Source organism: Macaca thibetana, chromosome 8 (genome assembly GCF_024542745.1).
Source record: "Macaca thibetana thibetana isolate TM-01 chromosome 8, ASM2454274v1, whole genome shotgun sequence".
Lineage (NCBI taxonomy): Eukaryota > Metazoa > Chordata > Mammalia > Primates > Cercopithecidae > Macaca > Macaca thibetana.
This window is the reverse complement of record NC_065585.1, coordinates 90,531,391-90,662,685: the sequence shown is the minus strand read 5'-3', so window position 1 is coordinate 90,662,685 and position 131,295 is coordinate 90,531,391. Positions and strand designations below refer to the sequence as shown.

Below are 131,295 nucleotides of genomic sequence, written 5' to 3'. Positions count from 1 at the left end.
TGGCCAACATGGTGAAACTCCATCTCCACAAATATACCAAAATTAGCCGGTCATGATAGTGGGTGCCTGTAATTCCAGCTACTCAGGAGGCTGAGGTGGGAGAATTGCTTGAACCCAGGAGGCGGAGGTTGCAGTGGCTAAGATAGTGCCATTGCACTCCAGCCTGGGTGACAAAGTGAGACTCCATCTCAAAAAAAAAAAAAAGAGTCTGGGTCTCACACTGTGGCCCAGGCCAGAGTGAAGTGGCATAATCATGACTCACTGCAGCCTCAAACTACTGGGTTCATGTGATCAAGTGATCCTCCCATCTCAGCCTCCTGAGTAGCTGGGACTGTAGGCATGTACCAGACACCCAGTGAAGTTTTTACAAATCTTTTTTAGAGACAATGTATTAATCCATTCTGTATTGCTATAAAGGAATACCTTAGAGTGGGTAATTATTGTTTTTCTTTTTCTTTTTTTTGAGACGAAGTCTTGCTCTGTCACCCAGACTGCAGTGCAGTAGCACAGTCTCGCTCACTGCAACCTCTGCTTCCCAGGCTTAAGCAATTCTCCTGCCTCAGCCTCTTGAGTGGTTGGGATTAGCTGTGATTAAAGGTGTGTGCCACCATGCCCGGCTAATTTTTCTTTTTTGTTTTTTGCTTTTTTTTGAGATGGAGTTTATCTCTTGTTGCCCAGGCTGGAGTGCAATGGCATGGTCTTGGCTCCCTGCAACATCGGCCTCCCAGGTTCAAGCGATTCTCCTGCCTTAGCCTCCTGAGTAGCTGGGATTACAGGTGCCCACTACCATGCCCAACTAATTTTTGTATTTTTAGTAGAAACAAGGTTTCACCATGTTGGCCAGGCTGGTCTCGAACTTCTGACCTCAGGTGATTCGCCTGCCTCTGTCTCCCAAAGTGCTGGGATTACAGGCAAGAGCCACCTCGCCTGGCCTTAATTTTTGTAGTTTTTAGTAGAGACAGGGTTTCATCACATCGGCCAGACTGGTCTCCAACTCCTGACCTCAAGTGATCCACTTGCCTCAGGCTTCCAAGTGTTGGGATTACAGACATGAGCCACTGCACCAGCCTGAGGGTGGGTAACTATTTATAAAAAATAAAAATAAAAATAATTAAAGAAAAAAAAAAGCAGGCCTGGTGTGGTGGCTCACGCCTGTAATCCCAGCACTTTGGGAGGCTGAGGCAGGTGGATCACAAGGTCAGGAAATCGAGAGCATCCTGGCCAACATGGTGAAACCCTGTCTCTACTAAAAATACACAAATTAGTGGGGTGTGGTGGCATGTGCCTGTAATCCCAGCTACTCAGGAGTCTGAGACAGGAGAATCACTTGAACCAGGGAGTTGGAGGTTGCAGTGAGCTGAGATCACACCACTGCACTCCAGCCCGGCGACAGAGCAAGACTACATCTCAAAAAGAAAAAAAAAAAAAAACCTTATTTGGCTCATAGTTCTGCAGACTATATAAGCAGCATGGTGGGTAGGCAGGGTGGCTCACACCTGTAATCCCAGCACTTTGGGAAGCTGAGGCAGGCAGATAGCTTGAGCTCAGGAGTTCAAGACCAGCCCAAACAACATGGGGAAATCCCATCTCTACAGAAAACACAAAAATTAGCCAGGCATTTTGGTGAGCACCTGTAGTCCCAGCTACTTGGGAAGCTGAGGTGGGAAGATGGCTTGAGTCTGGGAGGCAGAGGTTGCAGTGAGCCGAGATCATGTCATTGCACTCCAGCCTGGGTAATAGAACAAGAGCCTGTCTCAAAAAAAAAAGCACGGTGCAAGCATCATGAGGGCCTCAGGAAGCTTTTATTCATTGCAGAAGGGAGAAGGAGAGTTGGCATGTTACATGGTGAGAGAGGGAACAAGTGGGGCCGGGAGGAAGTGCCAGGCTCTTTAAACAACTAGCTCTTGCAAGAACTAATAAAGCCAGAATTCACTCATTATTGTGAGGAAGGAACGAAGCCATTATTCATGAGGGATCGGCCCCCATGACTCAAACACCTCCTATGAGACCCTACAACCAACGTTGGGGATCACATTTCAACATGAGATTTGGAGAGGAAAACATCCAAACTGTATCAGATGGGGTCTCAATATACTGCCCAAGCTGGTCTCAAACTCTTGGCCTCAAGTGATCCTCCTGCTTCAGCCTTTCATTGCTAGCATTACAGACATGAGCCATTGTGCCCAGCTAAATTTGGGGTTTGGCCATTATTTCTTCAAATATTCCCTTTGTTCCTCTTTTTTCTCTCCTTCTGGAATTCCATTATGTGTATGTTGCTACTCTAGAAACCCACAGGTTTCTTAGGCTATGTTCATTTTTATTTTCTTTTTTCATTCTATTCCTCAGACTGGATAATTTCTTTTTTTTTTTTTGAGACGGAGTCTTGCTCTGTCGCCCAGGCTGGAGTGCAGTGGCCAGATCTCGGCTCACTGCAAGCTCCGCCTCCCAGGTTCATGCCATTCTCCTGCCTCAGCCTCCCGAGTAGCTGGGACTACAGGCGCCCGCCACCTCGCCCGGCTAGTTTTTTGTATTTTTTAGTAGAGACGGGGTTTCACCGTGTTCACCAGGATGGTCTTGATCTCCTGACCTCGTGATCCGCCCGTCTTGGCCTCCCAAAGTGCTGGGATTACAGGCTTGAGCCACCGCGCCCGGCCAGACTGGATAATTTCAATTGTACTATCTTTAAGTCTGCTGATTCTTCTGCCTGCTCAAACCTGCTGTACAACTCGTGAATTTTTTATTTTAATTATTGTTATCTTCAGTTCTAGATATGTATTTGGTTCCTTTTTATAATTTGTATTTATTGATTGATGTTCTCTAGTTGTTGAGATATTGTCCTCCTGCTTTAATTTTTTTCTCCATGGTTTCCTTTAGTTTTTTGAGTTATATTTAAGACAGCTGAATAAGGTCTTTGCTCAGTAAGTCCAATATCTGAGCTTCCTCAAGGACAGTGTTTCTGCTCATTTCTTTTTTTCCCCCCGCGAATGGGCCAGGCTTTGTTTCTTTGTATGCTTCATATTTTTTGCTGAAAAATGAACATATTGAAGATTATAATGTAACTTTTAAAGTCAGAATTCTTGCCGCTTATTGTTAATGTGAGTTTTTTAGTTTATATGTTTAATGACATTTCTAAACTGTCATGTGTAGTCACTAAAGTATCTGTTTGGTTAGCTTAGTGTCCACCTAATGTTTTGACAGATACTTCATTTTTTTTAAACACCTGGAGCAAGAAAAAAAAAATCTCCCAGTCTTTGCAGTAGGGCTCTTTGTGTTGGGCACACTTGTAATATTCAACTGGTCAGTTTCCAACTCTGCCTTAACCTTCATGACCTGCTGGCCCAGGACTTCGAGGTCAGCCAGAGGTGAGAGCTTAGGAATTTCGCAGATCTTTTGTTTTTTTTTTTTTTTTTTTTTTGAGAGGGAGTCTCACTCTGCTGCCCAGACTAGAGTGCAGTGGCAGAATCTTGGCTCACTGCAACCTCTGCCTCCTGGGCAAGCAATTCTCCTGCTTCAGCCTCCCAAGTAGTTGGGATTACAGGTTGGGGCCACCATGCCTGGCTAACTTTTGTATTTTTTAGTATAGATGAGGCTTCGCCATATTGGCCAGGCTGGTCTTGAACTCCGGACCTCAAGTGATCCGTCCGCCTCGGCCTCCTAAAATACTGGGATTACAGGTGTGAGCCACCACCACCACCAGCCACTCAGCCACTTTTCTGAACCTGCAAACTGCCCTGTTCATATACATGGTCTGGATTTCCAGAAATACGTGAAAGCACTTGAAAACCTTTATTTTCCCAAAGCATCTCACTCCTCAGCCTTTCCTCCCAGGCTTTCTGGTGTGTCTATTGTTTGCTCCAACTTATGTCATTTGCCCTAAGTGGTAGTGACTGGTTTATTTGCCTTTAAATATTTTTGACCAACACCCTCTGTATTGGTCACTTCTCCACCCTCAGAGAGTTCTGAGCTATTTCTTCACCCTGAGAGAGTTCTGAGTTACAGCAAATAAAGGCAGTCTTTGTACTAGTCCTTCAATAAGACACCTGAGAGACAACCACAATTCTTTGAAAATAAGGTTAACTTTGGTTCGTCCGATATCTGGAACCCACAGGAATGTGAACTGTTATCTTCAAGAGCATCACCATGACTGGGAGGGATAATTAAGCATAAGTAAAAATGACACAAAGCCTTCCTACCAGGCAGTAAATTTTTTTTTTTTTTTTAAGCAGCTTTATTTAGATAAAATGAGGTTCATCCATGTGGTAGCTTTTTAAATTAAATTAAATTTTTTTTTTGGAGGCCGAGTTTCACTCTTCTCGCCTAGGCTGCAGTGCAATGGTGTGATCTCAGCTCACTGCAACCTCCACCTCCCAGGTTCAAGCAATTCTCTTGCCTCAGTCTCTGAGTAGCTGGGATTGCAGGCGTGCACCACCACGCCTGGCTAATTTTTGTGTTATTAGTAGAGACAGGGTTTCACCATGTTGGCCAGGCTGGTCTTGAACTCTGACCTCAGGTGATCCACCTGCCTTGGCCTCCCAAAGAGCTGGGATTACAGGCGTGAGTCCCTGTACTTGGCCAGCATTCTTTTTTATTACTGAATACTGTTTTATGGCTATGCCACTTCTTATTTATCCACTTGTTGCTTATGAACATCTGGGCGATTTCTGCATTGTGGCTCCTAAGAATAATGCTTCTATGAGCATTCGTGTACAAGTTTTTGCGTGGACGTATGTTTGTTGCCTTAAAGTTTATTTTACCTCGTAAAAATATAGCTAAGCCAGCTTACTTTGGGTAGTATTTGCTTGTTATAATTTCCCATCCCTTTCAAACTTTCTGTGCCCTATGTACTTGATATTGCCTGTAATGAAAATACAGTTTTTGGCCAGGTGTGGTGGCTCACACCCATAATCTCAGCACGTGGGAGGCTGAGGTGGGAGGATGGCTTGAGGCCAAGAGTTAGAGACCAGCCTGCGTGACATACTAAAACTCTCTCTACAAAACAATAAAAATAAATTTTAAAAATTAGCTAGGCATGGTGGTGCACACCTGTAGTCCTGGTTACTTGGGAGGCGGAACAGGAGGATTGCCTCAGCCCAGTTCAAGGCTGCAGTGAGCTGTGATCATACCACTACACTGCAGGCTGGGTAACAGAGCGAGACCCTGTCTCAAAAACCAAAATGTGTGTGTGTGTGCGTGTATAACTTTATATCATTCTTTTGTTCGGCCTAATTTCTGTCATTTACTGACAAATTTAGTCCATCACAGTGGAAATAACTGCTATTTGGATTTGTATGTATCATAGTATGAAATGTCTTGTTCTGTGTTTTATATGCTTTATTTCTTATTTCTCCTTTCTCATCTTTTTTTTTTTTTTTAAATGAAGCCTTAAAAATTTCATCCCCTCAACCGGGTGCGGTGGCTCACGCTTATAATCCCAGCACTTTCGGAGGCTGAGGCGGGTGGATCACGAGGTCAGGAGTTCGAGACCAGCCTGGCCAACACAGTGAAACTCTGTCTCTACTAAAAATACAAAAATTAGCTGGGCGTGGTGGCAGGTGCCTGTAATCCCAGCTACTCGGGAGGCTGAGGCAGAAGAATCGCTTGAACCTAGGAGGCAGAGGTTGCAGTGAGCCGAGATCACGCCACTGCACTCCAGCATGGGCAACAGAGCTAGACTCCATCTCAAAAAAAAAAAAAAAAAAAAAAAAATCCCCTTCCCCACTACTTTGGAATTTACACCTATTTATGTTCAGTTTTTTAGTTAGCTTTACGCTGAACACTTAATTTTAAAAGGAATAAATATTTCTTATCTACTCACAAAAAGTGGAAGAACCACAGAATATTTCAACTTCTATTAGCCCTCTCATTGTACATTTTTAAAAACTTCTTATGTTGAAATATTTATAGATTCACAGGGAATTGTCAAGATAAGCATAGAGGTCCTGTGTCCCCTTCCATCCAGTTTCCTCCAATGGTTACATCATACTTACAGTACAATATCGAAACCAGGACATTGACATAGTTTAAAAATATGTGTATAGTCCCATCTTTTATCATGTGTAGATTCATATAACCACCACTACAATCAAATATAGAACTATTCTGTCACCACAAAGATCATCATCATGCTATTCCCTTGTAGTCACATCCACTACCCTCTCCCACACCATCTCTAGCCCCTGGCAACTACTAATCCATTTTCCATCTCTGTAATTTAGTCATTTTGAAAGTTATATACAGTGTGTGACCTTTGGAGATTGGCTTTTTTCACTCAGAGTAAGGCCCTTCAGGCGGGATGTAGTGCCTCACGCCTGTAATCCCAACACTTTGGAAGGCCAACGTGGGAGTGTTGCCTGAAGCCAGGGGCTTGAGATCAGACTGAGCAACAAAGTCAGACCCCACCTCTACGAAAAATAATTTATACATTAGCCAGGCATGTGGCGGGTGCCTGTAGTCCCAGCTACTCTGGAGGCTGAGGTGGGAGGATCACTTGAGCCCAGGAGTTTGAGGCTGCAGTGGGCCATGATCATGTCACTGTGCTCACTCCGGCCTGGATGACAGAGTAAGACCCCATCTCTTAAACAAAAGAAAGAAAAAAGGAAAAAAAACAGAATAATGCCCTTGAGATTCATCCAAGTCATTATATGTATTGTTCTTGTTTATTCCTAAGTACTATTCCATAGTATTGATGCACCAGTTTGTTTAACCATTCTTCGGCCATAGGACTTTTTGCTTGTTTCTAGCTTTTGGCTGTGATGAATAAAATTGTTACAAATAATCCTGTACAGGTTTTTGTGTGGACATGCTTTTGTTTCTCTGGAATAAATGCTCAAGAATGCAGTTGTGAGGTTATATTAGCGTAAGTCAGATTTTAAATAAATTGCCAAACTTTTTCAAAGTGGCCGTACCATTTTACATTCCTACCAGCAAGGTATGAAAGATTCCATTTTTCTGCATCCTCATCAGCATTTGGCATTGTCACTACTTTTTATTTTATTCTCTAATACATATATAACGGTATTTTATTGTGATTTTACTTTTTTTTTTTTTTTTGAGACAGGATCTCACTTTGTCATCCAGGCTGGAGTGCAGTGGCAGCGGTCATAACTCACTGTAACCTCCACCTCCCGGGCTCAATTCTCCCAGCTCAGCCTTCACGGTAGCTGGGAACACAGGCACGCGGCACCACGGCTGGATAATTTTTGTATTTTTTTGTAGAGACGGTGTTTCACCATGTTGCCCCGGCTGGGCTCACACTCCTAGATTCAAACAATTCGCCCCCGCTTCAGTCTCCCAAAGTGCTGAGTGGTGGGATTACAGGCATGGGCCACGATGCCCAGCCTGTGGTTTTATGTTGCATTTCCTTAATGGTTTAGTGATGTTGGTCATCTTTTCATGTGCTTGCCATTCTTATAGCCTCCTCAGCAAAATAACTCTTCATGTCTTTTGCCTGTTTTCTAATTGGATTTTTTTTGTAACTGTTGAATTTTGAGAGCTCTTTACATATTCTAAATGCTAGTCATTTGTCAGGATATGTAGTTTACAAATATTTCCTCCCCGTCTCAGCTGTCTTCTCATCCTCTTAACAGGGTCTTTGAAAACAGCAAAAGTTTTTAACTTCAATGAAGTCCAATTCATTTTTTTTTCTTGCAAGTAGTATATTTTTGCTGTCATATTTGGAGACATTTCAAGCCCTGGGTCCCCAAGATTTCTGTTTTCTTATCTAAGATTTAGAGCTTTACATTGGACATTTAAATCTATGATCCATTTTAGGCTAGTTTCTATGTAAGATTTAGATGGAGATTTTTCCGTGTGTTTTTTGTCTTTTGCCTATGGATAGCCAATTGCTCCAGCACAACTTCTGAAAAGACTATCCTGGGCCGGGCGCGGTGGCTCAAGCCTGTAATCCCAGCACTTTGGGAGGCCGAGACGGGCGGATCACGAGGTCAGGAGATCGAGACCATCCTGGCTAACACGGTGAAACCCCGTCTCTACTAAAAATACAAAAAACTAGCCGGGCGAGGTGGCGGGCGCCTGTAGTCCCAGCTACTCCGGAGGCTGAGGCAGGAGAATGGCGCAAACCCGGGAGGCAGAGCTGGCAGTGAGCTGAGATCCGGCCACTGCACTCCAGCCCGCTACAGAGCAAGACTCTGTCTCAAAAAAAAAAAAAAAAAAAAAAAAAAGACTATCCTTCCTCTATTGGACTGTTTGTTTTTTGTTTTGAGACAGAGTCTCACTCTGTCACCCAGGCTGGAGTGCAATGGTACGGTTTCGGCTCACTGCAAACTCCGCCTCCCAGGTTCAAGCAATTCTCTTGCCTCAGTCTCCTGAGTAGCTGGGATTACAGGCGCCTGCCACCACGCCCGGCTAATATTTTGTAGTTTTAGTAGAGACTGGGTTTCACTGTGTTGGCCAGGCTGGTGTCAAACTCCTGACTTCATGATCCACCTGCCTCAGCCTCCCAAAGCGCTGGGATTACAGGCGTGAACCACCGTGCCCTGCCATATTGAACTGTTTTGTAACTTTTTCAAATCAGTTGGCTGCACTTGTGTGAGGAGACTATTTCTGTTATTTTGTTCTGTTCATCTGTATTTCTTTCTGACAATACCTTTTTGATCTGTCTCAATTTAATAAGTCTTGAAATCTGGTACAGAGACCACCCCTCTCCATGTTCTTTTTCTAATTATTATTTTTTAATATAAGAGATGGGATCTCACTATGTTGCCCCAGCTGGTCTGAACTCCTGGACTCAAGCAACCTCTCACCTTGGCCTCCCAAAGTGATGGGATTACAGGTGTGAGCCACCACGCCCGGCCCTTCTTTTTTACCATTATTTAAAGTTTTGTAGTTCCTTTGCCTTTCTGTATGTTTTAGAATCATCTTGTGTATAACTACAACACTTTTGCTGGGGTTCTGATAGGAATTGCATTAAATTAGTGTATCAGTGTGGACAGAATAAATATCTTTGCTATATTGAACCTTCTAATCGATGAACATGGTGTATGTATCCATTTATGCAGATCTTTTTTGATGTCTTTCATCATCATTTTGTAGTTTTCTGCCTCCAAATCCTATAAAAAGATTTTTCAGATTTATCCCAAAGTACTATTTTTGTCTGTCTTTTGAGACATTCTCACTCTTGTCACCCAGGCTGGAGTGCAGTGGCGTGAGCTTAGCTCACTGCAACCTCTGCCTCCCCGGTTCAAGTGATTCTCCTGTCTCAGCCTCCTAAGTAGCTGGGATTGAAAATCCAGCTACACCTTGAAAATCAAAATGCACATGAACACAAACTCCTGGTCAGAAAGTTTTGAGGGATGATTTCATCTCTCCCAATCCAGAGCCCAGACCAAAACAGGTAAGTTTCCCTTCACTTCCCTATGCCACAGGGGTGGCGGGGTAGAAGGGGCCAGATTTTTTTTTTCTAGTTCACCTATGTGCACAGCCCTTAAAAGAGTCCTGGCTTGGCTGGGCGTGGTGGCTGTTTATAATCCCAGCACTTTGGGAGGCTGTGGTGAGATCGCTTGAGCCAAGGAGTTCGAGACCAGCCTGGGCAACATAGCAAGACCCCATCTCTACAAAAATATTTTAAAATAAAAAAAATAAGGGTGAATTACTTACACACCTTATCTCATCTTAAGCCCCAAAGTTAAGTGTGTCATGTGGGTTTTCAGTTTCCTTTTAGTTCTCTCTGGCCACTGGAAATTGTATTTTATGGTGAGCTGATTTTTATCATAGTTCTACTCAGTGTTTCCATGTGTCCTGTATTATATGAAATGCACACATCATTTGTGTGTTTCAAAGCATTTAAATTACCCCACTGGGGCACAGAGCAAAGTCATAAATTTAGACCATGAAGTTAGGCACATGAATTTGAATCCCGGCTCTTGCACATTAATAGCTCTGAAATCCTAAGTAAATAGTTTCCCTCTCTAGAGTTTCCTCTTCTGTAAAATCAAGATGGTTGATCAGAGGACTATATGCTTAAAGGATATAAAATGCTTACTATAGTGCCTAGCATATATTATATAATTACATTTTCAGTTTTTAGTAATTTCTAAAAAATAAAATGGTACTTAAGAGGGTTTAAAATGCAGCAATAAGAATGGCTGAAATAGTAGGCAAATTTCCCAACTATTTACATATACATACAACCACTGTTACCCAATGGTAATTAGATCACAACAGTACCAAGCTCTGACCACATTTAGTAGTGAACAAAATTATTTTTAAAAGGATCATGAACTAAAGGTTATCATATGAAATATAGTGCTGATGTGAAAGATAAACCTTTCATAAAACAAACTGAAGTTAGAGACAACATATTTGGTCCAGAATTTTCTTACCACGAGAACTATCCAAAAATTGAACAAGCTGTGTCACAAAAAAGTGGTCACTTAAGTATCCAAAAGCAGAAAGTGAAGGACTACTTAACAGAACAGAAGGAATTCCTGTATTTGGCAAAGTCAGAAGTCAATGTTGAAATAAAGGAGAAAAACTACTTGGGTAACTGATTTATGACACTAATTTAAAAATCCCAGTGAATACTACATTACTAAAAACTTAGGCCGGGCGCGGTGGCTCAAGCCTGTAATCCCAGCACTTTGGGAGGCTGAGACGGGTGGATCACGAGGTCAGGAGATCGAGACCATCCTGGCTAACCTGGTGAAACCCTGTCTCTACTAAAAAATACAAAAAACTAGCCGGGCGAGATGGCGGGTGCCTGTAGTCCCAACTACTCTGGAGGCTGAGGAGAATGGTGTAAACCTGGGAGGCGGAGCTTGCAGTGAGCTGAGATCTGGCCACTGCACTCCAGCCTGGGGGACACAGCGAGACTCCGTCTCAAACAACAACAACAAAACAAACAAACAAACAAACAAAAACTTCTTAAATAGGTAGAAACACTGAAAACCAAATTTGGGAAATTATTTTTTAGCCAATTAAAACTGAGTAATATGAGATTATTTCTTATGCCTGGTTCCATTCTAAGTCAACCACAACATCATAACATCATCAAAATTTCTCTCTGAATATATATTCTTTTAAGTACATTGTTATTTTCCTTCTTTTCATTATAGACATTCATTCCAAGTGTTAACATTCCAAATATTAAAATACTCAAAGTCACAGAAAAGTCAGAATTACATTTTATTTCACATTGATAGAAACCATGAAAAACATTTACATTTTCCCATGTTACAGCACATTTCAACGGAATATTTCTTGCCATAAATAATATTTTGCTGATTTGTAGAACTGAAATAACAGTTTATGTTCTTCAAGGTAAAGAAAAATGACATAGTAAATGATTGTTTAAAATTTTAAAATCCAGACATAAACATATGGCTTCATTATTAACATCCTATATAGTCCATTACTAAGTTATTTCCATTATCGATTAGCACCCATTTATAAAGATGCATTCTTAATATTGTTTTGGTCAGCTGGAATACAGCAGAAAAATTAACAGAGTTCAGAAATATCAAGCATACATTTTTGCTACATATTAATCTGTATGGTAACTACATTTTATGTATAGGGTTCTGACTAGCCTTTATTACCCATAGTTTGTTTTCAAATAATTTTTATCAGTAATCTGGAAATTTTGACAATTTAAAATGATTGCTATTTTTATGTCTGCAAGAAAAATTAATACAAAAAATAATTTGACTAAAGTGAAAATTTCAAATAAGTCCACTGGCAGATTAAAATAAAGCAAAAAATTACAATAGATTCCTCATCTTCTATAGTAGTTGGTTTCAAACATATGTACAAAGTAAACTGTATGCTATGAGGAAATGAAATCATCTTAGAAGTTAGTTTTTAAGATCAGTCTTAAAGATATCTCAGAACATACTAGAATATGATCTAAGTATTCTTTCAGTTGTTTACAGAAAAATAAAACCATAGAATATTCCTGTTACTGGGTTGAAGATCCTAATAGCTAGGTGTAAATTTGGATAAGGTACAGTAATTTGAAATAAGTAGTGCATGAAGTTTTAATGTCTGGTTTCTCTATAAAGCATAAATAGATTTTAAATACTGTATATCTGTGACCCAGAATGTCAAATTATAGCATGTATTGACAGTAGCTGTCTATGGCAGAGAGGCAATACTTGGTCTGCTATGAAGAACAATAAAGAAAAAACAAACTTTTTTTTTCTTGAGAGAAAAGAGTATTAAACAGAAATAATATCAGGGAAAATAAAAGCCTGGTCCCCAAATAAAAGGGCCATTAATTGAAGAGAACAATATTATTCTTTCTTGACAATGAACAGCATTATCCCTATTATTAGGAATAATGTAATACCACCTCATTCTTATTATGCATTACAATCATTATGTATATATGAACACATACATAAAAATACAGACACTGCATGGTGACTAAGCAATTTTGGAGTAAATCCATAGACTAAGTCACAGCATGCATAAATTGTTTATACCTTAACTGCTCATTTCTACCTGAACAAATTGTCATTAAGCATACTGCTAATTTTCAAATGATGTAATAAAAAATCTGGTGGCAGTACTGTATTATTTTGCTGAATTACATTTGAGAAAAAAGAAGCTACCTGCTTCATCTATTTTAATATAGTAGATTCTGGATCTTCTTATAAGAATACATGTATAGAAACTTAAAAGATCATACATTTCTCATGAGGAGACATTATTTGATCTGTGTCACTGGCGTGTATTTGCAAAACATTTTAACACTGCAAAACATTAGAAATTTGAAGACTGGGCATGGGAAAAGGTTTATACTCTACTACAATGATGCTGGTGTACTTCTACACAAGGCCTCTTAGTGAAGTCAATCAATTGGAGGTAGGAGTTTATCAATGAATTGCTTGACATCCATCATTTCCTGTTTGGAATAAAGTAATTTAATAGGTAGGTAGTTATATAAGTCAAATTAAATTCCCACTAAAATGCCACTAATCAAATCTATGGTGTGCATAGTTAAGGTGAAATCACAGTTCTACTACAATTAAATAAGAGATAAAAGAGAAATGAGGCTCCAACAGAAATTTCAGAACATTTCCTATCATGATTTTTTTACACTGAAATTACAGCTCCCATCCAGTATCTAGTTCTGCATCTTCCTATACTGGAAGAAAATAAAGACACTGGCGGGGGGCGGGCAGGGAAGTTTAGAAGCGATGGTACCTATACTGAGAAGTCTCAGTAAGTGTACAATTACTGACAACTAAGTATGAGTGACAAAGCAGAGCTTCTACCATTCTTTAAATTGAATTACACGCTAAATCCATAGCATTAACTATTTTCTATTTTGTGTCTTTCATAAGGAATTACACACAACTAACCATTTGATACAGAGCATGTACCTAAGATGTTCCTGGGAAGATATGAACATTAATATACCAAAGATTTATCATAGAAGAAACCTTCTCCTCTTAGCCTCTTGCACTTGGTTCAGTTTTTTCACCTCCCTCAAACTCACTTCTGACTATTAGCTCTTATATTTCAAGGCCTTACTTAGCCTCACAGTGCCAAGTGTTAGCAATGCAGCTAACCTTCAGCCTTGTAATTTAGTCACTCAGAAAGAGCCCCGGTATGAAAGTGTTCTATTTCACAATACTCTGAAGTCCCAAAGAGTTTCCTGTGAGATCACCTCCCATTATCCTACTTCTCCTCATTTTCTGCTCCTCATTCAGTCCAGAGTCATCGTAGACTCATCTATGGAGCTTTTATGAAGCTCCAGGGTATTTGTGATGCAAAGCCCATGAGGAAAACAGCTGCTCTAGAGACCTTCAGTCCCTCTTGCACAAATTAAGGGTTCCAGGACTTCCCCTGCCCTCCCTTTTCTGGATTCAACACTGTAATACTCTATGTCAGTAGGGGAACACCCTAGATTCCCAGGCACCCTTGTCTTTCTGGATAAATCATATTACCACTTCTTTCTCCGTCCCTAAAGTAAATGATTTTTAACCAGGCTGAGTGGTTGTAAAACTGTCAGTGTGACTGTCTCACCAGGAATCAATTTTTATTTTAGGTCTTTTCAAGCCTTCAAACGTACCCAGGTCTCCGGCCTCTTTCATTCTATCGAGTGACTGCACCTCCTATTTGACTGAAAAGTTAAGCACATCTAATATGAGCTCCCAAGCACTCTCTTCTCTCTCTCCACCTCCTGTTTACATTCATCCATCCTTCCTCCATTTTTTTGGGGGGGGAGGGGCTCTCACTCTGTCACTCAGCCTGGAGTGCAGGGTGCCAACATGGTTCACTGCAGCGTCAACCTCCTGAGATCAAGTGATTCTCTCGCCTCAGCCTCCAGAGTAGTTGGGACTACAGGTGCCCACCACCTCACCCAGCCCGTCCTCTTCTATCTTGATTGAAAATGGTTTTCTCCTCTTTTAAGGCAAGCACTATACATCTCAGGACTTAATTCTATTCTATGATCCCTCTGAGAATGCCTCTATCAATTATCATTTTACTGCATCTTCTTTCTCCCTACCTCCACTCATACGTCTTTCTCTGATCCCACTGAAGAACAGATTTCCTACTCTTCTCCCTCTTTACCAAAACTTTTTTAAAAGGTCTATGTATGTTGCCTCTGCTTCCTCATTTCCCTATCCACTTCACACAATCCTTTGCATTTTGGCCTTATCTACCCAAACATCCAAGGTCACAGGTGGCTTAATATTGGATACTTTCTTCCTAACCTATTTCTCCTTAATCCTTCTTTGGAACACATTACACATCTCCTTCCCACTCTGAAATTCTCTCCTCCCATACTCTCAACACCCAACTCCTTTTCTCATTAGGCTAAACTTTAACGTGTCCCCTAAAGTTCTATCCCTGAACTTTTTTTCTTATGATGCTTTCTCAAGATAATTATTCACTGATCAATTATATTAGTAATTATTTCAAATCTCCATTTCCAGGCTTGAACTTCAGACAAGTATTTCCAACATCTTATTTTGATATTGTGGGGGCACATCCATCTCAATACATTAAACTCAGTATTATCTCCTTCCTTTACTCTAAAACTGTTTCTTGCACCTACTTTTTATGATGGCATCAGAGCTAGAAATCTCAGGCCCTTTTGATACTTTCTTGGTTACTATACCCCAAAGATGAATCTCTAAATCCTACTGGATCACCTGTCTCTAGAATGTAGATCAGATCACATCTCACTTCAACCAAAAACACTGACGCTTCCTGTTGCCTAGAGAGTAAGTCCCTTCTCAGTACAAAGAGTCCCTGTTCCCTATGTCTTCTGTCCTATGACACCCAGCTTTTCCTAAGACTCCAGTCAGACTGAATGGCTTGCTTTTCCTGTCCTATAGTTCTTTCTCTGCACATTTGCTATTCAAATCCCACCATTTTTCAAAATCTAGCTGTTTCATCATGGTCTCAGTGCCTCCTAAGATAAAATTAATCTCTTCTCAGTTTTTCAGGGCACCTTTTGTTATTTTCCAAGGCCACTTTTTAAAGCTTCTAATACAATGTATATCACATCCTGCTATCCATACAGTTACTTAGACATGCATCTTTCTATTAAATTTTAATTTACCTTAAATTTTAACGAAAGGGAATGTTTATTATTCATCTTTGAATTATGTACAATGTTGTGTATAATAGCCAATCAATAGATACTTGTTGAATTAAGTTGAATACACTCTCATCTAATGACCTGCTAACTTATGACTCAATATGAATTAGCTCATTTAAATCCCCAAGCATTCAAATGTTACTTTCCTTGAAAATATTACATGAAAAAAGTTGCAAATATGGCGCTGACCACTGCTTCCAGACACCTACCTGTTGACACGAACTGTGCATCATACCTTCATAGGTTTTAAAGGTCACATTGACTGGATTCACCAATGTTTTTAGTTTTTCAACCGTAAGAGAACCAAACATCAGGGGAACTAAAGGGTCACAATCCCCGTGGCACTGGAGAATAGAAATATCTCTATTAGCACCACCGACAGGACCCTGCAAAAAGCAAAAGAAGAAATAGTATTATTTTTGTAAAAGTATAGGACACTATGCCAGGCATTTAAAATTGTACACAAATATGCATATATGTAACATATTAGAAGTTATATTTGGCCAAAAAAATAAAATTTCTTCCATCCATATACTCACAACATCCCTTTATTTGACTTCTATAGGCTGTATGATCACCTTGCTTCACATTATGTTATCTTTCCAATGAATGAGTTCCTTGAAGCAGATTACATATATGCTTTTTTGTTTTGTTTAGTTTTTTTGAGACGGAATCTTGCTCTGTTGCCCAAGCTGGAGTGCAGTGGCATGATCTCGGCTCACTGCAACCTCCGCCTCTCAGGTTCAAGCAATTCTCCTGCCTCAGCCTCCTGAGTAGCTGGGATTACAGGCACATGCCACCACACCCAGCTAATTTGTTTGTATTTTTTAGTAGAGACAGGGTTTCACTGTGTTACCCACAGGATGGTCTCGATCTCCTGACCTTGTGATCCACCCGCCTCAGCCTCCCAAAGTGTTGGGATTACAGGCGTGGGCCACCGCGCCCAGCCAAGCAGATTATATTTTAATCCATCTTTATATTTTCAGCTTTTTTTTTTGTTTGGTTGGTTGTTTTAGTACTTTGAGTTGCTGTTTTATTCAGCTTTTTTTTTTTTTTTTAAAGGCAGGGTCTTGCTCTGTCACCCAGGCTGGAGTGAAGTAGCACAATCGTGGCTCACTGCAATCTCCACCTCCTGGGTTCAGGTGATTCTCATGCCTCAGCCTCCTGAGTAGCTGGGATTGTAGGGGTGCACCACCACGCCCAGCTAATTTTTGTATTTTTAGTAGCTATTGGGGTTTCACTATGTTAGCCAGGCTGGTCTCGAACTCCTGACCTGAGGCGATCCACCTGCCTCAGCCTCCCAAAGTGCTGGGATTACAGGCGTGAGAAACCGCACCTGGCCTAAAAATAAGTATTATTTCTATGTGTTAAAAAGAGTCCTCATTTTCATAAATATCCTAAAATGTATCAAATCCTTCTAAGATTTGTGACAATAAGGTTTCTTTCCAATTCCATTCTATGTACTCCACAATAAAGACAGTATAGCATACAGAGATAAGGCCTAGTAAAACATCACAAAAGTCTAAGAAAATTCTTTTTTAAAAAAGGATGAGTGCTGAGGACTCGGTGATGGTGATGTGTCAGTGTAGTGTCACTGACTGCAGCAAATACATGGCCGTGGAGGTGGGGATGCTGATGGTGGGAAGGCTGTGCATGTGTGGGGACAGGAGGTAGACAGTAACTGTATTTTCTGCTCAGTTTTGCTGTAAATGTAAAACTTCTCCAGAAAATAAAGTTTATTAATAAAAAAAAAACCAAGATGACTTTATCTCCAACATTATCTGCTAGCTACCTTTAGCTCAGTCATCTCATGTTGAGTGCATCAACCAAGTTACCTGTGGAAAGGAAGCCCGAAGTGGAAGCCAGCAACTGAGTGCAGTGACACCTGCTAGTTTCTGCTGCGTGGTAAGGGCAGTATATAAAGATAAAGCTCCTCCCTGAAAAGACAAGCAGGGAAAGTCAATGGAACACACATGCTTGCCCACAGCAATTTAGGGAATTTCTTGTTACTAATGATATCCATAGAAAAATCAAACTCGGTGGCTGATGTCAAATCAAATCAGGCAAAGAGCGGAAATACAAACACACCCCACTGTGTCCTAAAGGACTCGGTTCTACACCAGAGAACATACAGACTTCCTTTCTGACGAGACATAGTTTGTACTATGGGAAACTGCTGCACTTACAACATGCCTTAGGAATATTCTGAATTTATATTTTCTCCTTTGCAGAGTTTAAAGCATAAAATCCAATCTTGTCTTAAATTGGTATTACTTAGTTTTTTCTTTTCTTCTTTTTTTTTTTTTGAGATGGAGTTTCAAACACTCGTTGCCCAGGCGGGAGAGCAATGGTGTGATCTTGGCTCACCACAACCTCCGCCTCCCACGTTCAAGTGATTCTCCTGCCTCAGCCTCCCGAGTAGCTGGAATTACAGGCATGCACCACCACGCCTGGCTACTTTTGTATTTTTAGTAGAGACAGGGTTTCTCCATGTTGGTCAGGCTGGTCTCAAACTCCTAACCTCAGGTGATCCGCCTGCCTTGGCCTCCCAAAGTGTTGGGATTACAGGTGTGAGCCACCGCGCCTGGCCCTTAAATTGGTATTACTTTCTAAATGAGAATTTAAGATAGTAAGAACTATTTAGCAGACAGCTTCAGAGTATCTGCCTACCTAGCTCACAACACCCTGCATTCTGGAAGCTGCACTCCTGCCACCATCCAGGAGCCCCATCACTTTGACCATGCCCATGGGTTACTGCAACACATGAGTACACGAAAGCCTTTCACATCCCAGGCAGTGATGTTCTTTCTCCTGGCACTGTGGAAATGGGATTCGGTGACCACCAGTCACTCTCTGTGTGGCTACACCCATAACATGTAAATTCAAGAGCTGGAAAAGCTATAGGCTGCAAAAGCCAAGATGGCCAACTGTTTATGGAAAGGTAAACGAAGCAGATAAGCAAAGAAACAAGAGATGAGAGATGGTGAGCAAGGCGCGACTGCTTTTCAATTCCTAGCTACTTCCTGAGGCCCTGCCTCATTTTCCTCCGTAGTTTCCTTGATAAGATGCCATAGACTCATCATAGCTTACTCCTTGCTTGAGGTATTGAGCTGTTTTCTATATACTGTAATGAATGAATATCAAATATACAGATTCCCACATGAACTTGTTATTCTGGATCATTATTATTATTATTTTTGAGACAGAGTCTCAGCTCTGTTGTCTAGGCTGAAGTACAGCGGTGCGATTTTTGCTCACTGCAACCTCTGTCTCCTGGGTTCAAGTGATTTTCCTGCCTCAGCCTCCAGAGTAGCTGGGATTACAAGTGCGCCCCACCATGCCCAGCTAATTTTTGTATTTTTAGTAGAGACGGGGTTTCACCGTGTTGGCTGGGCTGGTCTTGAACGCCTGACCTCAGGTGATCTGCCCACCTTGGCTTCCCAAAGTGCTGGGATTACAGGCGTGAGCCACTGCGCCTGGCCTGGATCATTAATTTTTGTCCCTGTGTTTATGTCACAATGTGTATTACAGTATACATTATCTGTAAGTTTCAACAAACACCAAATCAATAACACCTTTTCACTATATTGTATCAACAAATCTTTCTATTGATTCTATCTTCTAAATAAGTTCAGAATTCTGACATCTCCCTAATTAAGGTAATTCGAACACTAAGTTGCTAACTTGGAAGATTTACAGATGAGAAGTTAGAGCATCTGGGGACTGGTTCCACGGCAAACAGCTTACAAGCCGCAAGGTCTGTATGAGGAAGCTGTGTCTGTGGAGGGAATACAGAAAGCAAGGGAAAAAGTACAGAGACGAAGAAAGATGCCAAAAATAAACACCACATATTTATACCTAAAACCTGTAATATGTGAAGGTAAAGGGAAGAAATTCTCTTGTCTTCCACTTTACTGTTCCTATCAGTAGTCTCCTCCTAGAGAAGGGACTCATGCCTTGTGCTTTCAGAGTTCTAATTAATTAAAAGGATACACTGTGTTAACTTAGAAATTTAATTACTTGTGTATTATAGTTATTTTAAGAAGAAATTAATTAGTTCTAGTACATTCAAACTTAAACATTAAAGGTAAGTGTATCAGTCAAGATTTTACAACATCAAAAAAGACTACTCCATAGAAAGGATTAATGCAGCACAGACTTCTAGATAAGTATACTGATGGTACTGACATTCCACTTAAATTTTATCTTACCTGAGAAAACCCTCCCAAAATAATTCTGTTAGAAGGAATGCCATTCTTCACTTCTTGATCAATCAAAGCTTTTACTAAAAACAACATGAAAGTTAGTCAGCAATACTTTCAGAGTTAAGCCCACTGATAAAATTTAAATTAGGAAAAATTAATAATAGAAAAGCACAATTACTTTTAAGGCAGAAATGGTGAAAAATTCAAAGCACTTCATTAAAATACAAAATTAGAATGTATTTTCATATGCCAACAGACAACAATGTGAAAAGGAAATTTAAAAAAAATCCAATTTAAAATAGTCACACATAAAATTAAATAGGAATTAACCAAAGAAGTGAAAGGTCTCTATAACGAAAACTATAAAACACTGATGAAAGAGGACACCAAAAAATGGAAAACAGATTCCATGTTCATGGATAAGAAGAACCAGTAACAATATTGATTGTTATTGTTCATGAATTCTTCTAATCCATGAACATGGAATATTTTTCCCACACTACCCAAAGCAATCTACAGATTCAATGAAATCTCTATGAAAACACCAAAGACAATCTTCACAGAAAGATAAAAACCATCCTAAATATTTATTTTATTTTATTTTATTTTATTTATTTATTTATTTTGAGACAAGTCTCACTGTCACCCAGGCTGGAGAGCAGTGGCGCGATCTCAGCTCACTGCAAGCTCCACCTCCTGGGTTTACGCCATTCTCTTGCCTCAGCCTCCCGAGTAGCTGGGAAGCTGGGACTACAGGCGCCTGCCACCATGCCTGGCTAATTTTTTGTATTTTTAGTAGAGACGGGGTTTCACCATGTTAGCCAAGATGGTCTCGATCTCCTGACCATGATCCACCCACCTTGGCCTCCCAAAGTGCTGGGATTACAGGCAGGAGCCACCGTGCCTGGCCCCCTAAAATTTATATGGACTCACAAATGACTCAGAGTAGCCAAAGCTATCCTAAGCAAAAATAATAGAACTTGAGGAATCACATTACTTTACTTCAAATTATACTACAGAGCTATAGTAACCAAAACTGCATGGTACTGGCATAAGAACAGACACACAGACTAATGGAACAGAACAGAGAACCCAGAAACAAATCCACACACCTACAGTGAATTCATTTTCGACAAAGGTGTCAAGAACATACACTGGGGAAACGACAGTCTCTTCAATAAAAATGGTGCTGGGTAAACTGGATATCCAAATGGAGAAGAATAAAATTAGACCCTATCTCTTGCTGTATACAAAAATAAAATCACAATAAACAATTAAATCTAAGACCTCAAACTATGAAACTGCTACAAGAAAAAATTGGAAAAATCTCCAGGACATTGGTCTGGGCAAAAATTTCTTGAGAAATACCCCACAAGCACATCCACCAAAGCAAAAATGGACAAATGGGATCACATCAAGTTAAAAAGCTTCTGCACAGCAAAGGATACAATCAACAAAGCAAAGAGACAACCCACAGAATGGGAGAAAATATTTGCAAACTACCCATCTGACAAGGGATTAATAACCAGAATATATAAGGAGCTTTAACAACTCTATAGGGAAAAATCTAATAATCTGATCAAAAAAATGGGTCAGGCTGGGCACAGTGGCTCATGCCTATAATCCCAGCCCTTTGGGAGGCCGAGGAGGGCAGGTCACGAGGTCAAGAGATAGAGACCACCCTGACTAACATGGTAAAACCCCATCTCTACTAAAAATAAAAAAATTAGCTGAGCGTGGTGGCACGTGCCTGTAGTCCCAGCTACTCGGGAGGCTGAGGCAGGAGAATCACTTGAACTTGGGAGGCGGAGGTTGCAGTGAGCCAAGATTTCGCCACTGCACACCAGCCTGGCAACAGAGCAAGACTCCATCTCAAACAAAACAAAACAAAACAAAACAAACAACCACCACCAAATGGGCCAGAGATCTTAATAGACATTTCTGAAAAGATGACATAAAAATGGCAAACAGGCATATGAAAAGGTGCCCAACATCACTGATAGCCAGCAAAATGCAAATCAAAGCTACAATTAAGTATCATCTCACCCTAGTTAAAATGTTTTTATTCAAAAGACAGTTAATAACAAATGCTGGTGAAGATGTGGAGAAAAGGGAACCCTCATACACTGTTGGTGGGAAAGTAAATTAGTACAACTACTACGGAGAACACTTTGGAGGTTCCTCAAAAACTAAAAATTGAGCTACCATATGATCCAGCAATCCCACTGGATATATACTCAAAATAAAGTATCTTTCTTTTATCTATATTTGGGTATATATCTTTTGGGATATATACCCAAAAGAAAGGAAATCAGTATACTGAAGAGATATCTGCACTCCCGTGTTTGTTGTAGCACTGTTCCCAATAGCCAAGATTTGGAAGTAATCTATGTGTCCATCAACAGATGACTGGATGAAGAAAATGTGGTACATATACACAATGAAGTAGTATTCAGCCATAAAAAAAGAATGAGATTCAGTCATTTGCAACAACACAGATGGAACTGGATATCATTAAGTGAAATAAGCCAGACACAGAAAGACAAACATTGCATGTTCTCACTTTTTTGTGGGATCTAAAACTAACTGAACTCACAGACACCGAGAGTAGTAGAAGTATGGTTATCAGAGGCTGGAAGGGTAGTGGGGGGCTGGAGGTGAGGTACAGACAGTTAATGGGTACAAAAAAAATAGAGTAAGACCTACTATTTGACAGCACAATAGGGTGACTATAGTCAATAGTAACTTAGTGTACATTTTAAAATAATTTACAAGAGTGTAAATGGATTCTTTGTAACTCAAAGGATAAATGCTTGAGGAGATAGACACCCCATCCTCCATGATGTGCTTATTTCACATTGTATCCCTGTATCAAAACATCTCACATACCCATAAATATGTACACCCACTATGTACCCACAAAAATTGAAAATAAAAAAATAAAATTCCCATTAAATATTTTAACAATAGTTCTTTCTCCCAAGAGATGGATTCTTAAAAAATTAATAGTTAATTCTGCTCATATATATCCCATGTTTCTCTCTTCAATGAACCATAGGCATTCATACCTAAAAGTTGTCATTTTAAAATTGTACGTAGTTAAGTGTTTAAAATCATTCATTCTATTGTTTTAAAAAAATCACAGAATTGGGCAGGCACACAGTGGCTCACGCCTGTAATCCCAGCACTTTGGAAGGCTGAGGCGGGCAGATCAACTTGGGCCAGGAGTTTGAGACCAGCCTGGCCAACATGGTGAAACACCATCTCTACTAAAAATACAAAAATTAGCCGGGCGTGGTGGCACAGACCTGTAGTCTAGCTACTTGGGAGACTGAGGCAGGAGAATCACTTGAACCTGGGAGGTGGAGGTTGCACTGAGCTAAGATTGCGCCACTGCACTCCAGCCTGAGCAAGAGAGCAAGACTCCATCTAAAAAAAAAAAAAAAAAAAAATTACAGAATCAATCTCTTTCGCTCGCGCTCACTCTCTCTGTCTCTCTCTCTCTCAAAACAAGGTCTCACGCTGTTGCCTGACCTCCCAGGCTCAAGCAATCTTCCCACCTCAGACTCTCAAGCAGCTGGGGGGCCACAGATATGTGCCACCACGCCCAGCTAATTTTGTTTATTTTTTGTACAGACTCTTGCCCAGGCTGGTTTTGAACCCCTGGGCTCAAGTGATCCTCCTGCCTCAGCCTCTCAAAGTGCTAGGATTACAGGTATGAGCAACATCCTTTGGCCTCAATCATCTTTCACCTAAGGGTAAGGGCACTATGTACCCCCAACTATGTAACCCGAGCACTGTCTTCTTTGCTCAGTAGCACATTCTCTTTTGTTCTTTCTTTCCTGGCTGAGTCTGATTCTAATTCTCTCCAGTGAGTCATCACTTCATAGAGGAAAGAAGTAACAAGTATTTCATGGGCCAACTCTACTGTTAGGACAGAATTTTTCATTCTGGAACTCATGAGGCCCACGTATCTTCTTCACAGGCCCCAGGTCCTCCCTGTTTTCCACAGCGTCTAACTCTTACTCTCATACTTTTGTTGTCTATTATTTTCAGACAAAATCCTAACTCTAGGATTCTAACTTTAAACTACTTTTTGATAATCCCCTAAGTCAGTGTTGTTGGTTTGACATTCCCAGATATCTCACATCTTTTGAATGTATTTTCACTATTTTAAAGACCTTAAAGAGTTCTTTTAAAACAAAAGGGTTGCACCCAATGGCCTGTGTCTGTAATCCCAGTACTTTTGGGGAGGATCACCTGAGGGTAGGAGTTTCCCACCAGCCTGGACAACATAATGAGAATTCGTCTCTACAAAACAGTTTAAAAATTAGCCAGGCATGGTAGCACATGCCTGTAGTCCCAGCTACTCAGGAGTTGAGGCGGTAGAGTTGCCGGAGACCAGGAATTTTAGGCTGCAGTGAGATATGATCACCAACTGTACTCTAACCTGGGCAATAATCTCTAAATAACAGTCTCTAAACAATAGTCTCTAAATAACTGATACACTATGTAAATAAAAAAATTACCAAAAAGCAGAACAATTCACAGCCAGCCTGTCTCACCATTGCTGTCCACATCCACCTACACCCACCCACACTCAGGAGTCACCAAACAGATTTTCCTGAAAGCAATCCCACTCCTCGCATTATTATACTTGTCAATATTTCAGTACACACGTGTAAAAGAAAAGCACATTCCTGTGCACTTCTTTCTTTCTTTCTTTTTTGAGATGGAGTTTCGCTCTTATTGCCTGTGCTGGAGTGCAACGGTGGGATCTCAGCTCACCGCAGCCTCTACCTCCTGGGTTCAAATGATTCTCCTGGCTCGGCCTCCCAGATAGCTGGGATTACAGGCAGGAACCACCACACCCGGCTAATTTTGTATTTATAATACAGACGGCGTTTCTCCATGTTGGTCAGGCTGATCTCGAACTCCCGACTTCAGGCAATCCGCCTGCCTCCGCCTCCCAAAGTGCTGGTATTACAGGCATGAGCCACTGCGCCCCGCCTCCTGTGCATTTCTTAAAAATAGACACATCCTAGTAAGTTAGCGTTCTGTTTCCCCTCCGAACAAATGGAATTACCATAATCATAAAGGAGATGGACTACTAACCAGAGACCAGACTTTCGAGGTTTTGTAAAGCAGAGCTAATACTTCACAGGGGTGTCAAATGAGGTGCTCCATAAAAAACACCTAGCTTCTAAACAGTTACGTGCTCAATCAGTGGCACCTGTTATTATTACCACACTAAAATTAACAACTTTTTTTTTCTGAGACAGAGTCTCCCTCTGTCGCCCAGGCTGGAGTGCAATGACACAATCTCAGCTCACTGCAACCTCCGCCTACTGGGTTCAAGTGATTCTCCTGCCTCGGCGTACCGAGTAGCTGGGATCATAGGCACCTGCCACCATGCCTGGCTAATTTTTCTGTATTTTTAGTAGAGACGGGGGTTTCATCATGTTGGTCAGGCTTGTCTCGAACTCCTGACCTCAGGTGATCCGCCTGCCTTGGCCTCTCAAAGTACTGGGGTTATAGGCAAGAGTCACCACACTCAGCCACATTTTCACTGTTTCTTATCATTATACTCATTATATCATTATTTTCACTGTTATTCTAAGTCTCTTTAATGAAGACAACTGGCCAAAACTATTTTTTTTTTTTTTTTTTTGAGACGGAGTTTCATTCTTGCTGCCCAAGCCAGAGTACAATGGTGCAATCTCAGCTCACTGAAACCTCTGCCTCCTGGGTTCAAGTGATTCTCCTGCCTCAGCCTTCTGAGTAGCTAGAATTAGAGGCATGTGCCACCATGCCCAGCTAATTTTTTTCAGTAGAAACGGGGTTTCACCATGTTAGCCAGGCTGGTCCCGAACTCCTGACCTCAGATGATCTGCCCACCTCAGCTTCCCAAAGTGCTGGGATTACAGGCATGAACCACCGCGCCTGGCCGGCCCAACCTATTAAACATTCTGTTGTTTTCTCCATTTTTCTACGTAAATCAAAGCAAAACTATTATATGTCTGAGAGAGTTAAAGCTTGATAAATGCAATTTTTCCCCATCCACTTCATCTCCATTGCCCATACTCAAGTGAGTCCATGTGGACCCTGTGGCAAACAAGTAACAGAGTGACCAGAAAGGAAAACAAGCCTGGGCAACATAGGGAGACCCTGTGTCTACAAAAAAAAAAATTAAAAACTGGCTGGGCATGGTGGTGTGCGCCTCTGTGGTCCCAGCCTACTCAGGAGGATGAGGTGGAAGGGTTGCTTGAGTTCAGGAGGTCAACGCTGCAGTGAGCTTTGATCACGCCACTACACTCCAGCCTGGCTGACAGAGCAAGACTCACTCTGGGGTGCAGGGAGTGAAAGGAAGGAAACAGCAGTGCCTCCTGAGATTAGATAAATGTGGAATTTTTTTCTTTTTTTTTCTGAGACGAAGTTTCGCTCTTGTTGCCCAGGCTGGAGTGCAGTGAGGTGACCTCAACTCACTGCAACCTCCACCTCCCAGGTTCAAGCAACTCTCCTGCCTCAGCCTCTCAACTGGCTGGGATTACAGGCGCCAACCACCATGTCCAGTTAATTTTTTGTATTTTTAGTAGAGATGGGGTTTCACCATGCTGGCCAAGCTGGTCTCGAACTCCCGACCTTTAGGTGATCCACCCACCTCCACCTCCCAAAGTACTGGGATTACAGGCGTGAGCCACCGTGCGTGGCCCAAATGTGTAATTTTTAACCAGTACCGATATGATTACTGAATCTACTAAAAGCATTTAAGAACACTTTTGGCTTCATAAACATTTTCTGTACTTACTATTTTCTGCTGCCTGTTTAATCCCAGATTCATCCTCCTGTGAATCTGGTGAAAGCCCAATAATATCAAACCTGTAAAATAAGGCAAAATCTTAAAAGAACCATTTGATTCTAAGAAAATCCATTATTGTAGTAAGTATATTTTACTCCATTCACGGTAGCTTGGATTAAAAGGCTAACCAGAAATATTCTTTTTTATTTTATTTTATGTTGTTTTCCTTTTCTTTTTTTTTTGAGATGAAGTCTCACTCTGTTGCTCAGGCTGAAGTGCAGTGGCATGATCTCAGCTCACTCCAGCCTCCCCCTCCCAGGTTCAAGCGATTCTCCTGTGTCAGTCTCCTGAGTAGCTGGTACTACAGACGTATGCCACCACACCTGGCTAATTTTTGTATTTTTAGTAGAGAAGGGGTTTTGCTGTGTTGGCCAGGCTGGTCTTGAACTCCTGACCTCAGTTATCAGCCTGCCTCGGCCTCCCAAAGTGCTGGGATTACAGGTGTGAGCCACCATGCCTGGCTAAAGTCATCGTTTTTTTAACAGACCTGATGGTAGGAGTCTCAGAGAACAGTTAGGAAAAATCATAGTCTGGAAGTAGCACATAGGAACAAAAAACTGATCCTACTTTCTGACAGTAAAGTGCAGAGGGAATGTGAGGGTATCTTCAGAGGGCTGGAAGGGAAGCGGTTTCCTTAAAAACAACCCAGACAGGCAAGAAATTGGAGGCTGTGGTTTAATAGGGGTCATTCGAATGTTGGGTTACTAAAACCAACAAAGGTTTATCAAGCAGCAGCAGATATTCTCCCACATTATTTTTATTCAAACATTCTCTCCTATTTCTCTACCTGTATGTACAGCTCCTTAAGTTTACCCCTAAATCTAGAGTATAAAAATGTAAATAAAGAAAGGTTAAGGTTAACTATGCAACTTTGCAATTTAAAAAACAGCTAAATAAAAATTGCTGTACACAAAAGCATTTCTGAAAACATTAAATCAGTAATATAATGTTCTTATTGAATAAGTAAATTCTTACTTACCATGAAGGCATAGCCATGTTCATATTTAATGTAACAGGCCTAACAGGCCTACATGGAAAAGAAAAAACAAAACAACAAAATCAGAATAACAACGCATAAGAACTGATAAATTCCATTAATCAAAAACAGATAATTACTTGAGACCTACACAAAACTATATGCTAGTTTTAACATATGAACTGTTTTACTTCATCCACACCTGTACAACTCTGCTTCCCATGCCCCTCCAAATGTGTTCTGAAGACAGAGCAACAGCAACAAAGGACGAAGTCTGACAAATATATTTTCCTTCTCAACACCCTTACTTACTACCTTTGACTTCTCAGACATGAGAAGAGAAACCAGAAACCAAGACAGTTGGAAATGTATAAAATACGAGATTCTGGTATGGGGCTAAGGACAATGAGCGATTTATTACACTGATACCGTAGCATCAATTCTCATATGCTCAGATTACACTTTTGTTAATTTTCTAGTTCTTAGCTATGTACTCGCTTAATTAAGAGACCTCTAAATAAATAAGGGAAATCCAAAATTTGCCTAAATGCCCACTATAGCCAATTCAAGTCTGTGATTAAAAATATGCTAGATAATCAGAATTTGGCTCCATTCAAACAAAAGAAAAATAAACACACTCTAACTACATCTCACCACCTTCCTCCTGATTCATGAAGTCCACCTTAGAGGTTAAAACCGTATTAAAATTTCTTTGAGAATACAAACTTCCCTATGTTGGGAAACAGCCTTCTAAAGCAGTTCAACTTAGGGCAAATATCAATATCCATTCCAATGTAATTAAGAATTCTGGGCCAGGCCGGGCGCGGTGGCTCACGCCTGTAATCCCAGCACTTTGGGAGGCCGAGGCGGGCGGATCACGAGGTCAGGAGATCGAGACCATCCTGGCTAACACGGTGAAACCCCGTCTCTACTAAAAATGCAAAAAATTAGCCGGGCGAGGCGGCGGGCGCCTGTAGTCCCAGCTACTCGGGAGGCTGAGGCAGGAGAATGGCGTGAACCCAGGAGGCGGAGCTTGCAGTGAGCCGAGATCGCGCCATTGCACTCCAGCCTGGGCGACTAAGCGAGACTCTGTTTCAAAAAAAAAAAAAAAGAATTCTGGGCCGGGTGGGGTGGGTCACGCCTGTAATCCCAGCACTTTGGGAGGCCAAGGTGGACGGATCACCTGAGGTCAGGAGTTTGAGACCAGCCCGGCCAACATGGTGAAACCCTGTCTCTATTAAAAACACAAAAAATTAGCCAGGCATGGTGGCAGGTGCCTGTAATTCCAGCTACTCGGGAGGCTGAGGCAGGAGAATCGCTTGAACCCGGGAGGCAGAGGTTGCAGTGAACTGCGATTATGCCACTGCACTCCAGCCTGGGCGACAGAGAGACTGTCTCAAAAAAAAAAAGAAAGAAAGAAAAAGAGTAAAAAGAATTCTGTCTCTTGCTTGAGCAGAATGAGAGGACATAGAGACCCTAGCCGCAGTATTCACTGTAGCTTACAGAGGTAAGACAGACCCTGTATTTCAGGATAAAAAGAGGACGAAATGTTTTCTTAACCAATCTTCTCAGCTATTGTTCTTCTTCCCATTCCCTCTTTCATGTTCATCTATCTGTCCCAACTCTACTGCTACTACCACTTCTGGGAATGAATTACTAACCGATATGAGTATGTCCAATCCCTTCTTGTCTTCTCCATGGTGATTGCTTCTCAGCAACCTTTTGACCTAAATTAAGCGTGTCCAATCATTTGGTTTCCCTGGGCTACATTGGAAGAAGAATTGTCTTGGGCCACACATAAAAATACATTAACACTAACAATAGCTGATGAAGTAAAAAATAAAATTGTATTTAAAAATAGCAAAAAAAAAAATATATATATATATATATATCTCATAACATTTTAAGACAGTTTACTAATTTGTTGTATTGGGCTGCATTCAAAGCTGACCTGGGCCACAGGTTGGACAAGCTTGACCTAATGTGCCAATCTTATTGATCTTCTAAGTTTGCTCAAAACTTACTAATTTCTTTTTGACATCCACAAATATTTTCAGAGCCAGAATTCAAAACCAAACCTATCATATTCCAAAGTCTGTGCTCTTTCCACAGTACATCAACATTGCCCCAAATGATAAAATTAAAGAGTGTTTTCAACATAATAAAGATTTCTCACAAATCTAACAGGTAAATCCCCTTCAGAGATACCCTAGGGATATCCTAGAACTTTATAGATATTTGTACATCTAAAATAATTTTTCTGGGAGGCCAAGGCAGGTAGATCACTTGAGATCAGGCGTTTGAGCCTGGCCAACATGGTGAAACCCTGTCTCTATTAAAAATACAAAAACTAGCTGGGTGTGGTGGCACACACCTGAAATCCCAGCTGCTCTGGAAGCTGAAGCAGGAGAATCACTTGAACCCAGGAGGCGGAGGTTGCAGTGAGCTGAGATCACACCACTGCACTCCAGCCTGGGTGGCAGAGTGAGACTCTGTCTCAAAAATAAATAAATTAATCAATTAAATAATTTTTCTGGTCTTAAGTTCAGCTGACTTCCAAGACAGCAATATTTTAAATTGCTTAACAAAAGAGAAAAAGAGAAAAAATTTAAGAAACATTTTAAAGAAATTCTACTAATCTTTATTTTTAAACAGAATATTTAAAAAATAAAAATTAACTATATTCAAATACTTTTCTGGAAGGATAAAGCAATCACAATTGCTCCTCTCCAGACTCTGAATCACAAGTCTGAAGATCAGAAATACTCACGCATGCGGGCAGATATATTTGATATGTGAACTTCTGATACCTGCAAAGGCTTCTGCCCATCCGTGCCTGGTGGAAAAATCATTTGAATAATGCTATTAGATACTGTTTTAAATTCCAATAAGTTAGTAGCAGAAGAGTACTTTAAAAAACTGTGAAGATAAATGTTGAATCCTAAAAATATGTTTTTTTGTTTGTTTGTTTTGTATTTTTTTTGACGGAGTCTCACTCTGTCGCCCGGGCTGGAGTGCAGTGGCGAGATCTCGGCTCACTGCAAGCTCCGTCTCCTGGGTTCGCACCATTCTCCTGCCTCAGCCTCCTGAGTAGCTGGGACTACAGGCGCCCGCCACCACGTCTGGCTAATGTTTTCTATTTTTTAGTAGAGACGGGGTTTCACCATGTTAGCCAGAATGGTCTTGATCTCCTGACCTTGTGATCCACCCACCTTGGCCTCCCAAAGTGCTGGGATTACAGGCATGAGCCACCGTGCCCAGCCTAAAAATACCTTTAAAATGTGGGCCCTCAATACTATTAAAACAACACCCTGAATCTAAAAACAACCCAACAGCTGTTATTTAAGTTTTACCTAGGGATAAAGATGATTTCTCAGATTTCTGAACAGCAATGTGTGCCCCTTCAGATATTTCCACAGGGCTTCACAACTTCCAAAATATAGATATATTTTTAAAATATCTTTATACAATGTATTTATAAAGTAGGCAAGACAAATAAGATAATTAACATTTTACATAAAGAAACAAAGCCTTGGCTGGGTGCAGTGGCTCACGCCTGTAATCCTAGCACTTTGGGAGAGTGAGGCAGGCAGATCACCTGAGGTCAGGAGTTTGACACCAGCCTGCCCAACATAGTGAAACCCCATCTCTACTAAAAATACAAAAATTAGCCGGGCATGGTGGCGTGTGCCTGTAATTCCAGCTACTCAGGAGGCTGAGGCAGGAGAATCGCTTGAACCCAGGAGGCAGAGGTTGTGGTAAGCCGAGACTGTATCACTGGGCAACAGAGCGAGACTCCATCTCAAAAAAAAAAAGAAAAAGAAAAAGAAAAAAGCCTCAGATAAATAAACTAAATCAGTTGTCTAATATCTCTACATGCTTTCTACACTATTTAAAAACAGTAACTTTCACCCGGGCACAGTGGCTCATGCTTGAAATCCCAGCACTTTGGGAGACTGAAGCAGGCGGATCACTTGAGGTCAGGAATTCAAGACCAGCCCAGCCAACATGGTGAAACCCCGTCTCTACTAAAAATACAAAAACTAGCTAGGCATGGTGGTGCATGCCTGTAATCCCAGCTACTCAGGAGGCTGAGGCAGGAGAATCGCTTGAACGGGGAGACAGAGGTTGCAGTGAGCCGAGACTGCACCACTCCACTCCAGCCTGGGCAACAGAGTAAGACTCCATCTCAAAATAAATAAATAAATAAGTAAATAAAACAAAAACAGTATCTTTGGCTGAGCATAGTGGCTCATGTCTATAATCCCAGCACTTTGAGAGGCTGAGGTAGGAGGACAGCTTGAGACCAGGAGTTCAAGACTAGACTAAACAATATAGTGAGACCCACTCTACAGAAAACTTAAGAAAAAAAATGTTTTTAATCCAGCAACTTTATTTCTTCATGTGTACATGTTCACATACATACATGTTCAAAGTAGAATACAGAAAGATTGAAAAACTATAAATAATCAAATCCTTCTAGCCAAGAATAAACAGGTAATTTTCTGATGCATTTCCTTCGGATTTTTCCCATGCATGTCAATTAAGGAATAGATGCATACAGTTTCCTGCTTATATTTACATTTGGCCACATACTTGATGCTTTTTACATATTATCTCTACCAAAGAATAAAGTACAAGTAATTTCAGCCTTTCTTATAGCAAACAGTCTAGATAAATGTTAATTAATTATTTTTTTGAGACACAGCCTTGCTCTGTTGCCCAGGCTGGAGAGCAGTGGCGCAATCTCAGCTCACTGCAAGCTCCGCCTCCCAGGTTCACGCCATTTTCCTGCCTCAGCCTCCCAAGTAGCTGGGACTACAGGCGCCCACCACCATGCCTGGCTAATTTTTTTTTTGTATTTTTAGTAGAGATGGGGTTTCACCGCGTTAGCCAGGATGGTCTTGATCTCCTGACCTCATGATCCGCCCGCCTCAGCCTCCAAAAGTGCTGGGATTACAGGCATGAGCCACCATGCCCAGTCCCCTGATTAAATACTTTTCTATTAACTATTTTTCTGTTTCAACCCATCTCCCCCAAAGTGTTAGAGACATATAAAAAGATTAATAACAATAGTATTAACTGCAACACTTACATAACATTAAGTATAACCAGGATATTGTATAGGGGTTTTGTGTGTATGCACATATGTATATGTGTAAATAGCTATGTTAAAGACCTTTTTCTGAAAACTAGAAAACATATTAAGAAATTAATGAAAATCTATATAAATGGAAGGATATCCCACTTTCATGGACTAGGGGATGTAATTTTTTTTTTTTTTTTTTTGAGACAAAGTCTGGTTCTGTCGCCCAGGCTGGAGTGCAGTGGCGCGATCTCGGCTCACTGCAAGCTCCACCACCAGGGTTCACACCATTCTCCTGCCTTAGTCTCTTGAGTAGCTGGGACTACAGGCGCCCGCCACCACGCCTGGCTAATTTTTTGTATTTTTAGTAGAAACGGGGTTTCACCGTGTTCGCCAGGATGGTCTCGATCTCCTGACCTTGTGATTTGCCCACCTCAGCCTCCCAAAGTGCTGGGATTACAGGCGTGAGCCACCGTGCCCAGCTGAGATGTAATATTTTAAAGATGGCAGTACTCCTCAAATTGATCTATGGAGTCAATGCAATCTTTATCAGAACACCTGTTGACTTTGCAGATATTAAAACCCAATCTAAAATTTGTATGGAAACTGAAGAGACCCAGAATAACAACAACCACAACAACAACAAATCTTGAAAAAGAACAAAGTTAGAGGACTCACACTTCTCAATCTCAAAAATTCCTACCAAGTAACATTCAGAAAGACTAGTACTAGAGTACAGACAGACATATAAATCAACTGAAAATCCAGAAATAAAATATCACATTTACTGTCAACTTACTTCTGAAACAAATCAACAGGGAAGGAATAGTCTTTTTAACAAATGTAGCTGGGACAAGTGGATATCCACATGTAATACAAAGAAGTTGGACTGCTACCTCATACCAATTGTAAACACTGACCAAAGACCTAAATGTAAGAGATAAAACTATAAAACTAGAAGAAAATATACATAAATCTTTGTGATCTCAGATCTGGCAACTTCTCAGATATAACACCAAAAGCACAACCGACAAGAAATAAATAGATAAATTAGAAATCATCAAAATAAACTGTTGTGTTTCAAAGGACACTATTAAGAAAATGAAAAGACAACTTACATAATGGGAAAAATGTTTGTAAATCATATCTAATTAAGTGTCTAGTATCCATAATAAAAAAAAAAACTGTTAAAACCCACGAACAAAAAGACAACCCAATTAAAAAATATGCAAAAGACTTGTCCAAAGAAGATATACAAATGGTCAAAGAGCACAGGAAAAGATATTGAACATCATTAGTCATTAGGGAAACATAAATCAAAGCCCCAATGAGACATCACTTCATACTCACTAGGACGGCTATCAATATAATGATGAGAGGAATAAATTCTAGTGTTCTGTAGCACTGTTGAGTGAATATGGTTAACTACAATTCAGTGTATATTTTCAAAACACTAGAAGAAAGGATGTTGAATGTTCGCAATGCAAAATGATAAATGTTTGAGGTGATGGATATGCTAATTACCCCGATTTGATCCTTACACATTGTATACATTTATCAAAATATATCACTCAGTATCCCATAAATATGTACAATTATTATGTATCAACTAAAAGTAAAAGAAAAAAATACTTTAAAAAAAACTTCAGCCAGGCATGGTGACTCATGCCTGTAATCCCAGCACTTTGGGAGGCCAAGGCGGCAGATCCCTTGAGGCCAGGAGTTCAAGACCTGCCTGGCCAACATGGTGAAACCCTGTCTCTACTAAACCTACGAAAATAAGCTGGACGTGGTGCGCACCTGTAGTCCCAGCTACTCAGAAGCTGAGGCAGGAGAATGACTTGAACCCGGGAAGCGGAGGTTGCAGTGAGCTGAGATTGTGCCACTGCACTCCAGCCTGGGCGACAGAGTGAGACTCTGTCTCAAAAAAAAAAAAAAAAAAAAAAAAGGAATATACTAAGTGTCATGAATTGTTCACATTAAAAGGGTTACTTTTATGTCATGTGAATTTTACCTCAAATTAAACAAAAAAGACATCTCAATAAAAAAAATAGAAAAAAGACTTGAATAGACATTTCTCCAAAGACTCATGAATGGTTAACATACACATGAAAACATGCTCAACATCATCAGTCATTAGAAAATGCAAACCAAAACCACTGTGAGATACCACTTCATACCCACCGGAATGGCTGTCGCAAAAAAGACAAATAATAGCCAAGTGTTAAAGTGTATGGTGAGAAATCAGAACCCTCATACACTATCGGTAGAAATGTAAATGGTACAGCCACTTTAGAAAACCTTTAGGTTCTCAAAAGATAAATACGAAGTGATCATATCCAGCAATTCTACTCCTAGGTCTATACCCAAGAATATTGAAAAAATATGTCCACTATAGGTGTGGTGGCTCATGCCTGTAATCCCAGCACTCTGGGAGGCTAAGGCAGGAAGACTGCTTGAGCCCAGGAGTTTGAGATCAGCCTGGACAACACAGTGAGACTCTGTCTCTACAGGAAATTTTAAAAAAATTAGTTGGGTGTGACGGCATGCATCTGCGGTCCCAGCTACTCGGAGGAAGGATAGCTTGGGCTTAGGAGGTTGAGGCCCCACTGAGCCAAGATTGTGCCACTGCACTCCATGTGGGGCAAGAGAATGAGATCCTGTCTCAAAAACAAAACACACACACAAAAATACAGACATAAAAACTTGTTCCCAGCACTTCAGGAGGCCGAGGTGGGCAGATCACCTGAGGTCGGGAGTTCGAGACCAGCCTGACCAACACGGAGAATCCCTGTCTCTAGTAAAAATACAAAATTAGCTGGGTGTGGTGGTGCATGCCTGTAATCCCAGCTACTCGGGAGGCTGAGGCAGGATAATCGCTGGAACTTGGGAGGCAGAGGCTACGGTGAGCCGAGATCATGCCACGGCACTCCAGCCTGGGCAACAAGGGTGAAACTCCGTCTCAAAACAAAACAAAAACAAAAAAAACTTGTACACAAATGTTCTTTTATAGCAGTATTACTCAACTCGAAGGTGCAAACAACCCAAATGTACATCAAATGATGGATGAATAAACCAAATGAGGCCAGGCGTGGTGGCTCATACTGTAATCCCAGCACTTTGGGGAGGCCAAGGCTGGCAGATCACCTGAGGTCAGGAGTTCAAGACTAGCCTGGTCAACATAGTGAAACTTCTCTCTAGTAAAAATACAAAAATTAGCCAGGCGTGGTGGCGCATGCCTGTAGTACTCGGGAGACTGAGGTAGAAGAATCATTCGAACTCGGGAGGAAGAGGTTGCAGTGAGCCGAGATCGCACCACTGCACTCCAGCCTGGGCGACAGAGCCAGACTCCATCTCAAATAAAGAGAAAGATAGAATAAAATAAAATGAAGCATAGCCACACAATGGAGTATGATTCAACAATGAAAAGGAAGTACCAACATGCTATAGGATGGATGAGCCTTGAAAACAATGTTAAATGAAAGAAGCCAGTTACAATAGAACACAAATGAAAGAGTATAGGGTTTCTTTTTGAGGCAATGAAAATGTTCTAAAATTGACCGTGGTGATGGTTGCATAACTTATGGTGACTACATCTAAAACCATCGAATTACACACTTTAAATGAGTGAATTGTATGGCATATGAATTATATGTCAATAAAACTGGTACCAAAAATAAAGACAAAGAATGTATGACCGGACCCAATCATGAGGAACCATTAGACAGACTCAAATTGAAAAGTCATTCTACAGAATATGCAGAACTGAAGGCTGTGGCTGTATGCTTTAAAACTATAAAGGAAATGAAAGAAAAACTGACAAACAGTTTCAGATTCAAGACATGACAGCTCAAATGAACACACACTCCTGGAAAGGATCTCAGGCCAGGAAGGAAACAGACACAGTTGAGAAAGCTGGCAAAACTTTAATGGAGTCTGTGGACTGGATATAGTATTTAATCAATGCTCATCTCCTAATTTGGAGTGTTGTATGCTGGTTATGTACAAGTATCCTTGTGCATGGGAAATACACATGAGAGTATTTAGAGGTGATGGGAAATCATGTTTGCAGGTTTATCTCAAGAGTTAAAGACTCATCTATATATACATACATATATATAGAGGGTGGGGGCGTGGACAAGCACACACAGGACTGAGTGCACACACAATGGAACACACACAGTAAAAGATGAACCAAGGAAGCTCCATGACAGCGATATGAGACTTTTTTGTACAAAAAGCACACATTTTATTTTAAAAGTGTGAGTTACAATTGCCACGAAAAGAATAAAATGCCTAGGAATACAGCTAACCAGAAGGTGAAAGATCTCTACAACAAGAATTACAAAATGCTGCTCAAAGTAATCAGAGATGACGCAAACAAGTGAAAATGCATTCCCTGCTCATGGATAAGAAGAATCAATACTGTTAAAATGGCCATACTGCCCAAAGCAATTTACAGATTCAATGCTATTCCTATCAAAACTACCAATGACATTCTTCATGGAATTAGGAAAAAATGTTTTAAAATTCACGTGGAACCAAAAAAAGAGCCCAAACAGACAAGGCAATCCTAAGCAAAAAGAACAAAGCTGGAGGCATCATGTCACCAGCCTTCAAACTATACTACAGGGGTACAATAACCAAAACAGCATGGTACTGGTACAAAAACAGACACATAGACCAATGAAACAGAATAGAGAGCACAGAAATAAGGTCACACACCTACAACTATTTGATACTCAACAAAGCTGACAAAAACAAGCAATGGGAAAAAGGACTCCTCAGTCAATGAAAAGTGCCAGGATAACTGGGAGACCATATGCAGATGATAGAAACTGGACCCCTACCTTACCCCATATACAAAAATCAACTCAAGATGGATTCAAGACTTAAATGTAAAACCCCAAACTATAAAAGCCAGAAAGATGGCCGGGCATGGTGGCTCAGGCTTGTAATCCTAGCACTTTGGGAGGCTGAGGCGGGCGGGTGGATCACGAGGTCAGGAGATTGAGACCATCCTGGCTAACACAGTGAAATCCCATCTCAACCAAAAATACCAAAAATTAGCGAGGTGTGGCGGTGGGCGCCTGTAGTTCCAGCTACTCACGAGGCTGAGGCAGAAGAATGGCATGAATCCAGGAGGCGGAGCTTGCAGTGAGCTGAGATCGCACCACTGCACTCCAGCCTGGGCGACAGAGCGAGACTCCGTCTCAAAAAAACAAAACAAAACAAAAACAAAACAAAACAAAACCCGAAAGACAATCTAGGAAATACCATGTTATTGACATAGGACTTGGCTAAGATTTCATGATGAAGGTGCCAAAAGCAACTGCAATGAAAACAAAAATTGACAAATGAGATCTAATTAAACTATGAAGCTACTGCACAGCAAAAGAAACTATCAACAGCGTAAACAAACATGCTGCAGATTGAAGAAAATATATGCAAACTATGCATCCAACAAAGGTCTAATATCCAGAATCTATAAGGAACTTAAATTTACAAGTAAAATCAAACCACCTAGCTGTTCTGTGGTATAGTCATTCTTTTATTCCTTTACTTTCTTAATAAACTTGCTTCCACTTTACTGTTTAAAAAAATTTTAAAAAAATCAAACAACCCCACTGAAAAGTGGACAGAGAACATGAACAGACACTTTCCAAAAGAAGACAGGCTGGGCATGGTCATGGCTCATGCCTGTAATTCCAGCACTTTGGTCAGCTGAGGCGGGCGGGTCACTTGAGGTCAGGAGTTCGAGACCAACCTGGCCAACATAGTGAAACCCTGTCTCTACTAAAAATACAAAAAGTTAGCAGGGTGTGGTGGTGCGTGCCTGTAGTCCCAGTGGCGCAGGAGAATTGCTTGAACCCAGGAGGTGGAGGTTGCAGTGAGCAGAGATAGCGCCACTGCACTCCAGCCTGGTGACAGAGCAAGACTGTATAAAAAAAAAAAGACATACATGCAGCCAACAAGCATATACATACTCGAGATCATTAATCATTAGAGAAATGCAAATCAAAACCACAACGAGATACCATCTCACAGCAGGTAGAATGGCTATTGTTAAAAAGTCAAAAAAGGTCGTTAAGGGCTGGGCCATGAGGAACTTGCACATCCATCCCAGGGAGACCTGACCTTCAGAGATGACAGCATTCAGCCCCAGGAGGAGCCTGCAATTCGTCCTAGGTCTTCCCAACTTGTGCCGCCCATGGAGATACAGGACAGTAGGGAGTTAAACAGAACCTGCTGTCTGAATGGTGGAACCTGCACGCTGGGGTCCTTTTGTGCCCGCCCTCTCTCCTACGGACGGAACTGTGAGCACGATGTGTGCAAAGAGAATTGTGGGTCTGTGCCCCATGACACCTGGCTGCCCAAGAAGTGTTCCATTTGTAAATGCTGGCACAGTCAGCTCCGCTGCTTTCCTCAGGCATTTATCCACCTGGCTGTGATGGCCTAGTGATGGATGAGCATCTCATGGCTTCCAGGACTCCAGAACTACCACTGTCCACACTGCCACTTTTATGCTAGCTGGCATCTGCTTTTCTATATACAAAGTTACTATTAATCCACATTGACCTATTTACAGAAATATGATTTTAGGTATCATGCAAATTTCATGACCAGTAAAGGCTGCTGCTACAATGTCCTAACTGAAAGATGATCATTTGTTAGTTGCCTTAAAATAATGAATACATTTCCAAAATGATCTCTAACATTTCCTTATAGTACCAACTACTTCTTACCTCTTTGCTCTGCCCTCCCAGAAAACACTACTTCTTTTTTTCAAAAATCAGCCATATCTCCATTGTGCCCAAGTCCAGTGTTTCTTGATACATGTAATTCTACCAAAGCCTTCTTAATATGTTATTTTAAACAACTGAATTATATCTTCAGATTATTAGAGACTAATCCTAATGTGGACCTTAGGATACAGTTTTGAGTAGAGTTGATCAAAATCAATTAAAATAGTCTCTTTAAAAGGAAAGAAAGCAGCCGGGTGCGGTGGCTCACGCCTGTAATCCCAGCGCTTTGGGAGGCCGAAGCAGGCGGATCATGAGGTCAGGAGATTGAGACTATCCTGGCTAACATAGTGAAACCCCGTCTCTACTGAAAATACAAAAAATTAGCCGGGTATGGTGGTGGGTGCCTGTAGTCCCAGCTAACCCGGGAGGCGGAACTTGCAGTGAGCCAAGATCTCGCCACTGTACTCCAGCCTGGGCGACAGAGTCAGACTCGTCCCAAAAAAAAAAAAAAAAAAAAGCCTCTTTAAGGGGAGGAACGAGAGCGCTGAAGGAATGGAAGTCCGTTTGCACGTGTGTAGGGAGACTGGGTAGAAAAGAGAAAGCAAATGGGAGAGGTTGGAAAACATAAAATGGGTTACTTGACTGGTGATTTGGTGGGTGTAGAGAAGCAAGTGAAAAGGCTAAATGGAAGGGCAAGTTTTCACCATCTATAGAAAGCTATATAAGACAAGGACTCCCCTTTTTTTCCCCAAAGGTACTGTAAAAATAATGAAGTCTCCTTAGAAAAAAAAAATTATACTTCAATGTCCCTAACAAGATTGCTTAATAAATTATGTTTCTTCCAAGTTCTGCAATTCTTTTAACTGTTGTAGAAGAGAAAATGTTCACAATATATTTAGTTGTAAACCAAGTGATAAAACTACATATTGTAAGACCCATTTTTAAGATACATTGTATTACGTGTATGCACAGTAAAAATGGAAAATATACTGACCAAAAAAAAGCCAAAAAATAACAGATGGTGGCAAGGTCACAGAGAAAAGGGAATGCTTTTACACTGCTGGTGAAAATGTAAATTAGTTCAGCCATTGTGGAAAGCAGTGTGGCCATTTCTCAAAGAACTTAAAACAGAATTACCATTCGACCCAGTAAATGAATGCCATTACTGGATATATACCCAAAGGAGTATAAATCGTCTCCCATAAAGACGCATGCATACGTAAGTTCATTGCATTGCTATACACAACAGCAAAGACATTAAATCAACCTCGACACCCATCAGTGGAAAATGGGATAAAGAAGCTATGGTACATATACACCATGGAATGTTATGCAGCCATTAACAAAAGAATGAGATCATGTACTTTGCAGCAACATGGATGGAACTGGAGGCCATTATCCTAAGCAAACTATCACCTGAACAGAAAACCAAGTACCACATGTTCTCACTTACAAGTAGGAGCTAAATAACAAGAACACATGGATACTAGGAGAGGAACAACAGACACTGGGGCCTACTTGATGGTGGAGGGTAGGAGGAGGGAAAGGATCAGAAAAAATACCTATCAGGTACTATGTTTATTACCTGGGTGACAAAATTATCTGTAGATCAAACCCTCAAAACATGCAGTTTATCTTGCAGATGTACTCCTGAATCTAAATACAAGTTACAAAGTAAAAAATAAAACAGTTGTCTGGGCGTGGTGGCTCAGGCCTGTAATCCCAGCACTTTGGGAGGCCAAGGCGGACGGATCACTTGAGGTCAGGAGATAGAGACCAGCCTGGCCAACATGGCGAAAACTCATCTCTACTAAAAAATAAATATAAAAAAAAATTAAAAAGTTAATTCTTCTGAAGATAAAAGGAATACATTTATGAGATAATAAAGTGTATGTTCCAACTTTTAAAATAAAGATAGAATGTTACTGAAAAACAGTGTGAATTACACAACAGCAAGTATAATAAAAATTATGTTCAAACAGATAAACCTTACAAACATACTGGGCAAAAAGAGCTGGACACAGAAGATATACATATAATACCATTTATCTGAAAGTCAAGAACAGGCAAAACTATGGTATAGTAATAAAAGTTGGAGTAATGATCATCTCTGGGATGGGAGGGTACTAACTGCAAGGGAATGAAAAATACTCCTGGGGAGCTGGAAATGTTCTCTATCTTCATCAGGTTGATGGTTTCATAGGTGTAAGTAAAAATTTATCCAGTTAAACATTTAATTTTTTTTTTTTTTTGAGACAGAGTCTTACTCTGTCACCCAGGCTGGAGTGCAGTGGCACGATCTCAGCTCACTGCAAACTTTACCTCCTAGGTTCAAGCAATTCTCATGCCTTAGCCTCCTGAGTAGCTGGGATTACAGGCATGCACCACCACGCCCCGCTAATTTTTTGTATTTTTAGTAGAGACCGGGGTTTCACTATAGTAGAGACTGGGGTTTCACGAGGCTGGTCTCGAACTCCTAACCTCAAGTGATCCGCACTCCTCAGCCTCCCAAAGTGCCGGGATTACAAGTGTGAGCCACCGCACCCAGTCCGGCTGAACATTTAAGATTTGAATACTTGATTATATCATAATCCAATTTTCAAAATAATTTTCAAAGATAGCACAAATCCAACTCAAAAAAGTTCTTACACCAAACCAATCTGAGTTTAGAACTGCATAACAGTTGCAAAGCAAAGCAACTGATAAATTCTCTCTTTTTTTTTTTTTTTTTTGAGATGGTGTCTCGCTCAGTCGCCCAGGCTGGAGTGCAGTGGCGCGATCTCGGCTCACTGCAAGCTCCGCCTCCCGGGTTCACTCCATTCTCCTGCCTCAGCCTCCCGAGTCGCTGGGACTACAGGCGCCCACCACCATGCCCGGCCTATTTTTTGTATTTTTTAGTAGAAACGGAGTTTCACCGTGTTAGCCAGGATGGTCTCAATCTCCTGACCTCGTGATCCGCCCGCCTCCGCCTCCCAAAGTGCTGGGATTACAGGCATGAGCCACCGCGGCTGGGCCAGTTCTCTTGTCTTATAATTTCAGTAGAATTAGGAATAAACTTAACAATATGTGTATAGTTAGCTTTGCAAATAGATTTTAACGTGCACAATAAGCAGTATTTTGCAGCAATAATAAATACCTGGCATATAGGCTACCATTCCTAGATCGTGGGCCCAGAGTAGACATTACCAAGCAATTAAGGCACTTTCTGTCACAGAGCCTTGACCAACAAAGGTATCCAAGCAGCATATAAGATAAAACACTAGACTGGGTGCAGTGGCTCAAGCCTTTGATCCCAGCACTTTGGGAGGCTGAGTTGGGCAGATCATTTGAATCCAGGAGATCGAGACCAGCCTGGGCAATGTGGCGAAATCCCCATCTCTACTGAGAATACAAAATTAGCTGGGAGCGCTCCTGTAGTCTCAGCTACTCGGGAGGCTGAGATGGGAGGATCACTTGAGCCTGGGAGGCGGAGGGTGCAGTAGGCGAAGATCACACAACTGCACTCCAGCCTGGGCAACAGAGTCCTCGCCTCCCCCTGAAATAAATAAATAAATAAATAAATAAATAAATAAATAAAACCTGTCTGTTATCTCTGCAAAAGATAACAGCATAACCACATTATAAAATGTTTTCCATGGTTATTGCCAATGTTTATTTTCTGTGAGCTGTTTTCATTTCTATTTCAATTTCTAAGTATATCGTTACTTTATTTGAGCTAATGACCTCAGGGATAACTAAATAAGCTTTAAACATTACAGTATTATTTCAGCTAATTATAGCTTTGGGAATAAATAGCCACTTAAAAACAAAGTCACACTTATAAAATAATCTTCAGGCTGGGTGTGGTTGCTCACTCCTGTAATCCCACCACTTTTGGGAGGCTGAGGTGGGCGGATTACTTGAGCTTAGGAGTTTGAGACCAGCCTGAGCAACAATGGCGAAACGCTGTCTCTACAAAAATTAGCCAAGTGTGGTGGCACACGCCTGTAGTCCAAGCTACTCGGGAGAATGAGGTGGGAGTTGCACTGGGCACGAGAGTACCATGCCACTGCACTCCAGCCTGGGCAACAAAGCAAGACTCTGTCTCAAAAAATAGTAATAACAATCCTCTACCTATTTATTAGAGTTCAAAAAAAAAATAAAGCTTCAATTATGTTCCTCAAAACATTACTACATATAATAAAAGCTTGACCTATATCATGGCTGGCTAAGGCAGATGACAGCCTTATTCCCTTATGTTTTACACTTACAAAGTATATTGAGAAGTAAATATGTATGTAAATTGATGGTGACTATAGAAACAGAATTTTAAAATGTAATTTATTTATGTATTATGTTTTTTGAGACGGAGCCTCTCTCTGTTGCCCAGGCTGGAGTGTAGTGGGGTGATCTCGGCTCACTGCAACCTCTGCCTCCTGAGTAAAAGTGATTCTCCTGCCTCAGCCGCTCGAGTAGCTGTGCCACCATACTTGACTAATTTTTGTATTTTTAGTAGAGACAAAGTTTCACCATGTTGGCTAGACTGGTCTCAAACTCCTGACCTCAGGTGATCCGCCTGTCTTGGCCTCCCAAAGTGCTGGGATTATAGGCATAAGCCACTGCACCCGGCCAAAAATTTAAATTTAATATGGATTTTAGAATTGTTATTAACACAATAAAACATTGGCTATTCTCTCCATACCAAAGAACTCTATAGCACTGGCTTTTTGAATACTTACAATCTTTTGCATGTATTAGACATTTGTCAAAGAATAAAAATGCTGGAGTTCACAGGGAAAAGTACAAGAGCTTTAAGGTATGGACTTTGTAGTTCAAAGGCCTTTTGCTGTACTCACGAGTTTCTAGCCCTGTCTGGAGTAACAGGCTGTTGAAGAGTTGCCTCTCAATTATTCAACCCAAATATACAGACAATGCAACTATATTTCACAGTAAACTTTGACTATTCGTAGTTCTGCCCCTATTTGTGCTCAAAATTGCAATTCTACAATTATTAATATTATTCATTTATATTTTGTGCTACTCCTGTGTTTATGCCTTAACCACACAGATCCTTGTTTTCCCTACTATATACACACAGTTTTTGGCCAGCAGCTCTACTTCAATGAAAGAGCTCAAGAAAATGCCTTTTTTTAAATAACAGAAGACATGCTGAAGAAAAAAAAGCAACAACAACTAGGAGATTATTTTATTTTGAAAGAGTCTCGCTCTGTCACCCAGGATGAAGTACAGCCTGCAACCTCTTCACTGTAACCTTCGTATCCTAGATTTAAGCAATTCTCCTGCCTCAGCCTCCCGAGTAGCTGGAATTACAAGTGCACTACCATGCCCACATAATTTGTGTATTTTTAGTACAGACGGGGTTTCACCATGCTGGCCAGGCTGGTCTCAAACTCCTGACCTTGCGATCTGCCCACCTTGGCCTCCCAAAGTGCTGGCATTACAGGCATGCGCCACCACGCCTAGCCTTTCTTTCTTTTTTTTTGAGACAGAGTTCTGCTCTTGTTGCCCAGGCTGGAGTGCAATGGCGCAATCTTGGCTCACTGCAACCTCTGCCTCCCAGGTTCAAGTGATTCTCCTGCCTCAACCTCCGAGTAGCTGGGATTACAGGCATGTGCCACCATACCCGGCTAATTTTTGTATTTTTAGTAGAGACGGTTTCGCCATGTTGGCCAGGCTGGTCCTGAACTCCTGACCTCTGGTGATCCGCCCGCCTCCACCTCCCAAAGTGCTGGGATTACAGGCGTGCGCCACCGCATCTGAGGAGAGAAATTTAAAAAACAAACTTCTACATGCATGAGAGATAAAGACTGAGATATAGACTGTGTCCTCAATGAACCTGAAGTCTTGTAAGAGAAACAAGATATAAACACACCACCATACAAATCAAAATTTAAGCACTACAAACAAGTTACAAAGAATGTCAAAATGTGGAAGAGAAGGGAAAGATTAGTTTCAGCTATGAAAATCAAAAAGAATGTATAGAGCAGGAGCAGTAAGACAGATGCCAGGTTTTCCCCACAATGCACACGCACATACATACACACCATAGTATGTTTTATTCCTTATTACAATTAGGGGAGAAAAGACAAAAGTAGAAAATGAAAAGCATTTGGAGTGGCGCAATCAACAACCAATCCTTTTTTAAAAAAAGAAACAATCATTAACAGCTTAGCTCCTACTTGTTATAAGACTGTATGTATCTACAGTTTTAGAATGTACCTTTTTTTCGTAGACAGGCTCTCACTATGTTGCCCAGGCTGGTATCAAACTCCTGGCTTCAAGTGATCCTCCTGCCTTGGCTTTCCAAAGTGTTTGGATTACAGGCATGAGCCATTGCACCTGCCCAGGATATACTTTTTCCACTTAAATCGCTGGAATTCTAATTTATCAAATATTCTTCTTTCTAAACATTTTGGCATTTCAATTTTTTTCACACAGATTTCTTATTGTACAGTCTTATAAATGAATGTTTGCAGACATCATTTTTTCCTTAGAAAAAATTCTTTAAAATGTTGTCACAAAAATCTTTTAAAAAATTAGGCCTTTGCATATATATTGTTAAATGAGGCTAGAAGAATATTTTGAAATCAGAGATAGAAATTGAAGACACCTCAGATAAAGTAGGTTAAGATCACATGGTGAAGAAATGATTGCTGTGCTCTGTATTTGAATGTTACCAGGTAGTCCATAAGAATCCACAGAAAAATCAAATGACAAATATTATCATCTTAGGAATATCACTCTAAGCAAATACAGCTCTAACTCTCATGCAAGCTAAAAATAATGAAAAGCTCAATTTTTCATAGTATGAATATACAAACAGTTCCCAACTGTTTGTTGGGTATAATGGCTAAATTTACGATTTTTTGATTTTATGATGAATTTATCATGATGTAGAACATCTGTATATCAAAAAATATTTAACAACAGGGGTCAATAATTGTTTTCTGCAAAGGACCAAAAGAGTTAACATTTTAGGCTTTACCAGCCAGAAGGTCTCTGTTGCAACTACTCAACTCAGCCACTTGGGATGAAAATTAACTATAGACAACATGTAAACAAAAGGATGTGGCTCTGTTTCAGCAAAACCTTATTTATGTACAATAAAATCTGAGTTTCATATACTTTTCACGTGTCACTAAGTCTTAAGTTTTTTCCTAACCATTTACAAAAAGTAAAAACAAGTAGCAGCGAAAATGCATGGGATGCAGCAAAGGCAATGCTCAAATGGAAATGTATAGCTGTGGACATCTGTTTTAAAATAAAGATCTCAGGCTGGGCATGGTGGCTCACGCCTGTAATCCCAGCACTTTGGGGGGCTGAGGTGGGCAGATCACCTGAGGACAGGAGTTCAAGACTAGCCTGGCCAACGTGGTGAAACCCTTTTTCTACTAAAAATACAAAAACTAGCCTGGCGTGGCAGTGAATGCCTGTAATCCCAGCTACCTGGGAGCCTGAGGCAGAAGAATCACTTGAACCTCGGAAGCGGAGGTTGAAGTGAGTCAAGATCGTGCCATTGCACTCCAGCCTCGGAGACAAAAAATAAAATAAATAAATATAAAAATAAAGATCTCAAAATAACAATCTAATCTACCTGAAAACAACAACAACAACAACAACAAAAACTTAATCCACAGTAAACAGAAAGAAGAAAATAATAAAAACAAGAGGGGAAATAAATGCAATAGAGGCCAGCGTGGTAGCTCCCACCTATATTCCCAGCACTTTGGGAAGCTGAGGTGGGTGGATCACTTGAGGTCAGGAGTTAGAAACCAGCCTGGCTAACATGGTGAAACCCCATCTCTACCCAAAATACAAAAACTAGCCGGGTGTGGTGGCACCTGCCTGTAGTCCCAGCTACTCAGGAGGCTGAGACAGGAGAATTGCTTGAACCTGGGAGGCGGAGGTTGCAGTGAGCCGAGATTGAGCCACTGCACTCCAGCCTGGGTGAAAGAGTGAGAGTCCATCTCAAAAAAAAGAGACTATCAACTAAAGCAAAACTTGGTTCTTTGAAAAGATCAACAAAAAATGGCAAATCTTTAGCTTGATCAACCAAGGAAAAAAAACACAGAAGACTCAAATTATTACAATCAGGAATCAAAGAACAGACTACTACTAACTTGACACATAGAAAAGATTGTAAGAGAATAGTATGAACAATTACATGGTAATAAATTAGATAACCTAGATTAAATAGACAAATTCCTAGAATGACACAAACTACCAAAAACGGATTCAAGAAGAAACAAAATCTAAATAGGCCTATAATAAGAAATTGAATCAGTAATCAAGTCTCACAGAGAAAAGCCCAGTACAACACGGCTTCAAGGTGAAGTCTACCAATCCAATGTTTAAAGAATCCTTCTCATTTCCCCTGCCCAAAAAAAGAAGGAACACTTACTCATTTAGAAGGCCATTATTACTCTGACGTCAAAACCAAAGGGTATGAGAAAAAAAAAATGACAGCCAGGCGTGATGGCACAGCCAGGTGTGACGACTCACGCTCGTAATCCCAACACTTTAGGAGGTCGAAGTCGTGGGACTGCTTGAGCCCAGGAGTTCAAGAGCAGCCTAGGCACATGGTAAGACCCTATCTCCACAAAAAATAAGAAAATTAGCCAGGCATAGTGGTGTGCACCTGTGGTCCCAGATACTTGAAAGTATTGTTTGAGCTTGGAAGATTGAGGTTACAGTGAGCTGTGTTCACTCCACTGCACTCTAGCGTGGGTGACAGAGCGAGACCCTGTCTCAAAATGAAAATGACAGACTATCTCATAGGAATATAAATACAAAATCCTAAAAACTACCAAACCAAATCTATCGACATATAATTAGGATTATACACCATGACCAGGAGGGATTTTCCCTAGAATGCAAGGGCGGTTCAACATAAAAATTTAATAAATACAATACACCATTTTACCGGAGATTGTAGCCAGGGAAACTGGCAAGATAAATGGCATCCAGATTGGAAAGGAGGCAGTAAAATTCCCTCTCATGATCCTGTGAGCTGAGTATCTTATGATCTTACATACAGAAAATCCTAAGAAATCTACAAAAACATCCCAAGATCCCAGGATATAAAAAACTTATCAAAAAGGAATATTTCTATACACTAGCAATCAACAATATAAAAATGTAATAAAGACAACAATTCCATTCATCATAGTATACAAAAGAATAAAATACTTAGAGGAATAATTTAACAAAATAAGTGAAAGACTTGTAATCTGGGCAGGGCATGGTAAGGTGTGTCTGTAATCTCAGCTACCCAGGAGGCCAAGGCAGAAGAATCGCTGGAACCCAGGAAGCAGAGGCTACAGTGAGCCAAGATTGAGCCACTATATTCCAGCCTGGGCTGTAGGGCAAAACTATCTCAACCAAACAAAAAAACCATCAGGATGAAAAACTGTTGTGCTGCAAAACATACTACCAAGAGGGTGCAAAGACACCCCACGCAATGGGAGACAATATTTACAAATAATATATCTGATAGGAGTCTAGTGTCCAGACTATATAAACAATTCTTATAAATCAACAATAAAAAGGCAACCCAATTTTTAAAATGGCAAAGGATCTGAACAGATATTTCACCAAAGAAAATATGCAAATGGCCAATAAGGATGTTTGAAATGCTTGTTCTCTGGTACCATAAAGAAATAGCATTCAAACATAAATTTATTTAGTAAGGTCATGTTTACTTCCTGCAGAAAGGGTACGCTCGCCAGCAGTTATGCCACGAGAGCACACCGAACAAAGGAGAAAGAGTCATTTATAATCTGACGAGTCCACCCTACTGCTGTGTCAGGTTTCCATTAGCTGGAACGGGACCTCACATTCTGTATTTGTCCCGATTGGCTAGCAACTTGGAACTTTTTAAAACAGGCAAAGGTAGAGGAGAACAAAGGAAGGAGGAAGTAAGTTGTGGAATGCTGAGAAAGATAACACTTTTAAATACGGAAGAAGAACAGGCTGTGACCTAATGCTTGCTTGGACCAGTATAAGCATGCCAGGGTAAATATTTAGGCTAAATTGTGGGAGCTAAGAGCTAAAGTACATTGATTTCTTTATTACGGCTAGCAGACATTTCAGAATGTTAGCACAGGTCTTCGAATAAATTTTGCTTTTAAGAGAAGTTGCTATTTATTCCTAATTAGATGCGGAGGAAAATCTTTGAAGAGGGACCTCTATTTTACTTTTTACAAGGACATGAGATGATGCTCAACATTAACCATTAGGAAATGTAAATCAAAATCACAATGAGAGAGCACTTCACATACAAATGGATGGCTATAATCGAAAAGACAATAACAAGTGTTAACGAGGATGGAGAGAAATCCGAGCACTCACACACTGCTGGTCATTTATCTTGGCAGAAGTGTAAAAAAGTGCAGCTACTATAAAAACTGTCCTGGAGTTCTTCAAGAGTTAAACATAGAGCTACTATTGACTCAGCAATTTGACTTCCAGGTATATACCCCAGAGAACTAAAAACATTATGTCCACACAAAGTCTTGTACATCAATGTGCAGGGTAGTATTAGTTATTAGAGTCAAAAAGTAGAAACAATCCAAATGTTCATTAATTGATGAATGAATAATTTTTATGTGAATTTTCTTTTTAAGAGACAGAGTCTCACTATATTGCCCAGGCTAGACTTGAACTCCTGGCCTGAAAGGATCCTCCTGACTCAGCCTCCCAAGTAGATGAGACTACAAGCACATGACACCATGCTCAGCTAATTATTTACTTGGCAATGAAAGAAAGCAGTACTGGTACATGTTACAACATAGATGAGCCTGAAAAACATTATGTTATAAAGTGAAAGAAGCCAGATGCGAAAGACCAAATATCTGATTCCACTTCTATGCAATATCCAGAATAAGCAAATCAACAGAAACAGAAAAAGATAGTGGTTGCCAGGGAGGGGAATAAGTAGTCTGCATATGGATTTTGGGTTTCTTTTGGGGATGTTGAACACATTCTGGAATTAAAACAGTGGTGATAGTTGAATAACTCCGTAAATATACTAACAACTACTGAATTGTATACTTTAAAAGAGTGAAGTTTTTGGTATGTGAATTATTAAGTACAGTAGTTCCCCATCACCCATAGTTTTGCTTTCTGTGGATTCAGTTACTTGCATTCGACCACCATCGAAAAATAGGTGAGTACAGAACAAGAATGTATTTTGAGAGATCACATTTACATAACTTTTGTTACAGTATATTGTTATAATTATTCTATTGCTGTTGTTCACCTCTTACTGCCTCATTTATAAATTAAACTTTATCACAGGTATGTATGTATAGGAAAAAACATAGTTTTCCTATACGTGGGGTGGGGGAGACTTTGAACATACGTAACAATACTAATACTAATATGTATGTATTAGAAAGTATATAGTAATACTGTAATAATGAGTGGCAGGTCAGAATTGAACCGTGGGCCCTTGTTTGCCAACCTCTTTTTTTCTTATTTTTATTTTTTGAAATAGGGTCTCACTGTCGTGCAAGCTGGAAGTGCAGCTCAGCTCACTGCAGCCTTGACCTCCCAGGCTCAGGCGATCCTTCCACCTCAGCCTCCCAAATAGCTGGGATTACAGGCACACTCCACCATGGCTGGCCAACTTTTTGTATTCTTTGTAGAAAGTGGATGATACGGTTTGGCTGTGTCCCCTCCGTACCCCCTCCCCCTGGCAAAATCTTACCTTGAATTGTAATAATCCCCACGTGTCAAGGGTGGGACCAGGTAGAGATAACTGAATCACAGGGGTGGCTCCCCCCCATGCTGTTCTCGTGATAGGGAGCTCTCATTTGATCTGATGGTTTTATAAGGGGCTTCCCCCTTCACTCAGCTCTCATTTCTCTCTCCTGCCACCTTGTGAAGAGGTGCCTTCCACCATAATTTTCAGTTTCCTGAGGCCTCCCCAGCCATGTAGAACTGTGAGTCAATTAAACCTCTTTTATTTATAAATTACCCAGTTTCGGTAATTTTTTATAGCAGCAAGATAACTAATACATGGGGTTTTGCTGTGTTGTCCAGACTGATCTCGAACTCCTAGGCTCAAGCCATCCTCCCACCTCAGCCTCCCAGAGTGCTAGGATTACAGGTGTGAGCCACCACGTCTGGCTCCAACATCCATTCTACATAAGAAATACTAAGAACCAGGCAGGGCGTGGTGGCTCATGCCTGTAATCCCAGCACTTTGGGAGGCCGAGATGGGTGGATCACCAGAGGTCAGTAGTTTGAGATCAGCCTGGCCAACAAGATGAAACCCTGTTTCTACTAAAAATACAAAATTTAGCCGGCACAGTGGTGGGCACCTGTAATCCCAGCCATGCAGGAGAATCGCTTGAACCCGAGGCGGAGGTTGCAGTGAGCTGAGATCACGCCACTGCACTCTAACCTGGACAAGAGTGAAACTGTCTCAAAAAAAAAAAAAAAAAAAAAAAAAAAAAGAAAGAAAGAAGAAATACTAAGAACCCTTACATGAGAAAAAGAAATAGGAATCTTGGGTTCTAGTCCCCACTCAGCCACTATCTAAAAGTGTGGCCTCAGAAAGCTCTGTCAGTCTGGTGGTTCTCGGAATTGTGATCCCCAGACCTGTAGTATCGGTATCCAATGAGAACTTGTTAGAAATGCAAATTCTGGCCAGGCACAGCAGCTCATGCCCATAATTCCAGCACTTTGGGAGGCCCAGGTGGGAGGACAGCTTGAGCCCAGGAGTTAGACTAACCTGGGCAACGTAGTGAGACCCTCATCTCTACAAAAACTTTAAAAAACAGCCAGGCGTGTTGGCACACAGGTGTACTCCCGGCCACTTGGGAGGCTGAACCCAGGGGGTCAAGGCTGCAGTGAGCTGTGTTCACACCACTGCACTCCAGCCTGAGCAATAGAGTGAGAGACCCTGTGGAAGCAAGGAGGAGGAGGAGGAGAAGGAGGAGGAGGAGAAGGAGGATGAGGAGGGGGAGGCAGCGGCGGCAGAGGAGGTGGAAGAGATGGAGGCGGCGGTAGAAGACCCTGTGGAAGCGGGAAGAGGAGGAGGAGAAAGAAAGAAGAGAAGGAGAAGGAGGAGGAGGAAGAGAAGAAGGAGAAAGAAGGAAGAGGAGGAGGCGGTGAAGGAGAAGGAGACAGAGAAGGAGAAGGAGGAGGAGAAGGAGAAGAGGATGAGGAAGAGGAGGTGGTGGAGGAGGAAGAGGAAAAAGAAAGGAGAAGAAGTGGCATGCAGACAAATTCCTGGGTCTCATTCCAGACCCACTCAATCAGAAACTGGCAGTGGGGCCCAAGAATCAAGACTTTTAGGTGATTTTGATGCATGTTATAGTATGAGACTCAATGACTTTCCAGTTCAGTTTTCCCATCCATAACCTGTAGCTAGTTGTACTGGATGATTCAAAGGCCTATACAGGTTATAAAAGTCTGAATCCAACCATATTAATATAAAAAGTATGGCCAAGCTGTATCCAACTCTTTTGATAATTTTCAATGACAATGAAAAACTCAAGATTTAAGAATTCTGGCTGGGTGTAGTGGCTCACACCTGTAATGCCAGAGCTTTGGGAAGCCAAGGTGGACGGACTGCTTGAGCTCAGGAGTTTGAGACCAGCCTAGGCAACATAATAAGACCCTGTCTCTACTTAAAAACAAAACAAAACAAAATCAGGCCCTGTGTGGTGGCATGCACTTGTCATCCCAGCTACCTGGGAGGCTGAGGTGGAAGGACTGCTTGGGCCGGGGAGATCAAGGCTGCGGTGAGCCATGAGCACACCACTGCACGGCAGCCTGGGTGACAGTGTGAGACGCTGTCTCAAAAAATATAATAATTCTAAAAAGCTTCAATTAAGCTGAATCTAATATTCAGAATCCTAGATTAATCAGAATATATTTCATTTTATTGTCAGAAAAAAAGGAAACAAAACACAGACACATACACACGAGGTTTCTAAGAGCCCAAAAAGTGAATTTCAGCACATACCCCCCAAAATATTACAAATTGACTCCAATCTGTTTCTCAATTGTGATCTCTTAAAAAGGACTGCAGAGGCCAGGCACAGTGGCTCATACCTGTAATCCCAGCATTTTGGGAGGCCAAGGTGGGCGGATCACCTAAGGTCAGGAGTTTGGGACCAGCCTGGTCAACAGGTGAAACTCCATCTCTACTAAAAATATAAAAATTAGCCGGGCATGGAGGTGGGCGCCTGTTATCCCAGCTACTTCGGAGGCTGAGGTAGGAGAATTGCTTGAACCTGGGAGGCGGAGTGAGCTGGGATCGTGCCACTGAATTCCGGCCTGGGCAATAGAGCGAGAATCTGTATCCAAAAATTAAAAAAAAGACTGCAGAGTAACTAAAGCATTCTTTCCATTTGTTCATTATCCTGTAGTAATATGGGTGTAGAACTTTTTAAAAACTCAGAGATTCTGTCTGGGTTTGCACAAGAAACACCACTCATCCCCATCCCCACTCATGTAGTACATTATCATTAACTCTCCTATCAGTCCCAATCAGTCTTACCAACTAACTAGACAAGAAAAAAAAATGACCTAAGATAGATCAGATTCTAGGCTGAACACCAGAAGTAGGGTTGATAAAAGAGCTAAGATCGTTCACTTTTGGATAACAAGAGTGTGTCCACACTGAGAATTATGCAAATCTACAGAAAGAATCAAGTGAGAGACCATAAGGCCAGGGAAAGGTAGTGAGAATAATGGTGTTGAACAGTGTCCCCGCCAAATTCACATCCACCTGAAACCTCGGAATGTGACTTTATTTAGAATCAGGCTCTTTGCAGATTTCCTTAGTTAAGGGTTGAGATCACACTGGATTAGGGTGAGCCCTAAATCCAATAACTGGTGTCCTCCTAAGAGGAGGAGAGGACAGATACACAGCAAAGAAGGTCACATGAAGACAGAGGCAGAGGTTGGGCATATGGTGCCTGAGGCCAACGAAAGCCAGGAGCTATCAGAAACTGGAAGAGGCAGTTTCCATTAGAGAGAATGTATGTGACCCAGTTGACAGCTCGGTTTTGGACTTTTGGCCTGTTTAACTGTGAGAATGAATTTCTGTTGTTTTTAATCCATCTAGTTTGTGGTTATTTGTAATGGCAGCCTTAGGAAACTAATACAGGTGGTGACTGATATTCCTCATATGTCTCGCCCTTTAATTCCTTATTTATTCATTTATTTGCCCAACAAATACTTAGTACTCTTACATGTCCTATATCATTCTAGCACTGGGAATACAGTATTAATTTAAAAAAAACACAAAAAATCCCTGTGCTCAGGTGAATTTTATGGTATGTGAATTTTATCTGAATTAAAGTTGATTAAAGAGGCCGGGCGCGGTGGCTCAAGCCTGTAATCCCAGCACTTTGGGAGGCCGAGACGGGTGGATCACGAGGTCAGGAGATCGAGACCATCCTGGCTAACACGGTGAAACCCCGTCTCTACTAAAAAAATACAAAAAAATAGCCGGGCGAGGTGGTGGGCGCCTGTAGTCCCAGCTACTCGGGAGGCTGAGGCAGGAGAATGGCGTGAACCCGGGAGGCGGAGCTTGCAGTGAGCTGAGATCCGGCCACTGCACTCCAGCCTGGGCGACAGAGCGAGACTCCGTCTCAAAAAAAAAAAAAAAAAAAAAAAAAAGTTGATTAAAGAAACCTTTGCCTTCATGGACTTTATATGCCAGTGGGCTGTCCTTCTATCCTTCCACAAATTCTAATTTTTGTTTAAGCTAGTTGATGAGCTTTCTATTCCTTGTAATTAAATGATCTCCAAATCACATTCTATAATTCTATTACTAATAGTTCTTGATTACAGGAAGACTTGCAAACTTATTATGGTCACAAAACATATCCATGTTGCCAATTTATTTTCAATCCTCACTTGTTTGACCTCTCAGTAAAATCTGATCCAGTCAACCACTTCTTTATCTTTCAAACATTCTTCTCTATATTTTTATAATCTCCTTGGCTTAGGAAATGTCACAGGGACTGGTAATACAGATAATTCCTGGAATACTGGTAATACAGATAAGGACTGGGGGGTAACAGGGAAGGGGGCACATGAAGAGAACCAAGCTTTCCACCTGGCCTTTCCTCCTCCCTGTTTCCCCTTAACTGGAACTGAGCTTTCAGGTGTCACATTCAGCATATATGGAGAGGTTCCATGAAGGAAGCATAGCAGTGAGCTGGTGCAACTGGAGGGGGGAACTCCAGAGTTGCACTGTTGGCCAGAACCCCCCAAGAACAGAAGTCAGGTTACTCATGGAATTACAAATATGGAAAGGGAGAAGGCTATAAAAAACCCTGTGGTGCTGGGCTGCAATTGGAGGAATCATTGTAAGTTCAAGATTTTGAATATTTATAAATACTAAAACTGGTATGTGTGTACATACGTATGTATGTGCATCTATTCTTAGCTGCGTCCACTGCAAGGGTCTAGATCTGGGAGCACACATAGCACCCGGATCTCACTGTCTACTAAAAGGAATCAGGGTTCTTGGAAAAATGGCTGAGTCCAGAACTAGAACAGGAAACATATAAGACAATCCTAGAAAAAATCTTGTACTATAAAGTGAGGAAGTGATCAAATAAGGATGAGGATATGTCCAAAAGACATTGAGTACCAATTTGAAAGGGTTACTGTGGCCAACTAAAGGACAATTTGAGCATCAAAATAAATAACTGACTTGATTGTTATCCTCTGAAAACAACAGGAATCCAAGAGTGTGTACTGATTTAAAATTTTAAAACAAATGAGCATGTACATATGTACTCTTGAAAAGTGTCAAGGTCATGAAAGACAAGGACTGTTTCAGAATAAAGAAAACTAAGGAGAAATGATAGCTAAAGGCGATATGTGATCCTAGACTGATAAAGGACACTATTGGCTCAAACCAATGAAATATGAATGGAGCTGGTGGATTAGATCGTAGTATCCAATCAATGTTAACTTTTTAATGATGGTTATACGGGAGTGTCCTGGTACTTTAAAACGTACACTGAAGAATTAAGGTGTAATGAGGCAACACGTCTGCAACTTATTCTTTAATAGTTCAGAAATATTAACAATTAAGTAATCTGGGTGAAAGGCATAAGGAGCTATAAATGCTATTTCTGTAACTTTTATGTAAATTTCAAGTTACTTTAAAATAAAAAGTTAGAAAGTTTAAAACATAATAGAACATAACCCATTAAATAAATCTGAGTCCAGGCAGGACACAGTGGTTCATGCCTGTAATCCCAGTACTTTGGGAGGCCGAGGTGGGCAAATCGCTTGACGTCAGGAGTTCTAGACCAGCATAGCCAACATGGCAAAACCCCGTCTCTACTAAAAATAAAAAAAACTGACTGGACAACACAGTGGCTCACGCCTGTAATCCCAGCACTTTGGGAGTCCGAGGTGGGTGGATCATGAGGTCAGGAGCTCGTGACCAGCCTGACCAACATAGTGAAACCCCAGTCTCTACTAAAAATACAAACAAAATTAGCCGGGAGTGGTGGCACGTGCCTGTAATCCCAGCTACTCATGAGGCTGAGGCGGGAGAATCACTTGAACTCAGGAGGCAGAGGTTGCAGTGAGCCAAGATCACGCCACTGCACTCCTGCCTGGGCCACAGAGCAAGACTCGGTCTCCAAAAAAAAAAAATTAGCCGGGCGTGGTGGCACGCACCTGTAGTCCCAGCTACTTGGGAGGCTGACAGGAGAATTGCTTGAACCTGGGAGGTGGAGGTTGCAGTGAGCCGAGATTGCACCACTGCACTCCAGCCTGCCTGGGCGACAGAGTAAGATTCCGTCTCAAAAAATAAGCAAATAAATAAATAAATAGAAAATAAATCTGAGTCCATACTAACTAAATGGGGGGTAGCAGATTAATAAACAAAATGAAATGACAAAAAAAAGGAATGACAGAATTAGAAAATCACACTGTAGAAATGATTGACTCAAGCGATAATTATCAATGGATGGTAAAAATATTGGGTGAAACCTTGATGAACAATTTGCAGTCACAAAGTATCTCCCCACAACTTACTTTTCAATTACAAAAGGAAAGTAACTGCAGTAGAGACCTGGAAGATACCACCTTAATCAAGTGATCCAAGTTACAACAATAAAGGGACTTGGCATCATTAGTCTACTGATGTGTGCAATGGATAGGACATACTGTTTACATAGTATTTATACCAGAAATGCATAAACTGAATCTAATCATGAGGAAATATCATACAAACCCAAATTAAAGGACTAGCCTGTTCTCTGCAGAAGTGTCAATGTCATGAAAGACAAAAGAAAATCTAGGGAATTGTTCCAGATTAAAAGAGACTAAAGAGACTAAATACAATGTGTGACTAGGGAGGAGATGGCTATAATGGATATTAATGGAACAATCTGGCAAAGATTGAATGCACAGTATATTAGATAATACTAAATGTTAAATTTAATGGGATAACTTTTCTGTGATTATATGTTTAAAATATTCTAGTCCTTCTCACCCACAGTTTTGTTTTCCATGGTTTCAGCTGCCCACAGTCAACTGTGGTTCGAAAATATTACATGGAAAATTCCAGAAATAAACAGTGGGGGATGCTCTAAAACCCCAAGTGAATGCCTGAATCCATGGATAACACCAAATCCTACACATATTGTTTTTTCCTATACATAATACTTGTGATAAAGTTTAATGGGTAAATTAGGCATAGGAAGAGATGAACAATAATAAAACAATTATAACAATATGTCAACATCATTTCTCTTGCACTTTGGGGCCATCATTAAGCAACGTACTTGGATAAAAGCACTACAGGCTGGGTGAGGTGGCTTATGCCTGTAACCCCAGCACTTTGGGAGGCCAAGGCGGGCAGATCACTTGAGGTCAGGAGTTCCAGACTGGCCTGGCCAACATGATGAAACCCCGTCTCTACTAAAAATACAAAAATTAGCAGGGTGTGGTGGTGCACACCTGTAGTCCCGGCTACTCGGGAGGCTGAGGCAGGAGAGTTGCTTGAACCTGGAGAGCAGAGGTTGCAGTAAGTCATGATCGTGTCACCGCATTCCAGCCTGGGTGACAGAGCGAAACTCTGTCTCAAAAAAAAAGCAAAACAATACTGCAACAGTTGATCTGATAACCCAGATGGCTACCAAGTGACTAATACATGGTGAATCCATACAGCATGGATACGCTAGGTAAAGGAATGATTCGTGTCCTGGGTGAGATGGAACGAGATTTCATCACAATACTCAGAATGGTGTACCATTCAGGCCAGGCGTGGTGGCTCACACCTGTAATCCCAGCACCTCGGGAGGCCGAGGTGGGTGGATCACCAGAGGTCAGGAGTTCAAGACCAGCTTGGCCAACATGGCAAAACCCTGTCTCTACTAAAAATACAAAAAAATTAGCTGAACGTTGTAGCACACGCCTGTAATCCCAGCTACACAGGAGGCTGAGGCACGACAATCACTTGAACCTGAGTGGCAGAGGTTGAAGACAGCCAAGATTGCGCCACTGCACTCCAGCCTGGGTGACAGAGCGAGACTCCATCTCAAATAATAATAATAATAATAATAAATAATAAAATAAAAAAGAACGGTGTACAATTTTAAACTTATATACTATTTCTGGAATTTTTCATTTAGTATTTTCGAACCACAGTTAACCACAGGTAACTGAAACCATGGGAAGCAAAACTGCAGGTAAGGGGAGACTACAGTATCTTAAATATTAAATTGCCACTTGTCAGGCTGACAGACTCAGTTTCATCATGCACTCATGGAACCAATCTAGAGTAAGTTTTCCCTTAGCACTATCCCACCAAATAATTTCAGAACTGGAGACCTGTGTTTTTGCTTTTATCACAACAGGTTAAAAAGGAGAATAATTCTTTTTTTGTTTTTGTTTTTTTTTTTTTTTTTTTTTTTTTTTTGAGGCGGAGTCTTCACTCTGTCGCCCAGGCTGGAGTGCAGTGGCACCATCTCGGCTCACTGCAAGCTCCGCCTCCCGGGTTCACGCCATTCTCCTGCCTCAGCCTCCGGAGTAGCTGGGACTACAGGCGCCCGCCACCGCGCCCGGCTAATTTTTTTTTTTTTGTATTTTAGTAGAGACGGGGTTTCACCGTGTTAGCCAGGATGGTCTCGATCTACTGACCTCGTGATCCGCCCGCCTCGGCCTCCCAAAGTGCAGGGATTACAGGCGTGAGCCACCGCGCCCGGCCAAAAGGAGAATAATTCTTTAATACAAACTTAACTTTTGGTCAAGATGTCATGGATGTTCTTGGTATTTTTGATCCTAACAGTCTTTGCCATTTTCACTATGAACTTCAGTCTGTGGAATCTGCCTAGACAGAAGTTTTTTTTTTTGCCAGGACTAATCATTCAGGTATAGAAGCTCTCATTATTGGCAAAATTAGAGGGTAGCAAACTTCTCCCTGACTTGCAACATCAAGAAAGGTTTGCCCATAAAACAGAGATTCTGCTATTCGAGTTTCATTTGGTAAAATAAGTTCATCATTTTCACAGGACTACTGGATTGCCAGAAAGAGTGCTGCAACCTCTTCTGTAACTCAATACAAGGTTTGTATTACATAACTTGACTTACTAGGCAAAAAATAGGGATCACTTTTAAGTGGTGGCTCACGCCTGTAATTCCAACACTGTGGGAGGCTCAGGCAGAGGGATCACTTGAGGTCAGGAGTTCCAGACCAGCCTGACCAACACGGCAAAACTCCATCTCTACTAAAAACACAAAAACTAGCTGGCATGGTGGCAAACACCTATAGTTCCAGCTACTCAGGAGGCCTAGGAACCCTGAAGGCGGAGGTTGCAGTGAGCCAAGATCACGCCACTGCACTCCAGCCAGGGCGACAAAGCAGACCAAAAAAACAGACAAAAATCTAACCTAATGGCTTTTTTAAGAGTCTCACTGTGTGGTCCAGGCTGGAGTGCAGTGGTGCAATCTTGGCTCACTGAAGCCTCTGCCTCCCAGGTTCAAGTGATTCTCCTGTCTCAGCCTCCCTAGTAGCTGAGATTACAGGCTTGCCCAACCACAGCCGGCTAATTTTTGTATCTTTAGTAGAGAAGGGGTTTCACCATATTAGCCAGGCTGGTGTTGAACTCCTGACCTCAAGTGAACTACCGGCCTCCGCCTCCCAAAGTGCTGGGATTACAGGTGTGAGCCACTGCGCCCGGCCCCGGTGGTTCATTTTAAAGAAAATTCAGTCGTTTTGGGGCTACTTTATCAAAATTTATGTATCTTCAGTTTTCCTCTATTTCTGCAATTTTTAAACAACATTCATATTTTGCTTAAGTTTCACAGATTATCACCGATTTAAATATAAAAACAAAAACATTTCAATATAGAAAAAGGTTGAGTAAAAGATAAATCATGTATCTAAAGTTAGTACAACAGGCCAGGCTCAGGCGACTTCCGCCTCTAATCTCCGCGCTTTGAGAGGCTGAGGCTGAAAGATCACTTAAGCCCAGGAGTTCAAAACTGCAGTGAGCTATGATCCTGCAACTGCATTCCAGCCTGGGTGACAGAGCAAGCCCCTGTCTCTAAAAATAATAGAAAAGAAAAAAGCACACAAACAAAAAATAAAACAAAAATAAGTACAATCAGTACAACAAAATGTTTGATAAGCCTCCAAATATATCTGAGTTGCCTCCCCTGCCTTTCAACTCATTAGGGTGAACATCTAATCCCTCTATTCAGAATGCTTCATGCCTTATGTTGCCACTAGTTCTCTTATCAAAATCATCTAGTTCTTCTCTTCAATCTGCTCTGAAATTTTAACTGCTCTGGAAAGCTCTCAACTGCACACCGTCCCTACTAAACATTCCACTGATCTCTGGTATCAAACAGCCAAAGCAACTAATGAAGAATTTGCAATTTTAATATGTTCCAGAAACCGGAGTTAAAAAAAAATCAATAAACTCACGATGATAAGGGGAAAATTCTGAGGGTTTTCAAAATATAAAATCACTGCACTGTAAGATATATTAACTAGTAATCGTTTAAAATACAATTTTAGCGTCCTTAAACATTAAACCTTTGAACGCGTAAACAAAAGTTGCATGACCCAGTTTCATCACTGTTACTATTAACAATAATAATGGTACCTACCCAGTATCTCCCAATCCATGCAGGAAAATCACCTATAAGAGAAAAGGAAAAATAATAAGCAATTCCTAAATAAGCCCACACAGGATTGTTACACACTAGCTTTGCTTAAGGTGGAAAACGGAACGAAACCTACAAGAGAATTACACAACACTATCTTTGGCGACTTAATCTCTATCGACCTCTTCTAAATGGCAAAAATTCCAATCAACTTCTCCCTTTATTTCCTGAGATAATGAATGGGGGGTTAGCACTCAGAGGTCCCAATTAGACAATGAGTGCAAATTATCACATTTTAAGAAAAACAGTTTATCTCTTTCAAGTCAAATCAGGAACGTCTCATATACCCTGCAGAATTTTTCCATTGCAAAAGCAAGCTTCCGTAGGCAAAAATAAGTTTGAGTTTTTGTACACGAGTTTCCTAAAAAAACAGTACGTCTGACCTTGTAGGACACTTAATCTTCAAACTTCTTGTATTGAGGACAAGAGTGCGAGGTGATAATAAGGCGATTTCCTGGCGCACTTAGGTTTCCCTCACCCACACACCAGGCAGAAACACGCTGCAGAGGAGGACGCCGTGCCCCAAGGCCGGCCCGCGGGGGTCCCGGGGCCGCACTTCCTCCGCAATGCAGGGGGGAAGCTGGGGACTGGCCCTCGCCCTGGCTGTGACCCCCCCCCGGCTGCCCACGCCCCCCGCGGACCCGGCCGCGCCGACCACCCGCGCCGACCATCCGCACCCCACCCAGGCCGGGAAGAGCTTCCTGGTCCGCAGGCCGCCACCCGCCCACAACGCCCACCCCGCGCGAGGGGCAGCCACTGGTGGCCGGCCCAGTGGACCACTCCGAGCCCACGCCTACGCCGCTCACCGCAGCGGTGGCCTTCCGGGCGGCGGGCACGATGGCAGGGAGCGGGGTTGACATGTTATTGCCGCACATACACCGGCTCAGCTCAGCGCAAGCGGAAGGAAGAGCGGGCGCCCGGCCGCTGCCCAAGGGCGTGCGAGCGGCGAGTCCCGGCCGGCCCCACCGGGCGCACGCTCAGGCGCGTGCGCGCCAACGCGGCCCCGCGCTACCTTCCGCGCGCCCCCGCCCGTTCAAGGTCCACCCTGCCCTTCACCCGCCGCCCCTCCCTCCGCGCCTCACAATGTCTGGGCAGCTCCCTCCCTCCGATTGGCTGCGGCGGCGGCGCGGACTGGGTTGCGCTTTCGCCACGCCACGCAGCCCGCGCATGCTCGGTGCTGGCAGGGGAAATGCGCTCTCAGGTGCAGGCTGAGGGCAGGTCTCTTGGATCTTGGCTTAGGTTTTCGCTTTTCTGGCGCTGTAGTGAAAAGAATGAGCCCCGGAGCCAATTCACCCAACCCCAGGTGCTCCTTGGTTTCCTGCAGCCAGGGTCTATCATTTGTAAAAGTCTGGATGGACTGGGAGAGACTGGTGGAGCTTTGGCAGTATTTCCGTTTGGGGCTACAGCAGTATGTAGATTTGGGTTCAACTTAGCTTCTTTACACTTTAGTTGCAAAGGATAACGTTTGTCTCCAGAAATCCACTACTTCCCCAACTTGATCGACAACACTTGTTGATGTATGGATAGTGACACAGTACAAGTTTAAATGAGAGATAAAGCCAGCTGGTCTTCTGGGTCGGGTGAGGACTTGAAGAACTTTTCTGTCTCATGAGAGGATTGTAAAACGCACCAATCAGCACTCTGTGGCTAGCTAGAGGTTTGTAAAATGCACCAATCAGTACCCTGTAAAATGGGCCAATCAATGTTCTGTAAAGTGGACCAATCAGCAGGACATGGGCTGGGACAAATAAGGAAATAAAAGCTGACCATGCCCTCCCTTCCCCCAGTGGAAGCGGTGGACCGCTGGGGTCCGTTTCCATGCTGTGGAAGGTTTGTTCTTTCACTCTTCACAATAAAACTTGCTGCTGCTTCTCAGTCTTTGGGTCTGTGCTACCTTTAAGAACTGTAACACTCCCAGCACTTTTGGAGGCTTAGGCGGGTGGATCATGAGGTCAGGAGATTGAGACCATTCTGCCTAACACAGTGAAACACTGTCTCTACTAAAAATACGAAAAAATTGGCCGGGCATGGTGGCGGGTGCCCGTAGTCCCAGCTACTCGGGAGGGTGAGGCAGGAGAATGGCATGAACTGGGAAGGCAGAGCTTGCAGTGACCCGAGATCACACCACTGCACTCCAGCCTGGGAGATAGAGTGAGACCCCGTCTCAAAAAAAAAAAAAAAAAAAAAAAAAAAAAAAAAAAATAGCTGTAACACTAACCACCAAGGTCCACAAGCTTCATTCTTGAAGTCAGTGAGACCACGAACCCAACCAGAAGGAACCAACTCCGGACACATAAGCAGGAGACTAGACTGACCTTTTCTGCACAGGTGACTTTATGGCCTAAAATGTAGTTACTCAACAAATGTGTTGCATATGGAATACATGGTAAGATCTGGAAGAGAGCACTAGATAGAAACACTTAAAGCCAAAATGCCCTGACCTTCAGAAGGTTACAATTAAGTGAAGAAACTCAAAGGACATACTGGATACAATCCTTAGAGAGTAAGGTTGAGAAGGAAGCTGTAAACAACAACACTCCATTTCATTCACACCGTAACCAGTGTCAGAGGTGTGTGAACCAGAGCAACTCCATTTTGAATAGGAGCTGAGTAAAGAAAGGCTGAAACCTATTGGGCTGCATTCCCAGACGGTAAAGGCATTCTAAGTCACACGATAAAATAAAAGGTCAGCGCAAAATACAGGTTATAAAGATCTTGCTGATAAAATAGTTTGCAGTAAAGAAGCCGGCGAAAATCCACCAAAACTAACATGGCAATGAGAGTGAACTCTGGTCGTCCTCACTACTGCACTCCCATCAACGCCATGACAGTTTATAAGTGCCATGGCGATGTCAGGAAGTTACCCTGTATGGTCTAAAAAGGGGAAGCATGAATAATCCACCCCTTGTTTAGCATATCATCAAGAAATGACCATAAAAATGGGCAACTGGCTATGGAGTAGGCATTCTTTTATTTCTTTACTTTCTTAATAAACTTGCTTTCACTTTACTGTATGGACTTACCCTGAATTCTTTTTTGTGTGAGATCCCAGAACCCTCTCTTGGGGTCTGGATTGGGACCCCTTTCCTATAATACCAGCGTTCTGAAGGATTTGGGGTCTTATTCACACTGTTTTTAATCATTCTTGTAGATTGGATTTGGACAATGAAGATTTTGTGGATTCTCCAAAAGTTTTAAATTGATGCCAATTTATTGAAAATGATGATAGTGGGATTCACATTTCATGTACTTGTGTACATTTATCAGGCTTTTAAGTCATTTAGTTGTGATGTCAATGTGACCGGAAAGGGATCCCGGTCCCAAGAGAAGATACTTGGATCTCTGGTAAGAAACAATTTGGGACCATAGAGTAAAGTGAAAGCAAATTTATTAGAGAAGCGAAAAAAAAAAAAAAAAAAAGAATGGCTACTTGGTAGGTAGAGCAGGGCTAGGGGCTGCTCCACTGAGTATATTAATAGTTATTTCTTCTTTATATGTTAAACAAGGGGTGGATTATTCATGAGTTTTCTGGTAAAGGGGCAGGGATTTCCTGGAATGAGGGTTCCTCTTTTGACCATATAGGGTAGCTTCCCTACCTGGCGATAGCATTTGTAAACTGTCATGGAGCTGGTGGGAGTGTCTTTTAACATGCTAATATGTTATAGTAAGTGTATAATGAACAGAGAGGACGACCAGAGGTCGTTTTCCTTGCCATCTTGGTTTTGTTGGGTTTGGGCCAGATTCTTTACTGCATCCTGTTTCATCAGCAGGGTCTTTATGACCTATGTCTTGTAATACCAGTCCTGTGACCTCCAATCTCATTCTGTGACTAAGAATGCCTAACCTCCTGGGAATGCAGCCCAGTGGGTCTTGGCCTCATTTTACCTGCTTCCATTCAGAAGGAAGTCGCTCTGGTTCTAATGCCTCTGATGTTAATCGAGAAAATAAAACTCTGTAGTTCTTACTATGAACGTGTTCCAAATCACTATTACGTTGAGTTTTTCTGTGATGTAATAAGTAGAGAATTCTAGGGGCCACCAATCATTCTATTAATTTACTCCGTTAGTGGGGAGTAGGTCAGTTCGAGTTGAGGTGTCTACACTACTATACCTGCAACATTTACCCAAGTTATGTATCCTCCAGGGAGCTTTCTATGAAAATGATCTCTCTCTTCCCCAGGTAAGGGAATGAAATAAATATAATAATTGAAAAAGACAAAAATATTCTTGTTTTAGAGGATATGATTGTACAAAGCAAAAACACAGTAAGAGCATTTAAAAATTACTAATAAGGCCAGGTGCAGTGACTCACACCTGTAATCCCAACACTTTGGGAGGCTGAGGTGGGAGGATTGCTTGAGCCCAGGAGTTAAAGACCAGCCTAGGCAACAGAGCGAGACCCTGTCTACAAAAAATTTAAAAAGAAAAAATTAGCTGGGCTCAGGAGGCTGTGGCAGGGGCGTCTCTTGAGTCCAGGAGGTCAAGGTTGCAGTGAGCCATGTTCATGCCACTGCACTCCAGCCTGGATGATAGAGCAAGACCCTGTCCCCACCCGTGCCCCCCAGAAACAAACATTATTAACAAGAAAATTCAGTAATATAACCAATTATTAAATCAACATACAAAAAGGAATGGTTGGCCGGGCGCGGTGGCTCAAGCCTGTAATCTCAGCACTTTGGGAGGCTGAGACGGGCGGATCACGAAGTCAGGAGATCGAGACCATCCTGGCTAACACGGTGAAACCCCGTCTCTACTGAAAAATACAAAAAATTAGCCGGGCATGGTGGTGGGCACCTGTAGTCCCAGCTACTCAGGAGGCTGAGGCAGGAGAATGGCGTGAACCCGGGAGGCAGAGCTTGCAGTGAGCCGAGATCGCCCACTGCACTCCAGCCTGGGCAACAGAGCGAGACTCCGTCTCAAAAAAAAACAAAAACAAACAAAAAAAGAATGGCTATTCTAGCTACAAACAATAGCTGGTTAGAATATGTAAATGGAAGAAAAATGTTCAAAATAGAAATTTAAAAATATAAACATAGGTCAGCCTGAGTGACAGAGTAAGATTCTATCTCAAAAAAAAAAAAAAAAAAAATGGGGGCCAGTCACGGTAGCTCATGTCTGTAATCCCAACACTTTGGGAGGCCAAGGTGGGCGGATCACCTGAGGTCAGGAGTTCAAGACCAGCCTGGCCAACATGGTGAAACCACGTCTCTACTAAAAATACAAAAATTAGCTGGGCATGGTGGCAGGTGCCTGTAATCCTAGCTACTTGGGAGGCTGAGGCAGGGAGAATCGCTTGAGCCCGGGAGGTGGAGGTTGCAGTGAGCAGAGATTGTGCCATTATACTCCAGCCTGGGCAACAGGGCAAGACTCCGTCGCAAAAAAATATATATGTGTGTGTGTGTGTGTGTGTGTGTGTGTGTAAGTAAATACATATTATATATATAAATACAGGCATATATATTATATATATTTATATATACACACACACACAAACAGGCAAAACTTTTTTAAAACCACTTTATTGAGGTATGATTGACATCATCTTGATGAGTCTAGGGACAAGCATACACCCATGAAACCATCACCACCATAAAAGTCATAAACACATCCATCACCTCCCAAAGTTTCCTCCCATCTTCTTCTTCTTTTTTTTTTTTTTTTGAGACGGAGTCTCGCTCTGTAGCCCAGGTTGGAGTGCAGTGGGCGGATCTCAGCTCACTGCAAGCTCCGCCTCCCGGGTTCACGCCATTCTCCGGCCTCAGCCTTCCGAGTAGCTGGGACTACACGCGTCCGCCACATCGCCCGGCTAGTTTTTTTGTATTTTTTAGTAGAGACGGGGTTTCACCGTGTTAGCCAGGATGGTCTCGATCTCCTGACCTCGTGATCCACCCGTCTCGGCCTCCCAAAGTGCTGGGATTACAGGCTTGAGCCACCGCGCCCGGCCCCCATCTTCTTTATTAATATTATTGTAGGGTTTTTTAAACAGATGCAGTGGCTCATGCCTATAATCCCAGCACTTTGGGAGGCTGAAGCAGGAGGATCACTTGAGACTGGAAGTTAGAAAGCAGCCTGGGAAACATAGGGAGACCTTGTTTCTACAAAAAAAAAAAAAAAAAAAAAAAAAAGTTTGTTTAATTAGCTGGATGTGGTGGTGTGCACCTGTAGTCCCAGCTACTTGAGAGGCTGAAGCAGGAGGATTGCTTGAGCCCAGAAGGTTGAGGCTGCAGTGAGACATGATAGTTCTACTGCACTCCAGGGCGGGTGACAGAGCGAGACCCTGTCTCAAAAATAAAAATAAACATATTGTGGAGGTTTTTGTTTTTGTTGGTTGGTTTTGGTAAGAACACGTAACAGAAGATCTATCATCTTAGCAATTTTAAGTATACAATATTGTTATAGGCACTGTGTTGTACAGATGTCCAGAATTTATCTTGCATAACTGAAACTTTGTACCCCTCATCCTTCACCTCTCCATTTACCCCTCTCCTCAGCCTCTGGCAGCCATCATTCTGGTCCCTGCTTCTATGAGCTTGACTATTTGAGATTCCACATACAAGTGAAATCATACGGTGTTTGTCTTTCTTTGTCTGGGTTATTTCACTTAACATACTGTCCTCCGGGTCCTACCATGTTGTCCCAAATGGCAGGATTTTGTTGTTGTTGTTGTTTAAGGCTAAATAATATTCCATTGTATTTCTGTATTAATTCACTTATTAGTATACGTTTAGGTTGTCTCCATATCTTGGCTACTGTGAATAATACTGCAATAAACATGGGAATGCAAATATATCTTTGAGCTCCTGATTTCAATCCCTTTGGTTATATACACATAAATAGGATTGTGAGATCACTTGATAGTTCTATTCATAATTTTTTGAGGAAGCTCCATACTGTTTTCCATAACAGCTACAGAAATTTGCATTTCTACCAGCAGTGTACAAGGGTTCCTTTTTCTCCACATCCTTGTCAGGAGCTGTCTTCTGCTTTTTTTGATAATGGCCACCTTAACAGGTGTAAGATGATGTCTCATTGAGGTATTGATTTGCATTTCTCTGGTGATTAATGATGTTGAGCATCTTTTCATATTTCTGCTGGCCATTTGCATGTCCTCTTGTGTGAACTGTCTATTCAGGTCCTTTGCCCATGTTTTAGTCAAGTTGTTTGGGGTTTTTTTGCTACTCAGTTGTATGAATTCCGTGTATATTTAGAATATGAACCTTTTGTCAGATACATGGTGTGCAGATATTTTCTCCCACCTGTAGATTGCCCTTTCCCTTTGTTGATTGTTTACTTTGCTGTGCAGAAGCTTTTTAATTTGATATAATCCTACTTGTTTATTTTTGCTTTTATTGCCTGTGCTTTTGGTGTCATATCCAAAATATCATTGCCAAGACCAACGTTAAGGAGATTTTTTTCTTATGTTTCTGTCTGGGAGTTTTATGGTTTCAGGTCCTATGTTTAAGACTTTAATCCATTTTGAGTTTATTTTTGTGTATTGTGTATAGGTAAGGATCCAATTTCATTCTTTTGCACGTGGATAAACAGTTTTCTCAACACTTTTTATTGAAGAGACTATCCTTTCCCCATTGTGTATTCTTGGTACCCTTGTTAAAAATTAGTTGATTTATATGCATGGAATTATTTCTGGGCTTTCTATTCTGTTCAACTTGTGTATGTGTTTATTTTTATGCCAACCCCATACTGCTTTAATTGCTATAGCTTTGTAAGACACAATAATTTGAATTCAGGAAGTGTGATGCCTCCAGCGTTGTTCTTTCTCAAGATTCTTTTGGCAATTAGGGGTCTTTGTGGTTCCATGTGAATTTTAGGATATTTTTTTCTATTTCTGTAAAAAAAATGCCATTGGGATTTTTATAGGGATTGCATTGAATCTGTAGATCTGTAGATTAATGGGTAGTATGGATATTTTTAGCAATATTAATTTTTCCAATCCATAAACATGAGATATCTCTCCATTTATTGTTGTCTAAACTTTTTCATCAATGCTTTATAGTTTTTACAGTTTTATAGATCTTTCACCTTCTTGGTTAAAGTTATACCTAAGTATTTTATTTTTTATACTACTATAAATGGGATTAAAATTTTTTTTCAATAGTTTATTGTTAAGGTAACGAACACAACTGATTTTTGCATGTAGATTTTGTATCCTGTAACTTTACTGAATTTGTTCATTAGTTATAACAGGTTTTTTGGTGGAGTTTTTAGGGTTTTCTATAAATAAGATTATGACATCAGTCAACAGAGCCAGTTGTACTTTACACAAGCAAAACTTGAATTTACAAGACCTATATTAGGAAAAGTAAAAAGCTACCAAAGTACAAAAAAGACATAATTAGATAGGAAAATCTAATACTGTAAGGTTGTCTATTTTCTCAGAATTAATCTACTAATGCAATGTAATCCCCATTAAAATCTCAAAATATTATGCTTTAATAAAAGTGATATTTAAAGACCCCAATAAGACTTTTTAATTTAGTTAAATATTTATAAAACTTATTAACATAGCAGAATAAACATACAGGAATATTCATTAATATTAAAATAGAAATAGGACCCAATGAGGTGGCTCACGCCTGTAATCCCAGCACTTTGGGAGGCCAAGGCAGGCAGATCACCTGAGGTCGAGAGTTCAAGGCCAGCCTGGCCAACACAGTGAAACATTGTCTCTACTAAAAATACAACTGGACATTATGGTGTGTGCCTGTAATCCCAGCTACTCAGGAGGCTGAGGCAGGAGAATCACTTGAACTCAGGAGTCAGAGGTTACAGTGAGCCAGGATCACACCACTGCACTCCAGCCTGGGCGACTCGTCTCAAAAAAAAAAAAAAAAAAAAGAGTACTGATGTGGCACTAATCTTCCCAAATGCATGACTTCATTTAGGATTGCAGAAATTGCAATAGCAAATTACCAGCACAGAAAACAAAGCAAATCAGATCATTTACTGAATACTCTTTGTGACTTGGGTTTATTTCTAGAACAGAATTAAGCTCTGAGGAAAACACACATATGAGGGAGAAATAGGTACATCATGAGGGTATTTCATTAACATTTCAAACCAGTGGGAAAAAAAAAAAAAAATTTCCACAAACGGTATTGGAATAACTGGCTATATTTGGGAGACAATTTAACTAGTTCCTCCCACCAAATTTTGGGCAATTCCAGAAGGGAAAAAGATCCTATATTACATGATACCATTTATGTAAAATGTCCAGACAAGCAAATCCATAGTAACAGAAAGTAGACTGGTGATTGCCTAGGGACAGGGAGTTGGGGGGATTTGGGAGGAAATGGGGAGTGATTATCAATCAATATAGGGTTTTCTTTGTGGGTAACCTAAATGTTTTAAGATTAGATTGTGGTGATGGTTGCACAACTCTGAGTGTACTAAACATCTCTCAATTGCACTTTTTTTTTTTATTATACTTTAAGTTCTAGGGTACATGTGCTCAACGTGCAGGTTTGTTACATATGTATACATGTCAATTGTACATTTTAAATGCGTGAATTGTATCTTAATAAAGCTGTTAAACAATCAGTTGTCCATAAATTTGTGAACCTGCTTCTGAGTTCTTTACAATGGTCCGTTGATCTGTATGTCTATGCCAATACCACCTCATCTGGACTGGTCTGGTTCTATAAGCCTAAAATCAATGACTGGAACTCCTCCTACTTTGTTTTTCTATCTAGAAGTCATTTCGGCTATTCTAGCATTTCTGCATTCATTTTGGAATTGGCTTGCCTATTCCTCCATACAAGCCTATTAGGATTTTCACTGAGATTGCCTTAAATCTATAGACCGATTGAGTCTTCTGATCCATTAACTAGTATATCTCCCAATTTATTTAGGTCACCTTGGATTTCTTTCAGCTTTGTTTTATGCTTTTCATTGTAGAGGTCTGCATATCTTTTGTTAAATTTGTCCTTAGGAATTTCATATTTTCCATTGCTACTTTAAATGGTATTTTAAATTTCAATTTGATTGTTTATTGCTAGATATAGAAATTGAACTGATCTTTGCACATTGATTTTGTATTTGCAATTTTCTATACCCACATAAAAGTTCTGGTAGCTCTTTTTGCAGATTTCTTAGGATTCTTTAGACAATTATGCACTTGCAAATAAACACAGTTTTGCCTTTTTTCCAGTGATTATGTCTGTTTTCTCTTGCCTTATCACACTATCTAGGACCTCCAGTAGAAGTTGTGAATGAACGTTGCTTCATTTCAGATATTGGGGCAAAAGTATTCAGCCTTTCACCCTTAAGTATAATGTTAAGTGTAAGTTTTTTTTTATTTTTTGAGACAGGGTCTCACTTTGTCACCCAGGATGGAGTAGAATGGCACAATCACGTCTCACTGCAGCCTCCACCTCCTGGGCTCAACTGATCCTTCCACCTCAGCCTCCTGAGTAGCTGGGAATACAGGCCTGAGCCACCACCCCCAGCTAATTTTTTTTTATGCTTCATAGAGATGGGGTTCCACTATGTTGCCCAGGCTGGTCTCAAAATTCTGTGCTCAAGCAATTCTCCCACCTTAGCCTCCCAAAGTGCTGGAATTACAGGTGTGAGCCACCTTACGTGGCCTATAAGGTTTTCTTTTGTGTTTGTTTGCATTTTGAGAGTGCAGGGGCATGATCTCAGCTCATTGCAACCTCCGCCTCCCAGATTTAAGCGATTCTCCTGCCTCAGCCTCCTAAGTAGCTGGGATTACGGGCGCCCACCACTACGCCTGGCTAATTTTTTGTTGTTGTTTGTTTGTTTTGAGATGGAGTCTTGCTCTGTGGCCCAGGTTGGAGTGCAATGGCACGATCTCAGCTCACTGCAACCTCCACCTCCCAGGTTCAAGTGATTCTCCCGCCTCAGCCTCCTGAGTAGCTGGGATTACAGATGCCCGCCATCACACCCAGCTAATTTTTGTATTTTTAGTAGATACAGGGTTTCACCAGGTTGGGCAGGCTGGTCTCGAACTCCTGACCTCAGGTGATCTGCTAGCCTTGGCCTCCCAAAGTGCTGGGATTACAGGTGTGAGCCACCAGGCCTGGCTGCGCCCAGCTAATTTTTGTATTTTTGGTAGAGACCGGGGTTTGCCATGTTGCCCAGGCTGGTCTCGAACTCTTGACCTTAAGTGATCCACCTGCCTCGGCCTCCCAAAGTACTGGGATTACAGGCGAGAGCCACTGTGCCCAGCCTGTAAGGTTTTGCGTGTGTGTGTTTTGAGATGGAGTTTTGCTCTTGTTGCCCAGGTTGCAGTGCAATGGCATGATCTCGTCTCATTGCAACCTCCGCCTCCCGGATTCAAGCGATTCTCCTGCCTTAGCCTCCTGAGTAGCTGAGATTACAGATGCCCGCCCCCACGTCCGGCTACTGTTTTGTATTTTTAGTAGAGATGGGGTTTCACCATGTTGGCCAGGCTGATCTGGAACTCCTGACCTCAGGTGATCCACCTGCCTCAGCCTCCCAAAGTGCTGGGATTATAGGCGTCAGCCACCGCACCCGGCCCCAGCCTGTAAGTTTTTTGTATATACACCTTATCAGGTTGAGGAAGTTCCCTTTCATTCCTAATTTGCTGAGCATTATTGTAATAAATGAACCTTTTGTGACAAATGCTTTTTCTACATTTATTAAAATAATTTTTAAGCCTGTCAATATGGTGAATTATATTGACTAATGTTTAAAATATTAAGCCAATTTGGCCTTTCTGGGATAAACCCCACTTGGTCATTACCTATTGTCTTTTATATATTTAGTTGGATTTAATTTGTTAAAAGTTAAGAATTTTTTTTCATGAAGGATATTGGTTTGTAGTTCTCTTTTATTGTAATGTCTTTATCTGGTTTTGATATCAGGACAGTGCTGGCCTCAGAATGAGTCGGAGTAGTCCACCCTCTTCAAAAGTCTGAAAGAGTTTATATGGAACTCGTATTATTTCTTCTTACATGTTTGCTAGAATTTACCAGTAAAGCCATTTAGGCCTGAAGTTTTCCTTGTGGAAAGGGTTGGGTTGTTTTATCTTGTTTGTTCTTCTTTTCTTTCTTTCTTTTTTGAGATGGGGTCTTAGTCTGTCACCTAGGCTGGAGTGCAGTGGCACAATCGCAGCTCACTGCAGCCTTAATCCCCACCAAAGCTGAAGCCGTTCTCCTACTTCAGCCTCCTGAGTAGCTGGGAACACAGGCATGCACCACCATGCCCGTTCATTTTTTTCTTTAATTTTTTTGGAGAAATGGGGTCTCACTACATTGCCAGGCTGGTCTCACACTCCTGGTCTCAAGTGATCCTCCTGCTTGTTTTCCCAAAGTGCTAGGATTACAGGCATGAGCCACCACACCTGGTCTGGGAAAAGGTTTTTAACTATAAAATTAATTTCCTTTTCCTAGGCATAAAGCTAGTTATTTTATCTATGTCTTCTTTTTAAAAAGATATTTTTAAAAATAGCTTTATTAAGCTATAATTCACATACCATATACCTATGTGAAGTGTGAGATCTAAATTTGCACAACCATCACCATCATCTGATTCAAAATACAGTCATGCACAGCATGATGACATTTCAGTCAATGACAGACCACATATGTGACAGTGGTCCTGTAAGATTATAATGGAGGTAAAAAATTCCTACTGCTTAGTAATGTCATAGCGGTCATAATGTTGTACCACAATGCATTACTCACATGTTTGTGGTGATGCTGGTGTAAACAAATCTACTGCCAGCTGTATAATAGTATAGCACATACTATGTTTAGATACACAAGATGTACAAGTGGAGTAAAAGTACATTGCTTAATGATGGTGATACATTCAAAAAAATGCATCATTAGATGATTTTGTTATTGTGCAATTGTCATGAAGTATACTTACACAAATCTAGGTGGTCTAGTCTACTATAAACATAGGCTATATGGGATAGCCTATTACTCCTAGGTTACAAACCTGTACAGCATGTCACTCTACTGAATATTGTATGCAATTGTAACACTGTGGTATTTCTTGTATCTAAACATAGAAAAGATACAGTCAAAATATGGTATTAGGTTGGTCCAAAAGTAATTGTGGTTTCAGACCATGAATTTTAAGTCATTATAACTAGGCTTAAACACAGCTTTATTAATCAAAATAGGAACCATTACAATCAACACATTTTTGCCAATGATGAATAAGTTTGTTGATTTCTGTAGTGTAAAAATCCATGCTTCAGGATTCGATTAACTCTTGGAAAGCATGTTTTTTGCATCCTGCTGGTTGTGGAAGCATTTTCCCTGCTAAAAACTGTGGAGATGCTTGAAGAAGTGGTAGTTGGTTGGCGGGACATCAGGTGAATATGGTGGATGAGACAAAACTTTGTAGCCCAATTCATGGAACAGAGCAACATGGAAAAAACCTGTCTCTACAAAGAAACAGAAAAATTAGCCAGGTGTGGTGGCATGTGCCTGTAGTCCCAGCTACTTGGGAGGCTGAGGCAGAAGGATCGCTTGAGCAGGGGAGGTGGAGGCTGCAGTGAGGTGAGATTGTGCCACTGGACTCCAGCCTGGGCAACAGAGTGAAAGTGTCTCAAAAAAAAACTATACTATTTTTTTCTTTTATATTAGGTTGGTGCAAATGTAACTGCAGTTTTTGCATTGTTGAAAATTGCTGTTTTGGCATTGGAATACATTCTTAAATAAATGTGGTTCTGTTATACATCATTTTGATGCACATTTCTCACTTTACGTATTTTTCCTAATGACTTATTACTTGAAGTTCATTTCATATTTATTTTAGAATATGAAAATTATGTTATACAAAAAGCAAATTCAAGCGACTTTCTTATTCAAGTTCAAAACAGGTCATAAAGCAGTGGAGACAACTTGCAACATCAGCAATGCATTTGGCCCAGGAACTGCTAACAAACACATGTGCAGTGGTGTTTCAAGAAGTTTTGCAAAGGAGACAAGAGCCTTGAAGATGAGGAGCGTAGTGGAAGGCCATCAGAAGTTGACCACAACCAATTAAGAGTAATCATTGAAGCTGATCCTCTTTTTTTTTTTTTTTTTTTTTGAGACGGAGTCTCGCTGTGTCGCCCAGGCTGGAGTGCAGTGGCGCGATCTCGGCTCACTGCAAGCTCCGCCTCCCGGGTTTACCCCATTCTCCTGCCTCAGCCTCCGAGTAGCTGGGACTACAGGCGCCCGCCACCACGCCCGGCTAGTTTTTTGTATTTTTAGTAGAGACGGGGTTTCACCATGTTAGCCAGGATGGTCTGGATCTCCTGACTTCGTGATCCACCCGCCTCGGCCTCCCAAAGTACTGGGATTACAGGCTTGAGCCACCGCGCCCGGCCTGAAGCTGATCCTCTTACAAGTACACAAGAAGTTGCCGAAGAACTCAATGTCAACCACTCTACAGTCATGCGGCACTTGAAGCAAATTGAAAAGGTTAAAAAGCCCAGTAAGTGGGTGCCACATGAGCTGAGTGGAAAATCAAAAAAGTCATCGTTTTGAAGTGTCATCTTCTCATATTGTAGGCAACGACAATGAACTATTTTTCAATTGGTTTGTGATGGGCGATGAAAAGTGGATTTTGTACAACAACCAGCAACAACTAAGTCAGTGGTTGGACCCAGAAGAAGCTCCAAAGCACTTCCCAAAGCCAAACTTGCACCAAAAAAAGTTATGGTCACTGTTTGGTGGCCTGCTGCCAGTCTGATCCACTGCAGCTTTCTGAATCCTGGTGAAAACACTACATCTGAGAAATTGATGAGATGCATTGAAAACTGCAATGCCTGCAGCCGGCATTGGTCAACAGAAAGGGACCAATTCTTCATGACAATGCCTGACTGCACCTCACACAACCAATGCTTCAAAAGTTGATGGTATAGCAGGCTATACCATGTAGGTCTGTGTAAGTACATTCTATGATGTTCACACAATGACAAAATTGCCTAATGATGTGTTTCTCAAAATGTATCCTGGTTGTTAAGCAATGCACAACTGTATTTTGATCACCTACAAAAGAAACTCTATCAATTACTCCCAATCTCCCCCACCCTACACCTAGGCAACAATTAATCTACTTTCTATCTCTATAGATTTGCCTGTTTTAGACATGCATATGTGGTTTTCTTTCACTTAGTACAATGTTCTCAAGGTTCATCCATGTGATAGCATGTATTGATACTTTATTCCTTCTTATTTTCAAGAAATGTTCCATTGTATGGATATATTTTATTCACATTAATAAATTGATGGATATTTGAGTTGTTTCCATTTTTTCTTGGTCAATGCAGCTAAATGCTTGTCAATAGTGTTAATCTTTTCAAATACCAACTTTTGGATTCTTGTTATTGTTTTTCTAATCTCTTTGATTTCTTTGCATTATATATTTGCTATTTTCTTCTTTAGGTTCAGTTTGCTCTTCTATAGTTTTTTTTTTTTTTTTGAGACCGAGTCTCGCTCTGTCGCCCAGGCTGGAGTGCAGTGGCGCAATCTCAGCTCACTGCAAGCTCCGCCTCCTGGGTTCACTCCATTCTCCTGCCTCAGCCTCCCGAGTAGCTGGGACTACAGGCACCTACCACCATGCCCGGCTAATTTTTTTGTATTTTTAGTAGAGTTGGGGTTTCACCATGTTTACCAGGATGGTCTTGATCTCCTGACCTCGTGATCCACCCGCCTTGGCCTCCCAAAGTGCTGCGATTACAGGCGTGAGCCACCGCGCCCAGCTTCTTCTTTACTTTTTAAAGTGGAATGTTAGTTATTAATTTGAGAGCTTTCTTCTCTTTTATTATAGGCAACTATAGCCATGAATTTCCCTGTAAGCACTGCTTTTACCTGAATCCGATAAGTTTTAGTTGTGTTTTTGTTTTCATTCATCTCAAGGTATTTTTTGACTTCCTCTGTGATTTATTATTTAGCCCAATGGTATTTAAGATTTTGTTTTTAAAGTTCCATATTTTTGTGAATTTCCTAAATTTCTTTCACAAATTCCAGTGTTTTTAGCAAATGTACTTTACATTATTTCGATCACTTAAAATCTATCAAGGCTTGTTTAATGGCCTACCATATGATCTATTTTGGAGAATACTCCATCTGCATTTGAGAATAATATATATTCTGCTGTTATTGGGTAGATTATTCAATAGATGTCAATTAGGTCTAACTAGTTTATAGTGTTGTCCAAATCTTCTATAACCTAGACATTTTCTGCCTATTTTTTAATCCATTATTGAATGTGAGGAATTGACGTCTCCAACTACTGTTTTTGAATTGTCTATATGTTCTTTCTCTTCTGTCAGTTTTTGCTTTATGTACTTTGGTGCTTTGGTGTTAGGTGCATATATGTTTATAATTGCTATATTTTCCTCATAGGTTGACCCCTTTGTCATTATACAATGTCCTTCTCTATTTTTAGTAACAATTTTTTTTTTCTTTGAGATGGAGTTTCACTCTGTTGCCCAGGCTGGAGTGAAGTGGCATGATCTTGGCTCACCACAACCTCTGCCTCCTGGGTTCAAGCGATTCTCCTGCTTCAGCCTCCCGAGTAGCTGGGATTACAGGCTCACGCCACCACATCCACCTAATTTTTGTATTTTTAGTAGAGATGGGGTTTCACTATGTTGGTCAGGATGGTCTCGAACTCCTGACCTCATGATCTGCCTGCCTTGGCCTCCCAAAGTGCTGGGATTACAGGTGTGAGCTACCATGCCTGGACTTTTTTTTTTTTCCCCCAGTACTTTAAAGATGTTGCTACAGTGTCTTTTGGTTTTCATTCATTTCAAGAGGTCTATAACACGTTAGCTTGAGAACAGAAAAAAAGAAACAAAAGTCTGCTCTTGTTCTTATCCTTGTTCCTCTGTACATGTGTGGTTTTTTTTATTTTTTGGCTGCTTTAAAATTGTTTCTTTACCACTGATTTTAGGCACTATAATTATGATGTGCTATTGTAGACTAAAGTATTGTGTTCCCCCCCCAAATTCATATGTTGAAATCCTAATCCTCAATATGATGTTGTTAGGAGGTGGGGCCTTTGGGAGGTCATAGGGTCATAAGGGTGAAGATCTCATGGATGAGATTAATGCTCTTATAAAAAAGACTGCAGGGAGCTTAGTGCCCTTTTAAAAGAGATCACAGGGAGCTCTCCAGCCTTCTTTCTGCCAACAAGAAGTCAGCTGTCTGCAACCTGGAAGAGACCCCTCATCAGAACCTGACTATGCTGGCATCCTGGTCCCGGACTTCCAGCATCCAGAATTGTGGAAAACAGATGTTTGTTGTTTATACTACCTACTCTATATGATAATTTGTGTATTGACCCAAATTGACTAAGACATATGCCTTGGAATAGTTTTAAAAATTTCTCCTGCTTGGGGTTCATTGATCTCCTTGGAAATGTAGGCTTACAACTGTCATTAAATTCGGAAAAAGTTAGCCATTATTTCTTGTATTTTTTTTGTTCCATTCTTGCTCCACAATTTTTGGGAATTCAATGACACCAGTACCAGGCCAGTTGATATTATTCCATTGCTCACTGATGTTATGTTTATTTTTTCCAGTCTTTCCTCTGTTTCATTTTAGATGATTTATATTGTTGTCCCCAAGTTTATTAATTATTTTTTCTACAGTGTTTAACCTGCTGATGATCTTTTTCAGACTATTTTTCTTCTGAGACATTGTATTTTTCATCTCTACATGTCTACTTGTGGTTTGTTTTTGTCTTTTAATTAGCAAATGTGTTCTTTTTATTATGGTAAAAACATGTCACATAAAATTTGTCATCTTAAACTTTTCTTTTTTTTTTTTGAGATGGAGTATTGCTCTGTTGCCAGGTTGGAGTGCAGTGGTGTGATCTCAACTCACTGCAATCTCTGCCTCCTGAGTTCAAGCAATTCTTCTGCCTTAGCCTCCCGAGCAGCTGGGATCACAGGTGTGTGTCACCACACCCAGCTAATTTTTGTATTTTTAGTAGAGACGGGTTTCACCATGTTGGTCAGGATGGTCTCAATCTCCTGACCTCGTGATCTGCCTGCCTCAGCCTCCCAAAGTGCTGGGAGTACAGGCGTGAGCCACCACACCTGGCCAAACATTTTTAAGTGTACAGTTCAGTAGTGTTAAGTATATTCACATTGTCATGAATCTTAAAACTTTTTTTTATATCTCTCCTTAAAGTGCTCGTCCTTCTACCTTCTTGAACACGTGACCCATATATTAACTGTTTTAACTTTCTTGACAACTATTTCTATCACTTCTGCCATTTCTGGGTCTGTTTATATTGAGTGATTCTTTTTTTCATTATAGATCTTATCTTCCTGCCTGATCATAAGTGGCAACTTTTTACTAAATGACAGATACTGTATATTTTACTTTGTTGATTAATGCAGTTTTTGTATTTTTTCTGATTTAGGGGCTTTGCTTTGGGATACAATTAAGTCACTTATAATCAACTTTGTTCTTTTGAGGCTTGCTTTTTTGCTTTGTTAGGTGGGCCCACTACAGCCTTTAGTGTAGGACTAATTTGGTCTCCATATTGGTACAACAACCTTGTGATAATGCCCCTTCTGTTAGATCTTTTGATTTTGCTGGTGGGAACATGAAGTTTTCCCAACCTTGTGTGAGTTCTGAGACTGGCTCTGCCAGAATCTTTCCGGTAGGCTTTTACTGGCCTTGGTAGTTTCCTCACACACATGTGCTGATCAATTCTCCTTTGAAACTCTCTCTGTGCAGCTCTCCCTTCTCAGATACTTGACCCCATAGATTCTAGTGCACTTTACCTGTATGAGCGCTGCCTCTTCAGCTCAGGGAGACCACTGGGCTCTGTTTAGGTATTTCCTTCTTACATGTAGGCTGAAAATTCTTTCCAGACAGTAAGCTGGGGCTTGTTTTATTTCTCTAAGAGATTATTATGTTTCACTGCCTATCGACTAATATCTGGAAACCATTATGGCATATATTTTGTCTGGTTTCTTAGTTGTGTATGATGGGAGGATACATCTCTTTTTTTTTTCTTTTTTTTTGAGACTGAGTCTCGCTCTGTCGACCAGGCTGAAGTGCAGTGGTGTGATCTCGGCTCACTGAAAGCTCCGCCTCCCGGGTTCCCACCATTCTCCTACCTCAGCCTCCCGAGTAGCTGGGACTACAGGAGCCCGCCACCACGCCCAGCTAATTTTTTTGTATTTTTAGTACAGACGGGTTTTCACCGTGTTAGCCAGAATGGTCTCGATCTCCTGACCTCGTGATCCACCTGCCTCGGCCTCCCAAAGTGTTGGGATTACAGGTGTGAGCCACTGCGCTTGGCCAAATCTCATTTTTTTAAAAAAGAAAATCTAGCTGTACTAAAAGCAAAAATCTGGGCCAGGTGCAGTGGCTCACAGTGGTGGCATGTGCCTATAATCCCACTTACTGGGGAGGCTGAGGCAGGAGAATAGCTGGAACCCAGAAGGCAGAGGTTGCAGTGAGCTAAGATCGCGCCACTGCACTCCAGCCTGGGTGAAAAGTGGGACTCCATCTCAAAATAAAGAAATAAATAAAAACAACAATCTGAAAACTCTAATATATTGTTAATGGATATATATATTATATTATATACATATAATATATAATATAATATATATATAACACACACACATACAATAAAAGTATGAAGAAATACACGGGAAAGATAAATTCCAAATTCAGAATATTGGTTACTTCTGGGGAAACTGTGAGAAAGAGGAATGTGATAAGATGTGAAAAAGGGCCTATAATTGTATATGTAATATTTTATTTCATAAGCTGGGTGGTGGGCACACAGATCTTCAGTTTACTATGAGTTATATTTAATATCAGACAGAAAATATCTTACAATAAATAGATCCCCAAAAGAACAAAGGATTAAGTTATTAAAAAGACAAAGAAACTCTAACAATACTAGAAGAAAAAAAGTGTATGTCTTAGGAGCATCTATGACCTTGACTGAACCTTTTACTTTCTCCTTCAAATGTGTGTGTAGGCTGCAGGTGGCGGCTCATGCTAATCCCAGCACTTTGGGAGGCTGAGGTGGATGGGTCACATGAGGTCAGGAGTCTGAGACCAGCCTGACCAACGTGGTGAAACTCTGTCTCTAGTAAAAATACAAAAATTAGCAGGCCGTGATGGTGCATGCTTATAATCCCAGCTACTCGGGAGGCTGAGGCAGGAGAATTGCTTGAACCCAGGAGGTGGAGGCTGCAGTGAGCCAATATCCCCCCATTGCACTCCAGTCTGGGTGACAGAGTGAGACTCCGTCTCAAACAACAACAGTAACAACAACAACAAAATGTGTGTGTAACATATAAGAAATAGTCTTAAAATTACAATGATCAGGTCGGGCGTGGTGACTCACGCCTGTAATCCCAGGACTTTGAGAGGCCCAGGCAGGCAGATCATTTGAGGTCAGGAGTTCGAGATCAGCCTGGTCAACATGGCGAAACACTGTTTCTACCAAAAAATACAAAAATTACCTGGGCGTGGTGGTGCATACCCATAATCTCAGCTACTCCGGAGGAGTAAAGATGGGGTTTCACCATGTTGGCCAGGCTGGTTTCGAACTCCTGATCACAAGTGATCCTCCTGCTTTGGCCTCCCAAAGTGCTGGGATTACAGGCGTGAGCCACTGCACCTGGCTGAGAGCTTTTCATTGTTGGTGTGAGACCCTCCAGATTCTCTTTTCATCTGTCACAACAACATGCAAGTTTCAAGCAGGTGCCTGCTCGCTCAGCTTGTCTTAATTAGACAGATAAGGACCAGAGCCCCCAGTTGATCCTTGAAGGGATTACTGTGTAATTCCAAAACAAACCTTTGCTTAGAAAGCACTAAAAGTTCCTTTGTATCATTCAGCTTAAATGACCCTTTGGAAAGGCAATCCTTGACCACTCAGGATAAAAGTCCTCAAGGATATCAGTTACTTTCTAACACATTCCCATATTTAACTGTCTTCATGGTACTCCTTACTCCCTGAAATAGTTTCTTATTTATTAGTACTTGGGGTGTGTGTGTGTGTGTGTGTGTCTGTGCCTCCCCTCTTTAAAACAGAAAATTTGCTGCTTATTTCATTCACAGAAGTCTCCCTAATGCTTTGAGTATAGAGACAAGTAGGGACCAGATCAGCCAGATACTTACAGGCCATGGCAAGAAGTTTGCATTTAATTCTTCTTTTTAATTTTATTTTATTTGCGAGACAGGGTCTCTCTCTGTTGCCCAGACTGGAGTGCAATGGTGCAATCTGGGATCAATGCAATCTCTGCCTCCTGGGTTTAAGTGATTCTCCTGCTTCAGCCTCCCAAGGAGCTGAGATTAAGGTGCGCACCACTACACCTGGCTAACATTTGTATTTTTAGTGGAGATGGGGTTTCACTATGTTGGCCAGGCTGGTCTAGAACTCCTGGCCTCAAGTGATCCACCTGCCTCGGCTTCCTGAAGTGCTGGGATTACAGGTGTGAGCCACTGCGCCTGGCCCCTAAGTTTGCATTTAATTCTAAGTGCAACGTGAAGCCACTGAAGAAGGACAGTGAAGCTCTGACTACTTTCAGAGAATGGCCGTGAGAAGGGGGCAACAGTGACAGTGAAAATAGATCAGTCAGTAGACTGTTGCATTATCCTAGGCAAGATGATGGTGGCTTGAACTAGGGTGGTGTCTGTGGACCAAATATACAGGTCTTGTTGATGTGGGAAATGGGGAAAGTGAGGAAACAAGAATGACTCCCAAATTTCTTGCTTTAATAACTAGGTAAATAGGGGTTCCATTTATTATTTTGGGAACAGTAAGGGAAGAACAGTTTGGGGGAAGGTTGTGGCAAAGGGCTAGAAATCTAGAATTCCCTTTTGAGTATATTAACAAGAGATTCTGATTTATACATATCAATTTTGGGTAGCAGATATAAATCTGAGAATTTTTAAGTCATTTATGATTACTTTTGGAGAATATTTGTATACCAAAATAAATTTTAACATTAGGGCTGGGCACAGTGGCTCACGCCTATAATCCCAGCAATCTGGGAGGCCAAGGTAGGCAGATCACCTGAGGTCAGGAGTTCGAGACCAGCCTGGCCCACATGGTAAAACTCTATTTCTACTAAAACAAAAACAAAAACAAAAACAAAAATTAGCTATGTGTGGTGGCAGGCGCCCGTAATCCCAGCTACTCGGAGGCTGAGGCAGAATTGCTTGAACCTGTGAGGCGGAGGTTGCAGTGAGCCAAGATTGTGCCATTGCACTCCAGCCTGGGTGACAAGAGCAAAACTTGATCTCAAAAAAATAAAATAAAAACATTTAAAGTTCAGACAGTTGTGGAGGAGCCCCCAAAAGTAACGGAGAAAGATCAACTAGGGATGGAAGAAGAAAACCAGAAATGTGGGCAATCCCAGAAACCAAACAAGGGAAATATTTCAAGCTATCCTTGAAATATGGTCAAGTGCTTTGAATGCTGCTAAGAACTAAGGTAAGAGAACAGAGAATTTCTTTTTTCTTTTTTTTTGGAGACGGAGTCTTACTCTGTTCCCCAGGCTGGAGTGCAATGGTGCAATCTCGGCTCACCGCAACCTCTGCCTCCTGGGTTCAAGCAATTCTCCTGCTTTAGCCTCCGAAGTAGCTGGGGCTACAGGCGTGCACCACCACACCCAGCTAATTTTTGTATTTTTAGTAGAGACAGGGTTTCGCTGTGTTGGTCAGGCTGATCTTGAACTCCTGGCCTCAAATGACTCACCACTTTGGCCTTTCAAACTGCTGGGATTACAGGCGTTAGCCACCATGCCCAGCCAGGTATGTAACTTTTTAATCTTAGAAGCCATCTTTTTTAGGAATAAAATGGAAGGCAGGTTTGCCCTAAGCAGTTCCCAGCTTGACTTTTTTCTTTGGCTTAGTGATTTTTGGGTCCCCAAAATTTATATTCCTTTCCCACTGTGAAAGCAAGCAGAGAAATGGGCACTGCTAGAGGGATACAGAGAGTTGGTGGGGGTAAGAAAAGTGTTATTTCGTTTTCACTTTCTGTTTTTTTTTTTTTGAGACTGAGTCTCGCTGTGTCACCCAGGCTGCAGTGCAGTGGCGTGCTCCTGGCTAACTGCAACCTCTGCCTCCCGGGTTCAAGCAATTCTCCCGCCTCAGCCTCCCAAGTAGCTGGGATTATGCGCGCATGCCACCATGCCCAGCTATTTTGTTTGTATTTTTAGTAGAGACGGGGTTTCACCATGTTGGCCAGGCTGGTCTCGAACTCCTGACCTTGTGATCCACCTGCCTCGGCCTCCCAAAGTGCTGGGATTACAGCTTTTTTTACTTTTTCAAGATGAATCATATCAGATCAAGCTTGTATTAGAGCATTTTTGTACATTGAGGAGACCATCTAGCATGAGAAGAGACTGGATGATGCAAGAGAGAGAAGGAATCATCAAAACAACAAAATCTTGGCAGGTACAGTGGTTCACACCTGTAATGTGAGCACTTTGGGAGGCTGAGGTGGGCAGATGACTTGAGACCAGGAGTTCGAGACCAGCCTGGCCAACATGGTGAAACCCAGTCTCTACTGAAAATACAAAAATTAGCTGGGTGTGGCAGCGGGCACCTGTAATCCCAGCTACTTGGGAGGCTGTGGCAGGAGAATGGATTAACTTGGGAGATAGATGTTGTAGGGAACTGAAATCTTGCCACTGCACTCCAACCTAGTGACAGAGCAAGACCCCATCTCAAAAAACAAAACAAAATAAAACAAAAGAATAAGGAGAAGTCAGGCCGATTGCAGTCGCTCACTCCTGTAATCCTAGCACTTTGGGAGGCCAAAGCTGGAGGATAGTTTGAGCCCAGGAGTTCAAGACCATCCTGGGCAACTTAGTGAGATGCCATTTCTATTAAATAAATAAATAAAAGAATAAGAAAAAATCATTAACTGAAGGAGAGATGATACAAAATCATCATCCTGGAGAGTGAAAATACAAAGTTTTTTGAACACTGGAATAGGATGACCAATTTGAGACTCCTAATCATGAACTTAATACAGGCCTGGTGCAGTGGCTCACGCCTGTAATCCCAGTACTATGGGATGCTGAGGCAGGAGGATCGCTTGAGCCCAGGAGTTCAAGACCAGACTGGACAACATGGTGAAACCCTGTCTCTACAAAATATACAAAAATTAGCTGGGCGTGGTGGCGCACACCTGTAATCCCAGCTACGCAGGAGGCTGAGATGGGAGGATTGCTAGACCCTGGGAGTCAGATCCCAGCTACTCAGGAGGCTGAGGTGGGAGGATTGCTAGACCCTGGGAGTCAGATCCCAGCTACTCAAGAGGCTGAGGTGGGAGGATTGCTAGACCCTGGGAGTCAGATGAAGCTGAGATCACACCATTGTACTTTAGCCTGGGCAACAGAGCAAGACCCTTTAAAAAAAAAAATATATATATATGTAAAATAAAGTAAGCCAAACAGCCTGAAAGCCAGTTGTTTTAGCTGGTAAAGAGGGAAACACTGAAAACTGCCCTAGAGAGAGCAAATACGGTAATCGTTGTGGCTCATTTACACTAAATAATCATTTAAAGTATATAGTTATAATACAATACATGGCAATGTTAAAGAAAGATACAGCTAACAAAAATTGGAAAGTAGAAGGAGTGAAGAAGTATGAGAGGTTGGTGTGAATATCTTTATCTTACCCAGAGTGAGGAGTTAATATATTTTTGAAGGTTGAAAATCCAAGAATTAGATGATTAAAGTATTTAAATTATATAATTTAAATTACAAAGTTTGCCACGAAAGAAAAAAATTTTAGGAAGAAATAGCTTAAATTACCTAAATCTTCATTTATCACAAGTCAAGGAATATCCAATGCTGAAAACTGATAAAAGTCTGGGTGTGGTGGCTCATGCATGTACTCCCAGCACTTTGGGAGGCCAAGGCAGGAGGATTGCTTGAGCGCAGGAATTCAAGACCAGCTTGGGCAACATGGCAAAAACCCGTCTCTACAAAAAATACAAAAATTAGTTGGGCATGGTGGCAGATACCTGTAGCTCCAGCTACTCAGGTGGCTTAGGTGGGAGGATCACTTGAGCCCAGGAGTTCAAGGTTGCAGTGAGCTGTGATCAGGTCACTGCACTCCAGCCTGGGTGATAGGGCGAGACTTGTCATCTCGAGGAAAAAAAATGAGCCGGGCTCAGTGGCTCACGCCTGTAATCCCAGCACTTTTGGAGGCCAAGGCGGGTAGATCACCTGAGCTTAGGAGTTCGAGACCAGCCTGGCTAACATGGTGAAACCCCATCTCTACTAAAAGTACAAAAATGAGCTAGGCAAGGTGGTAGGTGCCTGTAATCCCAGCTACTTGGGAGGCTGAGGCAGGAGAATCACTTGAACCCAGGAGGCGCAGGTTGCAGTGAGCCAAGATTGTGCCATTGGACTCTAGCCTAGGTGACAAGAGCAAAACTCCGTCTCAAAAAAAAAAAGAAATGATAAAAAAAATTAGTAAAGTAGACATTTTATTAATTTGTAAACAAGGAGGCAATCATTAGAAGAAAGAAAAACAACATTAAAAGTGATTGCTTATGGGAGTAAAACTAGAAATGGAACAGGAAACAACTACTTCTCATTATAAGCCCTTCTGTACTCTCTGATTTTTTCAACATGTGTAGGCATTACAATGCTTTAATAAAATTAAAACCTATTTAGGTGTGAATAAAGACCTTTAGGTTGGAACCAAGTTTTATCAAGGCAAAATTAGTTAAGTTTTATCAACGGGACATTTATTTCCAGCCCCTTTCCATGCTCTCTTCATAGCCTTCTCTCAATATTAGTTTTCTCCCAGTATCAAAGGGATTCATTGCTCTCCTGCCTCTGGCTTTCTCCCACCTTCACTTAGGAATATTACTTCTCCAGTTGTTTTCTGCTCACCTTTTTTTTTTTTGAGAGGAGTCTTGCCCTGTTGCCCAGACTGGAGTACAGTGGCGCAATCTCAGCTCACTGCGACCTCGGTCTCCCGGGTTCTAGTGATTCTCCTGCCTCAGCCTCCTGAGTAGCTGGGACTACAGGCACTTGCCACCATGCCTGGCTAATGTTTGTATTTTTTGTAGAGACGGGTTTCACCATATTGGCCAGGCTTGTCTTAAACTCCTGACCTCAAGTGATCCAGCCACCTGGGCCTCCCAAATTTCTGGGATTACTGGGATTCCAGGCGTAAGTCACCATGTCCAGCCTATTCCCTTTTATTTCCATTTCCCAGTCCCGTTCTCTGCTAATCCTGGATTTTTTTTTTTTTTTTGAGACAGAGTCTTGCTCCATTACCCAGGCTAATCTTGGCTCACTGCAACCTCTGCCTCCTGGGAATTCAAGTGATTCTCCTGTCTCAGCCTCCTGAGTAGCTGGGATTACAGGCTCGTGCCACCACGCCCAGCTAATTTTTTATTTTTAGTAGAGACAGGGTTTCACTATGTTGGTCATGCTGGTCTTGAACTCCAGATCTCGTGATCCACTCCCCTTGGCCTCCCAAAGAGCTGGGATTACAGGCATGAGCCACCGTGCCTGGCCAAATTTTTTTTTTTTTTTTTTTTTTTAGAAAAATAATGAACTCAAAGGAATTAATCTATGTTAACACATTGTCAGGTGCTGATATATATAGATGGGGAAGATTTTGTGGCAGTGTGAAGTCTTCCAAAGCACTTCAAATTGTATCATCTTTACAGGGTTCATTTCATTTTTTTTTTTCAGATGGAGTTTTGCTCTTGTGGCCCAGGCTAGAGTGCAATGGCGTGATCTTGGCTCACCACAGCCTCCACCTCCAGGGTTCAAGCGATTCTCCTGCCTCAGCCTCCCAAGTAGCTGGGATTACAGGCATGCACCACCACTCCCAGCTAATTTTGTATTTTTATTAGAGATGGGGTTTCTCCATGTTGGTCAGGCTGGTCTTGAACTCCTGACCTCAGGTGATCTGCCTGTCTTAGCCTCCCAAAGTACTGAGATTACAGGCGTGAGCCACTACTCCCAGCTTCATTGTTATTATGTAATGATTCAGCAGTTATTACGAACTGGGGTTGGAATCAGGATGGACCTTAAATAGTTGTTGAGATGTTAATTTTTTTTTTTTTTTTTTTTCAGATGGAGTCTCGCCGTGTCCCCCAGGCAGGAGTGCAGTGGCCCGATCTTGGCTCACTGCAAGCTCCGCCTCCTGGTTTCACGCCATTCTCCTGCCTCAGCCTCCCGAGTAGCTGGGACTATAGGTGCCTGCCACCACGCCCGGCTAATTTTTTGTATTTTTAGTACAGGCGGGGTTTCACTGTGTTAGTCATGATGGTCTTGATCTCCTGACCTGGTGATCCACCCACCTTGGCCTCCCAAAGTGCTGGAATTACAGGCATGAGCCACTGCGCCCGGCCGAGATGTTAATGTTTTTATTACAAGTTCTCATTAACTTGATTTAAACAGGATTTAGCACATCCCAAGCATGTAGGTGGGTAATATATATGAACTGTGCAATTATGAGGATGACATAAAACTACTATATACTTAAGGTAAAGATTGTTGACTTATTGACCACACACCCTTAATTTACATTCTTACAACACAAACGAAACTCATCAAATTATTTTGACAGTTTTATGTGCTTAATCAACATGTTGGATATGGCATAAACAAACACATAGCCTACAATTAACTGTCAACAATTGTTATTCCCATTATTATTAACTGATGTCCACCAATAACATTATATAACCCATACAACTTCTACTTCCAAGAAGTGCAGCATATTTCTTGCATTTTATTTATTCAATAAAAAAATTTTCCATGATAAAAAACATTACTGGCATTAGCAATCAAGAAGTTCATTACTTAAAGCAAACAATGATTTTTTGGGGATTGAAAATAATTGTGCATTTTTCTGTAGATTAGGGTACAGTTTGCAATTATATTTTGCAATTTTCTTCCCAAAGGTAGGAAAGTTTAATGAAAACATAATGAAAAGTACTGAATTAAAAATCACTAAAGGCAGGCTGGGCTCAGTGGCTCACACCTGTAATCCCAGCACTTTGGGAGGCCAAAGCAGGTGGATCATTTGAGGTTAGGAGTTTGAGACAAGCCTGGCCAACGTGGTGAAACCCAGTCTCTACTGAAAAACCAACCAACCAACCAACAAAACTAAAAAAGCTGTACATGGTGGTGCACGCCTGTAATCTCAGCTACTGGGGAGGCTGAGGCAGGAGAATCGCTTGAACCTGGGAGGGGAGGTTGCAGTGAGCCGAGATGGCGCCACTGCACTCCAACCTGGGCGACAGAGTGAGATTCCATTTCAAACGAACAAACCAAAAATCGCTAAAGGCAGAAAATAGGTTCCATTTCACCCCCCAATCCCGCCCCCCGCATTCTATTTCTTATGCACTTCTAACTAGTCTGGACTTTACCTTCATATAATTTTAACGAACTCATATTTTCTTGTTTTTGCTAATTCGTCTACAAGAGGCCTACTTTATGTTTAACTTTTAAAAAACACTCACGGGCCTGGGGCGGTGGCTCACTCCTGTAACCCCAGCACTTTGGAAGGCCGAAGCAGGCGGATCACCTGAGGCCAGGAGTTGGAGACTAGCCTGCCCAACAGGGCGAAAGCCTGTATCTACTAAAAATACAAAAAAAGTTAGCCAGGCGTGTTGGTGAACGCCTGTAATCGCAGCTACTCTGGCTAAGAATTGCTTGAACCGGGGAGGCGGAGGTTGCAGTAAGCCGAGATTGCACCATTGCACTACAGCCTAAGCAACAGAGTGAGACTCCGTCTCAAAATAATAATAATAATAATTCATTTTTGGAAACTGTTACCTACTAGATTTCAAACAACTTGGGAAGGAAATCCTGTTTGAGTTAATCCATGTGTATTTCTAACAAGTTCAGTGTCTTACTTATAAACAGTACTTGAAGGAATGAATACAACTTTTTCTTTATGTAGTTATTTTACACTTGATTTAAAGGAACTTAAAAAAGACGCAGTTAAACCTAGAGACAGATGCCCTCCAAAAATTGTCTCACCTTCATTATTTGTGATTACTAGTAAGAGTTAGCAGAAAAAACTCCCCAGCAAGTGAAATGTCAAACCATTACTAAAAGAAAGAAAAAGAAAGGAACAGTCTTTTCTATGTTAAACTCACTTAAGAGAAAAAAGAAGAGCTGGTATTTTTCGATTAATAATGTTTGTATTTTGTGATGCCAATACTCAATTTTACATTCTAAAAATACTACTTTTATAGTAGGAAGCAGTGTACGTTTGAATCCTGACTCTCTCGCTTGTTGTAAGAAGTTGGTCAAGCTATCGGACCTTGCTTAGCCTTCCCTGTTGTGACTGTAAAATGTACTAACACCATCTACCTCTAGAATGGCTGTAAATCGAGTAAGGCTGATTTAATACAGCGTGTGGCATACACCAGATATTCGGTATGGCGCCAGTCATTAACAGTAGTAGGTGGTTAGTAACTGCGATTCACTCAAAACAATACAAATGCACACGGATGACGGTTCATACTTTGAGTCTTATTCAAAGATTGGTATTAGCCAGGCATTTTGATAGGTGCACTCTGAGTATTATTTTTGTACCTCACGGTGTATAATTACGCAAGCTCAAAAGCTAATAATTAACAGCTCACTTTGCTTTACTCTGGATTCTGCATTGACCTCAGAGAAGACACTGCCTAGACAAACAGGCAAGGCCAAACACTGACTCAAAAAAGATCCTTTATTTAACGCAGTGTTTTTAGTGCATGCTCTTGTTTGGCGAAAGAGGTTTTACGTTCAGAATATTAAAAGGGACCCCGAGGACAAAGCACGATCTCGGAAAATAAGATCACATCCCCAAAGAACTAAAAGCACAACCGAGACAAACTTGCAGACTCCTACGCCTGTCCCCGAGTCCCGAGCTTGCGCGCGCGGCTGCAGCGCGACAGGGGCGGGACCACGGCCGTAAAGCAGCCCCCGAGACCACGAGGCCTCCGAGCTGCTCAGGGCGACCTTGAAGGTTCTTGGGTGTGCGCGTTATGGCCGGTCCTTTGCACGGCGGTCGGGCCCGGGCCCTGGACCTACTCCGGGACCTGCCGCGTGTAAGCCTGGCCAACTTAAAGCCGAATCCCGGCTCCAAGAAACCGGTAAATGGGTAGTGGCGGTGCGGGGAAGCGCTGGGAACCGGGGCGATGAAAGCGGCCCTTCTCTCCCTGTCATTAGGAGAACTGCCCTTTCTGGGAGGGTGTTGGGATGAACGTAGGGTTGCCTCGTGCCTGTTCTCCCTTACTGCCCAGAGGGAAATCTTTCCACGTGCACCCAGTTCTTTTTTTTTTCCCCCCCGAAACGGAGTCTTGCGTTGTCGCCCAGAAACAATTCTGCCTCAGCCTCCCGTGTAGCTGGGATTACAGGCGCCCGCCACCACGCCCGGCTAATTTTTGTATTTTTAGTTAGAGAGGTGGTTTCACCGCGTTGGCCAGGCTGGTTTTGAACTCCCGACCTCGTGATCCGCCCGCCTTGGCCTCCCGAAGTGCTGGGATTGCAGGCGTGAGCCACTGCGCCCGGCCGCACCCAGTTCTTAATAAGGTTATGTTTAAAAGCGTAAAGATACTAGGCGGAGAAGCCGACTCGCAGAAACTACAGTCATTGTGTCATTCAAAATTGGGTTTAAAATGAAGTGCTTTCCCCGTGGATCTTTATGTTCATTGGAAAGATCTGAATCGCAGCTGTCCCTTCTGCAGTTCACTAAATACAGCTAGAAAAGCTGTTAGTTGACAGTGTACTGTCATTTTAACAGTCAATTCGTTGCTTTCGTGAAATGACAGGAAGTAAATTAAGGAAAAGATTTTCTTCAACAAATTAGTTTTTAAATAAAATTACAGGTTTATGAATAAAATTTGCATATTTACAATTAATTTCAAAATAAAAAGTTCTTCACTATCTAAAATGTTGTGGATATTTAATTCTAGGATTTTTTTCAGTTTCAGCCTATTACAAAAACCTTATCCCCATCCCAACCTTTACTTTTTGCTTTTGAAACACGCTTGGACTTTGGTTACAAGAATTAGCTATGTCTTTAGAGGCAAAGATGCTAACAGAGCGTGTGGACCTTTGAACAACTAGGACATGCTTGTCACACAATAGTGTTAGCTAGCACTGGTCGGTTGGATGAATGAATAGCATAACAAAAAGAGCTGAAATGCAGTTTTTAGAAATGCATCTGAAATTCATAAAATTCTCTTTCCTTGTAGGAGAGACGACCAAGAGGTCGGAGAAGAGGTAGAAAATGTGGCAGAGGCCATAAAGGAGAAAGGCAAAGAGGAACCCGGCCCCGCTTGGGCTTTGAGGGAGGCCAGACTCCATTTTACATCCGAATCCCAAAATACGGGTTTAACGAAGGACATAGGTAAGGTTGCTTTGCTTTTTAAAAGTACAGGTCCCCAATTTCCATTAAAAAGCACCTAAAAAATAGTTTGGTAGAAATTTTGGTAGAAATTTTAAATTCACTTTGAAGCAAACTTTTGCTACTGTTCTCCTGAACCATTTTTTGGTAATGAAATTTTGCCTGGATTATTAAAAGGAAAAAAAGCCCAGACATTGCACTCAGACCTGCAAAATGGAGATTCTAATGCCTGCTCTAATGGTTATTAAGAGAATTAGCAATAATAGACAGTATATATAAAAATCTGGCCCACTGTAGTCACCTAATAAATGATAACTACATTATTACTTTGAGCTCCATAGTAAGTTAAATTTTCCACAGATTTATTTGTGTAAATAAGTGAAGTAAATGCTTAGAGAGGAAAATAGTTTTTAGTGGAACACAGGAGGTACAGGTTTCATTACCCAAAACCAAGCAATATTGCATGTTTGTGTTATGCTCAAGAGGGTTTTATTTAGTTAAATAATTAAAATTGGTAGAGGAAAATACAAGACAAACCTTTGAGTTGATTTGGAGAAGTTACAGGAAGATGAAAGTTTTCCAACTCTTACGTTCTTGTTTTACAGTTTCAGACGCCAGTATAAGCCTTTGAGTCTCAATAGGCTGCAGTATCTGATTGATTTGGGTCGTGTTGATCCTACTCAACCAATTGACTTAACCCAGCTTGTCAATGGGAGAGGTGTGAGCATCCAGCCACTTAAAAGGGATTATGGTGTCCAACTGGTCGAGGAGGTAAGTCTTTTCGTGTTATATAGGAGGATTTTTTTTTTTTTTTTTTTTTTTAAGACGGAGTCTTGCTCTGTTGCTGGATCTGGAGTGCAGTGGTGCAGTGTCGGCTCCTGCAACCTCCACCTCACGGGCTCAAGTGATTCTCCTGCCTCAGCCTCCTGAGTAGCTGGGATTACAGGCACCCACCACCACGCCCAGCTAATTTTATTTATTTTTAGTAGAGACAGGGTCTCAATATGTTGGCCAGGCTGATCTTGAACTGCTGACCTCAACTGATCTGCTCACCTCGGCCTCCCAAAATGCTGGAATTACAGGCGTGAGCCACCACACCTGGCCTGTAGAGGGATATTTTTGATTTTCAGATAATCAATACTCTACCCCCTTTATTTTTATCCCATTTGTGTTTATAACCCTTATGTAGTGGTGATCGTTGTGGTTTTGGAAAGCTGTCATGCTATCATGGCAGGGCTCTGTCCCTTGGTCCTGGAATGCTCCTCTGCGTATCTGTAAAGCTTGCCTCTCCCCCCCCTTTTTTTTTTTTTGAGATGGAGTCTGGCTCTGTTGCCTAGGGTGGAGTGCAGTGGTACAATCTCAGCTCTCTGCAACCTCTGCCTCCCGGGTTCAAGAGATTCTCCTGCCTCAGCCTCCTGAGTAGCTGGGACTACAGGCACGTGCCACCACACCTGGCTAATTTTTTATGTTTTTAGTAGAGATGGAGTTTTGCTATATTGGCCAGGCCTTCTTGAACTCCTGACCTCGTGATCCACCCACTTCTGCCTCCCATACTTCTGGGATTACAGGCGTGAGCCACCGTGCTTGGTGCCCCCTTACTTCTTTTCGTTCTCTGCTCGAATGTCAACATATCAGGAAGATCTTTTGTTTTTTTAAATAGAGACGGAATCTCACTCTGTCTCCCAGGCTGGAGTACAATGGCACAATCTCAGCTCACTGTCAACCTCTGCTGCTCAGGTTCAAGCTATTCTCGTGCCTCAGCTTCCTGAGTAGGTGTGACTACAGGCACGTGCCACCACGTCTGGCTAATTTATTTTTGGTAGAGATGGGGTTTTGCTATGTTGGCCAGGCTGTTCTCGAACTCCTGACCTCAGGTGATCTGCCTCAGGTGATCCCCCTCAGCTTCCCAAAGTGCTGGGATTACAGGTGTGAGCCACCCCGCCCAGCCAGGAAGGTCTTTTTTGAGAGGCTTTTTAAAAGAGCATTTGCACTGCTTCAGGAATCACACTGTTTCCTTTACTCTGCCCCAAAGTGTTTTTCTTTGAATAAATATGAACACTTGACATTTATTACCAAGTTATGCATTTGTTTTCATTGTCTTCCTCACTAGAATATAAGCTCCCTTGAGGGCAGGTGCTTTGATTCATTGCTTTACTTTCTTCTTTCTTTTTTTGGTATCTCACTCTGTGGCCCAGGCTGGAGTGCAGTGATGTCATTTCAGCTCACTGCAACCTCTGTCTCCTGAGTTCAAGCAATTCTCCTGCCTTAGCTTCCCAAGTAGCTGGGATTACAGGCACCTGCCACCAGGCCCAGCTAATTTTCTGCCTCTTTTTTTTTTTTTTTTTTTTCCTGGAGACGTAGTCTCACTCTGTCACCCAGGCTGGAGTGCAATGGCATGATCTTGATTCACTGCGATCTCCACCTCCCAGGTTCAAGCGATTCTCTTGTCTCAGCCTTCCAAGTAGCTGGAATTACAGGCATGCGCCACCAAGCCAGGCTAATTTTGTATTTTTAGCAGAGACGGGGGTTCACTGTGTTGGTCAGGCTGGTCTTGAACTCCTAACCTCAGGTGATCCGCCTGCCTCGGCCTCCAAAAGTGCTGGATTACAGACGTGAGCCACCGTCGGCCAAATTTTTTGGACATTGTTAATCAACTACTGTTTGCCAATAATACAGTTGTATAGGTAAGTTAGTGTCCACTAGAGGGAAGCATATGTTTATGAAAAAACCTTTCAGATTCCTTTGAAAAAGTGAACTGTATGGATAAAAACTTTCCAAATAAAGTAATTTGAAAAGAGAATACCAAATACAAGATTAAGCCTCAGTATTCTACCCTGGGTGTGTATAAGGAAATACACATGTAACTTAACATATGGAAATCCATGACCTCATCAGCCCTTAAACTGCACATCCCAACATCCTTAGGTGTTGTCTATTAGATTAGCAAAAATAACCGTGAAAACTACCCCAGGGCACTGGTTGAGTAAGTGCAATTACACATCATTTATAGCTCTGTTAACTGACTGACTTCTGTGATTTCAGATTTGCAGTAAATAGTGAATAATAAGACAGTTTTGATCCTTTAGCACAAAATTATCAATTTGGAAATATATGTTCTCGAGGAAAAGCAAAATGAAAGAGACCTAATATAAAGACAGTCCTAAAAATGCCACTTATACTACTGAAAATACTGGACCTGACACCAGTGCCCCAAAATAGGGAGATGGTTAAGCAAGCTATGGATTGCTTAAAAATCACAAATGATACAGCAAGACCCTGTTTTATTGAATCAAAGGTACTGTTGATTTAAACATACACCAGTATTAGATATAAAAAAAGTGTGAAAATGCATCTTAGAATTTATGGAATATATTTGAAATACATGAAAAATTAGTCATTAATAGAAGGAGCTAAACTGGGAGCCAGTTTGTTTCAGCTTCATGAAAACTTTCTATTGCTGTAGAGTGGTAATGCTACCATCTTTTTGTTTTTATCAGAATCTGCTTTGAAATTAGAGAAAAATATAGCACATGCTAACTGTGACCAAAAATTTAACTTTTCGGAGTTCAGAACTACGTTTTTTTTTTTCCTTCTTTTTTATTTTTATTTTTTGAGATGGAGTCTTGCTCTGTTGCCCACGCTGCAGTGCAATGGCGCGATCTGGACTCACTGCAACCTTCACCTCCACCTTGGGTTTAAGCCATTCTCCTGCCTCAGCCTCCCAAGTAGCTGGGATTACTGGCACGTGCCACCATGCCCGGCTAATTTTTATATTTTTTAGTAGAGATGAGGTTTTACCATGTTGGCCAGGCTGGTTTCAAACTCCTGACATCAAGTAATCTGCCCTCCTTGGCCTCCCAAAGTACTATGATTATAGGCATGAGTCACTGCACCCGGCCTAGAACTACATTCTAGTGTTGACTATTCTAGGAAAAATTGGAGAGGTGTTTTTTTTGTTTTGTTTTGTTTTGTTTTCCCCCAGCTTAGAGGCTATAATAAAGTCAATATTGAATGCAAAGTGAAATTTCTGTTGTCTTCTCTTTTTTGCCCTAGTGAGGCCAACTTCTCCAAAGCTCAGATTTTGTCGATTTTGTCAGATATTCTGTTCTTCCATCTGCTCCAGCCTGCATGTTCCCCTGTTTAACCTCCTGCTGGCCTCTGACTTACTTAGGGATAAGGAAGATTAGTTTTTATCTATGACAGCATAATGTTGTGGTTAAAAATACAGATGCTGTGACTAGACTCCCTGGATTAGAATCCTTGCATTGTGACCTTGGACATATTACGTAACTTCTCTGTGCCTTGGTATTTCCATCTATGAAGTTGAGACAGCAATAATCCTATCATAAGGTTGTTATGAGGATTAAGCAGCCTGCTATTAATGAAGTACCAGGAATGAATGCTTAGTAGGTGTACATAAAATGGAAATATAGTCAGTCTTACCTACATGGATTGAAAATTGGTAAAACAAGGTAGCCTAAATAAAATGTTAAAGAAAAAAGTGATAGGACCTCAAAGCAGAGATATTTAAAATAGGAATTATAGTCATCCCTTAGGATTGGTTCCAGGACCACCTCCTCTTACAATCCAGATAATCAAGTCTCTAAGATGGCCTAGTATTTGCATATAACCTGCCACATCCTCCCATATACTTTAAATCGTCTCTAGATTACCTATAATACCTAATATTAGGTTGGTGCACAAGTAATTGTGTCTTTTGCCATTGAAAGTAATGTAAATACTATATAAATAGTTATACTATATTTAAAAAAGAATTCTTTTCTTATTGTTGTATTATTATTACTATTTTTTTTTTTGAGATGGAGTCTTGCTCTGTCACCCAGACTGGAGTGCAGTGGTGCGATCTCAGCTCATTGCAGCCTCTACCTCCCGGGTTCAAGTGATTCTCTTCCTAGGTTCGAGTGATTCTCCTGCCTCAGCCTCGAAGTAGCTGGGATTACTGGTGCCCGCCATCATGCCCAGCTACTTTTTGTATTTTAATAGAGACGGGGTTTCACCATGTTGCCCAGGCTGGTCTCGAACTCCTGACCTCAGGTGATCTTCCTGCCTTGGCCTCCCAAAGTGCTGGGATTACAGGCATGAGCCACTGCACCTGGCCTTATTTTATTTTTAATTTTATTTGAGACAGAGTTTCACTCTTATAGCCCAGGCTGGAGTGCAATGGTGTGATCTCGGCTCACTGCAACCTCCCCCTGGCTGGGTTCAGGTGATTCTCCTGCCTCAGCCTCCTGAGTAGCTGGGACTACAGGTGCGCGGCACCATAGCCAGCTAATTTTTTGTATTTTTAGTAGAGATGGGGTTTCTCCATGTTGGGCAGGCTGGTCTCGAACTCCTGACCTCAGGTGATCCACCCACCTTGGCCACCCAAAGTGCTGGGATTACAGGTGTGAACTACTGCACCCAGCCTTATTTTTTATTATTACTTTTTTTCCAAAAATTATCCATCCAAGTTGGTTGACTCACAGATGTGGAACCCACAGATATGGAGGGCTAACTGTACTGTTACATTATAGGCACTTTGGAGGGAAAACTACTGTTTAAAAAGGAAGCTTGACATAATTAATTTACTTTTTTAGCCAAGCTGTTTACCAACAGACTGTTTTGACGTATTTCAGGGTGCTGACACCTTTAAGGCAAAAGTTAATATTGAAGTACAGTTGGCTTCAGAACTGGCTATTGCTGCCATTGAAAAAAATGGTGGTGTTGTTACTACAGCCTTCTATGATCCAAGAAGTCTGGGTAAGCTTGTTCCATGGTCATTTTCTTCTTTCTCTCTTTGTCTTATGTTGGCTACTACTTTTAAATTACTTAGTGAATGGCAAATGTTGGTAGTAGTTTGGATGTAGTATTTGATCTACATCTACCATATGGATTATTATGATTTAAAGAACACAGCATGTTGCTGACACAAATACCAAGGGCAAAAAAGGCTCTCAGCCCCTCCCCTGAACTGTAGAACTGCATCTGCCTGCCTGGCAAATTCTCTTGAATGTCTAGCAGGTACCTCAAATGTAGTATGTCTGAAATGTCTCTTTTTTTCTCTCTTTTTTTAAGACAGAGTCTTGCTCTGTCGCCCAGGCTGCAGTGCAGTGGCGCGATCTCTGCTCACTGCAATCTCCGCCTCCCAGGTTCAAGCGATTCTCCTGTCTCAGCCACCGGAGTAGTTGGGGTTACAGGTGCCCGCCACCACACCCAGCTAATTTTTATATTTTGGGTAGAGACAAGTTTCACCATGTTGTCAAAGCTGGTCTCAAACTCTTGACCTCAAGTGATCTGCCCTTCTCAGCCTCCCAAAGTGCTGGGATTACAGGTGTGAGCCACCACACCCAGCCCCTCTTTTCTCTTTTACCTCAGCCTGGCTCATCTTGTAGTCTTCCCTATGTAAGTAAATGACAAGTCCATCCAAAATTTGGAGTCCTGAACTTTTTCTTTTATGCCCTAATAAATCTTTTGAGTTGTTTCTTCAAACTATCCACATTTGACCACCTCTCCAGCTACTGCCAGTCTGTCCTAACCACTGTCCTCTTGCCTGGATGACTGTGGGCCTTCAGGTGGCCTCTCTGTTGTTGCTTCCATCTGCAGTGGAGTGACGTGGCACGAGATTCCTTTTAAAGCATGGACTATCACTCCTTTGCACAAAACCTCCAGTGGTGTCCACTCTGCTCCTACAAGGCTGGCTGTGATCTGCACCAGCTCTTGTCCCTCCTGGTGTTCCCCTGCTCCCTCCGTTCCCTTACTGGCCGCCTGCTTTGTATTTCCTCCACACTCTGAGCCCTGTGTACTATGTACTTTCAGCCTCGGTCTTTGCTGTTCCCCCTGCCTGGAGCTTCCCCCACCTGGAATATTCGTGGCTTTGGGCCCCATTGTTCCAGGTCTCTGCTTATTAGGAGATCTTTCTCAACTGTACTAAAAAGAGCATATGTACACACATGCACATGCATGGTGTGCACATGCACACACACACATGCACATGCATGGTGTGCACATGCACACACACACATGCACAGGCACATCCTGTCCTCTTGCCCTGCATTGTGTTTGACCCTGGCGGCTATCACCAGCTGACAAAGTATAAGTTCATTTCTCTCTCTCCCCGTTCATTCTTTCTTTCCCATCTCTCAAGATGATGGAGACCTTTTGCTACCTGCTGTATCTCCTGCACGTAGAGTGATGCCTGGTATCTAGAAGAGGCTTACTTAAATTTTGTTGAATAAATTAATTGGATTTTTCAAGTTGCAGAGATGACAACCAAATGTAACTTGTTGACTTTACAATTGACTTTGTAAATGCTTTACAAAGGATTCTTTGGTGCTTTTATATTCAAATGGGAGTTAAACATTTCCTGGCCAAATTGCATGATTAGAAGAAAATTCCTTGAAAATTAATATATAAAAAGGAAAAAGGGAAGGATTTGTGTTGTCTGTATGTAGAGTTTGAAACAAATAACTACCATTTCCTTTTTCCCATAATTGAAAGCTTCTTAAAAATATTCATCAAAGACTGGGCGCAGTGGCTCATGCCTGTAATCCCAGCACTTTGGGAGGCCGAGGTGGGTGGATCACATGAAGTCAGGAGTTGTAGACCAGCCTGGCCAACATGGTGAAACCCCATCTCTACTAAACATACAAAAATTAGTGGGGTGTGGTGGCGGGCGCATGGAATCCCAGCCACTCGGGAAGCTAAGGCAGGAGAATCCCTTGAACCTGGGAGCAGAGGTTGTAGTGGGCTGAGATTGCGCCACTACACTCCAGGCTGGGTGACAGAGTGAGACTGTCTCAAAAAAAAAAAAAAAAAAAAAATTCGCCAACGTGGTGATTCCATTTTCCCTCTTGTTTATTATAGATGAGCATCTTTTCTTATTTTGGTCCGTCACTCAGTTTTTAGGGTGAGCTGCCTCAGATATGAAAACCAGTATTTTTCTTTAAAAGAGTCACAGACATTTTGGAAGGACTTTGCGTTAGTGTGTTTTTCAGTCATTGTTACCACAGAATGTGGTGGTGGCGTTCGTTCTCTAGCCAGATGCCCTCCGCCACCCTGAGCTGGCATCTTCTGAGGCACCCTCAGCCTTGATGCTCTTGTGCGTGGCTCTCTCCAGCAGCTCTGCGGGTTGTCCCAGGAGCTTTTTGTTAAAAAAGTAATAAAACAAATCCAATCACAGGTTTATCACTTAGTAATTTTGGCTCTGAATAATTTACTTCGTTGTACTTTAGTTTTCCAAGTTATAGAAAATTTTTAATTTTTTTTGCACCATGGTCTCACTCTGTCACCCAGGCTGGAATGTAGTGGTGTGATCAAGACTGACTGCAACCTCCAACTCCTGGGCTCAAGTGATCCTCCCACCTCAGCCTCATGAGTAGCTGGGACTACAGGTGTGTGCCACCATGCCTGGCTAATTTGATTTTTATAAAGATGGGGGTCTCACTGTGTTGCCCATGCTGGTCTCAAACTCCTGGTTTCAAGTGATCCTTCTGCCTCAGCCTCCCAAAGTGGTGGGATTATGGGTGTCAATCACCATGCCAGGCCAGAAATTTTTTTTTTCTCTTTTCGTTTGAGATGGTCTTGCTCTCTCAGGCTAGAGTGCAGTTCCACTCACTGCAACCTCAAACTCCTGGGCTCAAATCCTCCCACCTAGGCTCCCTGAGTAACTGGGACTACAGGTGCATGTCACCACGCTAATTTTTTTTTGTTTTATGTTTTGTAGAGATGAGGTCTCACTATGTTGCTCAGGCTGATCTTGAACTTGTGGGCTCAAGCAATTCTCCTACCTCCCAAGGTGCTGGCATTAAAAGCATGAGCCATTGTGCCTGGCCTACAAACTTCTTTCTTAAATATATTTTGAAGATACTTTCTTGATGATTCAAGGACATGCAGTATTTACTTACCCTCTGTTGTAGGTGAAATAGGTAGGATGGTTTATCCAGAGCATGACCTGGCTTTAGGTGGCTCTGCTTTCTAATTCTTGGTCTTGACCCTTAGCAAATAGCTTCCAGTTCTCATTTCTGTGAGTGGCCTGCCTGGAGTACCTCTTAATCGCCATTTCTCATTTGCCCTGTTTGGAGATACTGCTAGGTAATGCAGTATATTAGAGCTGTATAAAACAGCTGTCATATTCTTGCATTCAGCAAACAGCCAGTGGCTACTGTTTGCTAGATACTGTTCCAGCTGATGGAGAGACAGTAGTGCAAGAATTGAAAGTCCCTTCCTGGCTGGGCGCAGTGGCCTCACGCCTGTAATCCCAGCACTTTGGGAGGCCAAGTCAGGTGAATCACCTGAGTTCAGGAGTTCGAGATCAGCCTGGCCAACATGGCAAAACCCCATCTCTACTAAAAATACAAAAATTAGCTGAGCATGGTGGTGCATGCCTCTAATCCCAGCTACTTGGGAGGTTGAGGCAGGAGAATCACTTGAGTCTGGGAGGTGGAGGGTGCAGTGAGCCGAGATCATGCCACAATACTCTAGCCTGGGTGACAGAGCAAGACTTTGTCTCAAAAAAAAAAAAAAAAAAAAGTCCCTCCCTTCACAGAGCTTATGCCTTGGTGGGTGATAGTTAACATCTGTCTCATTGTATACCAAACACTATACATGTGTGAATGGATTCCATAGATTGAATCAGGTAAACTTTGTACGTGCTCTGTGACATATGTACTATTATTTTAAGGTTCTCAGTAATTTCCTTAGTACTGTTTTGATTTCTGTAACCGGCTTTGGTTAAGGGTGCATTGCTAACACATGATGAGTAGAGTGTCAGTTGTATTCGTACAGTTATCTATTTGTGTAATTGTTTTCTAAGCTATCTAAAGGCCCTCTGGCATCTGTGATATCTTGTGCGTAGGCCTTTTTTTCACTCTCACTTTCAGAACACATGTCTCGGGTACTTTAAAATGTTGAAAAACAGAACTGGGGCTATGCAGCATTCCTTGGTTCGTTTCACATAAAATTTCTTCGCATGCTCTTTGGTTAAGATAACTCATTTTAGTAAAATTGGTTTTCCAGAAATCTTAATACTTCTTCTTAATTTCTAAACAAGATCCATATAAGCATTTTTGGAGTCTTCATGGTTCTTTGACTTGCCATTTGGACACCTCAGTTTTCTGTTTTAGGACTTCCTACTAGTGGTATGGGCAGCAGGACTCCATCTTGCTCTAACACACTGTAGACAGTATGCCATAAAAATGTTTTGTGTTTTAACATGGGGCTTAAGTACAATGTTACCAACGTTTAGAAATTCATTAATCATTGGTAACCCCGGGGAGTAACTTTGCCTCTCAAGATGCAAACTATTGAAAGTGAAGCATTTCCATTTGCTTACGTAAGACAAGCATATATAATAAAAAGTTCTTGGAATTAAGTTCTCATCTCACTAATATTTAAAAATTAATAATTGGCCGGGTATGGTTGCTCATGCCTATAATCCCAGCACTTTGGGAGGCCCAGGTGAGTGGATCACCTGAGGTCAAGAGTCCTAGACCAGCCTGACAACATGGTGAAACCTGTCTTTAGTAAAAATACGAAATGATCCGGGCATGGTGGCACATGCCTGTAATCCCAGCTACTCGGGAGACTGAGGCAGGGGAATTGCTTGAACCCGTGAGGCAGAGGTTGCAGTGAGCCGAGATGGTGCCATTGCACTCCAGCCTGGGCAACAAGAGTGAAACTCCATCTCAAAAATAAATAAATAAAAATTAATAATCAAGAGCAACTCTGTAACATCTCTTTGTTACAGAGTTACATCTCTATGTTGGAACTACATCTCTAGGTATGTCTATGAGCTAATATTTGCATCTCACTTTTTAAATTTAAATTTTCTTTTAGACATTGTATGCAAACCTGTTCCATTCTTTCTTCGTGGACAACCCATTCCAAAAAGAATGCTTCCACCAGAAGAACTGGTGCCATATTACACTGATGCAAAGAATCGTGGGTACCTGGCGGATCCTGCCAAATTTCCTGAAGCACGACTTGAACTTGCCAGGAAGTATGGTTATATCTTACCTGATATCACTAAAGATGAGCTCTTCAAAATGCTCTGTACTAGGAAGGATCCAAGACAGATTTTCTTTGGTCTTGCTCCAGGATGGGTGGTGAATATGACCGATAAGAAAATCCTAAAACCTACAGATGAAAATCTTCTTAAGTATTATAGCTCATGAATTCCTGCCCAAGAAAGCAGAGTTGTTAAAGAGTACTGGAATAGGGGCTGAAGGATCTATATTCCTCATTGCATTTCCTTATGTATAACTTTCCAGATGGTGGTGTTACTTTTCAGTGTACTCATATGTCTCATTTTCATCTAAAATTAAAATGGCAGGAAACAAGGACTGCATAGAGAAAGTGAGTCTGTGTGGGTTCTGTCTCAAAGATATAAACTCCCTGATTGTCTATGGAAGGAAAATGACAACTATTTTAGAATATTTCTAGTTTGTTTTTTCAATGATATTTTCATCCAGACCTTGTTACTGTTACAGACCAGAATGAATGCACAAGTGGAATGGGATTGACCTGTAGGCCTGCTCTGCCAAGATGAGAGCATATGGAATGAGTTGGTGACCCCTCTCTTAATCTGTAGCCTCAGGGAAACATGGCTACCCAGTGTCAAGATGGTAAACCCTCAACTCGAAGAGTAAGATCAGGACGTATGCTTAAGGTGTAAGGCTGAGGAGTAGCTGGTAGGCAGTATGTTTGCCAGCGACATTGAATGTGAGAGAAACAAAAATTACAAGTCAATTTGTTTTCTCAATTCTGTGGTAAAAGTGTTACAGGCAGGCCTTTGTTCTTAGAGCTCCCAAGATGGTGGCGGCCACTCCCAAGATGGTAGCAAGCCTTCTCCAACCTGGGGTTCTTGGCCTCACAGATTCCAAGGAATGGAACCTTAGGCCATGTGGTGAGTGTTACAGCTCTATTAGAAGCCATGGGTCATGGAAGAGAACTGTGGAACCCAGTGACTAATGTTCAGCTCGATTAGGATGAACCCTGGGCCCTTAGCCATGCAGGAACAATGGTGAGCCTCTAGCCCGATTGGGAGCAGCAGTGGGCACCTCGCTGGATCAGAAGCACAGTTGACACCCTGCCAGATCCAGAGGGGTGGAAGTCAATGGCGGGTCTGGGACGGCGGTGAACAGCAGTGGTGGAAGCGAGCAAAAGCTCAGCTCGAGCTGTAACAAACACAGACCAGAAGAGTGTGCAGTTGCAAGACTTAACAGAATGAAAACAGAGCTCCCATGTAATGGGAGGTGACCCAAAGGGAGTTGCCCACTTGCTGCTCGAATGCCTGGATTTATATCCCGATCATTGTCCCTCCCCGTGTACTCTCAGGCGATACATGATTAGACTATTTCTTTACCTCCCGCTCTTAACCTAATTTGTATTTTAGTGAGCCCTCATTGCTACCTGATTGGTCAGGTGTGAGCTGAGTTACAAGCCTCATGTTTAAAGGTAGGTGCCGTCACCTTCCCCAGCTAGGCTTAGGAATTCCTAGTCGGCCTAGGAAATCCAGCGAGTCCTGTCTGTCAAAAGTAGACAACCATGAGTAAGCCATTAACATATTTTTCTTGAAGAAGGTAGGTGTTCTAATATTAATTGATATACTTTTACTTATCTCAGACATTGGAAACCTGTATCTTTCAGTCATTACAAATGATTTTGTAAAAATGATTCAAATATTATATGAGCAATACAAACAATTGATAACGTGAGAATTAAGCTTAGTTAATGTAAAAGATTCAGCAGTTAGTAAGTTTTTTTTTTTTTTTTTTGAGGCAGTCTCCCTCTGTTGCCCAGGATGGAGTGCAGTGATGCAATCTTGGCTTACTGCAACCTCTGCCTCCTGGGCTCAAGGGAGCAGTTAGTTAGATTACTTAGCTTCTGAAAGATACTTTATATTCAAATCATATGAAACCTTAATTTACATTGAGCAATTAAAGATTGATCTTGAATAATTCTTAATTCTTCCACAGTAGGAATAAAATGATTCCTGGCTATTTTCTTAAAAATAAAAAAATTTGAAAACCTCGACAATGCAATATTTGTTTTGTTTGCTTATCGATCTCATATATTGCTGTTCTGAGATTCAATTTACAAGATAATTTATGTACCAAGTTTATCTTTCAATTTTTTTTTTTTTTTTTTGAAACGGAGTTTCTCTTTTGTTGCCCAGGCTGGAGAGTAATGGCATGATCTCTCAGCTCACTGCAACCTCTGCCTTCTGAGTTCAAGCGATTCTCCTGCTTCAGTCTCTTGAGTAGCTGGGATTATGGGCATGTGCCACCACGCCCAGCTAATTTTTGTATTTTTAGTAGAGACAGGGTTTTGCCATGTTGGCCAGGCTGGTCTCGAACTCCTGACCTCAGGTGATATACCCGCCTTGGCCTTGCAAAGTGCTGGGATTACAGGCGTGAGCCACAGTGCCCGGCCTCTTTTAATTTTTATCCAGGATTATATAATTGACTTGTTATTAAACCATTCCTTAGAACCTAGGACTTGTAAAGAATCATGACTGGGACCATCTTCTTTTTTTTGTTGTTGTTGCGGGGGTGGGGAACAGAGTTTTGTTCTTTTTGCCCAGGCTGGAGTGCAATGATGTGATCTCAGCTCACTGCAACCTTGCAACCTCCGCCTCCTGGGTTCAAACGATTCTCCTGCCTCAGCCTCCCGAGTAGCTGGGATTACAGGTGCCTGCCACCACACCTGGCTAATGTTTTGTATTTTTAGTAGAGATGGTGTTTCACCATGTTGGCCAGGCTGGTCTGGAACTCTTCACCTCAGGTGATCTGCCTTGGCCTCCCAAAGTGCTAGGATTTCAGGCGTGAGCCACCATGCCCAGCCGACTATCTTCTATGATAACATGAAATCCTGTGAATTTCAAATGATAGGCAAAAGTTTTGAAACATGCTTTTATTTTTCAGATACCCAAGTGATGGAGTTGGTGTGTTAGTGCTCATTTTGGCTCCATTGATAGGATCCCCAAATCACAGTGCTTGAATGAGATAGTTTATTTTTCTCTCGCGCATGAAGAGCTGCGATCAGTTGAGGGCTGGTTGCTGGATCTGCTCCACAAAGTCTCAACCCGAGGCACCCTCATTCCTAGAGTGAGATGCTCATTTTCATGATCCAAGTGGGCAAAGAGCAAGCCTGCTTTTCCTAAGGAAGGTTCCACACAAAACCCTTGTTTATGTACCATTGGCCAGAACTTGGAATGCAGTCCCATTATTTTGAAGGGTGTTGAAGCCTTTGGCCACTTCTGAGCTGAACTGAAAAATTCTATCATGATGGGTGCATAAGAGAGTAGATGTATTAGACAACCAGCAAGGGAATTGTCACCTGTGTTGGTATTGAAACCTCAGCTCTGAAGTTAATTGACTCAACATTAGACAAACACAGGAAAAGTGCAAAATTATTTAATTCTATACTATCTGGAATGCTAGGTTCCGTAAGTTATATAATAGCCAATAAATTGATTATTAATCTTGATTTACAAAGTATTTTTGAAGAGTGATGATGTCAAGAGGCATTTGAACCACAGGACTCCATCTTGAATAGGGGGCTGGGTAAAAGACCTACTAGGCTGCATTCCCAGGTGGTTAGGCATTCTTAATCACAGGATGAGATAGGAAGTTGGCACGAGGTTCAGGTCACAAAGACCTTGCTGATAAAACAGGTTGTGGTGAAGATGTCAGCGAAATCCCACCGAAACCAAGATGATGAAAGTGACCTCCAGTCGTCTCCACTGCTCCTTATACACTAATTATAATGTATTAGCATATGCTAAAAGATACTCCCACTACGCCATGACAGTTTACAAATGCCATGGAAATGTCAGGAAGTTACCCTATATGGTCTAAAAAGGGGAGGAACCCTCAGTTCTGGGAATTGGCCACCCCTTTCCCAGAAAACTCATGAATAATCCACCCCTTGGTTAGCATATAATCAGCAACCATAAAAACAGCTAACCAGCGGCCCATGCTGCTACTCTGCGTATGGAGTAGCCACTCTCTTATTCCTTTATTATTATTATTACTATTTTTGAGATGGAGTCTTGTTCTGTTGCCCAAGCTGGAGTGCAGTGGCGCAAACTTGGCTCACTGCAATCTCCGCCTCCCAGGTTCAAGCAATTCTCCTGCCTCAGCATCCTGAGTAGCTGGGACTACAGGCGCCCACCACCATGCCTGGCTAATTTTTTGTATTTTTAGTAGAGACGGGATTTCACCAGGTTAGCCAGGATGGTCTTGATCTCCTGACCTCGTGATCCGCCCACCTCGGCCTCCTGGAGTGCTGGGATTACAGGCGTGAACCACTGTGCCCAGCCTCCTTTCTTAATAAATTTGCTTTCACTTTATGGACTCACCCCAAATTCTTGCCCAAGACTCAAGAACCTCTTGGGGTCTGGATCGCGACCCCTTTCCCGTAACAATGACAGAGCACAGGAAACTATCTGAGAAGAAGCATTCACTTTTTTCTATGCCTGCTTTTAGTAGACATTTTTAACAATAAAGCCATCTTCCTATGTTAGATGTTTTAAAAGTCATATTTGAATATAATATGGAGGAAGAGAGAGGATAAGATACAGAGAAGGTTGCTAAGAAAAGTGCCAAGGTACAAAGAATGTGCTTTTGGCCAGGCATGGTGGCTCATGCCTGTAATCCCAGCACTTTGGAAGGCAGAGGTAGGTGGATCACCTGAGGTCAGGGGTTTGAGACCAGCCTGGCCAACATGGTGAAACCCTGTCTCTACTAAAAATACAAAAAAATTAGGCAGGCGAGGTGTCAGGTGCCTATAATCCCAGCTACTTTGGGAGGTTGAGGTGAGAGAATCGAGCTTGGGAGACGGAGGTTGCAGTGAGCTGAGATTAAAAAAAAAAAAAAAAATTCTTAGAATACAGTGAGATGAAGATAAAAAAAAATAGTGAAATGCCGGGAACTCTGTGTTATCAGGCCCGAGGGCCTCTTCTGTGTCAAGGGAAGGGCTCACCTCTCCTTTCATACAACACATTTTCTGAGTATTTATTAGTGGGGTATTTAAACTGTGCTCCCTTAAGCCATTTAAAATGGAATCCATTAGACAAATCACTTCATCTTTTAGACTGTAAAATATAGTGACAAGCTTTGTAAAATAGGACTGTGTAAAATGACCTCCAAAGTCTGTTGTAATATAGTGATGATAAAGATGTTCCCTTGGGCTGAGGAAAACTTTGACCTCAATCTATTTGCATAGAAATGAACTTCCTTAAATTTTAACACATCCTGTGTTCTGTATTCGTGTAAGAGGTTCCATTTTTTTCATATCAGAGTGTACTGGCTTTGCTCTAGCTAAGTTGCTGCCTTGCCTTATTTGTGCTGCAGGAGGTTTTCCTTTTGTGATTCAGTTCACAATTGTACATTTGCAGGGGCTGGTACTACCTCAACAGGAAAGGTTCTTAATGGGGAACCAGGGAGGAAGTTAGTCACCTAAAGATAGACTGCACAGGCAACAGCCTTCCAAGCTCAGAATGACCCTTGGGTTCCCTCCCCCATCCTCCAAGTAGAATGACTACACTACCCTGATAACAGTTATGGAAGGGAAGAGACAGTCAAACATTAGACTTACTTCACTGTGGTTGTCTTAGGTGGCCTACAGGTGAAAGGAAATTGGGATAGAATGATAAAGGGAAGAACGAAAACAGGAAACAGATGTCTGGTTATGAATAATGCTCAGATAGTACTTATGCAGTGAGCATGGACTTAGTCACAAACAGCTGTATCCTGGTCTCAATATTAGAATTGTGCAGATAAGTTCTCAGCCAAAATAGGCACGTTCCGCAAAATCCGTCCATTCTATTTCATAAAGTTAATCCTCAAATTGCTGCATAACCGGGAGACTCAAGTTTGTTTTAACTACACAGCAACACTGGGCTCTATGATGGTGATATACCATGGCCCTTCTGCTGTTGTACAAGGATAATGGGGCAGAGAATGTGCTAGCAGATGGTATTGTTATCTTGTTAAGGGTTCATATCACTTGGAAATCTCAGAATAAAAGTAAGAATGCTTAAGTCTAGATTTTAGTCCTCTCATGGTATGTGGCTTCCAGTATACATGGCTAGTTTGCATCCAATCCATTGAGTTAATATGGATTTAAATTTTTTTTTTTTTTTTTTTTTTTTTTTTTGAGACAGAGTCTCGCTCTGTCGCCCAGGCTGGAGTGCAGTGGCACGATCTTGGCTCACTGCAATCTCTGCATTCCAGGTTCACACCATTCTCCTGCTTCAGCCTCCCAAGTAGCTGGGACTACAGGTACCCGCCACCATGCCCGGCTAATTTTTTGTATTTTTTTAGTGGAGATGGGGTTTCACCATGTTAGCCCGGATGGTCTCCATCTCCTGACCTCATGATTCACCCACCTCAGCCTCCCAAAGTGCTGGGATTAAAGGCATGAGCCACCACACCCGGCCTAAAATATTTTTTAACTCCTTAGAGAAATAATTGCTAGGGATTTCTTGTCTATTGAGTTCCTGAGTTTTCTTTTTTAAAAAATGCTACTCTCTATTCTTTGACAATGAGAGTGGCTCTACCATAGCAGGGGAAGATGTCAGATAACAGCAGTGTAACCCAATTTAGTTGGTGTCAGAGAATAAAGTGCGCTCTCTGATGTTAATACAGACCCCAGAATGGCTGCATTTTGATGCTTTACTGAAGAGACACAGCATGGTTGAAGTAGCACAGCTTCCATGTCACCAAACCTGGATTTGAATCCAGGCTCTGACAGCAGCCGTGTGACCTTGGGCACATCACATGACTGCTGTGCTGTCATCTAACATGTGAAATGGAGATAATCATACCCACCTCTGTGCTTCTGTGTTTGGGAGACTCAGTGAGGTTATTTGTGGGGAGACATGAAGCTCAGCCAGTTTGCAGAACCACCTGGAGCAGTTTACTTGGGCTCAGACGCCAAGACTAGCTGTGTGACCTTGATATGTTACTTAACGTCTCTGCCTCAGTCTCACCATCTGAAAAATGGGGGATGATAAATCCTAATGCATATGGTTATGAGGACTGAAAGAAGTCAATATTTGAAAAGCACTTACCATAATGCCTGACACATAAGTGCCTCTGTAAAGTGTTCACAAATCAAGTTTTGTTTTTTTGTTGTTTGTTTTGGACAGAGTCTCATTCTGTCGCCAGGCTGGAGTGCAGTGGTGTGATCTCAGCTCACTGCAACCTCCGCCTCCCAGTTTCAAGCAATTCTCCTGCCTCAGCCTCCCGAGTAGCTGGGATTACAGGCACATGCCACCACACCTGTCTAATTTTATATTTTTAGTAGAGACAGGGTTTCACCATGTTGGTCAGGCTGGTCTTGAACTGACCTCAGGTGATCCACCTGCCTCAGCCTCCCAAAGTGCAGGGATTACAGGCTTGAGCCACCACACTCGACCTCACTTGGCATAATGTTTTGAAAGTTATCCATGTGGTGGCATGTTCCACTACCTCATTCTTTTTTATGGCCAACTAGCTTTCCATAGCGTGGAGTGTTTATGCATTCATCAGTTGGTGGACATGGGGTTGTTTCCATGGTGAGGCTATTATAAATAACGCTACTGTAAACATATGTTTGCAAGTTGTTATGTGAACATATGTTTTTATTTCTCTTGGGAAGATACTTAGCAGTGGAATTGCTGAGTAGATTAGCAAATTTATGTTTAACTTTTTTTTTGAGACAGTGTCTGACTGTATCACGCAGGCTGGAGTGCAGTGGCACCATCTTGGCTCACCACAACCTCTGCCTCTCGAGTTCAAGCAATTCTCGTGTCTCAGTTTCCTGAGTCCCTGGGATTACAGGTGTGCGCCACATGGCCCAGGTAATTTTTTTGGTATTTTTAGTAGAAACGGGGTTTCACTATGTTGCCCAGGCTGGTCTCCAACTCCTGGCCTCAAGTGATCCACCTGTCTCAGCCTCCCAAAGTGCTGGGATTACAGGTGTGAGCCACCATGCCAGGCCCATATTTGACTTTTAAAGAAACTGCCAAATTGTTTTCCAAAGTGGCTGCACCATGTTACTCCCCGACCAGCAATGAGGGTTTCTGTTTCTTACATCCTTGCCAACATTTATTATTATCTGCATTTTTGATGATAACCATTCTAGTGGGTGTGAAATGGCATCTCATTGTGGGTTTGATTTGCATTTCACTAATAATCATGTGGAACATGTGGAACGAGAATAGCTTCTTGGCCATTTGTATGTAAGAGACTTCATATTCTTCTATGTACTTGAAATTTTATAAAGATAATTCTGATGATTATTGAGCATCCATATATGTAGGACATTTTAAAAGCTTTATCTGTTCATCTTATTTAATCCTCACCAGACCCTTTTATTTATGCCATTTTATAGGTGAAAAAAACTGAGGCACAGAGAGGTCAAGTATTTAGTATGAGGACATCTAGCTTGAAAGAAGTATTAGGGCTAAGATTTAAACCCAAGTCAACTGGCTCCAGAGACAATGTTCTTTTTCTCTCTTTTTTTTTGAGACAAAGTTTTGCTCTTGTTGCCCAGGCTGGAGTGCAGTGGCGCGATCTCCGCTCACTGCAACCTCTGCTTCCCGGGTTCAAGCGATTCTCCTGTCTCAGCCTCCCAAGTAGCTGGGATTACAGGCGCCTGCCACCACGCCTGGCTAATTTTGTATTTCTAGTGGAGACGGGGGTTTCACCTTGTTGGTCAGGCTGGTCTCGAACTCCTGACCTCAGGTTATCCACCTGCCTCAGCCTCCCAAAGTGCTGGGATTACAGGCACAAGCCACTGTACCTGGCCTATGTTCTTGGATACTAGACAAACAGTTGTTATGTACACATATTACATTAAAATGATTTAAATGTTTTCATTATGGTAACATTTACATAACATAAAATGTATCATTTCAACCATTTGTAAGTGTACATTAAGTGGCTTTAAGTGCATGCTATACATTAAGTGCATTCACAAGGTTATGCAACAATCACCACTATCAATTTCTAGAACTTTTTCATCATTCCAAACCTAAGCTCCATGCAATTAAACAGTAACTCTCCATTTTCTCCTGCCCCAGCCCTTGGTAACTATTATTCTACTTTCTGTCTATGAATTTGCCTATTCTATCTACCTCATATAAGTGGCCCCACACAATATTTGTCGTTTTGTGTCTGGCCTGTTTTACCTAGTTCATATGGTTCATCCGTAAGACAGCATGTATCAAAATTTCATTCTTAAATTTAAAAAAATTTTAATTATGGTATAATACATCTCACACAAGGCCGGATGTGGTGGCTCACGCCTATAATCCTAGCACTTTGGGAGGCTGAGGCAGGCAGATTACCTGAGGTCAGGAGTTCGAAACCAGCCTGGTCAACATGACAAAACCCCATCTTCTAGTATCAATACAAAAATTATCTGGGCATGGTGGCGGGCGTGGTGGCGGGCATGGTGGCGAGCGTCTTCTAGTATCAATACAAAAATTATCTGGGCATGGTGGCGGGCGTGGTGGCGGGCATGGTGGCGAGCTACTTGGGAGGCTGAGGCAGGAAAATTGCTTGGACCTGGGAGGTGGACGTTGCAGTGAGCCAAGATCGAACCACTGCACTCCAGCCTGAGAGACAGAGGGAGACTCTGTCTCAAAACAAACAAAATCACACAAAAAAATACCATCTTAACCATTTTTAAGTGTGCAATTCAATAGTGTTAAGTATGTTCACACTGTCATGCAGCAGATATCTAGAACTTTTTCATCTTGCAAGATGGAAACTCTGCAAGATGGAAACTCTATACCCCTTTAAACAAACAACTCCCTATTTCTTTTCTTTTTCTTTCTTTCTTTCTTTTTCTTTTCTTTTTTCTTTCTTTTCTTTTTTTTTTTTTGAGATGGAGTCTTGTCTTGTTGCCCAGGCTGGAGTGCAATGGCACGATTTCGGCTCACTGCAACCTCCATCTCCCGGTTTAAGTGATTCTCTGGCCTCAGCCTCCTGGTAGCTGAGATTACAGGTGCCTGCCACCATGCCCAGCTAATTTTTTGTATTTTTAGTAGAGACGGGGTTTCAACATGTTGGCCAGGCTGGTCTCGAACTCTTGACCTCGGGTAATCCACCTGCCTCGGCCTCCCAAAGTGCTGGAATTACAGGTGTGAACCACTGCCCCGCCAACAACTCCCTATTTCTTCCTCCCCTCCCCAAGCCCCTGGCAACCACCATTCCTCTTTCCTTTTCAATGAGTTTGACTACTCTAGATACCTTATTTAAGTGGAATCTTAAGTATTTGTCCTTCAGTGACTGGCTTATTTCATTTAGCATAATGTTCTCATGCTTCATTCATCTTGAGCACGTGTCAGAATTTCCTTCCGTTTTAAGAATGACTAGTATTCCATCGTGTGTATATACCAGATTCTGTTTATTCACTCCTCTGTTGAGGGACATTTGGGTTGTTTCCATCTTTTGGCTGCTGTGGTTGATGTTGCTCTGAACATTGGTTTCAAGTTTGAGTTCTTGCTTTTTTTTTTTTTTTTTTTTTTTTTGAGACAGAGTCTCACTCTGTCACCCTGGGCTGGAGTGCAGTGGCGCGATCTCGGCTCGCTGCAACCTCCTGCTTCCAGGTTCAAGCGATTCTCCTACCTCAGCCTCCCGAGTAACTGGGATTACAGGTGTGTGCCGCCATGCCCGGCTGATATTTTCTGTGTTTTTCCAGTAGAGAGAGGGTTTTACCATGTTGGCCAGGCTGGTCTCGAACTAATAACCTCAGGTGATCCCCCTGACTCGGCCTCCCAAAATGCTGGGATTACAGGCATGAGCCACTGCACCTGGCCATGAGTTCTTCCTTTCAATTCTTTTGGGTATATACCTAGGAGTGGAATTACTGGGTCATATGGTTATTCTATGTTTGAACTTTTTTTTTTTTTTGAGATGGAGTCTTGCTCTGTTGCCCAGGCTGGAGTGCAGTGGCTCGATCTCAGCTCACTGCAACCTCTGCTTTCCAAGTTCAAGCAATTCTCTTGGCTCAGCCTTCAGAGCAGCTGGGATTACAGGTGCGTGCCACCACACCTGGCTAATTTTTGTATATTTATTAGAGACAGGGCCTCACCATGTTGGCCAGGCTGATCTCCAACTCCTGACCTCAGATTATCCGCCCTGCTTGGCCTACAAGGCACTGTGCAAATAATTTTCAAATATTTATTTGATTAATCATTCCAAGGCTTAATTGTTTATTGAGTACCTCCTAAGTCCCAAACCCTGGATCTACCATGGTGAGTAAAAGATGTGGTCTTTGCCTTCATGCAGTTGATAGTCTAAAAGCAGAGTTGTTCATGCAAATGAATATAAAATTCCAATGAAGATAAGTGTTGGAAATGGTGTTTATGTGGGACATGACTGCATACAAGAAGGTAATCTGATTTAGTATGTGAAATCAGGGAAGGCTTCCTTGAGAAGTGACAAAACGAGGGTTAAGAGTGAGCCCAGTGAGGCGATGAGAGCAATCCTGTGCAAAGGGAGCAGCATGCGTCAAGACGCTGTGCCTGAAGGAAGCATTGCATTACAGAGATTTCAAAGACCTTTTTGGAACAAAAAGCAAAGAAAGGCTGTAGGAAACGAGGTAAAAGATAGACATTGCAGAGAATATGTGTTCTTCATTTCATTTACATAGAAGTTTTTTAAACACTGAGGTGAAATTCATATACCATGAAGTTGACAACTGAAAACAATTCAGCGGAATGTCATACATTCTCAGTGTTGTGCAACCACCTCCTCCATCTAGTTCCAAAGCATTTCATCACTCCAAAAGGAAACTAATACCCATTAAGCAGTCTGTGTTCATCTCTCCCTGTCCCCAGCCCCTGGGAATTAATAATCTGCTTTCTTTCTCTTTTTTTTTGGAGACGGAGTTTCACTCTTGTCACCCAGGCTGGAGTGCAATGGTGTGATCTCAGCTCACTGCAACCTCTGCCTCCTGGGTTCAAGTGATTCTCCTGCCTCAGCCTCCCGAGTAGCTGGGATTACAGGTGCGTCCCACCACACCCAGCTAATTTTTGTATTATTAGTAGAGACTGAGTTTCACCATGTTGGCTAATTTGGTCTTGAACTCCTGACCTCAGATGATCCACCCGCCTCAGCCTCCCAAAGTGCTGGGATTATAGGCATGAGCCACCACTCCCGGCCTATTAATCTGCTTTCTATCTCTATAGACTTATCTATTTTGGATATGTCATGCAAATGAAATCATACAATATGTGGTCTTTTGTGTCTGGCTTCCTTCACTTAATATATTTTCAATGTTCATCCAATGTTGTAGCATGAACCAGTACTTCATTCCTTTTGATGGCTAAATAAAATTCCATTGCATGTATGTATCACATCTGTTTATTCACTCATTTGTTGATGAACATTTGGCCTGTTTCTACCTTTGAGTTATTGTGAATAAAGCTGCTGTGAACATTAGAGTGCAAGAATTTGAGTCCCCAGTTTCAGTTCTCTAGGGTATGTGCTTGGGAATGGAATTACATTGTGATATGGTTTGGCTGTTTCCCCCCAAAATCTCAACTTGAATTGTATATCCCAAAATTCCCATGTGTTGTGGGAGGAACCTAGGGGGAGGTAATTGAATCATGGGGTCCAGTCTTTCCCATGCTATTCTCATTATAGTGAACAAGTCTCACACGATCAGATGGGTTTATCAGGGGTTTCTGCTTTTGCTTCTTCCTCATTTTTCTCTTGTGGCCACCATGTAAAAAGTGCCTTTCACCTCCTGCCATGATTCTGAGGCCTCCCCAGCCATGTGGAACTATTAAGTCCAATTAAACCTGTTTTTCTTCCCAAACTCTTGTGTATGTCTTTATTAGCCCCATGAAAATGGACTGATATAGTAAATTGGTACCAGTAGAGTGGGGCGTTGCTGAAAAGATAGCTGAAAATGTGGAAGCGACTTTGGAACTGGGTAACAGGGAGAGACTGGAACAGTTTGGAGGGTTCAGAAGATTGGAAAATGTGGGAAAGTTTGGAACCTCCTAGAGACTTGTTGAATGGCTTTGACAAAAATGCTGATAGTTATATGAACAATAAGGTCTGGGCTGATGTGGTCTGATGGAGATAAGGAACTTGTTGGGAACTGGAGCAAACGTGACTCTTGTTATATTTTAGCAAAGAGACTGGTGGCATTTTGCCCCTGCCTGAGAGATTCGTGGAACTTTGAACTTGAAAGAGATAATTTAGGGTATGTGGTAGAAGAAATTTCTAAACAGCAAAGCATTCAAAAGGTACCTTGGGTACTGTTAAAAGCATTCCATTTTAAAAATGAAACAGAATATAAAAGTTCAGAAAATTTGCAGCCTGATGATGAAGTAGAAAAGAAAAACCTATTTTTTGAGGATAAATTCAAGCTGGCTGCAGAAATTTGCATATGTAACAAGGAGCCTAATGTTAATCCTCAAGACCATGGGGAAAATGTCTCCAGGCCATGTCAGAGACCTTCATAGCAGCCGCTCCCATCACAGGCTGGAGGCCCAGGAGGAAAAAGTGGTTTTGTGGGCCAGGCCCAGTGTCCCTGTGCTGTGTGCAGCCTAGGGACTTGGTGCCCTATGTCCCAGCTGCTCCAGCCATGGCTGAAAGGGGCCAACATAGAGTTTGGGCTGTGGCTTCAGAGGGTGAAAGCTCCAAGCCTTGGCAGCTTCCACGTGGTGTTGAGCCTACAGGTGCACAGAAGTCAAGAATTGAGGTTTGGGAACCTCCACCTAGATTTCAGAAGATATATGGAAATGCCGGATGCCCAGGCAAAAGTTTGCTGCAGGAGTGGGGCCCTCATGGAGAACCTCTGCTAGGGCAGTGCGGAAGGGAAATGCGGGATCAGAGCCCCCACAGACAGTCCCTCCTGGGTCACTGTCTAGTGGAGCTGTGAGAATAGGGCCACCATCCTCCAGACCCCAGAATGGTAGATCCACCAATAGCTTGCACCATGTGCCTAGAAAAGATGCAGGCACTCAACACCAGCCCATGAAGGCAGCCAGGAGGGAGGCTATACCCTGCAAAGCCACAGGGATGGAGCTGCCCGAGACCATGGGAACCCACCTTTTGCATCAGCGTGACCTGGATGCGAGACCTGGAGTCAGGAGATCATTTTGGACCTTTAAAATATAACTGTCCTGCTGGATTTTGGACTTGTTTGGGCCCTGTAATCCCTTTGTTTTGGCCAATTTCTCCCATTTGGAATGGCTGTATTTACCCAATACCTGTATCCCCATTGTATCTAGGAAGTAACTAGCTTGCTTCTGATTTTACAGGCTCATAGGCGGAAGGGACTTGCCTTGTCTCAGATGAGACTTTTGGGTTAATGCTGAAATAAGACTTTGGGGGACTGTTGGGAAGGCATGATTGGTTTTGAAATGTGAGGACATGAGATTTGGAGGGGCCAAGGGTGGAATGATATGGTTTGGCTGTGTCCCTACCAAAATCTCAATTTGAATTGTATTTCCCAGAATTCCCACGTATTGTGGGAGGGACCCAGAGTGGGGTAATTGAATCATGGGGGTCGGTCTTTCCTGTGCTATTCTCGTGACAGTGAATAAGTCTCACAAGATCTGACGGGTTTATCAGGGGTTTCTGCTTTTGCTTATTCCACAATTTCTCTTGCCACTGCCATGTAAGAAGTGCCTTTTGCCTCCCACCATAATTCTGAGGCCTCCCCAGCCGTGTGGAACTGTAAGTCCAATTAAACCTCTTTTTCTTCCCAGTCTTGGGTATATCTTTATCAGCAGTGTGAAAACAGACTAAGAAACATGGTAATTCCATGTTTAACTTTTTGAGGAACAGCCAAACTGTTTTCCACAGTGGCTGCACCATTTTACACTCCTGCCAGCCACTCCATGAAGGTTCCAATTTTTCCATATCTTTGCCAAAATTTGTTATTGTCTGTCTTTTTGATTGTGGCCTTTCTAGTGGGAGTGAAGTGGTATTTCATTGTGGTTTTGATTTGCATTTCCCTAGTAACTAATGGTATTGATAATCACTTTCATGAACTTTTTTGCCACTTGTATGTTTTCTTTGGAGAAATGTCTTTTCAGGTCCTTTGCCTATTTTAAAATTGTATCATTTGTCTTTTTATTGAATTATAATAGTATTTATGTATTCTGGATACTAGATCCTTATTATATATATTATTTGCAAATATTTTCTCTCATTCTATGTATTGTCTTTTCACTTTCTTGACATTGTCTTTTAATAAAAGTTTTAAATTTTGATGAAGTCTAAATTATCTATTTTTTCTTTTTCTTTTTTTTTTTTTTTTTGCCTATGGTTTTTGTTGTCATATCTAAGTAATGATTACCTAATGCTAAGTCATGCAGATTTACTCCGAGGTCTTAAAATTCTCTGTTTTCTAGCTTTAGTTTTTCATTTGAGCATTTAACACTTTTGAGTTAATGTTTGTATGTGATGTGAGGCAAGAGTCCAACTTTGTTCTTTTGCATGTGGTATCAAGTTGTACCAGCAACATTTACAGAAAAGAAATATTCTGTTCCCATTGAGTTGTCTTGTATCTTTGTTGAAAATCAGTTGGCCATAACTGCCAGTGAGCTATATGTCTAATTTTATATACTTGATGCATAAAGTCTTATACAGTCTTGATTACTGTAGTTTTGTAGTAAGTTTTGAAAATAAGAAATCCTAGGCTTATTCTTCTTTTTCACGATGGTTTTGACTCCTCTGGGCCCCTTGAATTTCCATACAAATTTGAGAATCACCTTGCCAATTTCTGCAAAAATGACAGCTTGCATTTTGATAAAAATTGCTTTAAATTTGTAGATCAATTCAGAGAATATGGCTATTTTAACAATACTAAGTCTTCTAGCCAGACATGGTGGCTCACTTCTGTAATTTCAGCACTTTGGGAGGCCAAAGTGGGAGGATCACTTGAACCCAGGGGTTTGAGACCAGCCTAGGTAATGTAGTGAAACCCCATCTTTACAAAAAAGTAAAAAATTAAAAATTAGCTGGTGGAACATGCCTATAGTCCCAGGTACCCAAGGGACAGGCGGAGGCTAAGGTGGATCCCTTGAGCCCTGGAGGTTGAGGCTGCAGTGAGCCATGATTGTGCCACTGCACTCCAGCTTGAGTGACAAAGTGAGACCATGTCTCAAAAAAAAAAGTCTTCTAATCCGTGGACATGGGCTATCTCTTATCAGCATGTGGTTTTGTCTTTTATTCTAGTAATTTGGTGTATTACATTGATAGATTTTCAGATATTAAACCAACCTTGCATACCTGGGATAAATTCTACTTGGTCATAGTATATAATCCTCTTTTATATGTTGCTGAATTTGGATTGCTTGTATTTCGTTGAGTTTTGCATGTATCATTTAAAATATATTTGTAGTTTTTTGTGATGTCTTTGGTATCAGTGTTATACTAGGCAAATAGAATGATTTCAAAGTGTTTCCTCTTTTTTTTTTTTTGAAGAATTTTTGAAGAATTGGCATTAATTCTTCTTTTTTTTTTTTTTTTTTTTTTTGAGAAGAGTCTCGCTAGTTGGTATAATTCACCAGTGAAGCCTCATAGCTGATCCCCGCCACCGCACCCGGCTAATTTTTTGGTAGAGACTATTCTTTCCTGACCTTGTGATTTCGAAAAGTTTTGATTAATAGTTGGTATTTCACCAGTCTTTACTTTATTTGAAGTTTTTGATACATTGTTATACTTTTTCAGATTTTCTATTCTTTTTTATTTCTCTTTTTTTTCTGTGATTTTCTACTCTTCTTGAGTCTATTTTTGTAGTTTGTGTCTTTCAAGTAATTTATCCATTTCAACTAGGTTATCTAATTTGTTGGCACACAGTTTTTCACAGTGTCCTCTTTATTTTTATTATTTTATTTGATTTTTGAGACAGAAATATGCTGTGTCACCCAGGCTGGAGTGCAGTGGCATGCATCTGGGATCACTGCAACCTCTGCCTCCTGGGTTCCAGCAATCCTTCTGCCTCAGCCTCCCGAGTAGCTGGGACTGCATGCATGCACCACCATGCCCAGATAATTTTTTGTATTTTTAGTAGAGATGGAGTTTCACTATGTTGGTTAGGCTGGTCACAGTGTTCTCTTAAACTCCTTTTATTTATTTTTTGTATTTCTTGAGACAGGGTCTCACTCTGGTTGCCCAGGCTGGAGTGCAGTGGTGCCATCTCAGCTCACTGCAGCCTCAACCTCCAGGACTCAGGTGATCCTCCCACTTTAGCTTCTCAAGTAGCTGGGACTACAGGCAAGCACTACCATGCCTTGCTAATTTTTTGTATTTTTAATAGAGGTGAGGTTTCACAGTGTGGCCCAGGCTGGTCTCAAACTCCTGGACTTAAGCAATTCACCAGCTTCGGCCTCTCATAGTGCTGGGATTACAGGTGTGAGCCACCATGCCAGGCCTCTTATAAGCCTTTTTTATTTTGGGTTGGGACTGTTATCTCATTCATTTCTGATTTAGTCATTTGCTCTGGATGTGGTAAAAGATACCTTTTATATTACCATAAGAATATTTATAAACCAAAATTTAAAATATTTAAATTTTTTAAAATTTGAGAGAGAGTCTCGCTCTGTCGCCCAAGCTGGAGTGCAGTGGTGTGATCTTGGCTCACTGCAACCTCTGCCTCCTGGGTTCAAGCGATTCTCCCGCCTTAGCTTCTCGAGTAGCTGGGATTGCAGGCACATGCCACCACCCCTGGCTAACTTTAGTATTTTTAGTAGAGACGGGGTTTCTCCATGTTAGCCAGGCTGGTCTTGAACTTCTGGCCTCAAGCAATCCGCCTGTCTCGGCCTTCCACAGTGCTGGAATTATAGGCATGAGTCACCATGCTCTCCCCAAAACATTTTTTTTTGATGTAAAGAAACTTACATTTAAAATAAAAGTAGAATAGTAGATATACTATGTACAAATGCCATAAATTGACATCTAGTCTGCCAACATAAGGATTCTATACTTTTTTCTTGTGTACTTTCTATAAGTCCTAAATCTTTTCCTTCACAGTGCCTTCTCATATCAAGCAGAGGTTTGTGGTTATCTCTCTTCCCTGACTTCAATATTACATTGACATCAAATCATCACTCAACTGATTTTAAGATGAAAGACCACTGGTTTGGAGGGCTAAGATTTATAATGTAGCAGGTGTTATAAACTGCTGACTGTCTTAAATATAACGAGTGACTCTGGCCCAGAGAAATTCCTGGGGAGGCTGGGTCTCCCCAGGTTTATTGCTTCTCCCATGTGTGGGTGGAACAATTCTCAGGAGGGACTGGGTTATTGTTCTGTGTACAGAAGTTGCTGAAGGCAGAGGTAGAAATTTGCTGTCGTGTACAGGGAGATGTGACAGAGAATTTTAGGCCATAGCCCAGTCCAGCCAGCTGTAGCTCAGTGTTGCTGATAAGTGAGCCTAGTTCCTCTCTGGAATCGCAGTGGTCAGAATGAAACGAACTCCCTGGCACTGGGAAGGGAGTTATTCTAATGCACACTTATTGCTTCCTATTAATGCCATATGTAGCATCTCCGCAATTTTATTGCATTAACCGGAGAATCAGAAAGTGTTAGCTGCTGCTGGATATTGTCTGAAGTTAAGAGAAGCTGCCATTAATATTCCCCTTATGACTCCCCGCTGGCCCCTGCTGTCGAAGCTTCGCTGTGGCTTCACTTTCAGGGCGTGTGTCTGCCATTGCTGCCTGAGAGCTGATAGCCTGGGACACACTATTGCACACCAAGCGCCTTTGTGTGGGCACTTGTGTTTTTTTCAGAGCCTGACCCAATGGATCAGGCCAGTTCTCAAATGCTGAGTTGAAGGGTGTCCAAGCCTTTTTCCTCATTGAGCCAGTAGTCTCTTGGTTACTTGTATGCAGTAGTTATCGGGAGTGAAATGCTGACTTCTGCTTTGACAGACTAGAGTGAGGGACCCACGGAAGTCATGAGCAATGATCCCTGAGAAGCCTTCCAGCTCTGGAGCGCTCCAAATCATCCTCCTTTTCCCTCCAGTGGAAAAGTAGGTTTTGTTATCACAAAGTGAATGTAGCTGACTCAAAATACGCAAGACTGCCACCTACTGACCAAATGGGAACATTTCTCAGGGTATTTCTAGTTTTGATCTTTGTTCTACAATTAATTGGGATAATTAGTTATTCATGAATTTATAATTCAACAGACCTGAAATACACACAGGACACAATGCTGGACACTGGAGATATTAAAGAAAAAATTTTTTTGAGACAGAGTCTCGCTCTCGCCCAGGCTGGAGTGCAAAGGCACCATCTTGGCTCACTGCAACCTCCATCTCCGGGTTCAAGCAATTCTCTGGCCTCAGCCTCTTGAGTAGCTGGGATTACAGGCACGTGCCACCACGCCTGGCTAATTTTTGTATTTTTGTAGAGACGGGGTTTCTCCATGTTGGCCAGGCTCGTCTTGAACTTCTGACCTTGTGATCTGTCCGCCTCGGCCTCCCAAAGTGCTGGGGTTACAGGAGTGAGCCACCGCGCCTGGCCAGGAGATACGAAAATTAGAAGGGTAGAGTTATTGCCCCATGGGCATACAGAGACCGGGAGAAGGGAACAGATAATTAACGGAACAAATCATTAAAATACAGTGTGGTGTTATTCTATAAGTAATCTGCCTCCCAACACTCTGGTTCACCCTCAATTTTAAAGGTATTGGAAACTAAATCTGGGTACCACAAACCCAAGTTCTTTATTGGTAGAAGTTGGTGACCAAAATAGAAAAAAAACAAAAAGAAAACGCAACCAAACCAAAAGCAGTAACACTGCCTTTTACTATGATGTTCACTTGACCCTCTCAGAAACACTTTAAAGTTGGATCCCATTATCTCTCGGTTTTTAGATGTCGACTTTCCTAAGTCTCCTAAACTTGCATTTATAGTACCTTCAGAATACAGAATCTTAAGAATACAGAATAGGCAACCTCTTAAAAAGTCCCTTGCGACTATATATTATACATATGTATCTGAAAGCTGCATATAATTTAATAAAGAGAAGCCCAAAGAGGTGTGCACTCACAAGCTAGCATGGTAGCAAAGTGGTTTAAAGTAAGAGTTTTGGAATGAGCTGGTCCTGGGTTTATGTTGCAAACTGGCCACTTACCCAAGAGGGCTATTAACACTCTAAGCCACAATGAGATACCATCTCACACCAGTCAGAATGGCTATGATTAAAATAAAAAAATAGGCCGGGCGCGGTGGCTCACACCTGTAATCCCAGCACTTTGGGAGGCCAAGGCAGTAGGATCACTTGAGGTCAGGAGTTTGACAGCAGCCTGGTCAACATAGTGAAACCCCATCTTTACTAAAAATACAACAACTTAGCCTGGTGTGATACCCTGCGCCTGTAATCCCAGCTACTCGAGAGGCTGAGGCAGGAGAATCGCTTGAACCCGGGAGGCAGAGGTTGCAGTGAGTCAAGATCGTGCCACTAGCCGGGCACGGTGGCTCAAGCCTGTAATCCCAGCACTTTGGGAGGCTGAGACGGGCGGATCACAAGGTCAGGAGATCGAGACCATCCTGGCTAACACGGTGAAACCCCGTCTCTACTAAAAAATACAAAAAACTAGCCGGGTGAGGTGGCGGGCGCCTGTGGTCCCAGCTACTCCGGAGGCTGAGGCAGGAGAATGGCGTAAACCTGGGAGGCGGAGCTTGCCGTGAGCTGAGATCCCGCCACTGCACTCCAGCCTGGGTGACAGAGCGAGACTCAGTCTCAAAAAAAAAAAAAAAAAAAAAAAAAAAAAAAGATCGTGCCACTGCACTCCAGCCTGGGCGACAGAGCGAGACTCTGTCTGAAAAAAAACAAAAAAAACCCAAAAAACCACACACACACACACACACACACGAAAAAATTAGATGCTGGCAAGGTTGTGAAGAAAAGGGAATGCTTCTACACTGCTGGTGGGAATGTAAATTACTTCAGCCACTGTGGAAAGCAGTTTGGAGATTTCTCAAATAACTTAAAATAGAACTACCATTCAACCTAGCAATCCCATTACTGGGATACATAAATATCCCAAAGGAATATAAATCGTTCTATCATAAAGAAACACACACACATATGTTCATAGCAGCACTATTCACAATATCAAAGACATGAAATTAACCTAAGTGCCCATCAACGGTAGACTGCTTAAAGAAAATGTGGTTCATATACACCATGGAATACTATGCAGTCATTAAAAAAAAAAAAAGAATAGGCTGGGCACAGTGGGCAGATTACTTGGGTCCAGGGGTTGGAGACCAGCCTGGGCAACATGGCGAAACCCTGTCTCTACAAAAAAATACAGAAGTTAACTGGGTGTGGTGGAGCATGCCTGTAGTCCCAGCTTCTTGGGATGCTGAGGCAGGAGGATTGCCTGAACCCAGGAGGTTGCAGTGAGCCATGATTGCGCCACTGCACTCAAGCCTGGGTGACAGAGACACTGTCTCAAATAAATTTAAAAAAAAAAAAAGGAAATCTATTTTCTTTTCAGCAACATGGATGGAGCTAGAGGCCATTATCTTCAGCAAATTAATGCAGGAACAGGAAACCAAATACCGCATGTTCTCACTTATATGTGGGAGCTAAACATTGAGTACATGTGGACACAAAGAAGGGAACAGACACTGGTGTCTACTTGAGGCTGGAGGGTGAGAGGAAGGAGAAGATAGGAAAACTACCTATAGGGGATTATGCTGATGATCTGGGTGACAAAATTATCTGTATACCGAACCCTCACAATACAGCAACATGTAATTTACCCATGTAACAAACCTGCATATGCACCCCTTGAACCTAAAATGAATGTCATAGGCCGGGCTTGGTGGCTCACGCCTGTAATCCCAGCACTTTGGGAGGCCGAGGTGGGTGCATTACCTGAGGTCAGGAGTTCGAGACCAGCCTGGGCAACATGATGAAACCCCATCTCTACTAAAAATACAAAAATTAGCTGGGTGTGGTGGCAGGCACCTGTAATGCCAGCTACTTGGGAGGCTGAGGCGGGAGAATTGCTTGAACCTGGGAAACAGAAGTTGCAGTGAGCCCAGGTCACACCACTGTACTCCAGCCTGAGTGACAGAGACTCTGTCTAAAAAAAAAAAAAAGAGTAAGGGTTGAACATTCAAATAGATTGATTTTGGGCAATTGTTTTTTAATAATAGTTAATCCTGGGCCGGGCGCGGTGGCTCAAGCCTGTAATCCCAGCACTTTGGGAGGCCGAGACGGGCGGATCACGAGCTCAGGAGTTCGAGACCATCCTGGCTAACACGGTGAAACCCCGTCTCTACTAAAAAATACGAAAAACTAGCCGGGCGAGGTGGCGGGCGCCTGTAGTCCCGGCTACTTGGGAGGCTGAGGCAGGAGAATGGCGTAAACCCGGGAGGCGGAGCTTGCAGTGAGCTGAGATCCGGCCACTGCACTCCAGCCTGGGCGACACAGCGAGACTCCGTCTCAAAAAAAAAAAAAAAAAAAAAATAATAGTTAATCCAACATCACCAATTCATCTCAAGTAATCCCTTGTAGAAAGGGATAAAGTGAGTTTAATTTATGGATTGTCAGCATCTAAAATGATTTTTACACATAACAAAAACTTTCTAATTCTTTTTAGGCAATTAGGCCTAATAGTCAAACTCACTACAATTTGCTACATATATATAAACTAAGTCCATGTTACTCAGAGTGGTTTATGAAAAGCAGCATTGGCACCTCCTGGGAGCTTGTTAGAAGTTAGGATTTCAGTTCTCACTCTTCAATTTCTGAACGAAGTTCTGCATTTTAACAAGATCCCCAGATGATTTCTGTGCAAAAGGTTGAAAAACTGATACAAGTCAAGGAGCCCATATTATTATTGCAGTACCAAAACTGAACACTAGGTGGAGTTATTGCTTCAAATTTTGGCTACTTCTTAAGGGTGTTTAGAGCAGCTGCTGTAAGTTGTTTTGGAATTCTTTTTTTCCCATTGATATGACATTTTGCTATTTAAAGGAAGAGAAAACAAAGTTCAAAAAAATGCTATGCTGGGCTGGGCGCGGTGGCTCACGCCTGTAATCCCAGCACTTTGGGAGGCCAAGGCGGGTGGATCAGCTGAGGTCAGGAGTTTGAGACCAGCCTGGCCAAGATAGTGAAACCCCATCTCTACTAAAAATACTAAAATTAGCTGGGCGTGGTGGCACGAGCCTGTTGTCCCAGCTACTCGGGAGGCTGAGGCAGGAGAATCGCTTGAATCCGGGAAGTGGAGGTTGCAGTGAGCCGAGATTGTGACACTGCCCTCCAGCCTGGGCAACAAGAGTGAGATTCCGTCAAAAAAAGAAAGAAAAAAAAAGCTCTTCTGATATATAGGTTATACCTGATGAATGATTGTGGAGAAAAAAATTAAAAATTTATTACAGTCTAAAAAGTTTTAGAAAGACTCAAACAATTATTTTAAAAGTCCAGGTAAATATTGAAGAATTAGATCACATTACTTGTATTGTAGATTGCGATGGAGCTGCAATAAAACTAAGTAAATTAAGTTGAAAAACTTTTGCTTTAAACTATGGACATGATGTGTGTGTGTGTGTGTGTGTGTGTGTGTATACTTTATTTCAGGAAGTACACTCATTAAAGAAATGTGAAAAATATAACAACAAGGATGGCGTCATGTTACAATGACATAAATAAACGATGTTGAATCTTTAACCCATTAAACATGATCATCAAAGACATCTAGTCAAGGTCATGGTAAAAATGAACTTCCTGCTTCTTTACTTTAGAATAAACAAAGAAATCTATAAATTGAGACTTCAAGCTTACAGCTACGGGAACTCCAAGGCGAGGGGCTAAGTGACAGGAGGGAGAACTGGCCGCAGCTGCTCACCCTGCACTTTTGGGCTGCACCAAATCGCCACAGGCCTCACCCTCCTGGCTTTGTCTCCACACGGTGACAGCCCACTGACTCTTTTCACGGAGGGTGGAACCCAGTAAGCGTTCCTTGGAGCACTTTTGTCCTCTCTGCCTGCAGGGGTTTGGGAGCAGGCTTCTGGGAGAGGGTCCCAGCTTGTGTTGGGCCTAATGACCTTGGGAATTGGAGTTCCCTTTTTTCCACTGCACCAGCTTGTAAGCTCGTGGTTCTCTTCAGTCTGCGTGGATGTCCACCTGTTAGGTTACGGCTGTAAGGTGCAAAGACTGTGGATGCATGAAACACCCCAATAGGGAAATGAGAAATCTGGGAAAGTAGTCCATAATCATACAGAGTCTGCACAACCTTACCAAGAACGAAATCATAATTGCGGAATCCGGTGGCAGCGAGCGTGTGTGGAACTGGGTGCCCTCTTATACCATCGTTGGGACTATACTTGGCATATCCTTTTTGAGGGCAACTTTACAGTGTTTGTCAAAGTAAAAAATCCTGTTCTAAGCTAACAATTGTTTTCTAAGGTTGGAAGTCTGACAGAATGGCCTGCAAATGGGGAGAGTTGGCAAGGCCCCCAAACTACTGCTCCCCCCTGTGCACCTGACACCTGGGTCTATGCTATTCATTATCATTTTAGTTGATTTTTTTTTTTTTTTTTTTTTTTTTTGGAGATGGAGTTTCACTCTGGAAGTGCAATGGCATGATCTTGGCTCACTGCAACCTCTGTCTCCTGGATTCAAGCAATTACCCTGTCTCAGCCTCTCGAGTAGCTGGGATTACAGGCACATGCCACCACGCCAGGCTAATTTTTGTATTTTTATTAGAGACGGTGTTTCACCATGTTGGCCAGGCTGGTCTTGAACTCCTGAACGCAAGGGATCTACCCTGCTTGGCCTTCCAAAGTGCTGGGATTACAGGTGTGAGCCACCACCATGCCCAGCCATTTAAGTTGATTCTAACTGGAAATCAGTCACAGACATTGGCAGCTCAAGAGATAACTTTTTTTTCTTTTTTTTCCTCATGAGGCAACAGTATTTTCTTTTAAAATTGAGACAGGGTCTTGCTGTGTTGCCCAGGCTGGTCTTGAACTCCTCTGCTCAAGCAATCCTCCTGCCTTAGCTTTCTGAGTAGCTGGGATTACAGGCATGTGCCACTGCACCCAGTTATTTATTCTCATTTTATAGGTAAATCCAAAGGTAGCAGAACTTTGATCCCTATAGCCAGTGAGTTGCCAAATCCAGATTTCAAATAGTCTTAGAAATACCAAATTGTACTGAAAATAAACGCATGGACAAATGACTGATGGTGTTTAAGGGTTAAAATATTTTCTATTACTCAAAAAGGATTGTGAAATAAAGGCTTTTCCAGTTGAGCACACCAGCCTGGGCCAGCTGAGCCACACTGCCTTCTGTGGCTTTCTGATTACTCATGCAGCAGGAACTGGGAGACGGTGTCCTGGTCTTTGTTCCCACTCCCTATTCTGACAGCTCCTCCACGGGAAGAATCTTTTCCATCTCTAAATGAGCTCTTGCAGGGCGAGGACTGTGTACTGGGTGGCAAGGTCAGAAGCAGAACCCAGTGTTCCAAATCAGAACACAAAGAAAACCAACAAGGCTGTTTTTAGTTCCTAAGTACACTACATGATAACTGAGATAAATTTAAATCATTGGAAGTGGAGAAAATTGGGGAAAAAGTTATTTATTTATTTATTTATTTTCTATATGGAGTTTCGCTCTTGCTGCCCAGGCTGGAGTGCAATGGCGTGATCTCAGCTCACTGCAACCTACGCCTCCCGGGTTCAAGTGATTCTCCTGTCTCAGCCTCCTGAGTAGCTGGGATTACTGGTGCCCACCACCATGCTTGGCTGATTTTTGTATTTTTAGTAGAGATGGGGTTTCACCATGTTAGCCAGGCTGGTCTCAAACTCCTGACCTCAGGTGATCCACCCGCCTTGGCCTCTCAAAGTGCTGGGATTACAGGCGTGAGTCACCGCGCATGGCCGGAAAGGTTATTTAGACACTTGCACTGAACCATAAGGAATATCCCTGTGTGCTGTGACTTCTTCGAGCTGGTCTGAATCCTAGCTATGTGGTTATGTACATTTCATTTTCATCAAGAGGACAGCCTGGCTGTCTGGCAGAACCAAAGAAAGATTATTTTGCTTATCTATTCCTCTCCCTCATAGCCCTCCCCAAATTATAAATTACTTTTGAAAGCATGTAAATGGTGGAGTAGTTGAGCTCATTTTCCTTATCTTGCAGGTATGCATAAGCCCCGCTCATTCTACAAAACAAAACGAAAATCTCAACTTTATAAAACACTCATAATTTACTACAGTATTTCTTCAAACAAACACACATAACTGACATTTATTGAGTGCTTTCTGTGTGCCAGGCCTACGTCTAAGTTATTTATGTAAATTAACTCACCCCTTGCAGCCCTCTTCCTGGGGCTGGTAGGAATGCCTGTCTGTAGTCAGTGCTGAGATGGGGCTCAGTTCCAGGGAGCATCTTGTGGTCCTCCTGTGTGATCAGATGGCCGTCAGTCCCACGGTCATCCTTGTCCATGATGCACGCACTTAGTTTTCTTCTTGTTGGCATAAAAGGATGCCAGTCTCCGCTGTTTCAGATAACAGCCCCAGAAGGATCATTTGGAAGGGACTGTGGCTGTGTTCGGAAAGCTTCTTGACACCCCAAGTAAGGTCAAGGAAACAGCACACCAGAACTTGCAGAAGAGGTATCTTGAGGTTTGATGAAGGTCCAGGAGAAAATGCTGCCGGTGTCCTGATGGCACAGAGAGCAATGACGTTTGAGTGGAAACTCATGGACCACAATGACCAGACCGCAGGTGGTAGAATTTGGAATGCTGGATTCTGCTTCTGACCTTGACACCTAATACACGGTTCTCTCCCCATGAGACTTGGACTCTGAATTGAAAAAGATCTAGAACTATCCTAACTGGTTTTAAAAATTATATGCTCCTTTTTGTGTGTATATAAGAATGACATTATTAGATACAGGTATCTAATAAAGTCTAATTAAAGTCTGTATCTAAATAAAGTCTAATTAAGGCTTTTTTTTTTTTTTTAAGATAGAGTCTTGCTCTGTTGCCCAGGCTGGAGTGCAGTGGCGTGATCTTGGCTCACTGCAGCCTCAACCTCCTAGGCTCAGGTGATCTTCCCACCTCAGCCTCTTGAGTAGCTGGGGTTACAGGTGTGCACTACCATGCCCGGCTACTTTTTGTATTTTTAGTAGAGACGGGGGTTTCACCAAGTTGGCCAGGCTGGTCTTGAACTCCTGACCTCAAGTGATTTGTCTGCCTCGGCCTCTCAAAGTGCTGGGATTACAGGTGTGAGCCACCATGCCCCGCCTAATTAAGGATTTTTAATGATATATAAGATAAAAATTTGAAGTGATGTGAAAGCATGTGTCATAGTTTAACTGGCAGTGTTTTTCTTCTTAGTGGCTCA

General features: G+C 41.9%; 2 protein-coding genes and 2 pseudogenes across 5 annotated transcripts; 2 read left to right on the top strand and 2 right to left on the bottom strand.

Annotated features, from left to right (window-relative positions):
* Positions 1 to 11,118: 11,118 nt before the first annotated feature.
* LYPLA1 (lysophospholipase 1) lies at positions 11,119 to 62,678 on the bottom strand. 4 transcript variants are annotated; one of them, XM_050801807.1, is made up of 9 exons: positions 62,423 to 62,678; positions 61,560 to 61,591; positions 30,385 to 30,450; positions 27,618 to 27,665; positions 26,588 to 26,658; positions 19,786 to 19,859; positions 17,410 to 17,511; positions 15,784 to 15,960; positions 11,119 to 12,862 (listed from the first exon to the last, which is right to left on the bottom strand). In XM_050801807.1, exons 1-9 carry the CDS (start codon positions 62,489 to 62,491, stop codon positions 12,809 to 12,811), a joined length of 693 nt encoding a protein of 230 aa, XP_050657764.1. In that variant the 5' UTR covers positions 62,492 to 62,678; the 3' UTR covers positions 11,119 to 12,808. The 4 variants fall into 4 exon arrangements, with proteins under 4 accessions (XP_050657764.1, XP_050657768.1, XP_050657765.1 ...); XM_050801811.1 differs by having other exon boundaries at positions 30,425 to 30,450; positions 62,423 to 62,477; XM_050801808.1 differs by lacking the exon at positions 27,618 to 27,665 and having other exon boundaries at positions 62,423 to 62,658.
* LOC126961574 (teratocarcinoma-derived growth factor 1-like) lies at positions 34,889 to 39,278 on the top strand (annotated as a pseudogene).
* Positions 62,679 to 91,477: 28,799 nt separating the features above from the next.
* MRPL15 (mitochondrial ribosomal protein L15) lies at positions 91,478 to 104,304 on the top strand. Its single transcript, XM_050801806.1, has 5 exons — positions 91,478 to 91,696; positions 92,801 to 92,955; positions 93,558 to 93,723; positions 98,589 to 98,712; positions 103,786 to 104,304. Exons 1-5 carry the CDS (start codon positions 91,589 to 91,591, stop codon positions 104,121 to 104,123), a joined length of 891 nt encoding a protein of 296 aa, XP_050657763.1. The 5' UTR covers positions 91,478 to 91,588; the 3' UTR covers positions 104,124 to 104,304.
* A 4,555-nt stretch (positions 104,305 to 108,859) lies between these two features.
* LOC126961935 (uncharacterized) lies at positions 108,860 to 108,955 on the bottom strand (annotated as a pseudogene).
* Positions 108,956 to 131,295: the final 22,340 nt, after the last annotated feature.

Excerpts from the sequence above, each read along its gene's own strand:
- LYPLA1 (XM_050801807.1), bottom strand. The coding sequence starts at position 62,491 with ATGTGCGGCAATAACATGTCAACCCCGCTCCCTGCCATCGTGCCCGCC. Across the intron at positions 27,666-30,384 it reads AAATATATCTGCCCGCATGC|GCCTGTTAGGCCTGTTACAT; the intron begins GTGAGTATTTCT and ends TTTTCCATGTAG. Across the intron at positions 12,863-15,783 it reads TGCACAGTTCGTGTCAACAG|GAAATGATGGATGTCAAGCA; the intron begins GTAGGTGTCTGG and ends TATTCCAAACAG.
- MRPL15 (XM_050801806.1), top strand. The coding sequence starts at position 91,589 with ATGGCCGGTCCTTTGCACGGCGGTCGGGCCCGGGCCCTGGACCTACTC. Across the intron at positions 91,697-92,800 it reads ATCCCGGCTCCAAGAAACCG|GAGAGACGACCAAGAGGTCG; the intron begins GTAAATGGGTAG and ends CTTTCCTTGTAG. Across the intron at positions 93,724-98,588 it reads GTGTCCAACTGGTCGAGGAG|GGTGCTGACACCTTTAAGGC; the intron begins GTAAGTCTTTTC and ends GACGTATTTCAG.